The following is a 144,179-nucleotide window of genomic DNA, read 5'->3' as shown; positions in this document are numbered from 1 at the left end:
GAGCTGCAGCCGGAGGGGAGCCTGGGGTGCCTGAGGAGGTAGACGCTGCTCCGGTCAGAGCAGAGAAGACCTGGAGGAGGCCCAGGCCTGGTCGTTGGCCCGGAGTGGCGGGTGTGGCCGCACCTTCTGAGCAGGGGGCTCCTGTGAGCCGGCTGCAGATGAGAACTGCCAAGGCCGAGCCCTCCACCCACGCGGCTCACCCCTGCGACATGTGTGGCCCAGTCTTGAAAGACAGTTTGGCCCCTGGCTGAGCCGCCGGGAACTCCCAGCAGGTGAATCACGGGGAGAGATTTCGGGTGTAGTGTAAACCTCGACCAGATGCAGAAGTGGTAGAATGGAGTCTTCAGAAGAGAAAACGCAGGCTTCATTTGTAAAGTACTACGGATCCTATACATCAGAGACAGCCTTCACTTGCAGGGAGGGTGGAGAGAACTTCCCGGCCAGCACCCAGCCCCTCGCCATGGGGAGAAGCCAAGCGGGCGTGTCAGGAGCTTATTCTCTGCTGTCATCGCCATGGGGTCCTTTTGGGTATTGGTTCCCGTTGGGCCGGAAAGCACAACTGAGGCCATAAAGCTTTCTGCCTCTCAGTGGCCCTTGTTGGAGGGAACGTTGCTCCAGGGTCAGTTGACTCTGGGACTCTGGGTTAGAGCAAACTAGAAATCAGAAATGCAAGAAGGGCTGTGGAGCCCAGGGACAGTTTCCCACAAGGAGAGTCTTCAGGAGGAGGATGAGCTGTGAACACAGCGGTGTGAGAACAGGTGACAGTCTGTGCTCCAGCAATTACCGGAACAATTACTCCTGTAGATGCTTTTCACAAACAGAACTCACATGCACCAGGGAAAGCTTCCATGATCTATGCAGGCAAGAATCTCTGCAAGTGGAAGAAATGTGGGATGGCTTTAACAAACATCGATGTGCCTTTCTCCTGAGGGTGGGCCCGAGTCAGCATGTGAGGATTTGTGCTCAGCAGAACCACAGGAGTGGTCAGGCTCATGCAGTAACAGCACATTGACACTGAGAAGCCTTATGAATGCAGAGAATGTGGGAAAGTGTCTTGTGTCTGCTCTGCTTTTGTTCCAAGTAACATTTCCCACTCCAAAGACAGTCATACTTTGAGTGCAAAGTATGTGGGTACACCTTTTGTGACAACTTTTTTCACTCATCGTGTGAGGGTTCTCACAAGAGAGGATCCCAGAGTACAGTGAATGTGGAAAGGCCTTCATTCACCCTTATTTGTCTGGCCTAATAGGATCCATGCTGGAGAAAAACCATTTGAGTATAAGAATATCAGAGAGCCTTTCGTTATAGCTCCTCCCTGATTCCATATGGGAAGGCTCACATGAGGGAGAAACGCTGTGAATCCAGTGAATGTGGACAGTCCCTCTGCCTTCATTTATTCCTTACCAAGCCTCAGAGTGTTCACACTGGGGAGAAACCCTGTGAGCGTAAGAAATGGGCCAAAGCCTTTTACATGTGAACTTGTCTCAGGCACTATCAGAGAACTCATACTGCGAATAGACCTTTTGAATGTAACTCCTGGGGAAAATCTTCTGAACAGAGGAAGCGTCATACTCTGAGGAATTATACCAAAGAGAAATAACTGTTCGTATGCTGTGAGAAAATCTTCTGAAATCAGTCATCACTTATTGTCATTGGAAGAGTCATATAGGAAATGGATCCATCCTCGGACATTGCATCTGAGAATTTATAAAGGAGAGAGAACCAGTGGCTACTGTGCAGTTTCAAAAATCTTCAACCATAACTCTGCCCTTACTATGCACTGAAAAAGCAACCACAGGAATATTTAAAAAACAAAAACAAAGGAGAAAGAAAAATATAAGTAGATATAACAGGCCAAGAAATATATTTATGACTTTTCTGGTTTTCCTGAGAAACCAATGACAGTTTATTGTCTGTTTTCTGTTGTTGTTGTTTTTGAGTGGCAAAACAAACTCTCAATTTGTTTGAGAGATTAAACACCTGAATTAATATGCGCTGTGTGCCATGCCACACAGGAAAGCTGGAAGCTTGAGAACATCTCTGCAAATGTTACTTGTTACGAAACATCATCTTAGGTGATGCCTTGATTTATGAAGCCTTTAAAACTTAAATTAGGATACAAAAATGTTGTCTAAAATTATAATCTAAAGACATAAGGACACACTTATGAATGGATCCATTTTACTTAACTACTTAAAACTGTTTAAGGCTTCATTTTTATTTATTTATCCATTAATTATTGAGATATAATTGACCTATAACTATGTATGTTTAAGATGTACAACATATTTATCAGATAAATTTACACTGTAGTATGAAAAAAAAAAAAAAAAAAAGAAACTAAATACAACAGAGTGAGTCACACAGCGTCTTTCAATGAGCTTATTTTAACTGAACAAAGGGCCCAATAAGACTCTATTTAAATATATTTCCTTCTCTATCACATGGAACAGATTTCGCCTGTTGTGTTTTCTTTCCAGTCAACATAAAAAGCTTAAGATACTCCCACTTTCTGTCTTTTTGTTTTTGTTGAATTACTGAGTCTATCACTAAACAACTGACTCTAATTTTTTGTTACATGCAAAGCATGTAATAACATTTATTTTGTAAGAAATAATCTAAGATTCCTATACGCCTTCTATTATTCACTTTAATTTCAAATGATATTGAAGGAGGAACCAGAACAGGCTCTATCTTGAAAGCGGGGCTCCATCTTGGGCCAGACTGTGGACTTTGAGCTATATGCCCAGTATCTATGGAAACTACATACCAACTGGAAAACCAGGCCCCCAGGAGGAAGAGCCCCAAGGCTCTGCGTTGCCTAAAAGAATACCCTAATTATCTGTGTAACCGAATAGAATTGTACATTCAATTATGCTTATTGGGGTATGACCACAGGCCTATTGATAATTGTCCACTGTTAACTACCTAGGCTTAAGGCAGGTGATCATGGGTTAACTTTGATTGTATCTTTCTTTTTCCTTTGTTCAGACTAGTTTCAGGGAAACTTATTCACTTAATGTATATAAGGTTTTCACAAAAACTGGCTGAAGTCCTAGGCTAAGAGGAGACTCTGCCTTGGGCCCGCCGGTGTAATAAACTGCACTCCACCATCTGCATTGTCCTTCTGAGTGAGTTTGTTTCCCAGAATGCGTGACTACAACATTTGGTGCATTGGTTGGGAAACTCCTCACTTTGAGGAGACAAGTCCCATTTGGGACTACTCCGAGGTCTTGTGGCTTGAATCTTCTAGAGGGGGGAAGGTGCCTTGCCCTTCTGGAAGGATTCTGCTTCTTAATGTCTGGACCTTTCATGTTAGCAGGTAGTGGATGGCAGCAGGGAAAATGAGCGCTCAGGTGAGGAGTAACCCACCCGGCAGGGTGGAAGAGGGGGCCTGATCACCCCCCTGGGAGGGACTAGAAGGAGTGGGGACCCACAGGCGCCTGGAATAGGCAGGTGGCAGTGATCGCTTGGTACACAGATCGATGAGCGTGTTAGGTCTTAGGAAGGAAATTTGTGAAGGTCACTTAGGAGGTGAGTCCATGCCGTCTTGGGGGAAATTATTACCAAGCAATCACCAGGGGATTTTTAGGAGAAGAAACTTGGTACTTGTCTGCTCGTATTCTGCCGTCTCCTAGGAGGTGTCCCGTCTGCTGTGAAATTCTTGACCCCCTCAGAATTGTCAGGTTAGAAGGAGGGGGATACATCAGTGAGTATGAATTGGCTTTTCTGGAGATGGCCTGGGACGTGGGATATTTAACCCATCTGTGTTTTCATCCAGACCTGATCAAGCCCACCAAGGTAGAATAGACTTTAATGGAGAAACAGTCTTGGACCACGTGGTGTTCTGGTTCGGTAGTGCAGACCTGCAGGTGAAAACATGCCGATCCCCCTTCTCCCTCTGGGATCTGGCAGAATTTGGACAAGGATGACCTGCCCCTCCCCCATGCTGGATTATGACGTGCCCACCGCCCAGTGCTCCACCAGGACTGGAGGCCACCTTAATGCCCGAGCCAGGGCCAGGTGAAGTTCCTACAGCAGCTGCTGCTCCTCCACCAGCTCTTCCGGAGGTCGTAGTGCCGCTACCTGGGCAGGATCCGATCCTGGTGGCAGAAGCCTCTGGCCAACACTTCCAGGATCCGGCTCCAGCTGAACCGCCTAAGCTATACCCGCCTTTCCCAGTGATTACTGACAGGAAGGGGAAAGGAGACACCAGAATCAAACAGAGGCTGTGCTCCGCTAAGGAGCTAGCGTAAAAGGCCCTGCTACAAATGCCCCTCAGAGAGTTACAGCATCCTCAGGTTCAGGGGACAGATGGCCACTACCGTCAGCCCCCCGTAGACTATTATTACAAGATTAGGCTAATGGAGACTATTTTTCAAACCCACTGCCCTACATGGGATGACATAATCAAGCTACTAGTCTCCCTTTTCAGCACCAAGGAAAGACATAGGATCCTAACTGAGAACTGAAAAGGGTTAAGAGAAATGGCACCTGAGGTAACTGCAAGCCCGCAGCGGTGGGCAGAACTAGCCACCCCGATGAGGGAAGGGAGGGGCCACCTGGAGAGATATCTGGCGGCTATTTTACACGGCCCGAAGGTGGGGCCCAAAAACCTCTGAGTATGCAAAACCCTCAGAAGTGATTCTAAGTGAAAGCAAATCACCCTCTGAGTTCTAGGAAAGACTGTATGAGACCTATAGACTTTATACGCCAATAGATCCAGAGGCTGCTGGGTCTCAGAGGGTGATTAAATGCAACCTTTGTGTCTCAAGCCTACCCCGAAAATATCAGATTGGGGGGGGGGGGGCACCAAGTGACTCATGAATTTTTATACACCCCTGAATGCCCCGTACCTTTGTTGGGAAGAGACTTGCTGTCTAAACTGGGGGCACAAGTGACCTTTCCCCCCACGAAAGACCCACTCTTAAAGTGGCCTCAACCACTTATTTACTTTCTCTCCATAACTCCTCAAGATGAATGGAGGCTGCATGATCTCCCAGAAGGGAAACCGGACGGGCTAAACAGTGGAGCAAGAGAGTTAACTCAACATATTCCCTGAGGTCTGGGTGGAAGACAACCCTCCACCCACCCCCAACCCCCGCCTCCAGGCTTGCAAAACAAGTCCCAGTGATAACAACTCAAACCCAGTACGATTATGTCAGCACCCACCTTGGGCCTGCCAGACCTTGCTAAGCCATTTACTCTTTATGTGACTGAAAAGGACAAGGTGGCTATGGGAGTGTTGTCCCAGACTATGGGGACGTGGGACAGACCCGTGGCTTATTTCCCGAAACCGCTGGACAATGTTGCCACTGGTGGCCGGAATGCTTATGGGCAGTTGCTGTGGTTGCCTTACTGGTCCAGGAGACAACCAAGCTGAATTTGGGCCAAGATTTGATCATAAAAGTCCCGCATGAGGTCAACACTCTCCTGCGAGGGGACCCCCATAAATGGCTGTCAACATCCCAGATTATTCAATATCAAGGGCTTCTATGTGAGAACCCTAACCTCCGTATTGAGACTTGCCAGACTTTAAACCCAGCCACACTCCTTCCGGTGGGAGAGGGTGGACCTTCTTATGACTGCAGACAAATCTTGGAAGAGGTCTATACTAGCAGACCCGACCTCCGAGACCCACTGTTTCCGGACCCTTATTGGGTCCGGATGGCACTAGCCTGATAAAACAAGGACAATGGCTGTCAGGTTATGCCACAGTCACAGAAAAGACTATCATCAAAGCTGGCTCCTTGCCATAACACTGGTCTGCTCAACAAGCTGAGTTATGGGCCTTGCTTCGAGCACTCCAGTTATCAAAAGGCAAGAGAGTAAACATCTACACCAACTACAGGTATGCTTTTGCCACACTATATGTGCATGGGGCTCTGTATAAGGAAAGAGGCCTTTTGACAGCTAGTGGAAAAGATACTAAAAATAAACAAGAAATTCTGACCCTATTAGATGCTGCCTGGGAACCAGAAAGGGTTGCAGTCATACACTGCCGAGGACATCAAAAAGAGGATACCCCCTGGGCTCAGGGAAACAGACTGGCAGATGAGACCACTAAACAAGCAGCCAAGGGCTTGGGGGTGACAAGTGAAGCCCCTATTAAAGCTGTCGTATTGGCAGAGCAGCTGGAGTCTCCAAAATATACTGAAGCCCAAAACCAACTAGCCAAAGTGGAAAGGGCCATCAAGACTGAAAAGGGATGGTGGGAATTGCCAAGTGGCAAATTATTGGTACCGGAGGAGCTGGCACCCACTCTGGTAAGCCCAACACACCAGGCAGCCCACCTAGGCCGTGATAAACTGGAAGGGCTAATTAAAAAATATTTCTTGGTTCTCTGCCTCTCTTCCCTATGCAGGACAGAATCTCACAACCACACTTGCTGCTCACAGGTCAATGCTGCCTCTCAGTGAAGAAGGAATTCATAGGGCCTGGACTCCATCTCAGGCCTGTCCATGCTGGCCGTACTCGGCTGCCTCTCCAGCGGACTCTGAACTCTCTGCTTAGTGCCTGTGGGGACGACAATAAAAAGATAAGACCCCCTCCAGACAGGGGAATCTTGAAGATCACATCCAGGCTACTCATTGCCTAAGAGGAAGCATACCGTAATCACCCCTGTCTCTGGACAGGTCATAAACTTTTTTTCATATTTATCAGGATGTAGTCACAGGCTTATCGATTATTAACTGGTTAGAATGTAACTGCGGGCTTATTGACTGTTGACTGTTTGGACACGTACACATGGGATAGGTGGTGGGTTTAGACACGTACACATGGGGTAGGTGGTGGGTTTAGACACGTACACATGGGGTAGGTGGTGGGTTAGGACACGTACGCATGGGGTATAAAAGATTTTCACAAATGCTGGACGGGGTCCTTGGCTAAGAGGAGACTCTGCCTTGGGCCCGCCGGTGTAATAAACTGCACTCCACTCTCTGCATTGTCCTTCTGAGTGAGTCTGTTTCCCGGAAAGCGTGGCTATAACATTTGGTGCATTGGCCGGGAAACTCCTCACTTTGAGGAGACAGGTCTCATTTGAGGCCACCCCGAGGCTTTGTAGCTTGAATCTCCTAGAGGGGGGAAGGCGCCTCGCCCCTCTGGAAGAATTCAGCCTTTCAAAGCCCGGTTTCTTCGCTTTGGCAGGTAGTGAACAGCAGCAGGAGAACTGAGCGCTCAGGTGAGGAGGAACCCACCCGGCAGGGTGGAAGAGGGGGCCTGATCACCCCCCTGGGAGGGACCAGAAGGAGCGGGGACCCACAGGAGCCTGGAATAGGCAGGTGGCGATTGCTTGGTACACAGGTCGACGAGCGTGCTAGGGTTTGAGAAGGAAATTTGTGAAGGACCTTTAGGAGGTGTGTCCACGCCGTGTAGGGGAAAATTATTACCAAGCGATCGCCAGGGGATTTTTGGGATAGAAAACTGGTCCTTGTATGCTTGTATTCTGCCCTCTCCCAGGAGGTGTCCTGTCTGCTGTGAAATTCTTGACCCACCCCGGAATTGTTAGGCTAGAAGGAGGGGGAAACAGAAGTGAGTATGAATTGGCTTTTCCGGAGATGGCCTGGGACATGAGATATTTAACCCATCTGTGTTTTCATCCGCACCTGATCAAGCCCACCAAGGCAGAATAGACTTTAAGGGAGAAACAGTCTCGGACCATGTGATGTTCTGGTTCAGCTGTGCTGACCAGCAGGTGAAGACACGCTGATCCCCCTTCTCCCTCTGGGGTCTGGCAGGTAAGGCTCTTCTCACCCCAATTAGGAAGGAGGCAGAATGGCAATTTAAGTGTCACTGAGTAAAAATATCAGAAGTACATAGGGTACTGAGAACTTCGTAGACAGAACGAAAAAAAAAGTAGAAGAAGGTCTGAGAAGGTAAGCAAGATAGGGGAAAGTGAATCTAAGGCAACTGTATCGGAGTGCATGATTAAAAATTTAAAGAAGAGATTAGGAAGAGACTATGGGGTGAAGATGAAGCCTAACTGCCTCCACATACTCTGTGAGGTCGAATGGCCCCCTATGGGAGCAGGATGGCCACCAGAGAACACCGTGAACTTAAAAATAGTGGAAGCAATCTACACAGTAGTCACAGGAGAGCCAGGACACCTGGATCAATATCCATCTACTGACTCATGGCTAGGGTTAGCTTGAGACCCTCCTACTTGGACAAGGTTCTGTATCCAGAAGGGAAAGGGAAAAATATGAAGGGCACAAAAATTGACTGATGATAAAAAAAGAAATTCTACAGGATTTGGATGGGGATGACCTGACCCCTCCCCCATGCTGGATAATGACACGCCTGCCTCCCAGTGCTTCACCAGGACTGGAGGCCGCCTTAATGCCCGATCCAGGGCCAGGTGAAGTTTCTGCAACAGCCGCTACTCCTCCGCCAGCTTTCCCGGAGTTCGTAGAGCCGCCGTTTGGGCAGGCTCCGATCCCGGTGACAGAAGCCTCTGGCCAACATTTCCAGGATCCCGCTCCAACCGAACCGCCCAAGCTATACCCGCCTCTCCCGGTGAGTACTGACAAGAGGGGGAGGGAGATGTTGGAATTAAGCAGAGACCGCGCTCTGCCAGAGAGCTGGAGAAAATAAAAGAGAACAGACAAGAGACTTACAGTGCAACTCGGGCCCTCCAGAAAACCTCATCTGCCCCAGGGACAGGACAGCCCTTCAGCCAGTCCCAAGGGAGGCCCTGGGCCGTTACAGCCAAACCAGTGTGCCCGGTGCCGCGGAGCTTTTGGCCACTGGAAGAATGAATGCCCTAAGGCAAAGAAAGAAGAGGAAGCTCCCGCAGTTGTGGGGCTTGCTGACTTAGAAATTAACTAGGGCTGCTAGGGCTCAGAGATGTCAGGTCCCTGAGAGCCCACGGTGACCTTAAAAGTGGGGGACCAAAACATTGACTTCATGGTAGATACAGGAGCAGAACTGTCGGTAGTAACAAAACCTGTGGCACCTCTGTCCAAAAAGACTACCGCTGTTACTGGGGTATCGGGAGAAGGGATGATTAAATCGTTTTGCCAGCCCAGAAAATGTCAGATGGGGGGGAGGGCACCAAGTGACATTCCTGAGTGCCCAGTACCCCTGTTGGGAGGAGACTTGCTCTCCAAACTAGGAGCATAGGTGACTTTCTCCCCTGAGGAGAGGCCCACCTTCTGGATGGACTCTATGACTTATTTGCCCTCTCTCTCAATACCACCCCAAGATGAGTGGAGGTTGCATGAGCCTCTGAAGGCAGAACCGGGTGGGCCGGAAGAGCATGAGAGAGCTAACTCAATTATTCCCTGAGGTCTGGGTGGAAGACAACACCCCCTCCCCCCAGGCTGGCTGAACATCACGCCCCAGTGATAATGGAACTCAAACCAGGTACCATCCTGGTTAGAGGTCGCCAGTACCCGCTATGGATGGAGGCCTGAGCCGGCATATTGCCCTACATCAATAGATTGAAACAAACAGGCATTCTAGTAGAGTGCCAGTCAGCTTGGAATACGCCAATCCTGCCAGTCAAAAGGGAAGGAGGACAGGACTATAGGCCTGTACAAGATCTCAGGCTAGTCAACCAGGCTACTGTGACTTTACACCCCACTGTTCCAAACCCCTATACCTTGCTTAGCCTCCTCCCGCCGAGGACTAAAGTTTACACTTGCCTAGATCTCAAGGATGCCTTCTTCTGCATACACCTCGCCCCAGCATCACAGCCCATCATTGCCTTTGAATGGGAAGATCCAGTCGGGAGCACCAGATAACAAAGGCTAACTCCACAGCCATCTTTGGGGAAGCCTTGGCTTCTGATCTGGACTCATTCCATCCAGAAGAGTATGGATGTCAGCTCCTACAATACGGGGATGACCTGCTGCTGGCTGCCTGAGACCAAGGAAAAATGCTAGAAAGGGACAAATGCACTGTTCCAGCTGTTGATGAAAGCAGGTTACCGGGTGTTAAAAAAGAAGGCACAATCTACAAAGAGGAGGTAAGGTATCTGGGGTTTGTTTTAAAGAAGGGCTCAAGGTTCCAGACCCTAATTGGGTCCTATATACTGATGGCACTAGCCTGATAAAACAAGGACAACAGCTGTTGGGTTAGCCAGAGCAGAAGGGGCCATCAAGACTGAAAAGAGATGGTGGGAATTGTCAAGTGACAAATTATTGGTACCAGAGGAGCTGGCACACACTCTGGTAAGCCAAACACACCAAGCGACCCACCTAGGCCATGCTGCCTGCTCTCAGGTTAATGTTGCCTCTCGGGTATTCAGACAAAATCCTCTGGGTATTCAGCTGAAAGGCACACTGCCCCTTGAACACCTGGGAGTAGACTTCACTGAAATGAAACCTCACCAACACTACCATTACCTGCTGGTCATGATATGTGCATTCTTGAGATAGGTAAGAGCTTTTCCTACCTGGACTGAAAGAGCATCAGAAGTAGCCCGGTGCCTGCTTAGGGAAATAGTTCCCAGATTTAGATTTCCTACCAGCACTGGATCAGGCAATGGCCCGGCTTTTGCAGCTGATTTAGTACAACAAGTAAGCAAAACTTTAAACATCAAATGGAAACTGCACACTGCATATAGGCCCAGAGTTCTGAGATGGTGGAATGAAACAACTGGACACTTAAAGAGACTCTCCAAGTGGATCAGAGAGACTGACTGCTCCTGAGTGGACTTGCTTCCGATGGCTCTGCTCAGACTCAGGATGACCCCACAGTCCCAAGGCTATTCTCCATACGAAATTGTGTATGGGAAGCCTCCTCCGATAATAAAACAGGTGTCAACAAATTTGCCTCAGGTAAGGGGGGATAGGATTTCACAGCAGATGGAACTGGGTAAGGTAATAAATCGGGTAACTAAGTTTGTACAAGAAAGGGTGCCGTTCCCCCTTGGGGAACAGATTCATGAGTTTACACTTGGTGACCAAGTATGGGTCAAAGATTGGGAACATGATTTGCTAGCCCTTTGGTGAAAGGGCTCTTAGGTTATTCTAACTACCCCTACTGCAGTTAAAGTTACAGGCAATGCCCCTTGGATCCATCACACCAGAGCAAAGAAGGCATACAACACTGACCCGGAAGACGCTGAGTGGACCACCCAGAAGGACCCCACCGACCCACGGGGAACCAAGATCATTCTGAAGAAGAAGAAGAGAACGAGATCCTGGACGAGCCCTCTACAGGATGGAGCCAGGTAAACGACTCCTGCTGCTCGGCCTCATCAACGCAATTCTGAACCTGACCAGTGTTCCTGCACAGGACAACGTCTTCATCTCGTGGGCACATTCTTACGCGAACTTCCACAACTCCTCCAACTGTTGGGTATGTGGGGCCATGCCCCTGTCAGTAATGGACGGATTCCCCTGGTGGGTATCGCCACTCCGTTATGGAGACTTTATACCGCTGTGTTCCTTCTTAGAGCAACAGAAAGGAACTTTTCTCTCTCACCAACCATAACCTTTCTTTGCTCTCCTGGTGTAAAAAGAAGCCATCAATGGGCCAGGGACATAGGGTTACATTTAACATGAACACCAGCCTTATGGAGATAACAAAGGTTTATACCTCATATATAAAAATTAAAGAAGAAAAGGGCTTCCTTAACAAAAGGGGGACAGGCCTCCCGGTACCTTGAGCAATACTACCAGGTCTGGGATGAATATTTCTGGATGACTCCTGAGAAAAGACAGTTGATTACCCCTGCTACTGTTTGCTGGGAACAAAAAGAACAGAAAGTTAGATTTAGAGACCACCCCCTAGACCCAAAAAATTTAAAATATATGGGTTATTTGTCCCTTGAACAATGTAAACAAATCTTGGAAGTTACCTATCACCCCAATCAGTCTGTTCAGTGGCCCGGTTCCGACTGGAAATATAATCCTGGAATCCGCTGGGTAGCCCCCAATGGGACCCAGTGGCTCTGTGGGCTTAACTTATGGCCATGGTTACCAGTTGGCTGGGTGGGGCGTTGCACATTAAGATTTGCTTTCGCCCATGGCAGAATTAGGCCTAGCCTATACCAGCCTCCAGTAAACCTGCCTTATCTGCATGCAAGATGGACACGATCTGTGTTCCAGTGGTATGACTATCTTGCTGCCTTGTTTGTACCCTCTGTAGGGACAATGGATATCAAGGTTAAGGTAGAGGCCTTAACTAATTTCACTAAACAGGCCCTCTTAGACAGTACAAAAGCCATTCAAGCTTTGAACGAAAAACAAATTCAGATGAGGAAGGCAGTAATTCAAAATAAGATGGCATTAGACATACTCACAGCAGCCCAGGGGGGGACTTGCACCATAATTAAAGTCGAATGTTGTGTGTACATCCCTGACCTGTCTGGAAATGTATCTACTGCCTTGAAGGATATGCAAAATCAAGTGAAAGCCATGTCTAATGAAAATATTCCCTTTTGGACTTCAGTTCTCTCCGGGGTAAAGGGAGACTGGTGGAAAACCATTGTAACTGTTGTTATAGTAATCTTAATCATACTGCTCTGTGGGCCCTGCTTCCTACAATGTCTTGTGAATTTTGTAACCCAGAGGTTGATAGCATTCTCTCATGTGGGTGACAAGAGGGCTAAGGTACAATATATCTCAATGAGTGATGCTCGTTATGAAAACTAAGAGCATCAAAAGGGGGGAATGAAGAAGGAATTCATAGGGCCTGGACTCCATCTCAGGCCTGTCCATGCTGGCCGTACTCGGCTGCCTCTCCAGCGGACTCTGAACTCTCTGCTTAGTGCCTGTGGGGACGACAATAAAAAGATAAGACCCCCTCCAGACAGGGGAATCTTGAAGATCACATCCAGGCTACTCATTGCCTAAGAGGAAGCATACCGTAATCACCCCTGTCTCTGGACAGGTCATAAACTTTTTTCGTATTTATCAGGATGTAGTCACAGGCTTATCGATTATTAACTGGTTAGAATGTAACTGCGGGCTTATTGACTATTGACTGTTTGGACACGTACACATGGGATAGGTGGTGGGTTTAGACACGTACACATGGGGTAGGTGGTGGGTTTAGACACGTACACATGGGGTAGGTGGTGGGTTAGGACACGTACGCATGGGGTATAAAAGATTTTCACAAATGCTGGACGGGGTCCTTGGCTAAGAGGAGACTCTGCCTTGGGCCCGCCGGTGTAATAAACTGCACTCCACTATCTGCATTGTCCTTCTGAGTGAGTCTGTTTCCCGGAAAGCGTGGCTATAACATCAGCACAGACAAAAACCTCTGGGGATTCAGCTGAAAAGCACGCTGCCCCTTGAACACCTGGAGGTGGACTTCACTGAAATGAAACCTCACTGACACTACCGTTACCTGCTGGTTATGGTAGGTATGTTCTCAGGATGGGTAGAAGCTTTTCCTACCAGGACTGAAAGAATATCAGAAGTAGCCTGGTGCCTGCTTAGGGAGATAGTTCCCAGATTTGGATTTCCTACCAGCATTGGACCAGACAATGGCCTGGCTTTCATAGCTGATAAGTAAGCAAAACTTTAAACATTGAATGAAAACTGCACACTGCATGTAGGCCCCAGAGTTCTGGGATGGTGGAACAAACCAATCAGACACTTAAAGAGACACTCTCCAAATGGATCATAGAGACTGACTGCTCCTGGATGGACTTGCTTCCGACGGCTCTGCTCAGACTCAGGACGACCCCTCGGTCCCATGGCTATTCTCAGTATGAAATTGTGTATGGGAGGCCCTCTCCCACAATAAACAGGTGTCAACAAATTTGCCTCAGGTAAGGGAAGATGAGATTTCACAGCAAACGGAACAGCTGGGTAAGGTAATAAATCAGGTAACTAAGTTTGTATAAGAAAGGGTGCTGTTCCCCCTTGGGGAACAGATTCATGAGTTTATGCTTGGTGACCAAGTATAGGTCAGAGATTGGAAACATGATTTACTAGCCCCTCGGTGGAGGGACCCTTATACTGTTATTCTAACTACCCCTACTGCAGTTAAAGTTGCAGGTACTGCCTCTTGGATCCATCACACAAGGGTGAAGAGAGCATACCACGCAGACCCAGAAAACACTGAATGAACTGCGCAGAGGGACCCCTCTGACCCTGGAGAGACTAAGATCATCCTTAAGAAGAAGAAGGAAAATAAGATCCTGGACGAGCCCCTTCAGGATGAAGCCGCATGATCAACTCCTGCTGCTTGGCCTCATCAAAATGCACATTCCTATGTGGACTTCCACAACACCTCCAACTGTTGGGTATGTGGGGCTATGCCTCTGTCTATGATGGATGGACTTCCCTGGTGGGTATCACTGCTCAGTCAAGGAAATTTTAAACCACTCTGGTCTTTTCTGGGATGACAAAAAGAGACTTTCCTTTCTTTTGTCAATCATAATCTCTCCCTGCTCTCTTGGTGTAAGTCAGACCTACAGTCAATAGACTTGAGTCATGGGGTTACATATTATGTAAACACCAGTTTCATAAAAGTAACAAAAGCGGTAATTCAAAATAGAATGGTTTTGGACATGCTTACAGCTGCTCAAGGAGGGACATTAAGGTTCAATGTTGTGTATATTCCTGATTTATCTGGCAGTGTATCAGCTGCTTTAGATGTCATGAAAAACCATGTAAAATCAATGTGAAATGAAAACATTCCTCTCTGGACTTTGGTACTATCTTGGGTGAAGGGTGATTGGTGGAAAACTATATTTATCATTGTTACAGTTGTCTTGATAGTTCTTCTTTGTGGACTCTGCATTTTACAATGTAGTATGAACTTTGTAACCCAAAGGTTGGTATCGTTCTCCCAAATTGGCAGTTGGAGAGCCAGGATGAAATATATCCCTATGAATGATGCTCATACTATGAGTTAAGAGCATCAAGAGAGGGGAATGAAGGAGGAAACAGAACAGGCTCTATCTTGAAAGCGGGGCTCCATCTTGGGCCAGACTGTGGACTTTGAGCTATATGCCCAGTATCTATGGAAACTACATACCAACTGGAAAACCAGGCCCCCAGGAGGAAGAGCCCCAAGGCTCTGCATTGCCTAAAAGAATACCCTAATTATCTGTGTAACTGAATAGAATTGTACATTCAATTATGCTTATTGGGGTATGACCACAGGCCTATTGATAATTGTCCACTGTTAACTACCTAGGCTTAAGGCATGTGATCACGGGTTAACTTTGATTGTATCTTTCTTTTTCCTTTGTTCAGACTAGTTTCAGGGAACCTTATACATTTAGTGTACAGAAGGTTTTCACAAAAACTGGTCGGGGTCCTTGGCAAGAGGAGACTCTGCCTTGGGCCCGCTGGTGTAATAAACTGCACTCCACTATCTGCATTGTCCTTTTGAGTGAGTTTGTTTCCAGGAACGCGTGGCTACAATAATATCACCAATGGATTATCTCTATTTCCCCCTTTTGAAAAATTTAACCCATGTACGTATTGTAAAAACTTCTGAAAAGAGAGGGGTGGCTGTCTTAGTAGGTGGTTTTAGAATAAAAGTGACAATGCTGACTCTGATTTAAAATATCTGCAGCCCTGTTTTCTTTGCCAGATCATGTTATAGTAGTGTACAACTTATTTTCTTCCCACTTGATAGTTTGTGAAAAAAGTTAATGTGGTTGTTAAAAGTGTGGACTTAAAAAAAAAAAAAAGTGTGGACTTCAGAGCCAAACTGGATTCAAATCCTAGCTTTGCCACTCAAGCTGTGTGACCTTGAACAACTTGTTTTAATTTCTCTGGCCTCAGCTTTGTCATCTCTGAAGTGACACTTTTAATGATTCTCATCTTCCTGGGCTGTCAGGGGGCTAAACCAAATTTGTATTTGTAAAGTGGCTATAGCAGTGACTGAAATAAAGTGTGATCTAAATATTTAAATAAAGCATTAAAAGTTTAAATAAGGTATAAATGTGAAATAATAGAAAATAGATATATTGATCTCTGTCCCTGATTCCTGGCACAGAGCTCCTAAGTCTCCTGAAATCATGTGACCGATAGGAGTGTCTATTGTTTTAATGAGGGCTCCAGGTTAGAAAGACAGAACCATGGCTAATAGTTTGGAAGTTTCAGCCCTACCTTGTATCGTCTAAAGAGACAAGAGTAGCTGGAAATTGATTTCATGATCTATCATGCCTACATGATGAAAGCTCCAAAAACGTCCCCAAAATTTGGGGTGCAGAAAGCTGCCAGACTGCTGAGCACATGGAGGTACTAAGAGGGTGACACGCTCATGAGGGTATGAAAGCCCTGAGCCTCTTAGCCCATACTTCGCCCACTGTATTCCTTCCACATGGGTGTTCACCTGGACCCTTATTATGTGTGTGTGTGTGTGTTAGTTGCTTAGTCATGTCCAACTCTTTGCAACCCTATAGACCGGAGCCCACCAGGCCCCTCTGTCCATGGGATTCCAGGCAAGAACACTGGAGTGGGTTGCCATTTCCTTCTCCAAAAGGAACTATAGAAAGAAAGAAAGTGAAGTCACTCAGTCGTACCTGACTCTTTGTGACCCTATGGACTGTAGCCTACCGGGCTCCTCCATGCATGGAATTTTCCAGGTAAGAGTACTGGAGCAAGTTGCCACTTCCTTCTCTAGGATCCCTATTATAGCCTTTTATGATAAGCTGATAAAGCTAAGTGTTTCCCTGAGTCATGTGAGCCATTCTAGCAAATTATCAACCCTCAGAAGGAGGTCACAGAAACCCCAGTTTATAGCTAGTCAATTAGAAGTACAGGTGACAACCTGAGACTTGTGATGGACATCTAAAGTAGAGGGGACAGTCATGTAGGATTCAGTCCTTAGCCTAGGGGACAGGATTTCAGGTAGATGGTATCAAATTGAGTTAAATTGTGGGATACTCGGCTGGCGTCCTAGAGAATTACTTGGTATCTGATGTTAGAAGTATGGTGAATAAGTGAAGAAAGGAGAAACACAGAGAGTGGTTTTCCCAACACAAATATTATGCATTTTTAAATAAATGTACTTTACACAAGTTTTTCATAACATTATTCGAAACAATACCTTATTCCATAGCTATAATTACTAATTTAATTCCCTAAGATTAAGGATTTCCAATGTTTTGATATTGTAAGCAACAGTAGAATAATAATCAGGTCTTAAAACTTGCTCCCAAACCTCAAAGAATCCCTAGAAACATTACAAGGAACATTGTGCAACTGCAGAAAAGCCAGTTTTCAGACAAGAGTGTAAATGAAATACAATTATATGATCCTACTTGTAATGTTGTGTTCAGTTCTGGGATGTACACTGTAAAGGAAATATTGAAATCTCAAAGAAGACACATAGGTGAAGAATGATACAAAGGGAAGAAGAAATGGGAATGTTTATAGGCTAAAAAGAAAAACTGGGGGGATATGATACTTGTTCTCAACAATTATCATAAAGTGATATCATTGGGAAAAGGATTACAGTACATTTGCATAAAGAGTTACAACCAATGTGTAAGTCATTCTGGGCATATTGCTAGTTCCTATAAAAATGAAATTCTCCATGGTTATTTTGCATAAAATAAAAATATTCTATTGAATAGAGGTGTGTAGGGGAATAATAATAGCATGCATGTATGCTTCTCTGTCCATGAGATTCTCCAGAAAAAATATTGGAGTGGGCTGCCATTCTTTTCTCCAGGGGGTCTTCCCAACACAGGGACTGGACCTGCATCTCTTACATCTCCTGAATTACCTAGGTTCTAGGTAAATAACCTAGTAGGTTCTTTACCACTACTAGTGCCACCTGGGAAGTCCATACATCTACCTCATAAAAATAATGCAATTAAAACTCAGTAAATAGCAGATATATTATTTTATCCTTCTTATTCTCATAATTAACATTATTATCATTAGAGTGATGGATTTACTGCTTTGGAAAACATTAGATTTGAGAGCTTTTTAAAAAGTGACGATTGAAGAGAGAATGAGAATATCAGGTGGGAGTTTAGGCTCCATCAACGTACTTCCTTCCAGATCTTAGATTCAATTATAATTACATTTCTATTTCTATTCAATTTGATATCTTAGAAAAGTCTCATAAATTCAGCCTTTCCTGGGTCTACCTGAGGGAAATTCCTGATATGGCCTTCTCACTCTATTTTGCCACTCTTCAGAGGAGATGCTAACCCAAAGAGAAATGAAAACAAAAAGAGGAAAGAGATGAAAGAAGAAACAAAGAGATAGGATAATCCATAATCCATAAAATTGTCTGAAACAATTCACTGACAAATCCAGAAAATTCTGAGAAATCCAGAAATAATTCTGCTTTAGGATAGGATAAAACAAAGATCATAAATTATTTTGATATTTTGATATGGTTGTGAAGATATACTACTGCAAAAGTGTAATAATATGTTTCTAATAGTCTTTCTTCAACTTTATGAAATCATCTTTCATATTTTCAACTTCCACATGGGTGGGAAGTCACCCTAACAGCTGAGACTTGACTCTAATCAACACCTCTTGGCCCTCAATGCAATAATAAAGTCTTGAACCTCTTTCTCATCTCCCATGATAAATTCCCTGCATTTGATGGGGTACTAAAGTGCAATCACCATTCTGATAAACTCTTGTGATGACAATCAAGTTTAATACATTTCAACTCAAGGATCATAGAGTTTATTTTAATAAGTCCTTTAAGTTCAGTGGTAGAATTCTTGCCTTCCACCTGGGAGGCTGGGGTTCTTTGCCCAGCCAATGTAGCACACTGTGTGTTTGGACTTCTCTGGTAGTTCAGCTGGTAAAGAATCTTCCTGCAACGCAGGAGACCCCAGTTCAATTCCTGGGTTGGAAGATCCGCTGGAGAACGGATAGGCTACCAGCTCCTATATTCTTGGGCTTCCCTGGTGGCTCAGATGTTAAAGAATCTGCCTGCAATGTGGGAGACCTGGGTTCGATCCCTAAGTTGGGAAGATCCCCTGAAGGAGGACATGGCAATCCATTCCATTATTCTTGCCTGGAGAATCCCTATGGGCTACAGTTCATGGGGTCACAAAGAGTCGGACGTGACTGAACAACTAACACTTTCACTTTTTTCAATTATATATTAAAATAATTCACAATAATGTAAATTCTGAACAAGAATGAGGACTGGTAGATAAGATTGAAGGTGTGTCTTAATTATAAACATAAAATTATTTATTAGAGGAAAGAAAATTGACTTGGGAGGTATGGCAAGTTATGTTAAGAATGAAACTAGGCTGATTCATGTCAATGTATGGCAAAAATCACTACAATATTGTAAAGTAATTAGCCTCCAACTAATAAAAATAAATGAAAAAAAATTTTTTTAATCCAAAAAAAAAAAAAAAAGAATGAAACTAAATACGGTTTTGTTGGTGGACTTATAATATTGGGAAGCCTCAAGATAGGTATATTTAGCATGGTATTGGCATAGGTCAGGTCTGCAGACAGAGTTTGTTTTTGCTTCTCAGAGGGTGCTGGTTGGTTTTTTTTTTTTTTTTTTTCAACTGTTCTAGCTCTTGTGTGGATCTTTAGCAATTCACATATTGGTGCTTTTCACTTTAGGCCAAAGTTGTATCAATGAGAGAATATCATGAAGGGTCAATTCTCAACCTCATCAGTTTGACAGAGACTTTATATGACATCTGAATAATGGGAACATGTCTGGAAAAGCATTGACCCCTGAACTTTGCAGAAATCAAGACCTCAGGGCTTGGATCTTCCCAAGTGTGCCCTCTCTGGAAGTCATCTTATGCAAAGTCAAAAACTGAGATCCTGTCAATATTTCTTGATAAAGATAGCAGATGTCTATGCTTAATTTAATGTTTTGGGGGTCAGAGAAGGATAAAGCTGTTATACATAATTGCTCACCATTTTCTGACTTAATTAATTTTGCTCTAATACTAAATTCAGTACTGAGTCCCTCTCCATCAGTGATATAAATATCTCTTTTAAAACTAGTTTTCTAATGCTTTAATACAGAAGTAACAATGTAGAAATGTACAACCAATTACATAAAGTCATTCCAAAATATAATTTCACCCAAGAACAATGAAATGAGAAAAGCCTGACTAATGAATAAATATACCAGAACAAAAGATCACCATACTGAGAATTAAGTTTCATAAATTATTCCAAAAGAAAAGCCCAGGAGAATTACTAGAATAAAGCTAATTTCTTCTTAGATTGTAAAAATGAGTTACCCTAATTTTTATGCAATCAGTTGCTAAGTGTGGAAAAAAGAGGAAAAAAAAATCAAAGGTTATTGTGTTTATAACAGAGCCCATATTCAACAGACTGATGAGCATAAGAATTTTAAGCAATTAAAGAATGTGATGGGGGAGGGTCTTTCTCTGAAAATATCAAAGCTATCTTTTTAACAGGTAATTATAATTTCTTCACAGCTGGGTAAGTTGACAGGTGGGTTGGAAGAGTTACCATAAATTTCTTATACTGAGTAAAGCAACTGCAGTCAGGTGGGGCTGAAGCACCCACTGCCACCATCCACTCTCAGCTACATATACCATAACTTAATCAGGACTCAAATTTTACTGAGTTTTGTGAAACAAGGATGAACTACTGAATAATTGTTATAAGATTATCTCCAAGGTAAGTAGGAAAAAAAAAAAAACCTTTAGTATGTGCCCTAGGATTTGTTGCCTTTTAGCCATCCCCATCCTATGATCTGGTCTATGGTCAGATTCCTTTTCATTTTCTTTCTTCCTTCCTCTCCCTTTCTTTTTCCTTCCTTTTTAATAAGTATTTAAAGCCATGTCTCTGAAGCAGTACAGCAGTATGTGATTTGGCTAATTGCCCTAATTTCCTTGAGAATGTCATGCCCACCCCCGCCCACCATTTCAATCAGATAGTGAAGCAAAGCAGACATTTAGACTCTTGCTTGCATACTCTGACTGTCCTCACTCAAAGTTCTTGTCAGAAAAATAAGCTGCTGCACTCTATGGCCCACCTCTGATGAGGAAACTCCATGACTGCCTGAAGAATGTGAAATGCTCTTGTATCTCTGAGTTAGTGTTCGATGTTGCTATGACAAAGTAGAATGGTGGTAAGAATCACTTGATGTTTTTAATAAATTACTGAAACTTGCAAATTAATTTTTTTACGAAGTTGAAAGAATTCATCAGTTGGAGAGAAACACCCATCAATATTATTCAGTTGTTCTTTCACCTTTAAGAACTACTTTTTTGCTATCTGTTTGACTTGAGAGATTAAGGGTAAGACATCTATTAAAGACATACTGTTATATTTACTGAAAATGTTGCCAAATATATCACACATATCCTTTTTATTTGTCCAATTTTTTCAAGGCATCAATATCAAGAAAACATGTACTTTTCCCGATTTTAAGGTGTGTTCTATTAAGATTATGATAATTATGCTGACTGCTTTGCATGGAAAATTTGAATTAAGGTTGTGGCCTCTTAATTAAGAAAAATTTCAAAGATATGCAAGATAAACCTAATAGGGCATCACATTTCCACATATGTATCATCAAACTTCAATAATCATCCTCTTTAGTTTTTGTTTCACCCACCCCCCCATAGTTATTATTATAATCACAGTTATTTTATGTAAAATTTAAATACTTTAAACTGCACAAAGTATACAATTTTTTTTTCAGCTTTATTGAGGTAAAATTGAAAAACCTGTATATACTTAAGGTGAACAATGTGATTGTTTCCTATAAATATACATTGTGAAATAATGACCACAATCAAACTAATTAGTATTCATTACCTCAACTTTTTGTCTCAAATCCCACCCCAGCCTTCTCCCCTCCCACAGCCACCTGTTTGTTCTCTGTCTCTATGAGTCTATTTCTGTTTTGTTATGTTTATTCATTTGTTTTGGTTTTTAGATTACACATATAAGTGAAAATATAACATTTGTCTCTCTCTGACTTACTTCACTTAGCAAAATACCCTCTACATCCATCGATGTTGTCACAAATGGCAATATGTCATTCATTTTTTATGACTGAGTAATAATCTAAAGTGGTGTTCTTGTGTGTGTGGTACACGATCTGCTCAGTCACTCAGTTGTGTCCAACTCTTTGTGGCCCCATGGACTGTAGCCTGCCAGGCTCCTCTGCCCATGGAATTTTCCAGGCAAGAATACTGGAGTGGATTGCTATTTCCTGTTCCAGGGGATCTTTCTGACCCAGGGATCAAACCTGTGTTGCTTCCATCACCTACATTGTAGGGAGATTCTTTACTGCTGAGCTACTGGGAAAGCCCATATATATGTGTAACTACTTGTTTTTTTTTGAGAAAAGTATATAAATAAATTAAAGAAAGGGGTATTTTCATTGGGTTATTTCCAAATGGATTTAAGTTGATGTATCTTTAAAGAAAAAAAATTTCTAAAACTACTATTAAAATTCTAAAACATAAATGAATATGTAGGAGGAATGTGGGCACATATTTTTCCAGGAAAGCTGTTAAGAATTTATCAAATTATGATGTAAAAGCATATCATTACCTTCAAAATAAATTTAAACTTAATTGAATAAGCAGTTAAACCTAATTTAATGTCATTTAGAAGAAAACACATATCTAAAATTATGTCCTTTAAGTAACCAGCATATGTTGGAATCATTTACTCTCATCTTTAGTGGTTTGCCCTTTGATCTCAAAATCTATACTTGGCATAATAGGCTCCATACTTTCATGACAAGGCTTGCTGCTTATGATTAGTTAACTTTGACTCATTACTTTAAGATGATATGTTCATAATATAACTTTAAACAAATATAGATCTGAATAAAATTTACTTCTTAAAATTTGTTTTTTTTGTAATATTTGCTTAACTGATTAACAAAAATCAGAGTAACCTATATGGTCATTTCTATGTATCAGGCTCTATTCTAAATGCTTCAAATGTATAACTTATTAAACACTTATAATAACTTGGTCAGACATATACAATTATTAACCCCCCGTACAGCCTGGAAGTAAAGCATTTAATCTCTGGAAATTGATGGCATGGTGCTGAGCCCCAGTGCCAATACTTATATACCCATCCATATGATTTTAGTCAGGTGACTTTGCTGTCCATGTTGGCTATGTAACTGTCAAACCTAAGTAACTTACACAAACTCTCTCACTTTCCGTCCCCTCTTCTCTCTCTATGGTTTCTCCAGGGATTTTCCATGCAGCTTGGGCTTCGTAAAAGAAGGTGATCTCAGGCTTTTCACGTTTTTGTCCTTTGACAGAGATTTACATAAGTCACACAATACAACCTGTTTTTCCTGGTCATCAATATTTGGCATGATTACTATGCATCTATCATTGTCTGATCACCTTAATTTTTGTATTTTTTAATCCATTATTTTAAGAAATCATTATTTTCTGATGGATAAACTTTCTGTTTTATTCTTTGAATGAAGATGACCTGATATTTTAATGTTCAAATGCCCAAAGTTAATATCTTTTTAGATTTCTCTGATGTGTACATTTTTTGTTTTTCAGTCACTCAGTAGTGTCTGACTCTGTGACCCCATGGACTGTAGCATATTCTCTGTTATATTACTGTGTATATGTGAAAAACATGCCCAGTCACTTCAGTAGTGTCTGACTGTTTGCAACTCTACAGACCATAGTCCTCCAGGCTCCTCTGTCCATGGGATTCTCCAGGCAAAAATACTGGGTGGGTTGCCATGCTCTTCTCCAGGGGATCTTCCCAACCCAGGGATCGGACCAGGGTCTCCTGAATTGCAGGCAGATTCTTTACTGCTGAGCTACCTGAGAAGCCCCACAGAAATGTGTTAACTTAGAAAGAAATAAACCAGTATGTGTAAACAGCTGAAAACATGACAGCAAAATGTAAAACAAATGGAAGATAAAACAACTACAGTAAAATAATAGGAAAACAATTTTATTGCTTTTTCTAAAACAGTAAGGAACTGATCTCAGGGCGGGAAAAAAAAAAAAATCAGGTTAGGTGTAGTCACCTCCATCTGGACCACAAGAAAATTAAATCAGGGGCTACAGAGCAGTTTTCTGGGAGTCAAATGTTTCCTGGACATTAAAGAGAAGGAGAACAAAATATGAAGGAGAAAAACTTTGCAAAAGCTGTGAAGAAAATGTGGGGTTATTATGATGCCACAACAGGCCACAAGGAGACTCAATGGATGAGTGGGGCCACCAGCTCCTGAAGGAACACTGTGTTATCACCAGGAAAAGAAGGGATTGTCCAACTTGTGGCTGTGAACTGCACCCCCCCCCCAACCAGGTGCATGCTTATTTTTTGTTTTATAAATGTTTTTATTCCATATCTACAAAGTCTTTTGGACTTTAGGATGAGTGGTGTGGGAACCATTAATTATTTTTTTAGAATTTGCATTCTTTTCTCTCTCTCTCTTTTTTTTAATTGGAGGACAATTCCTTTACAACATTGTGTTGGTTTCTGCCATACATCAACATGAATCAGCCACAGGTGTACATATGTCCCCTCCCTCCTGAACCCCTCTCCCATCTCCCATCCCATCCAACCCCTCTAGGTTGTCACAGAGCCCTGGGTTGAGCTCCCTGTGTCACACAATAATTCCCCACTTGCTATCTGCTTTTGCACAGCAAAAGAAACAATAAACAAGATTGAAAGACAACCCTCAGAATGGGAGAAAATAATTGCAAATGAAACAACTGACAAAGGATTAATCTCCCAAATATATAAGCAGCTCACGTATCTCAATACCAGGAAAATAAACAACCCAATCAAAAAATGGGTGAAAGACAGGAACTATTAAGTTTGTAAAAACAATTTAAATGGTATATGACAACCCTCAGCTTCTGCCTCTGGTTTACTCAAGGAAGACCTAAAGGGGCATTTGCCATCCTTTTTTATCTCCTTTATTCATACTGTGAAAGGCATGGCCAACTAAACTCCTCTTCTCATTTCTTTTTGTTTCTGAGACATATTAAAGAGTTGAAGAGTTTATTTAACCAAAAATCTATTTGAATTGGGCAGCACCAAACCAGAAGTGGTTAAGAGTGCTCCACAGACAGGAGCTAAGGTAAAGACTCAGATAGGAAAAGTGCAGAAGCTCAGAAAGAAAATTATGTGACTGGTTATGATCTAACCAATAACCAATGGCTGCTTGTGATTGGATGTCCTTGAGTTTTGATTTCATAACCTTGAGGCATGTGTAAGGCTTAGGTTCCGTTTGCTTAGGTCAGCCACTACAGCACTAGAACCACCTCAGTGTAGTGGCCTCCTTGCCTAACTAATTTAACACTGCTCTATTTCTTAGATAGAAACATAGAACTTTGAAGTTCCCAAAGAAATCAGTGCAATCTCACCAGAAATTTCTCATGTCATTTGTTTGCTGGGACTATGGAAGAAAAAGTGTGAATTTCAAGAAGATCTTTTCAGATTTGTTAGTGCAAAAGAGTTTATTTTTTAAAAGGTTAACAAAAAAGTTTCTGCTTTGGGAGTGCATAGTGAAGATGAGATACACAAAATGTAACTGCAGTGTTGTCTAATCTACAGATACAAATTAGGTCACAAAATGTCTAATGGCCAAACTATAGGGCTTGGAGCTCCTATGTGCATGGTGACAAACCTCAATATATTCTTCACCAGTATACCACAAGGGGGTGCCTTCAAGGCTATCACATAAGAGTTTAAGCTGGTACTCATCACAGGCTTCTGCCACTCTGTAATCTGAACAGCATTCTTCTAAATCTCTACTTCACTCAGCTGACTTTTGCATGCCATCTAGTCCTGTGTCACTGAGTTGTATATTTCCACAGTTCCACTGTGTTGCTAAAGACCCACGGCATTCTGGTGGATTCTCAGATTGTGGCAAAGAGAAGATGTGTCAGTCTTTTATGCGCTCACACTCAGAGTGGGCCTGCTAGAACTAGATCTTTCTTACTTCAGAGAGAGAGCCATATTATCTATCCTCTGCGTCTTGTATGTAGCTAATTTTATGAGGAATTGGAGGAATTCTTGAATTAGCTGTCCTTCAGATCTCAGAACCACCTGAACTCTCTCTTTTCTTTTGCTTGGCTTTTCTTCTTCCTTTGCAACAAATTTTAACTTACAGACCCTATAGTTCCTTGCAAAACTTCAGATTTCACTTGATGATTGAGTCTTCCCATTTCAAGTTCCCAGACAAATTTAATGTATCTAATCTTGGATTGAAGACATCCATACTAATTTTCTCCCTTTGGAAACCATATAAAACAGTGGATGTGAACAGACACTTGGTTTTGAAAGGAGAGGTGGTATCTAACTTCACATGCCTGTCTCAGACCCAGCTGGCCTCATTTCCATAACCACTGGAATTGTCTTTAGACATTCAGCCTTACAGATAAAGAATATGATACCTGAAATGGACAAATGTTTAATCTTATACATATCAGTTTAATCTCATACATATCAGTTAATGACAGAATATAATGTCATCTTCACTTTCCTTGATCTCACTGAATTGGTAAATTCACATGAAAAATAGAGTAAAGAAGGGACAAGATAGAAATGAGAAGAGAAGGAGTATGTGAAATAGTTTTTATAAATGGCCAGCAATTGATTATGAGGTTAACTTCATCTCTGCTTTAGAACTTTTAAAAAGATGCCCATTAATATACACACATCAAGGATACAAAATAGAAATCCTTAAGTCTTCTTTAAACATTTTATCAGTAAATATTTGTAGGTATAAGAAAAGAGGGGCATCCCAGGTGGCTCAGTGATGAAGAATCTGCTTGCCAAACAGGAGAGGCAGGAGAAGTGGGTTTGATCCCTGGATTGGAAAGATCCCCTGGAGAAGGAAATGGCAACCCACTTCAGTACTCTTGCCTGGGAAATCCTACAGTCCATGAGATCACAAAGACTCAGACATGACTTAGTGACTAAACCACCACCACAAGAAAAGAATCACTGCTACTCCAAAACATATTTTAAATCAAATGATATGTAATCAAAATACTAGGAGGGTTACGGTCTAAGTCCCATGGTACCTATGTCAAAATTTCAAGATGGAATTGAGGGGAGAGGGATATTCCTCTGAAAATGGAAAAGGCATTCCTGATAATGCTTGATTTTGCAACACTGTTATCGTGTATACCTTTTACTTTTCTCTGAGTCTGTGTCAGTTTACTAACTAAATAAGCAAATATGCTTTCACTGGTATTTCAAACTATTTCTATAGACCCATACAAAGGAACTGACCAACAGCATAAGATCATGGTCTCCATGCTCACCTTCATGGGAAGGTAGAAACATTACTCAAAAAATAATTTCACAGTAAAAATGAGGAAAAGCAAGGCCCTGACCCCATGTAACTTAATCCACATTCCTGCCAATAGCAGTTGTTGAGCTCAACAGGAAAGGGATTAAATGAGCACTTGCTTCAAAGTGCTTTTATATAAAATTAGTGCCATCTGAGTGAAAATAGCTTTGTAACTGCCATAAAATATGAATTTGTATGGTCACTTGAAACTGAATCACTTCAAACTGTTATTGGTAGGCAATATGTTCATGTGTTATGGAGTAAAAACTAACAACAGTTTGTATATGAAGGTGAAGTTCTAATTTTTTTTACTTCTTAATTAAAGTAATTACCTATGACAATTTTATGGAGTTATTATTCTTCCATCCTTCCTTTTATAATCCATAAGTAACTCATAATTCATGAAATATCTGATTTTAAAATCAACCAAAATCATTTAAGAAGGGAAAATAAATGTATAAGTCCTTATTGAGACATTATTTGCATACACATCCATAAACATGACTGTTTATGTACAGTATGCTAAATGTCTATGTACAAATATAAATGCAAGAATGGATACAATTATATGGCTATCAACCAGTATAACATTCAGTGCACATTATATTTTGTGGAATATATTTTGCCTGGATGAGTTGAGACAGATTGTATAATAAAAAGAACATGGCAAAAGTGGGTTTTAAGTCAGGAAACAGAACAGTAAGGCAATTTCCTGAGTTATTTAAATGCTTTCAAAGAGAAATGTCATTACATACTTGAGTTACAGTGGCGTATAATTACATGAGCATCACAAATAGCAATGTCTTGCTAAGAAAAGCAGAAGTTATTATAGAAAAATTATTTCCCATCGTAACTCTTCATTTTAAGCCCAGGTAATTACACAAAAGGGGATTTGCATGTTTTGAAAATCTATTCTAGTCATTAAATCATCAATTATTGTAATTTTTAAAAGTTTGTTTCTAATTACATTTAAAAATATTTATCAGTTTCAGTAATATTATTAAATTATTCAACATAAAATCATACTGATTGTTTAGTGTTAAGTGTTAGTTACTCAGTCGTGTCCTACTTTGAACCATCAAGGAAGGCCCAACTGATTGTTTACTTGCAGTTAAATTAAATTCATATTTTTATTTTAATTTATGATAATTATAAAGAAGGTACTAAAACTATAGATTACATTTTTTAAATTATCTATTGTTCAGTTCAGTTCAGTTGCTCAGTCGTGTCCGACTCTTTGCAACCCCATGGACTGCAGCACACCAGGCTTCCCTGTCCATCGCAAACTCCCAGAGCTTGCTCAAACTTATGTCCATCGCATTGGTGATGGCATCCAACCATCTCATCCTCTGTTGTCCCCTTCTTCTCCCGCCTTCAGTCTTTCTCAACATCAGGGTCTTTTCTAATGAGTCAGTTCTTCACATGAGGTGGCCAAAGCATTGGAGTTTCAGTTTCAGCATCAGTCCTTCCAATGAATATTCAGTACTTCTTTCCTTTAGGATGGACTGTTTGGATCTCCTTGCAGTCCAAAGGACTCTCAAGTGTCTTCTCTAACACCGCAGTTCAAAACACATCAATTCTTCAGTGCTCTGCTTTCTTTCTAGTCCAACTCTCACATCCATACATGACCACTGGAAAAACCATAGTTTTGACTAGACAGACATTTATTGGCAAAGTAATGTCTCTGCTTTTTAATATGCTGTCTAGGTTCGTCAAGCTTTTCTTACAAGGAGCAAGCATCTTTTAATTTCATGGCTGCAGTCACCATCTGCAGTGATTTTGGAACCCCGCAAAATAAAGTCTCTCACTTTTTCCATTGTTTCCCCATCTATTTGCCATGAAGTGATGGGACTGGATGCCATGATCTTAGTTTTCTGAATGTTGAGTTTTAAGCCAACTTGTCCACTCCTCTTTCACTTTCATCAAGAGGCGCTTTAGTTCTTCTTCATTTTTGCCATAAGGGTGGTGTCATCTGCATATCAGAGGTTATTGATATTTCTCCCAGCAATCTTGATTCCAGCTTGTGCTTCATCCAGCCCAACATTTCACATGATGTACTCTGCATATAAGTTAAATAAGCAGGGTGACAATATACAGCCTCGACGTGCTTCTTTCCTGATTTGGAACCAGTCTGTTGTTCCATGGCTGGTTCTAACTGTTGCTTCTTGACCTGTATATAGATTTCTCAGGAGGCAGGTCAGGTGGTCTGGTATTCGTATCTCTTGAAGAATTTTCCACAGTTTGTTGTGATCCACACAGTCAAAGGCTTTGGCATAGTCAACAAAGCAAAAGTAGATGTTTTTCTGGAATTCTCTTGCTTTTTCGATGATCCAGTGGATGTTGACAAGTTGACCTCTGGTTCCTCTGCCTTTTCTAAATCCAGCTTGAACATCTGGAATTTCACAGTTCACATACTGTTGAAGTTTGGCTTGGGCTTCAAATTAAATATTTTCTGGAATTCAAAAAAGCCTGTCCTATAGATACAAATGAATTAGATGTAAAAAATCACAAGTTAACATCTCTGCCCTCTCTAATTATGATTAAGACAAGATACTCTAAAAAATCATAACTTTAAATACAAAGGGAGTTGAAGTCACAAGATAATCAGATGAAGTGACTTCTTAAGTGTAACAAGACCATCTTAGTAGAGACAAGTAGAGACAGACATCTTAGTATATGAATTGTTTTACCCCTTAGCAGAGTATGGGAAGTATGACAAGGAGTCATTAAAGTGGATAGCATGAAAATAACTGAAATTCTACTGAATTCTTGAAGACCACCAAAGGCCAAAGTAGCAGTTTGGAATCATTAGGAGTTCCATATTCAAAAGGAGTCAGTTACATTGAGAATAGACTGCTGGTTGCCAAGGCAGTGGGGGTTAAAGAAGGATGGAGTGGGAGGTTGAGGTTAGCGGATGGAAACTTTTATGTGTAGAATGGATAAACAACTAGATCCTACTGTATAGCACTGGGAACTATATTAAATATCTTATGATAAACCATAATGGAAAAGAATATTAGGAAAGAATGTGTGCTATATATATATATATATATATATATATATATATATATATACACACACACACACACACATATATACGTATAACTGGATCACTTTGCTGTACAGCATAAATTAATATAACATTTTAAATCAACTGTGTTGTTGTTTGGTTGCCCAGTCTTGTCTGCCTCTTTGCGACCCCATGGACTACAACATGCCAGGCCTCTCTATCCCTCACCATCTCTCAAAGTTTGCCCAAGTTTATGTACATTGCATGGAACATGAACTATACTTCAGTAAAAAGATAAAGGAAAAAAAAAAGAGTCAGTTAACAGCTAATGATCAAATATTAACCATTGGTCTCCACTGGTGATTACATGAAAGACTGTGGGACAGGCAAATACACAAGAACACTCAGCTGAGGGGTGCACAGAAGTTTCTTTCATGGAACGAAAAAGCCATTTGACACTAGAGAAGTGAAAAGATGCCTCTTTTTCCAACTTCCAAGAAAAGACTCACTGCTGTTGGAAAAGTATTAGAAATAAAAGCCATCTGCTGCTGGGGGACTGAAAGCACCTTGATCCTAGGCACAAGTTGGCTGCTGCTAAGAAAGAGGTAGAAGAAAAAGCTGTCCACCACTGGAGAAGACTCTAGGAGATCAAACCAGTCAACACTAAAGGAAATCAACCCTGAATATTCATTGGAAGGACCGATGCTGAAGCTCTAATACTCTGGCCACGTGATGCAAAGAGCTTGTTCATTGGAAAAGACCTTGATGGTGGGCAAGATTGAGGTTAGGAGGAGAAGGGGGTGACAGAGGATGAGATGGTTGGATGGCATCATCTAATCAATGGACATGAATTTTAGCAAAGCCAGGAGTTAGTGAAGTACAAGGGAAGCCTGGCATGTTGCTGTCTATGGGGTCGCAAAGAGTCAGACATGACTTAGGGACTGCACAATAACAACAACTGGAGAAAAGGCAGAAAATCCACATAAGACCTGGAGGAGGAGGAGAGACAAGGTGCAGACTTATACCAGATTTCAGGCAGGAGCTTCCCTAGTGGCTCAGCAGTAAAGAATCCACCTGCAATATAGGAAATGCAGGAGACATGAGTTCAATCCCTGGGTCATGAAGCTCCCCTGGAGGAGCAAATGGCAACTCACTCCAGTATTCTTGCCTGGAGAATTCCATGAACAGAGGAGCCTGGTGGGCTGCAGCCCATGGGGTTGCAAAGAGTTGGACACAACTGCATGTCTGAGCACCAGTTGCACTGGGGGCAAGAAAGCAGAGGACAGGAATCCTGAGCAAACAACACCACTGCGACTGAGAAAGAGACCAACTTTTGACTCTCACCCTGACCATTAACCTTAGTACAGAGCTACAGGTAACAGCAGCAGATAACCTTAAGAAGTAGGGAAAGCTGAGAATGACAGAACCTCTCAAAGGAACTTGTGTACAATGCCTGCCAAAAGCTGACAGTGGAGTACAGAGCAGATCAAGAGATAAAGACCTTCTTGTGTAGACCATGAACAAGATAGCACAAACCCACCACTGAAACGCCCTGTCAATAATTGAGAAACACTTAAATACAGTTCAGCTACTGATTAGATTGGTTTTGAGTTTCCCCGCCTCCCACTCCCTGCAAAAAAAAAAAAAAAAAAAGCCTGAAAGAATAAGAGTCATTACCCTTTCTGAACATAAATACTATTTACTTCTGCCTCTAATGTTTTGTCATACCCAACATGAAACATACAAAACAATAGCAATGGAAACAATAATCCACTGTCAAGAGAGGAAGTAGTGAACAGAAAGAGAAACAGATATGGCTCAGAAGTTGGAACCATCAAAAAGACACTCTAAAATGACTATGAAAAATTTGTTAAAGATTCTAATGGGAAAGGTGACCAACATGTGTGAGAAGTGGTGAATTTCAATACAGAGATGAAATGAAATTGTGAGAAAAAAAAAAGGAAGAATGAGAAAAAGAACCACTCATGGTATTGGAGATGAAAAATCCCTGCAAGAAGCTTAAGAGTAGGTGATATATAACACAGAAAACAAATAAAACTGAAAAATAGGTCAATCTGAACTATACAAACAAAGCCAAAAGGGGAAAAAAAAAAAAAACCCCAGAAACAGGCTTTCAATATCTGTGAAATATCAAAGAGTCTAAAATACAAGTAGTTGGTCTCCCAGTCAGAGAATAAATACATGTGCTCAGTCGCATTTGACTCTTTGCAATCCCAAGGACTGTAGCCTGTCAGCTCCTCTGTCCATGGAATTTTCCAGATAAGAATACTGGAGTGAAAAAAAAAAAAAATACTGGAGTGGGTTGCCATTTCCTTCTTTAGGGGATCTTCCGAACCCAGGAATCAAACTTGTGTCTCTTGGGTCTCCTTCATTGGCAGGCAGATTCTTTACCACTATGCCACCTGGGAAGCCCCTAGAAGAAATACAGAACAGGCCAAAAGAAATGTTTGAATAGATAGTGACTGAGAATTTTCCAAAATTAATTTAAAGAGAAAAGAAAAAGCCCAAATGCAAGATTCTCAGAGAAACTTGAGCAGTAAAAATACAAATACAAACACAAATATTCTAAAATCCAATGGAAATAAAAAAACCTTGAAGAGAAAAACTGTTATTTGTAATGAAGTAGTTAACACCAACAGACATCTCATAAAAAACTAGGTGACACCTTGAATGTTGTAGAGAAAGAGAAAAAGTAAAATCTCTAAATAGTTAAAGATAAAACTATCAACCTATAACTGTATACTCAGAAAACAAACTTGTCATAGAAATCAAGGAAAAATTAAAACTTTTTCAGAAAACTAGAAACTTAGATAGTATGTAATAATCAGACAGGAATTACAAGAATATTTTGAGTGTTTTTCTAGCAAAAGGAATATGATACATGGACATATGAATCTAAACAAAGAAATTTAAAAACCTAAGGAACAATTAAAAATGTGGACAAATATAAAACAATATTTTCTTATTTTAGTATCTTTAAAAGATAACCATATAAAGAAAAATATAACAACATACTATGAATAACTGAGATAAGCTAAAGATGGGTGTCAAAATAAAAAGTAGTTTTTAATGGTGTAACAGAAAGGTTAGTAGTGATACTGAAAAGGAAACTGAATTTACTAAGTTGACCTCCAGTTTCAGCTCTGATACTCAGGAGCCTGGAAGTCATCACCTCCATCTTTATAACAAAATATGATGCTGGACCAACTGAAATTTAGTAACTTTATTTGTCCTCCCCAGAGACCTGAGATGTCAGGGCAAACTGCCAGCCCACAATCTGGAGATAAAGGGTAATCCATAGAGTCACAATCAAGCTTTGCTTGTCCGAACAGAGTGCACTAAGACACATACAGTGTAATTTTGATGAAGTGCTAATGGCTGAGTGTGCACCGAAGGGAGAATGAGAAACTCCTAGGGCTACAACCTTGGGGTGTCCACAGTTTTGTGGGTTTTATTTTCAGGATCCTCACAGGTTCTTATTGCGAAGAGCTGAGAAATATTCCCTGGGTGCTCTGACAGATGGAAGGGGAGAGCAATACTTGTGAAATAAGTCAAAGGATCAAGGAGAAAAATACTATCAATATCTAGTATTGGGAAAGATAGAACTACACCAAGATGGAAAAGGAAAGAAGGGAATGTTATGAACAGTTTGCATTAATAACTTTGATTTAAGTTAAATGCACAAATGTCTGGAAATTAAAAACCTATCAAAGCTCGATGAAAAAAAGAAATAGACAACCTGAGAAAATCAGTATCAATTAAAGCACTTGAATAAACCAATTGAATTTTTAACATAAAAACTTTCCCACAAAGAAAACCCTAGTCCTAGGGCTTCCCTGATAGCTCAGTTAGTAAAGACTCTGCCTGCAGTTCAGGAGACCTGGGTTCAATTCCTAGGTCAGGAAGAGCCCCTGGAGAAGGGATAAACTACCCACTCCAGTATTCTTGGGCTTCCCTTGTAGGTCAACTGGTAAAGAATCCACCTGCAATGTGGGAGACCTGGGTTCGATTTCTGGGTTGGGTAAATCCCCTGGAGAAGGGAAAGGCTACCCACTCCAGTATTCTGGCCTAGAGAATTCCATGGTCTGTATAGTCCATGGGGTTGCAAAGAGATGAACATGACTGACCCACTTTCACTTTCACTTTTCACAGTGAATTCTACAAAATACTTAAGAAAAAAAAAATCTACAAAGACTATTCCAGAAAATAGAAGGATAGATAACACCTCCCAACACATTTTTTTGTTGTTGTTGTTGTTTTAGTGGAGTGCAGTTTATTACACCGGCGGGCCCAAGGCAGAGTCTCCTCTTAGCCAAGGACCCCGACCAGCATTTGTGAAAATCTTTTATACCCCATGTGCACGCGTCCAAACCCACTACCCCAATTCCCTTGAGACTTACATAAACAAAGGAAGGGTAAATACAACTACAATAACCCCATCATTCACGTGTTATGTGTTCAAACAGTCAATAATCACCAGAAAGATAAAGAACATTACAGCATACTAACACATATATATGGAATTTAGAAAGATGGTAATGATAACCCTATATGCAAAACAGAAAAAGAGACACAGAAATACAGAACAGACTTTTGAACTCTGTGGGAGAATGTGAGGGTGGGATGTTTCAAAAGAACAGCATGTATACTATCTATGGTGAAACAGATCACCAGCCCAGGTGGGATGCATGAGACAAGTGCTCGGGCCTGGTGCACTGGGAAGACCCAGAGGAGTCGGGTGAAGAGGGAGGTGGGAGGGGGGATCGGGATGGGGAATAAGTGTAAATCTATGGCTGATTCATATCAATGTATGACAAAACCCACTGAAATGTTGTGAAGTAATTAGCCTCCAACTAATAAAAAAATTAAAAAAAATTAAAAAAAAAAATAATCAATAAGCCCGCAGTTACATTCCAAATAGTTAATAACCAATAAGCCTGTGCTTACATTCTGATAGATAGTGTCCAGAGGCAGGGGTGATTAGTGTCTGTTTTCTCTTCTTCAACATTCCTCTGCCCAGAGGGGGGTCTTATCCTTCCATTGTCATTCCCACAGGCGCTAAGCACAGAGTTCAGAGTCCACTGGAGAGGTGGCCGCGCACGATCAGCACAGACAGGCCTGAGATGGAGTCCAGGCCCTATGACTTCCTTCTTCATTCCCCCCTCTTGATGCTCTTAGTTTCCATAACGAGCATCATTTATTGAGATATATTGTACCTTCGCCCTCCTGCCACCCACATGAGAGAATGCTATCAACCTCTGGGTTACAAAATTCACGAGGCATTGTAGGAAGCAGGGCCCACAAAGCAGTATGATAAACAAGGCAGCAACATAGTCATACCATTGGAACACAGATCGTGTCCATCTTGCATGCAGATAAGGCAGGTTTACTGGAGGCTGGTGTAGGCTAGGCTTAATTCTGCCATGGACAAAAGCAAATCCTAATGTGCAACGCCGCACCCAGCCAACTGGTAACCATGGCCATAAGTTAAGCCCACAGAGCCACTGGGTCCCATTGGGGGCTACCCAGCGGATTCCAGGATTATATTTCCAGTCAGAACCGGGCCACTGAGCAGACTGATTGGGGTGATAGGTAACTTCCAAGATTTGTTTACATTGTTCAGGGCACAAATAACAATTCTTTTGGATCTAGGGGATGGTCTCCAAACCCAACTTTCTGTTCTTTTTGTTCCCAGCAAATAGTAGCAGGGGCAATCAACTGTCCTTTCTCAGGAGTCATCCAGAAATATTCATCCCAGACCTGGTAGTATTGCTCAAGGCACCGGGAGGCCTGCCCCCTTTTTGTAAGGGAGCCCTTTTCCTCTTTAAGTTTCATATGAGGTATAAGCCTTTGTTATCTCCATAAGGCTGGTGTTCATGTTAAATGTAACCCTATGTCCCTGGCCCATTGATGGCTTCTTCTAACACCAGAGGGCAAAGAAAGGTTATGGTTGGTGAGAGAGAGGAAAGTTCCTTTCTGTTGTTAAAGTCCCCATAACGGAGTGACGATACCCACCAGGGGAGTCTGTCTATTACTGACAGGGGCATAGCCCCACATACCCAAGTTCAGAATTGCATTGGTGAGGCCGAGCAGCAGGAGTCGTTTACCCAGCTCCATCCTGTAGAGGGCTCGTCTGGGACCTAGTTTTCTTCTTCCTCCTCAGAATGATCTTGGTTTCCCATGGGTCAGTGGGGTCCTTCTGGGTGGTCCACTCGGCGTCCTCCCGGTCAGCGTGGTATGCCTTCTTTGCTCTGGTGTGATGGATCAAGGGACAATACCTGCAACTTTAACTGAGCGCTCAGGTCCCCTGCTGCCGTCCACTACCTGCTGACGTGAAAGGTCCGGGTGTTGAGAAGCAGAATCCTTCCAGAGGGGCGAGGCGCCTTTCCCCCTCTAGGAGGTTCAAGCTACAAAGCCTCGGGGTGGCCTCAAATGAGACCTGTCTCCTCAAAGTGAGGAGTTTCCCTGCCAATGCACCAAATGTTATAGCCACGCTTTCCGGGAAGCAAACTCACTCAGAAGGACAATGCAGATAGTGGAGTGCAGTTTATTACACTGGCGGGCCCAAGGCAGAGTCTCCCTCCCAACACATTTTATGAAGCTAGTTATACCTTGAAATCAAACCCCAGGTATTATAAGAAAACATCTCTTATGAACATTGAAACAAAATTCCTTAACAAAATATTAACAAATTAATCTAGCAAGTGGAACTTATGCTAAGAATGACTGATTCAAAATTCATAAATTAATCAATGTAAGTCACTATAACAGATAGCTATGAAAAATGTTAATATGAATAGATTAAAAAGCATTTGACAAAGTTAAGCAGTCACAATTAAAATCTATCAGTACACTAGAAATAAGTCAAAAATTTCCTGAACTTAGTACAAAACCTATAACTAACTTCACACTTGGGCTTCCCTGGTGACTCAGTAGTAAAGAGTCAATCTGCCAATCCTGCCAATGCATGAGATGGGGGTTCGATTCCTGGGTTGGAAAGATTCTCTGGAGAAGGAAATGGTGACCCAGTCCAGTATTCTTGCCTGGGAAATCCCATGCATAGAGCCTGCCATGCTACAGTCCATGAGGTTGCAAAAGAGTCAGACACAACTTAGTGATTAAACAAGTCTCATACTTGATAGGAAATGGCTAAATTATTTCCCCCTAAGATCAGAAACAGGCTAAGAATATCTGATCTTACCATACCTAGTCAACATTGTACTGTAAGTCTCAGAAAGTTCTATAAAGCAAGAAAAGGGGGAGCAATTTAAAAGATTAAAATAGTAGTAAAACTATCATTATTTGAAGACAACATGGTCATAACAGTAAATGATCTCAGGTAGTCTACATATAAACTACTAGAACTAATAAGTGAGTTTAGTAAGATTTTAGCATACAGTATCAATTTTAAAACTCAATTATATTTGTATATACTAGCAATAAGCAAATTTAAGTTCTACTTTTTGTGTGTTTTATTTATATTTATTTTTAATTAATTGATTTAATTGGAAGATAGTTACTTAAAAATCCGATTTATGACAACATCAACAATTAAGAAGTGATTTGGTATAACATTAACCAAACAGGAGCAAAATCAATACATGAAAATTTAAAAGGTTGATGAGAGAAATTAATAAGGATTTAATTAAATGGGGAGATATATCATGTTCCTGGGTTAAAAGATTCAATAGTGCTGACTCCAATATCCTCTGAGTTGACCTATAGATTGGATGTAATTTAAATCACATTTGATGACCGCATTTATATAAATAGACAAATCAAGCTATATTTTTAAAAGTTTGGGTTATAAGTCAGAGTAGTGGCTATTCTGGTTATAGTAACTAAAATAGCACACAAGGCAGACACCAAATTTCTGGTAATTTTCTTTTTTTTTTCAGTCTGTTGCTGTTTTCATGACTATATTTGCTTCGTGAAAATGCATCAAGTTTGATACTTGAGATTTGCATATATTTTTCTAAGTATATTATACTTTTAAAAATTCTTTCTTTAAAAGTGAATGAAAAAGTAAAAGGATGTAGAAAGAGCCTGGTGGAAATTATTTCCTAAGATACTTGATTATTAATGGCAGATTGTGAAACAGAAACATTAGAGCTGAAAGACTTTAGGCAAACATGTTCCATCCACCTAATTCAATCTATAAGGTATCAGAAATCTGCAGTGTTTAGGTAAAATCAATTAGTGGAGATCGAAACTAAAATCTTACCTTCCAAATCCAACATGTTCTTGCCATGACTATTTTAAAAATAATATGTGATGTATCAGAGATTAGCATAAGCACATATTTGAAAGTACTATGATCCTAACTCTGAATATGAGAGACGCATGAGCAACCTAGACAATCCTTTAAATCACTCTTTTCTTCAAGATGATGCCCCTGGGGCTGACATTTCAGAAGCAGTTGGGGGGGTCGGATCTTTTGAGACTTGGTCATGTTTACAATTCTTTAGTAATCTATACATCCAGTTAATGGCAGACAGAACTTTAGTCTTTCTGTTCACACATTTGGGCAAGGATTAATGTCATATGAAGACAGCCTTAATGCTGAAATCTATAATATTTAAAAATTCTGTCCCCTTTTTGTAACCTGTCACCGTTATCAGCGTGAGGTTTTGTTAGTTTTTTAAAATGAGCAAAAAAAAAAAAAAATGAGCAGCTATTTTCATTTATACTTATTAAAATTAGAGATAAGAATCCAAAAAGGGACACAAGTCCTCCAGAATTCAGAGTTCAAAACTGTTGGTGATGAAAGAATCCATATGATCTTCACCCTTTGAGCAAGTCCAGCATTATACCATAACAGATGTGCTAAGTCACTTCAGCTGTGTCCAGCTCTTTGTGACCCTATGGACTGTTGCCCACCAAGCTCCTCTGTTCATGACGATTCTCTAGACAAAATACTGGAGTGGGTTGCCATGCCCTCCTCCAGGGGTATCTTCCTGATCCCCCTGTATCTCTTATGGCTCCTGCATTGGCAGGTGGGTTCTTTACCACCAGCACCACCTGTGAAGCCCATACCATAACAGAATTGATACCTCTATTAGGAATTCTGCAGAGTAGTTTCAGAATGGAAAATAATTTCCAAAGATATCTTCACCTGGAGACACCATGCAATCCATCCTTGTGCCCTATCTACAGTACATAATGAAACTAAGATAAAGCACTGATCTTGTAGAGCTCCTCTCACACAAGATGCACTAGAGGCTGGACTTTCCTTACACAAACACATGTAGTTGTGTTTTAACTTCCATAAAAGAATTATTTTAATTAACACACAGTGGCTATACAGTAAATATTTAGTGAATGTATAAATGAGTGAATGAAGAATGAATGATTTTTTTAAAGATACATTGGTAATGAGTCAAATTCACTTTCCCTTTAAGTTATCTGAAGTGTAATAAATTTTTAGTTGTTTCAACATGGTTTTAAGACTTTTCCTGTATTTCGGTGATTTATAACATATAAGAACAACAAATTAATTATCACTGGAATATCTATAATTAAAGTTCCACTTGAATGTTCTTAAGCTAGAAGAATACTATTTTTCAGTGTTATTTCCTTGGTGATCAAACTTATCTATCATATTGGTTGCTGCTTCTTTAGTAGAAACAAAGTAAATTCAAATTAAATGTGCATGTATTCTTGCCCACAATGATTTTTTGTTTCTTTAGGATCATTTCCTGCAAGCATGTTATAAACAGGATAATAAAAATTTTAACTATGTTTGAAGACAGTACTTGTTAGGACTTTGAGTTTCTAATAAACACTATGGATTTTCAGGACAGAGATTTATGTTGAATATAGCTCATCCAATGAAAAATCATCTTGGAAGACAGACTCCATCTCAAATACGGGTTGAGGCATAGCAGAAAACAAGTCAAAGTCTGCCTCTGACCTCATGGAACCTAAAGTCAAATTCTGAGACTCTTTTTGTGCCCTCTTATTCAGAACTCTGCATCCTAACTGACTTGGACCTCTGAATTTTTGACCACAGGTCACATATTTCTTCTATACTTTTTTTTTTTCTTCTATACTTTTAAAGGTTTTGGGGGGCCATAGTGATTGAAACAAATTCTAGGTAAGAAAGTCTAAAAAGTCTCCCAAAATCTATTAAAATAAATCTGTCCATATTTTGGAAACCCAAACTAGAAATAAGGAAATTCTTGATTTCTTTTTTCTGCATTCCAGTGAAGGCCACCAATCTATTACACTTAAATTCATGATACATATTTTAAAATTTAAAAACTCTGAATGAATACTCTGACTACATTTTTTTTTACAAATGCATATCTGAATGGCTTTCAGACATGTATATTTACCTATGTTTACTGTATTTGTTTTCAAAGTGGAAGTGTTAATATATTTTCAAATGTATATTTGAGCCCATGTACTGTTATTCTCTTTGTTTCCAAATATATACTTAACTGTTTTTCATATATATTATGTCACTTGTAGATTATATTATATGCTTGTTAATATGATGGCCTCTCTTACTTGAGGATCCCAAAACAACTTCTGGAAGGTTATATGTGTGTATGTGTATAGGAATGGGTAGTTGATACCATATGTGGAAAAGAAAATGTAAAACTGATATGTGAGGAATTGTTATAGGTAGCTTCACTTTTTGCATAAAGAAAGAGAAAAAGTCATGTTTGAAAAAGATTGCATTTTTATAATACTCATATTAGTCTTGGATCTCCAGAAACAAACAGAATTTTATATATATACATATATATATATATATATATATATATATATATATATATACACACACACATGTAAATTGGCCCATGTGATTATGGAGACTGAGAAGTCTTATGATCTGTCACCTGCAAGCTGGAGACTGAGGAAAGTCAGTGGTATAGTTCTAGTCCAAATGCAAAGATCTGAGAACTGGGAAAATCAATGGTATAAGTCCCAGTCAGTTGGAAGGCAAGTGAAGACTGGCACCTCAGCTCAAGCAGACAGGCAGAGAGAACAAATTCTCCCTCTTCTGCCTTTTGGTCCTATTCTGGCCCTCAAGTTGCCTAAACACGTTAGAGAGGGCAATCTCCTTAACTCAGTGTACTGATTAAAGTGCGAATCTCATCAGGAAACAGTCACAGGCACACCTAGATTATATAATGATTAGTCAAACACATGGACACTTTTTGACCCAGTAAAATTACAAACAAAATTAACCATTACAGCACTCCTCTCCAAATCATTATCTTTCTTTTTTCTTGTTGCAGAGAAGTTCTCATGGAGAAAGATATGGCCACCACAAAATCCAGGTATATATGTAGCTATGTGGAAAAGACTTTTACTTGAGTTCCTTAGTCTCCCATCCAAATATTTAAAAAAGAAACTAATTCATCCACTTTAAGTAAAGTGCTCGAAACTTATACGATCTACTGTCACCTAGAGTCAATCACCATTAAAAGGATGTGAATATTTTCATAGTAACTTTGTGTGGTTCTGGTTTATTTGTACATATATTTTTAAAAAATTATTTTATATTGGAGTATAATTGATTAACAATGTTGTGTTAGTTTCAGGTATATGGCAAAGTGATTCAGTTATACATAGTAACTTTTGAAAATAGAGATCTCAAATAACAAAGATAGTTAACATAAAATGGGATATAGTGTATTAGACCTAAAATGGGTGAGGGATACCTCACATTTCTCTGGCTACATTTTCTATCTTAACTTTAGCCATAAAGTATTATTGTTTCCTTCCTTGGTTATATGTAAAATTAAGTCTTGCCTTCCTTTTTATTGCTCCAACCCAAACCAATCCCTTCTAAATTCCCAAGTATAGCTGGAGTCACCTGAAGAACACTTGAAGAATAGAGCCATCACCCATTTCTTCTTTATTCTAGCTCTTCATGGTATTGCCTTCTAGTGTTCCCACTGCTAAGATCTATTTTGTTGGTTCCATTTGAGGGGAAAAAATATACTTATAACCTGCATAAACAGACCCACTGTTTGTGATAAGGCATCTAATATCAGAGTCTATCTTTTCATACAAACTCTCCTTAGGCCCATAGGTTCTGGTTCCCACATGGTTTTGCCACTTCATTCCTTCACCTCCTAGAACCCACCCCTGGCTCCTCCTATCCCATTCTGATTTATGGGTAGACATAATTCAAGATTCATTTTACTTAACCTTGGATCAGATTAATAAATTATTATTGTTTACTATCTGAACTTTTAAATAAAACATCTCCTAATTTCAATTCATTTATTAAAAGGCAAATTTTAGGTCTTATTTTAATTATTTTATCTGAATCTATTTTCTGATTCATTAAGCATTATGTAATAATTTTTAATATTATCCATATACAACATAATAGCATACAAAGGGTCCTCCAATAAAATAAGGTCAGAAAAATAAGTTTACAAAATGAGAACACATAAATACCTATAGTTGATTCATGTTGATTTATGGCAGAAACCAACAGAATTTTGTAAAGCAATTATCATTCAATTAAAAATACATTTTTTTAAAAAAGAAAAAATAAGAAAACATAAATAAAAGCAAGCCGAAAAAAATATATATCAGTAAACCAGCAATGGAACCAAGAAGTTGAAAATGTCAAAAATTTAAAATTAATTATGCACCCATATAGCATGTTACAGAGACAGATAAAATAAAGCCATGTTATTTTAGATTTTTTAAGAAGCAGTTGTTTTTAAATTGTAAATTAGAATCACCTAAAGAGGATTTTTAAAAGCCAAATAACCAACCATTTTATAGTCATATAACCTTATAAGTTAAATCCCCACCCCCACCCCCCCATAGTGGGGATTCTGATTCAGTAGGAATGTAGCAAGGCCTGAGCAAATTGGCCATCAGAGTTTGAGCAACACTGCTGTGAGAGCGTTACTGCTCTCAGTTTATCCTCTTTTCTCTACCATCTTTGTTATAATAGGGTTAAATAAACCCTATTATTTTTATGTTACCATGCGTGCATGTGTGCTAAGTCACTTCAGCCGTGTTCGACTCTGTGCAATCCCATGGACTGTAGCCTGCCAGGCTCCTCTGTCCATGGGATTCTCCAGGCAAGAATACTGGGGTGGGTTGCCATGTCCTCCTCATATGTTACCATACTTGGGCCTATTCTCCACCCCTAAATTTTATGGCTATAAAAAAAGTATTTTTTAGGTGACTAAATCCCAACATCAGAATAAAGATCATCAAGTACACATTTTTCTTTAACTTCTTTACTGGAGGTAGTCACTTTCCTCCTGAAATCTTGCAAATGAATTCTCCTTTGAATTGTATCATGACACTTCCTGGAGAAGACACTTAGAAGATATTTATTATTAACAAATAAAAGGTAGGCCCATTCTTCTCAAACAGTGTATTGTCACCTGGGTATCTTATTAAAATGCAGATTCTGGTTCACTAGGTCTGGGTGGAACCAGAGATTCCACATGTTCAACAAACTCTCAGGAGGTGCTGATGCTTCCTGTCCTTGATTACACTTTGAGTAACAAGGATAGAGACTATAATTCACATATATATGCTTCAAAGCTTGCTTATGATGTGCGATTATTCCACTCACTGATACTAGGGTAAACCTTGCATGCTCAGTTACTTAGCTGTGTCTGACTCTTTGTGAACCTATGGACTGTAGCCCACCAGGCTTCTCTGGGCATGAGATTATCCCAACAAGAATACTGGAGTGTATTGCCATTTTCTTCTGCAGGGAATCTTCCTGGTCCAGAAATCAAACCTGTGTCTCCTGCATTGGCAGGTAGATTCTTTACCACTGAGACACCTGGGAATCCCAGACATGACTGTACTCTATTAAATATTTTTCACAACATTTCAAAAAATTTAATCAAATTTATATAAAGATAGATTAAAGGCATTTTCTGATTTCTTTCCCATCCAATATATTTCAACATATTAAACTGAGTTTTTAAATATAATCTTTGGCTGGGTTTTTAACGCATTTAAGGTCTCTGAAGTTACACAGCTTTCTTTCAACTCTTAGCTACATAATATCCATGATCACCAATGTTTTCTGAGGTTTTATAATAGAAGTCAGTAATAACTTACCTAGCATTTTGCTGTTTATATACTTTCAAACATATTATATAATTGTATACTTATAATAGTAAGATGGAATTCATACAATAATTTAAGGATAAGAAAACCAGACTCATAGATGAAGTGACTTTTCCAATATCATTCCAGAATAGTAAATGATGATACAACCCAGTAACTTAACTCTGATTTCTACTTCCAAGTCCAGTACTCCAAGTTCAGCAGGACCTACCAACCCATAAAAATATATTATAAGGATTGTATCATCAGATTTAACAGCTAGAATCATTAATGCAATGGTTAAAGATGCCCCAGAGTAGAGGGAAATTTAAAGTAAGAGAATATGGCTCAAAAGGTAGAGGGTATATGTGTATGTCTGGCTAATACTGTACAGTAGAAACTAATACAGTATTATAAAGCAACTATACCCCAATAAATATTATTTTAAAAAAATAGAATAAGGGTTAATAAAAGAGAGAATATGGCCCAGGAAGAAGAATAAAGCAAAATACATGATGATAACCTAGACAAGTGCTATGAAAAGGTAATGTTACCCCTGACACATGGATGGATAGTTTAAAAACTTGGCAAGCCACATAATTAGGAGTAGCTATAAAAGGTCAAATAAAAGGGTGATTATTATACACACTGGGAAAAATACTGTTGTGATATATTATGTTGCAAAAGAGTTTCTTGAAAAATATAGTTTTGATTTACTCTGAATAAGGTAAGGAAGTGGTATAGCATAAATGCAATAAAAGAACAGTTTTTTAAAAAGATAGAAGGAGTAAAAAATAAATGTTGGTATTTATCCTAACTGTATAAATATATAAATGATATATACTGGTATTTTATAATTTTAGCCATATACCCATATTTTTTTCATTTACTACAAATAATAATGTTATATATTCATAGTTATTTATAAGCCCCAGATAGCACCATCAAAAAATATAAAAATGAAAATATATGAATTACTTATTGTACAAATGGTTTTCTAAAGTACAAAGCCCACAGTTAAACCTAATAAACTAGATCTATACAATTTTATGCTTGTTATTAAAATTTTTACCCTTTTTCTCATTGCTGATGGTTTAGCTTGGGTTTTTATTTTATGGATTTCATTTTAGCATTACTATTTAATATATAAAACAGATTTAAACCAACAAGTGCATAATTTTCCAGCTAAGAACAGGACATAGCAAAATACAGTACTACTTACTGTAAAGAATATAATATTACAGTGGTAATTTCTAAGAATAAAATTAAACTTCAGTAACCTAACCAGAAGGTATCTTAAAGTCTGCATTTCTAAATAAGGTTATTTAAACTTAAACCATATTCAAGCATTGATTTCTTCTGCTAACATAGAGATAATTTTAGTCAAAGATGAACAATAATGGAAATATATTTAAAGTTGGTTTTTCCCTGGTGTCTCAGATAGTAAAGAATCTACCTGCCAATGCAGAAGACCTGGGTTGGATCCCTGGGTCAGGAGGATCCTCTGGAGAAGAGAAAGGCTACCCATTCCACTATTCCTGTCTGGAGAATTTCAAGGACAGAGGAGCCTGGTAGGGTACAGTCTATGGGGTCACAAAGAGTTGGATAGGACTGAGTGACTTTCACTTTCACTTTCGTATTTAAAGTAGTAAATAAAGTAGCAAGTAGTAAAGTAGTAAGGTTTGTACTCATTTATTATAAAAAAATATTAAATAAAACTGATGGATATGGCAATCAGATAAAGATAAATGGAAGAACCAGAATTAGTATCTGTACAAAAGACAAACATCTTCTTCCCCATTATATTCTCTGGGCTACTCTCTCTCCCATCATTCAGATTCCTGCTCAAATGCCACCTCATCACAGAGGGCTTCCTCTGCCACTCCATTAGAAACCATACTCACCTACCAGCTCCAGCCCTCTGACTGTTGAATTATTCATGGGACTCCCTAACACTTTAAATATCTATTTGGTTCTCTCTTCCCACCAAAAGAAAAGCTCAACAACATAATAACTTCATTTCTGCTTCTCCCTGTTGTTTTTACACTTAATAGTTACTCAGTAATACTTGCAGAAGAATTCAATGAGAAGACCACTGCTTGCAAATTGATTAAAATAAGGAAAAGCTGATCAAATGCAACAGAGTAAAACAGTTCTGAGTGACTCTTCATTGATATATAATCTTTTTCTTACAAATGGTCATTACAAACCATATTTTATATGTTTTGTTTATCCTTCAGACAATCAAATTCAGTTTGAGTTGTTATTATAAAGATTTATTATTATAAAGAATAAAGGCAAAGATGATACATAAATGTAAGTTTTAGTCTGTCCTTTTGTGTTGCTAAATATCACATTAATGGCATTTAATTTGTTTTGATAGATTTTAAACAAATTAATTGAACATATATTAAAATTAATAATCAACAATTTATTGCTTATTTATTATAAATTTATTTATTGCTGCAGTTTTAAATAACAAATATGTTTTAATGATTAAAAACTTTATATTAAAATTTTTACAGAAAAAGATAACTTCATATTTAGAATTCTGAAACTTTCAGCTTCATACCAAGTTTTTCCAATTAAATAATGATTTTTATGGTATCAGTTCAGTTCAGTTCAGTCACTCAGTCATGTCTGACTTTTTGCAACCCCATGAACCGCAGCACACCAGGCCTCCCTGTCCATCATCAACTCCGGGAGTCCACCCAAACCCATGTCCATTGAGTTGGTGATGCCATCCAACCATCTCATCCTCTGTCGTCCCCTTCTCTTCCTGCCCTCAATCTTTCCCAGCATCAGGGTCTTTTCAAATGAGTCAGCTCTTCACATCAGGTGGCCAAAGTATTGGAGTTTCAGCTTTAGCATCAATCCTTCCAATGAACACCCAGGATGATCTCCTTTAGGATGGACTGATTGGATCTCTTTGCAGTCCAAGGGACTCTCAAGAGTTTTCTCCAACACCACAGTTCAAAAGCATCAATTCTTTGGCACTCAGCTTTCTTTATAGTCCAGCTCTCACATCCATACATGACCATTGGAGAAACCATAGCCTTGACTAGAAGGACATTTTTTTGGCAAAATAATGTCTCTGCTTTTTAATATGCTGTCTAGCATTTTCTTAAAGTGAAATATCACTTTGGGGTAAAATGTAGTTTTAGATAAAATATGGTATTATTACAAAAATATAATCAGGTCACTGAATAAACTGCACTTTCTAGTGCAAAATTACAAAATAATAAATACTTTTTTCTATACCTTTGGTTCCAAAAAGTCATTCTTCCCCAACCCTGGATAAAACCTTGGGTAAATAGCATAGTTTTTCAGTCACTGATGATCATTGAATATTTGTCATGCTGTGGAGAACCTCAAATTCTCATATATTGTTGATGAATATACAAAGTGATACAAGTTTTAGGTAAAAAGTTCCAACACTTTCATAGAAAATTAAATACGTATTTATTCCTGTCCAATAATCCCTGTTTATTTACCCAAAAGAAGTAAAAGCTAATGTCAACAAAAAGGCTTATATAAGGATGTGTACAGAATTTTTATTCATAATATGAAATAGTCCTGACACTAGAAATAGCCCTCGTTTCTATTAACAGAATGAAGAAACAATATAGTACATTAAAACAATGAAACACAACTCATCAATAAAAAAGAACAAACTACTGATACATACAACATGGTTGAATCTCAAAACCATTATTCTGAGTGAAAGAAGCCTTACACAAAAGAGAATATGATTTCACTTATATGAAGCTGGAAAAAAAAAAAAGTTGTGGTTAAAAGTGTTAGGTAGTTAGAATAGGAAAAAGGAGTCCAAAATAGCTGTGGCTAAAAGACAAAGAAAGGAAAAAGCCTGTGAAAATAGAACAAGGGAAGATCTGAGGACCAGAGTGAGAACCTCAGGTGAAACAAACAGCCCTCCTGGCTAGCCCAATTTACATAGGGCAGGCTCAGGGGAGGAGAAAAAACATATAAAAAGAAGAGCCCAAATTGAGCCGCTGGCCTCTCTTCTCTTCTTGTCTTTTGGGTTGGTCCACCCTACGTTTCTAGGATGTATTTTCCTTTGCTTTCTAAATAAAACTGAGTTGTAACACTGCTCTGTCTGTCGCTTCGAATTTTTGCTGTGGCAAGACAGAACTGGAGAAGTTACACACTCCCCCGACATAAACTGAGTTGTAACACTGGTCCGTCCATCACTTCAAATTTTTGCTGTGGCGAGACAGAACTGAGGAAATTACAAACTCCCCCAACATATATGGTGCCGTTTCTAGGATTTAACCTAGCTGAAACAACCTCAGCTTGGCCCCCATGAGACAGAGGCCAAGCACAGCAGAAGCCCAACTTGGGGAAAACTCCTGCAGTGGAAGCTGAACATGAAGAAAATCCAGCAAAGTGAAAGTGACAAGAAGCCCAGCACACTGGAAATCAGGACAGCAAAAACAAACTTGGCAGAAAGCTCACAGGGCTCAGTCTCAGATTTCAGAAGACCTCCAGTTAAGGTAGGAGGTCCTCGCTCCTACGGCTGGAAGGACATATGGGTAACAAAATCTTAATTCCTTCACAATCTATCATTTCTTGTTTACTTGAACCCCCCACAAACAGGTGAGGGGCAGTGGGTGCAATTGAGGGACTCTGGAAGGGGCTACTTAGTAGCTGTTGCCCAAATGAGTTGGGATTCTTCTGTCTTTAATCTTTGTGCCAAAAATAAGGTCAATGAAAACTGTGAGCATAGGTCAAATATTTAGCAGATTTTCTGGCAGGTTATGAAGAGGATTCCTCAGCATGTTTTTCCCACTGCTTTTTCCTCCCATCCTTCAGCTTCTCTCCCCCAGGATTTGAGCCTGGTCAAAACCCATGGTGTCTGGCTTCAGGACCTAATGAAGCTCAGACTGTTGATGTCTCATTGCAAAAATTCAGTGAGAGACACAGCAATAAGTAAGAGGTGGATTTGTGCAGATTCAGAGAGAAGCACAGACCACAGAATATGGGCCATCACAGAGGGGAGTGCAGTGGCCATGGAATGTGGTGGGTTAGTTTTTGCAAGCTGGGTGATTTCATATGCTAATGAGTGGGAGGATCATTCCAAAAATTGGGAAACCACCCACTCCTCAGTCTTTTAACAGTGCCTTGGAACTGTCCTGGCACCTCTGGGTGTGTCATTTAGTTTGCAGATTGAGGATCAAGGCTAATTGAATTTGACTAGTCATATTGGACACATTTGATTTTAATTGGTTTGTTATTCCCTTGGGCTATGTCATTCTTTCAAAAGTTGTGCCCTCCCCTCTTCCCCTCCTGTTTCATGCTCTTTTCCTGAGCCCTGTCTGGGCCCACAATGTTGCCTCTACAATCTTCTGGAGAGACAACCAGAAAATAGCTGACCCTTGGGAGGGAAATACTGTATAATATCCAATCCCTCTAGATATTCAGGCCTTCATCTTCCATGTTTCCCACAACATGTGCAACAAGAGCATCTCTCAGTGAACTCGCTAAGGTGGGTAACAGGCACACAATGCCTGCTAGAAATCCATCTGTTAGTGGCATCCCTTCAAGGGCAATTGGGCTTCAAGGGATAATGTTTGCCACTTTGGGAGCTAAACTGTTTGGGCCTAAACCCTTATCACCCTTCTCCTAAAGTTACAAATATACCCCTGGATCAAATCTCCACTCCACTGTTATGGAACATCTGGTTTGTTGCCTCATCAATTTGTTCTTAAACCATGTACTAACTCCTACAACCAGGACCCTGTCCCCTTGTATGCAATTTAGCTCCACCCGACTTATTATTGAAATATTCTAATGCCTCTAACAGAACCAGATGACCCACTCCTTTTTCATTACTTCTGTTATTACCCAAAATGGGTCTATGACAATTTAATGTTTACCAATGGAAACACCCTAAACTGCTCTTATGGAGGACTAGGGGAGGAAATCAGTGACTTACATTCCCTCAGAGCTATAAGAGGATAAGGCTGATGGCTGTTTCACAGTGTTTCCAGTCTCAGGGCGCAGGCTTGGATTGCTTTATATCATGATATCCAGTCCCATCCACAGTGGACAAACCAGCAATGAGTTAGGATTACAACACCTTAATCCTACCCAGTACTGGTCATGCTAGAGACCTTGGGGATGCCCAACTCCAGGCTGGAGGTCCTAGGACATCAACCTGCCTCAACCTGCCTAGGGATCTGGTCCTCAAAATGTTGTCATGCCTCAACCTGCTCAGGGATCCACCAGTCCAGGGGTCCCAGGAGGTAAACATGCCTCAACCTGCCCAGGAACCCAATTCTTGGGAGGCCGACCTGCCTCGACCTGCCCAGGGATTCGATCTCCAGGAGGCTGTCACATCTCAGCCTGCCTGGGGATATGCAATCTGATCCAGGGATACCTGACTCTCAGGTTGCAACAGTACTGGGTAGAATAAGCTTCAAAAAGATTCATCCCTAAGGAAGTCCACCAATGGAAATAGAAGGAGGCCTATTAAATTTTTTTTCTTATTTCTTTTCCTCACTGTCATTGCTGTCTTTCAGATGAGAAATAACCAATCCACTCCCCAACAGATGCCCTTGAGATGCAAGGGCATATGTCCTTGATAACTGGAAGTTGTTTGACCCTCTAACCTAAGGAGAAGTCACTTAAAATTATTTTGTGCCACTGCATGACCATGGTACCCTCTGGGGGACAAGGAAAACTGGCCTGAGGATGGGAATTTAAATTACAATACCATCCTGCAGCTATATTTATTCTGCAAAAGACAAGGAAAATGGACAGAGGTCCCCTATGTCCAAATTTTCTTCCAACTAAGAGACATGAGGGAACTCTCTTAATTATGGGATTGTTGTATGCGCTGAAAGTGAGCCTACTAGGCAAATAGTGTTAGGCACAGACAACCAAGAGAAGGAAGCCCACCGTGAAGGCTCACCTCCCCTGGTTCCTCAGTTGCCCTGGTGTTCCTTCCTTGTATCCAAATGTATGCCTATGTCCGGGAACACTCCCTCCACAAAAGCCAACTGGAGTATGTCCCTTAGTTGAAACTGGAGGATAATTCAGACCAACCCGGGTCCATAAGCCCTTCTCCCTCTTAAAACTAAGACAGATCAAACAAGACCTGGGAAGCTATACAGATGACCCATGCAAATATATAGATACATTCCAGCACATTACCTTGGCCTTTGACTTAACGTGGAGGGACATCATGGTTATATTTAGTCAAACTTTATCTGACCCTGAGCATGCTAGGGTCTTAAAAGAAACCCAAAGATATGCTACAGGGCTTCACATGTCAAGTGATAAAAACCCAGTAGAGGAAACTTCAGTCCCCTCCTCATATCCTAATTGAAATTATAATGACCCTGAGCACATCCGGAAAAGGAATCATTTTTGATCTGTGCAAAGGCTGTACTAAAATCAAGCCAGCAAAAAGCAATCAGTTATGTCCAGGTCTCAGCAATAACTCAGGAGCCCAATGAGAAACCCATTGCCTTGCTGGAAAGGCTAAAAGAGGCCCTCTGAAAGTTTACCACCCAATCTGGACTTAGACTCTTATGAGGGACAGGTGATTTTAAAGGACAAATTCCTGTCCCAGTGCACATCAGACATCAGGATAAAGTTACAACAGTTACAGCAGCAGGACCCTACTGCTTCTTTAGATGAGATGGTCCAGAGAATACCAATACCTTTAAAAACAGAGAACAGGTGAAGCCAAGGCCCAGGAGAGGGAGAAAAGAAAAGAGACAAGGCACGCCCAGATGCTGGCCACACTCTAGCGAAGCTCTATTGCAAACCCTGAGTCCCTGAAGGACAAGGCATGAAGCAAACGCTTTATCTGTAGACAGGCAGGACACTGGACCAAAGAGTGTCCAAACATGACAAGTCTCCTAAAAAGGCTTGCTACAAATGACATCAATTGGGACATTGGCCAGCACTCTGCCCTTGAGACACAAGAGTTGCAAGATCAAGTGCCAAACCTTCCCTCACGATGGTTCAACAGGACTGAAGTGGCCCACTCCAGCCTGCCCACCTGTCACAGATAACCATCATGGGGCTGGAGCCCAGGGTGCAACTGTATGTGCCAGGTAAGTTTGAGAATTTCTTGGTTCTCACAGGGGCTACCTACTCTGTCCTGACCAGAGCCTTCACCTCCCAAACCTGTGCCATTTTCAGTGCTACAGGAAAAACAATTACAAAAAATTCACCTGAGCACTTTGTTGCTGGGATGGAAAAATATTTTCCCAGCAATTTCTGATGGTCCCTGAGTGTCCTACTCTCTTATTAAGAAGAGATCTTTCCCTGCCTTCGAAATCTTGCAGCTATTGCAGTCCTGATAGAAGGTGCTTTAAAGCTCTCTCTTGGGGTCAAGCTAACTATTTTTACCAGCCATCAAGTGAAACAACTCCTGAATGGGAGAGGCCATTTATGGATGTCTGATCAAAGGATCCTCAGATATCAAGTAGTGCTGATGGAAAATCCAGGCCTGACTATACCCCTTTGTGAGGTTCTTAACCCAGCTACCTCCTGCCTACCCCTGAGGGCTCTCTCCCCCTTCACTCTTGCCTAGAAACCTTGGACCACTGGAAAAAATCCCAAGAGGGATTGACAGAAGATCCTCTGACCAATCCTGACGAATCTGGTACACTGATGGAAACAACTTTGTCTTGGATGGAAAAAGAAGAGCCAGAAGTGCAATAGACCAATAGACCAATTTTGAGACCACAGAGGCAAAACTTTTGCCACTAGATACTTCAGCCCAATTGGTTGAGCTCATAGCCCTGACTCAAGCTTTAGAGCTGGGAAAAGGAAAAAGAGTAGCCATTTACACTGACTCCAAGTATGCCTTTCTGGTACTACATGCACGTGCTTGCTATTTGGAAAGAAATAGGCCACTTGACCACCCGAGGGTCCCCACCTTACTCTTGGAGGCAGTCCATCTGCCCACTGAGGTTTCAGTCTCCCATTGTAAAGGACACCAAAAAGGGGGCACAGAAGTGGCACGAGGGAACCAAGCAGCTGATCAGGCAGCTAAGAGAGCAGCATTACAGAACCATGACCTAATAGGGATTGCTGCCCTAGTTCCACAGACTAATTTGCCAGAAACTCCTTCATGCACTGAAGATGAGACTTTTAAACCTAAGAGTGAGGGCTTTGAAGAAGATCATATGGCGTGGTTCCACAAGGAGGGACTCCCTTTCCTGCCTGGGAACCTCCAGTGGAAGTCAGTTAACTCCTTACATGCCACCACTCATTTAGGGGAAAAGGCCCTTCAAAGATTACTAGAAAGGTCCTTCAGAGGAACAGGCCTCCAAATGACTATAAGGCAATTGGTCTCCTCTTGTCCCACTTGCCAATTAAACAGTGCCCAAGGAGCTCGAAGACCCCAACTGGCCCAGCCTGTTCTACGATATGAGACCTACCAAGGAGAGGACTGGCTGATGGACTTCACCCGGATGCCAGTCTCTCAAGTGTATAAATACCTATTAGTCATGATAGATACATTGACAGGATGAATTGAAGTCTTTCCCACCCTGATTGAGAAGGCATGGGAGGTTGTAAAAAACTGCTCCATGAAATTATTCTGAGATTTGGTCTGCCTGGGTTATTACAAGGTAAAAATGGGACATCATTTACTTCTAAGGTTACCCAAGGGGTCTCTAGAGCATTAGGCATTACTTATTATCTCCATTGTGCCTGGAGGCCTCAGTCTTCAGGAAAAATAGAAAGAGCCATGCAATTCTTATAATCAGCAATAAAAAAAAAAAACAACAAACAAACAAACCAGGAGTCTTCCCTGGGATGGAAGGAGGCTTTACCAGTAGCTCTCCTCCACACTCATATTGCCCCTAAGAAACAGGTCAGTCTTAGTCCTTATGAGATGCAGTAATGAAGACCTTTTGTTTATGTCAATGACCTCTTCCTAGATCCAGAGGCTCAGACTCTCCAGTCTTATACCATGGCCATTGGGCAATTCCAACAAGATACACACTTGTGGGGTGTCAACCAGGACCAAAAAAATTCTAAAGAACCACACTATATGCTCCAGGGATGCAAGTCCTAATTAAATTCTGGAAAGATGGGTCCCAAAGGCTCAACTCCAGCCCACATGGAAGGGCCCCTTCCCTGTAGTACTTTCTACCCCCACAGCAGTCAAGGTACCAGGACATGACTCCTGGACTCACTATTGATGAGTCAAGCCATGGAAGAAAACAGAAGAGGACACTCAATACACCTGTGAGCCTCTGGGGATTCTCAGATATCTATTTAGAACTACAAATGAGTGTCATTCTAATAAACACCCCCAAAATTAAGTTTGTGGGGTAAGAGTTCTCAGGACAGCTCTAAAGAGCCAACATAGCTTGTCAGGGTCAACACAAAATAGACAGGAGATAGATCTCCTGATTCCTGAACAAGGAAAGCCTTGAGCCATCTTGAATGAGATGTGTTGTTTCTGGGTCAATACCTCAGGCCAAGTTTAAAATGTCTTACTGTTCTCAAGAAAAGCATTCAGATCCTACAGAATCTCAAAGAATAAACTGGAAAGTTCTCAGGGTGGCTACAGGCTCTCTTTGGGGAACCCATCTCCTGGCAAGAGGGAATTTGGAGTTGGCAAATGTCCCTACTAATCCTTGTTATCACCATATTGATGCTGTTTATGACTACTCCATGTATTACCAATTGTCTAACCCATTTTTTTCTCTACCCAGGTCTACAAGCTAAAACATGCATTGCCAGTTCAACAAAGATATGCGGAAATTATCAATCACCCTTAGATGGACACTGATATAAGGACTCTGTGGCTTGAGACTAGCAACAGGGGGAGGCCAAGGCCCCTTTCTGTCCCAGTTCAGCAAGAAGTAGCCAGAGAGATGTTGATGCCCCTATTCCCAAAGACTTGGGCTGCCCATCTCTTGAGGGGAGAAGGTTAGGTAGTTAGAATAGGAAAAAGGAGTCCAAAATAGTGGTGGCTAAAAGACAATGAAAGGAAAAAGCCCACAAAAGTGGAACAAAAGAAGGTCTGAAGACCAGAGTGAGAACCTCAGATGAAAAATATAGCCCTCCTGGCTAGCCCAATTTATATAGGGAAGGCTTGGGGGAGGAGAAAAAAGTATATAAAAAAAGAAGCCAAAATTGAACCACTGGCCTCTCTTCTCTTTGTGTCTTTTGGATCAGCTGACTCTCATGCTTTGAGGATGTATTTCCCTTTGCTTGCCAAATAAAACTGAGCTGCAACTCTGGTCTGTCTGTCGCTTCAAATTTTTGCTGCAGCGAGACAGAACTGGGGAAATTACACACTCCCTTGACCTAAACTGAGCTGTAACACTGGTCCATCCGTCCCTTCAAATTTTTGCTGCCGTGAGACAGAACTGAGGAAATTACAAACTTCCTCAACAAAAGAAATAAAATAGAATGGCAGTTGTAGCTAAAAGGAGAAAGTTGGGATTGATTGAGAAGAGACCTGAGAGAAAATTGTGAGCTGGTATCTTCATAACTTTAAATTACACAGATGTATGTATTCACCAATATAGTGAATAGTAACAATAAGGTCCTATACTACCCAGGAAATTATATTCAATATCCTATGATAAACCATAACGGAAAAAACATGACAAGTAATATATATATTTATATATGTAAAACTGAGTCATTTTGCTGTACAGCAGAAATTAAACACATTATAAATCAACTATACTTTAATAAAATTTTGTAAAATTATTGAATACTATACTTAAGATTTTTGCTTTTTCCTCTGTATTAATTTTATGTAAAAGAAGAGAAAACAACCACAAATATTTAACTTGGAAGCATGCTGAAGAATTTAGAGATAAAGTATAGTGATAGTCATTATTTACCTTGAAATAGTTAAAAATAAATGGGCTCATGGGGGTAGGTAGATGAATAGATATGTGGTACAAAACAAATTATTGATTGTGAAACCTAAGCAAGAGGTGATATGAGTGTTCAATGATATTTCTTACAATTTTTCTGTATGTTTTTGGTAAATTTTATAATAAAATATGAAGATAAAGTAGGAAGAAGAGAAACATAAGGACATGTTACATGAAAGCTGAATGCCATTGGAGCATATCACTTGCAGAAAGACTAAACAGAAACATGCCTAAGATGTAATAATAATTTTACTTTAAAGGAAGTGTGAGGTCTTACTTTGAACATTTTACTATATTCTGTCAGCTATGGAAAAATACTAATGAAATATGTTCATTTCAGTTCCCTCAGTCATGTTCAACTCTTTGTGACCCCATGGACTGTAGCACACCAGGTCTCCCTGTCCATCACCAACGTTCAGGTTAGGTCAATTCATTTATTTAATCATTTAAAAACTCTATTTTCCATATGCCTTGCTATGCACTGTACATCCCACCTGCTAAATTCTAACTACATAACTGGAAAAGAGAAATATATAGTGTATGCATTTTAATAAATAGAAAACTAAAAGATAATGTAGGATGGTGGATGAAGGACAAAGAACTTTGGAAACATCTAGAGTGGATGTCCTGCATAGATAGCTTTAGAGAAAGAGTTCTGCAATTAGTGTAAAAGATAGACTGAAAGTCACTGCAGTAGTCCAGGTGACGAGAAAGTTCATAAAGGCTATTGATAGAAAATTAAAGAATTAGGTACATCCTAAATTTCAAGTCCACTTACCTTTAAATAATTATTTACCTGCTGTTTTGAAGGACTTGATAGGGTTGAGAGGTGTCAGGGACAAAATGAGCCCAGGCAAGACAAAAACAGTGTTACAGTTACAAAAGCACTTAGTAAAATGGAAGAGAAGATTGCTTGTGAGTACTATTTATTGCCTGATGTTGAGGCCGTATTGTTGAAAATTCCATGAAACTTAATCCAAGGCTTAAAAATCACCATGGCTATCCTCAGTCTCATTCATGATAGCTGCCCAAGGTAATCTTTTTTGCTATCGTCTTTCTGAATGAATAAAATAATTCAGACCACCCCAGTGAAGTCTAATTAGGATGAGCTTTTAAATTTATCTAGGGAAAAATGTGTTCAGAGTTAATGAGGCATTTCAGGGAAAATAGACCTAGCCCTAAGCAGTCTCCATAAGAAGAGAACATTCTAGCAGCTTAATTCAAAGACTGCATTGTGTGTGCATGTGTATTCAAGAGAGGGTTTTTGTTTTTTTTTTTCCTCTTCAACTTCTCACCCTTAAACCAAATTTCACTTGAAAGAAGTAAAAACATTAAGATGACACTTTAAATTTTAATTTTAAGAAAAGGACAGGGAACATTCTTCTACAAAAAGCCAATAGCATCCTTTTCTTCAAAAATAAAAGTCCACAAAATGTTTAATATACAATTACATCTTACAGTGACTGAAAATAAAATCATGTTGAAAATTGAAGAAAACTTTCTTTGTATATGTATTTTGCATACTTTGTATAGAAGAAAAGCAGGGTTGGTTTTTTTTTTTTTTTTCTTTTTTTCTTAGATGTTATCTGAAAGAATGATATGTTTTGAATTGTATTAACTGTTCAGACTATTTCAGGTAATATTTAAGGCTGCAAAATGCTGATTTATTTGGTAATGACTTAATTACAGAGAGTGACTCTCTATCAGTGAATGATGGAGACTCATTTACAAAGGACCAAACTGACACACTTTGCAGATGAGGTTGATCTCCGTCAGGTGGGTCCTAAGGTCTCCCTGCTGAAATAATGCCAGGAGTCCACAAAGGTGACTTGCTCTCTAATGAGATTTTATTACCAGCTTTCACTTCCTTGAATCACTTTCTCACTTTCCTACCAACATTTCCTGGCCTCACCTCCTAAATATCCTGCCATCATGTGAGCGCAGTTGCTTCTGCCGTGTCCCACCCCATGGACTATAACCCACCAAGTTCCTCTGTGCATGGGATTCCCCAGGCTAGAATACTGGAGTGGATTGCCATGCCCTCCTCCAGTCTCCAAACCTGGAGATCAAACCTGCATCTGCTTCTGTCTCCCACATTGCAGGTGGATTCTTTACCCACTGAGCATCTGGGAAGCCCCTTAAAGGTCCTATTTTTAAGTGAACCTTTGTCTTAGTGCCTTCTTCAGAGGCAACTCAAGGAAGACAATCATGGAATGCTAATTTTTAAGGCACAGCTGGATTCCCTTAGCTAATATGTTATCTAGAACTTTTCTTGTTTTAATAAATAAAATGCATCTTTACTTTTCTTGTTATATTTATCTGGTTTTAAAAATCAAATTATATTAAGCTTATAAAATTTAAATTGTTATCATGTAGTTATTGATAACATGGTTTGCTTTTAAATATTTGGTGTCAGGGTTTTGTTCATCTACACCTATTCTATTTTTTTTCTTATTTAGTTTTGTCACAGATATGCTTATCTTTACAAAGAACCAGTTTTTAATTAATTTTTTCTGATCTTTGTCCATTTTATTGATTTCTATTTTATCTTTACTCTTTTCTCTGTTTCCTTGTTCTTCTACTTTCTAATTTCTTTTGCTAGATGCTTTAATATATTTTTAAGCATTTTTACATATTTTAAAATACATTTTAAACATATTTAAAGGTATTGTTTTCACATAAAGACCACTTTAGCTGTGTCTCACAGAATTTGACATAACTTTTTTAATATCAAAAAAGTCTACATATTTCTAATTTTTAAAGTCTTTGCATGGAATCTTTTCCAAGCTAAATATTATTTAGTAAGATATTTTGTTTCTATAAATAACCTGTTTAATGCTATCATTTAAATATCAATTTCTAATTTTATTGTAACTTAGAGGATATTAACTTCAGGAATCTGATGAAGCACTGCCTTTTCATGACCAAGTACATATTCTATTTTTATAATTTCTTAATATTTCTTTGTCTTTCCATTTTGCTGTTCTATAAGCTCTTTCAATCAGAGAATTTTTATATTTAACTGTGAAGATTATTCTCCATTATCTAATTTCTCCATTATCTGACTAATTATCTTATAGTTCTGGAGATCAGAAGTTTGTGATGTGTTTCACTGGGCCAAAACCACAGAGGTAGGCAGGGCCATGCTCCTTATGAGGGCTGTAGAGGAAAATCTGCTTCCTTTCTTATTCCAGCCTCTGGAGCTTCATTCCTTGCATCCTTGGCTCTTGGTCCTTTCCTCCATTTTCAAGGTCAGCAGTATGGCCTCTTCAAATCTCTTTCTGCTTCCCTCCTCATATTTTGACTCACCCTGATAATCCAGGATAAACTGCCCATCAGCAGATGAATGGATAAAGAAGCTGTGGTACATATACACCATGGAATATTACTCAGCCGTTAAAAAGAATTCATTTGAACCAGTTCTAATGAGATGGATGAAACTGGAGCCCATTATACAGAGTGAAGTAAGCCAGAAAGATAAAGAACATTACAGCATACTAACACATATATATGGAATTTAGAAAGATGGTAACGACAACCCTATATGCAAAACAGAAAAAGAGACACAGAAGTACAGAACAGACTTTTGAACTCTGTGGGAGAAGGTGAGGGTGGGATGTTGCGAAAGAACAGCATGTATATTATCTATGGTGAAACAGGTCACCAGCCCAGGTGGGATGCGTGAGACAAGTGCTCGAACCTGGTGCACTGGGAAGACCCAGAGGAATCGGGTGGAGAGGGAGGGGGGAGGGGGGATCGGGATGGGGAATACGTGTAAATCTATTGCTGATTCATGTCAATGTATGACAAAACCCACTGAAAAAATAAATAAATAAATTAAAAAAAAAAAAAAAACCTCAATGGCATCCTCAAAACCTCTTTTGCCTGCTATAGTTGCTTAGCTTTTTTTTTTTTCCCCTGTGTCTCTGTCCTGTCTTCTGGGAAAGTTCCTCAGCCTTCAAGTTTACTAAATTTATTTTTTTACTATCTCCATTCTACTCATTGGAGCTTCCCAGGTGGCACTAGTGGTAAAGAACTTGTCTGCCAATGCAAGGAAACATGAGACACAGGTTCGATCCCTGGTCAGGAAGATCCCCTAGGGGAGACCACAGCAACCCACCCCAGTATTCTTGCCTGAAGAATCCCAAGGATAGAGGAGCCTGGCGGCATTCTATAGGGTCACAAAGACTCGGTCATGACTGAGGCATGCAGTGACTTACATGCATGCATGTTTCTTTTCACTACTCAATCAATTATTTTAATGTTTATATTTATTTCTAAATTCCCATGTCATCCTTTATATGACTTCTGATTCTTTCCCCATTTGGCTTTGTCCTTGAGTACATTTATTATACTTATTTTAAGTTGTTGTTTTGTGTGCTCTAATAACTCAGCTTTATGTCACATGTATTGCTCAGTTTGTTGTTTTCCAATCAGAGATATCTAGTTATTTTAATCTATGAACTCATGATCTCCTGGGAGTCATAGATTCTTTTTTGGGTAAAACATGCTTGGTAATTTCTAAAGGCCAAATCTTACCTTGTGTCCTTCCTAGTAACTTTTAAAAGATTGAATAGATTTAAATCCAGACTGGAAGGTTCTAGAGAATGGTACTAACTCCTATGTGATTTTGTAGTATTAACTTGTAGAAACATGCAACATTGGAAGAGTCAGTTTCCTTAGGCTACAATCAGAGTACCTTTGATTTTGAGGAAAGGGGAAGAAGGTAGTCCTATACCTGTTTTCCCCACTCAGCCAGACTTTTGCTTCTCTGGGCATTACTCATCCAAAACCTGCTGTTGCTACTGGTTCCTCTCACTAAGGAGGACCATGATAATCCAAGGAAGTGCTTGGAAGAGGGAAAAGTGGAAATGGAAATTTTTGTTCCTTATCCTCTTGCATGTGTGCTAAGTAGCTCAGTCATGTCTGACTCTTGGTAACCCTGTGGACTGTAGTCTACCAGAGTCCTCTGTTCATGGGATTCTCCAGGCAAGAACACTGGAGTTCACGAGGGATCTTCCTGACCCAAGGACTGAACCTGTGTTTCTTATGTTTCCTGCATTGGCAGGTGGGTTATTTACCACTAGCCCCATCTGGGAAGCTTACACCTTGGTTACCATCTTTGACTGCAGCTATCTCTCCAGAAAGAACTAAATAGGCTCATACCAGTTTAAGATAACTTTCAATTTTCCCAAATATTTCTCAATTTTTTGTTAGTTCCTAACTTCCATGTTTTATTTTTGTAGTCTTTATATATTTCTGTTGTTGAGAAAGGTCCAAAAGGTTCTCCACAGTAATTTTTGATCCTAACAGAAAGAAGCCTATTTCCAGAACAGAATTTGTTTTGTTAGCCCCAGAGTTTGGCTAATTATTGGTTTGATTCTAATATGACATTCTGTTCTTTACCTCCCAGTCTCTCTTGTGGTTAGATCTGGCCATGTAACCCAGTCTAACCAATGAAGTTAAGGGGAAATCTGCTGTGGAATTTTACAAATTTTTATACTTTCTTAACTAAGGATGTCCCACCATTTTTTCCTTCTCATCGAGAATATAGATGCTCAGAAAAGTTACAGCCATTCTGTAATCAGGAGAAGAAAGCAAAAAACCTACACAGTCTTACCCTGATATTATTGAGCTTCTGAACCTATGCCAGCTCCTTTGTTTTGTTTGTTTTGTTCAGACACTTAGTTGCGTCTGACTCTTTGAGACCCCATGGACTACAGCATGCCAGCTTTCCCTGTCCTTCACTATCTCCTGGAGTTTGCTCAAATTCACATCCATTGAGTCGGTGGTACCATCCAACAATCTCATCCTCTGTTGCCCCCTTCTCTTCCTGCCCTCAATCTTTCCCAGCACCAGGGTCTTGTCCAGTGAGTTGGCTCTTCACATCAGATGGCCAAATCTCCTAGCAATCTGATTTTTTGTGACATAAGAAAATCTGTTATGCTGCTGTTAATTGTGGTCACTATTACTTGAAACAAGAAAATGACCAGCTTCTTATTTTATATAATAGTTTTCTAAGAGAAAAGAATGAATGTTTAGGAAATACCATATGAATAGCATGACAGTTTTCCCAGGGATTCTAAATAAATCATTTCAGTGAAATCTAATGGAAAGTCCATATGGGGTTATATAATTTCCTTTTTTTTTTTTTTAATTAAAAACCTGAGGCTCAAGGAAGTGAAAAAAAAATCTTGCTGAGGGCAAACTTTTAAGTGTAGTTCTGTTTTTCTCAAGTTATATTACCTACCCAATCTATCTATATATAATACCTAAATGAAGCTATATGTAAGGATATATATATCCATGTATGTGGGGGTGTGTTAGTCACTCAGTAGTGTTCAACTCTTTGCGACTCCATGGACTGTGGCTCACTAGTCTACTCTGGCCATGGACTTCTCTAGGCAAGAATGCTGGAGTGGGTTGCCATTTTCTTCTCCACATATATTCATAGTGACTTTTAATTTACCTCCCTACCCTGAAGGGACTTATTTTTTGGAAATGGCCCTCATTTCTGGTAAAATTATACCCTTTAATTCCTTTGGTTTTCAAGGCTTCTTATTCTTTTTTCTTTTTTCTTTTTTTTTAGCACAGAGAACACACTACCATAAGGCTAACTCTCTGAGTGGGCGCCATCTTAAATACTTGCCAGGTAACAGATAATACAGTATCCAAATCCAGCCCTGAGAGAGTGGTGCACAAGCTAGGCAGTTGGTGATGGTTCTGAAAATGAAGGTTAAAATGTCCCCAAGATAGCCTTTGTCTCTTGTGCTATTCTGTCTGAGGCAGGCTCTGGGGATATTATTAGTCTCTTTAACATCTGTGAGGGAATTAAAGTTGGAACACAGGCCAGTGGCCTCACACTAGGGAAGTGAGATATAATGTGAGACCAAAGGAATCTAAGCAACAGAAAAGATGCTGTCATGCTTTTCTTTTAAATCCACTCTCTGTGTTTAAAAAAAAAAAAAAAGCAGGCTTTGTCACTGGTACTGACAAGGAACAGAGGCATATCCAAAGACTGTGTCAGACTCCAGCAAAGGCACTAACCAAAGCACACACTGTGTTATGTAGCTTTGAGCTATAGGGAATAATGAGTCTCAGTCTTGATTTGTTTTTGAACAAGGGAAACACTTAAGGAGATGGTAAATAGGCTTTGTTTTGAATTTTTCAGCTTTGAGCCTAGATGAAATGATGCAATCATTAGAACAAGGGAAACACTTAAGGAGATGGTAAATAGGCTTTGTTTTGAATTTTTCAGCTTTAAGCCTAGATCAAATGATGCAATCATTATTCTCCTTAGAATATTTGCATCTATTTCTAGTAAGTTACAGAATATTCTAATTTTAGAGCAGAGGTCATTCTTGTTTATTACTGCCAGAAAAAATGAAGGATGCAAACTTGACCACAGAAGACCTCAATAATTAACTCACAGAGAATCATAAAACTTTACCTCTCATAAGGACCTTAGAGATCACAGAGTTCAACTCCAATGCTTTACAGATGAATAAACTGAGATCCAGGGAGGTTAAATGACTTTGTCCAAGGTCACAGTGCTCATCTACAACTGTCCTGGGAGTAGAACCAAGAACTCCTGAAACTGCTTGATTGCAATTCTCTCATGAAGCTCTCATGACAAACCACAAAGAGACACATTCACAGTACCTAAACTGGAAGAAAACTCCATGTTCATTCAGGTCATAAAATTTCCAAATCTTCCTCAATTTTAAAAGATTCGTAGAGTGATCAGCACTGCAGTAGCACATGTCTGCATGTGCACATATAAGCACACACACAGGCACATGTACATGAACCTGTGTTATGTCTCAAAGACATACCAAGGTATTTTTGATGGAGTTATATATATATATGCCAGTACAGATCATAAGGAAAGGGTATTTGAATAGATTGGTTTAGGCCAGGATTTTATTCTTCTCAAATACATGGGTTCTCTTTGGAGATTACAAACTATAAGGCTTTGTATACATTATAAATAACATATGCATATTTTAATACTTCCATTAAGGGACAATAGTAAATCATAACTGCTTTGCTACTGGACTTTAATATCTATGCCAAAGAAATGCCCTTATTATCCTGCTGTTTTTTAGATTGCCCTTTATCATTTTCTTTGCTGACATAATCACCTAAAATATAACCTTGGAAAAGCACTTTGCTTTTCTTAGTTCTAACCATTGAAAAACATCTTTGGGTAAGTACATTTATAAAACATTATCCTCATTTCTTTATTCTTACTATCCTATTCTCAGTCTACAAAGACGTGCTTCTAATTCAGTCTCTCTTTTTTGGTCAAAATTCTTATTTTCTAGAGTAGAAGCGATAAAGTAGGTAACTAACTGAACTCCTCTTTCTGTTGGTATTTCTGACAAAAGACACACTGTGCTGAGCCTTTGAGATGTGATCAAAGCTCAGCCAGTTCACCCCTGCTCCTGGAAAGAACTGATTGACAAAGGAGCAAGTCTACTTCTGTTAATAACAACAATAAGAATTGGCATTTAGAAGTGTGCCAGAGATTACAAAGAATTTTCTGTTTTTTCTCATCTGCTATTCACAACAATACTATAAGGAAGATATTATTTTGGGGTTCAGATTAAGAAAATATGGTCATATTTTTATTTCTTACTATTTATACAAATAAATATTTCATATTAATTATTTATGATTTAGTTACTCTGAAAAACTTCTCAGAGGCAATAATTGCAGCTAAGATTTATTGAGTTCCTCTTATATGTCTTCATGAAAAAATATTTAAGACATATTAATGAAACCATGCATGGGACCTTACATTCTCAAGGCCTGAAAGGTAGAAAAAAAATGATTCACTGAGACCCCCCCAAGCTCATCTTGCAGAGTATTATGGAAGCAACTTGCTGACAGCCCCTTTGGCTGGGCATTGCACAGAAGCATTGAAGAATTAGAATGACTGACTGAATTTTAGATGTTACAGACCAAAAATCCACCATATGTGATACACTCTGGATGCATGCTAAGTCACTTCAGTCCTGTGTGGCTCTTTGAAACCTTATGAACTATAGCCTGCAAGACTCCTATGTCCACGGGATTCTCTAGGAAAGAATACTGGAGTTGGTTGCCCTGCCCTCCTCCAGGGAATCCTCCTGATCCAGGGATCCAACTGCATCTCTTATGTCTCCTGCATTGGCAAGGCATGTTCTTTACCACTAGCACCACCTGGGAAGCCCATGTGACATACTAAACGCCCCTAAATTTGCACATGACCCACAAAGAGGTATGAAGAACAGGAGCACCTCCACCGAGAACTCTTCAAACTTTCCATTACTTTCCACCAATCACTTTGGAGTCTCCTCTCCTTCCTGTCCCCACTTTCCAATAAGTATCCCACTCAAGGAGCTTCCCTAGTGGCACATACAGTAAAAAAGCTGCTAGCAATGCAGGAGACCCGAGTCTGATCCCTGGGTCAGGAAGATCCCCTGGAGAAGAAAATGGCAACCCACTCCAGTATTCTTGCCTGGGAAATCTCATGGACAGAGGGGCCTGGTGGGCTACAGTCCATGGTGTCGTAAAGGGTCAGACACAACTTAGTGACTTAACAGCAGCATCCCACTCAAGAGCCTATGAGGGAGACAGAAGTCATTGCCTCCTGTCAGCTTACTTGCACATCCTGCCTCTCTACAACAAAACATTGCCTCATTACTTGGTTTTCTCATTGCCCAGTGGGCAAGGAGCCCACTTGCTCAGTTAAATCAAGACAGCTTTATTTTTCATATAAGCAGACTAAGACTTCATGGTAAGTTCAATTCAGTTCAGTTGCTCAGTCATGTCTGACTCTTTGCGACCCCATGGACTGCAGCACACCAGGCTTCCCTGTCCATCACCAACTCCAAGAGCTTACTCAAACTCATGTCCATTAAGTCGGTGATGCCATCCAACCATCTCATGCTCTGTCATCCCCTTCTCCTCCTGCCTTCAGTCTTTCCCAGCATCAGGGTCTTTTCCAGTGAATCAGTTCTTCACATCGGATAGCAAAAATATTAGAGTTTCAGCTTCAGCAAAAGTCCTTCCAATGAATATTCAGGACTGATTTCCTTTAGGATTGACTGGTTGGATCTCTTTGCAGGCTCCAAAATCACTGTGAACTGTGACTGCAGCATGAAATTAAAAGACTTTTGCTCCTTGGAAGAAAAGTTATGGCAAACCTAGACAGCATATTAAAAAGCAGAGACATCTCTTTGCTTACCAAAGTCCGTTAGTCAAAGCTATGGTTTTTCCAGTAGTCATATAGGAATGTGAGAGTTGGACCATAAAGGCTGAGCACCGAATTGATGCTTTCGAAATGCGCTGCTGGAGAAGACTCTTGAGAGTCCCTTGGACTGCAAGCAGATCAAGCCTGTCAATCCTAAAGCCAATCAAACCTAAATACTCATTGAAAGGACTGATGCTAAAGCTCAAGCACCAATACTTTGGCCACCTTATGCGAAGAGCTGACTCATTGGAAAAGATCTTCATGCTGGGAGAGATTGAGGGCAGGAGGAGAAGGGGACAACATAAGATAAGATGGTTGGATGGCATCACCTACTCAGTGGACATGAGTTTGAGCAAACTCTGAGAGATAGTAAAACAGGGAAGCCTGGCGTGCTGCAGTCCATAGGGTCGCAAAGAGTCAGACATAGCTGAGCAACTGAACAACAAGACTAAGACTCAGAAAGCACGTCATTTGTCTAGGATCACATAGCTCAGAGGCACTGGTGCTGTGAGTGATTTCAGTCAGTATGAATATAGAGCCACTGGTTACAAGTGCAGTTAAGCTGTGGAAAATTTAAAAAGTCACAAGCATGAAGAGGAAAAGGAAACAAATAAGTTGATTAGAGTTATTGCTGATATAGTTACTATTATTGTATTATGATTACCCAGGGTTTCCTGATGGCAACCCAGTTGAAATGGAAATCATGGTAGATCTGGTAATTTCCTTTTTCTGACTTTGTCAAGATGGAGAAGAATTCTAAACTATAGATATACTTGTGACTAGAATTGAATGATGAAGAATTTTTTCTTTGGTGATTTAATGTTCACAGATATATGTATGGCTACTGGGTTTACGCCATTGTCTTCCCTGGTCCCTTGTCTGTGCTTCTCCTCCATCTTACTGAGCAGCTGACTTTTAACAACTTGCTTTGATGTCTTTCTTTACCCTCTGCCTTCTGTAAGGCTTGTCCAATGGAGAACTGGCAGGAGATGTGAGAGCTAGCTGTAGAAGTGTGAGGTCACAGTATTTATTTCCCCTGTACCCCTCCCTGCTGAGTCACTGTGGGTCACCTCTGTCACTCTATTATAGGGCACTTGTCAGGCAGCCCTCAGAATTCTTCCAATCGCTCCTTTCCCATACCTTCAGGCATTACCACACGAAAGTTATATCACACTACACATATTACTGACTGATAAGAAAGGACTATCCACTTGCCTATTACATGTGTCAAATGAAATCAGTCTGTAGCAGGAGCATCACCTCACATTCTGCTTTCCTAATGCCTTGTAATTAAGTACTTGCTGCATCAATCACTGTGTTGGACACTTGGTGTTACTGCATTTAATTTTCAAATGTTGCATTTCTATAGCTGTCTAAAAAAATCAGACACACTCTTCCTAGAGTTACCCACTTACCCCATGCATATTTATGTTCTACCTGTGGCTAAAAGCACTTAATAGTCACCAGCAGCAATAAGGTGCATTGTTTACTTTTTATGAGGCTTCTCTGGTGGTTTGGATGGTAAAGAATCCACCTGCAATGCAGGAGATGTGGGTTCGATCCCTGGGTCAAGGAGATTCTCTGGAGGAGGAAATGGCAACCCACTCCAGTATTGTTGCCTGGGAAATTCCATGGAGAGAGGAGTCTGGCAGCTACAGCCCATGGGATCACAAAGTTGTACATGATTGAGTGACTAAGCAGGATAGTTTTTATCTTTCTGTATTTATAGTTCCTCATCCTCAGTTTTGCTACTCCTAAGCACTTGATACATAGGCACTTTTATTAGAAGTAGAAACTAAATGCAGTCTATTAGGTAATAAGTTTTGACTATTTAAAAATATTGTGTGGTTGTGGAATTCATGAAATTTTTTCCTGGGACATTGTTTTATGCTACTTAAAAAATGGATCCTGGTATCATTTTTTTAATGTTCTTGCCATTTTTAAGAAGAGACTTTTTTTTTTATCTGCCATTGTAAAAATGTCACTAAAAAGTTATGTGCATGTGTGCTCAGTTCAGTTCAGTCGCTCAGTCATGTCCAACTCTTTGTGACCACATGAACCGCAGCACGCCAGGCCTCCCTGTCCATCACCACCTCCCGGAGTCCACCCAAACCCATGTCTACTGAGTCGGTGATGCCATCCAACCATCTCATCCTCTGTCGTCCCCTTCTCCTCCTGCCCTCAATCTTTCCCAGCATCAGGGTCTTTTCCAATGAGTCAGCTCTTCACATCAGGTGGCTAAATTATTGGAGTTTCAGCTTCAACATCAGTCCTTCCAATGACCACCCAGGACTGATCTCCTTTAGGATGGACTGGTTGGATCTCCTTACAGTCCAAGGGACTCTCAAGAGTCTTCTCCAATACCACAGTTCAAAAGCATCAATTCTTCTGCACTCAGCTTTCTTTATAGTTCAACTCTCACCTCCATACATGACCACTGGAAAAACCATAGCCTTGACTAGACGGACTTTGTTGCCAAAGTAATGTCTCTGCTTTTGAATATGCTATCTAGGTCGGTCATAACTTTCCTTCCAAGGAGTAAGCATCTTTTAATTTCATGGCTGCAATCACCATCCGCAGTGATTTTGGAGCCCAAAAAAATAAAGTCAGCCACTGTTTACCCATCTACTTGCCATGAAGTATGGGACCAAATGCCATGATCTTAGTTTTCTGAATGTTGAGTTTTAAGCCAACTTTTTGACTCTCTTCTTTCACTTTCATCAAGAGGCTCTTTAGTTCCTCTTCATTTTCTGCCATAAGGGTGGTGTCATCTGCATATCTTAGGTTATTAATATTTCTCCCAGCAATCTTGATTGCAGCTTGTGCTTCCTCCAGCCCAGCGTTTCTCATGATGTACTCTGCGTATAAGTTAAATAAGCAGGGTGACAATATACAGCCTTGACGTACTCCTTTTCCTATCTAGAACCAGTCTGTTGTTACATGTCCAGTTCTAACCATTGCTTCCTGACCTTTATACAGGTTTCTCAAGAGGCAGGTCAGGTGGTCTGGTGTTCCCATCTCTTTCAGAATTTTCCACAGTTTATTGTGATTCACACAATCAAAGGCCTTGGCATAATCAATAAAGCAAAAACAGATGTTTTTCTGGAACTCTTTTGTTTTTGTGATGATCCAGCGGATGTTGGCAACTTGATCTCTGGTTCCTCTGCTTTTTCTAAAACCATCTGGAAGTTCACAGTTCATGTATTGCTGAAGCCTGGCTTGGAGAATTTTGAGCATTACTTTACTAGCATGTGAGATGAGTGCAATTGTGTGGTAGTTTGAACATTCTTTGGGATTGCCTTTCTTTGGGATTGGAATGAAAACTTATCTTTTCCAGTCCTGTGGCCACTGCTCAGTTTTTCAAATTTGCTGGCATATTGAGTGCAGCACTTTCACAGGATCATCTTTTAGGATTTGAAGTAGCTCAACTGGAATTCCATCATCTCCACTAGTTTTGTTCGTAGTGATGCTTCCTAAGGCCTACTTGACTTTGCATTCCAGGATGTCTGGCTCTAGGTGAGTGAATGATCATACCATCATGATTATCTGGGTCATGAAGATCTTTTTTGTACAGTTCTTCTGTGTATTTTTGCCACCCCTTCTTAATATCTTCTGCTTCTGTTAGGTCCATAACATTTCTGTCCTTCATTGAGCCCATCTTTGCATGAAATGTTCCATTGGTATCTATAATTTTCTTGAAGAGATCTCTAGTCTTTCCCATTCTATTGTTTTCCTCTATTTCTTTGCATTGATTGCCGAGGAAGGCTTTCTTATCTCTCCTTGGTATTCTCTGAACTCTGCTTTCAAATGGGTATATCTTTCCTTTTCTCCTTTGCTTTTTGCTTCTCTTCTTCTCACAGCTATTTGCAAGGCATGCTCAGACAGCTATTTTGCTTTTTCATCTCTTTTTCATCTCTTTTTCTTGGGGATTGTCTTGTGATGGCACAGGAGTGGTGGCTGCAATGGCGCAGGAGCAGCCGAGAGAAGCCACCCCTACTCAAAGGTCAGTGGCGGCAGCTGAGAGGAGCCACCCAAAGTCCAAGGTAAGGAGCAGGGCTGCGCTTTGCTGGAGCAGCCGTGAAGAGATACCCCACGTGCAAGGTAAGAGAAACCCAAGTAAGACAGTAGACTCTGAGACAGAGCATCAGAGGACAAACAGACTGAAACCACAATCACAGAAAACTAGCCAATCTGATCACACGGACCACAGCCCTGTCTAACTCAATGAAACTAAGCCATGCTGTGTGGGGCCACCCAAGACGGATGGGTCATGCTGGAGAGGTCTGACAGAATGTGGTCCACTGGAGAAGGGAATGGCAAACCATTTCAGTATTAGAGCCCCATGAACAGTATGAAAAGGCAAAATGATAGGATACTGAAAGAGGAACTCCCCAGGTCGGTAGGTGCCCAATATGCTACTGGAGATCAGTGGCGAAATAACTCCAGAAAGAATGAAGGGATGGAGCCAAAGCCAAAACAACCCAGTGGTGGGTAAGACTGGTGATAGAAGCAAGGTTTGATGCTGTAAAGAGCAATATTGCATAGGAACCTGGAATGTTAGGTCCGTGAATCAAGGCAAATTGAATGTGGTCAAACAGGAGATGGCAAGGGTAAACATCAACATTCTAGGAATCAGCAAACTAAAATGGACTGGAATGGGTGAATTTAACTCAGATGACCATTATATCTACTACTATGGGCAGGAATCCCTTAGAAGAAATGGAGTAGCCATCGTGGTCAACAAGAGTCCAAAATGCAGTACTTGGATGCAATCTCAAAAACGACAGAATGATCTCTGTTCGTTTCCAAGCCAAACCATTCAATATCACAATAATCCAAATCTATGCCCAGACCAGTAATGCTGAAGAAGCTGAAGTTGAATGGTTCTATGAAGACCTACAAGACCTTCTAGTACTAACACCAAAAAAAAAAAAAAAAGTCCCTTTCATTATAGGCGACTGGAATGCAAAAGTAGGAAGTCAGGAAACACCTGAAGTAACAGGCAAATTTGGCCTTGGAGTAAGGAATGAAGCAGGGCAAAGGCTAATAAAGTTCTGCCAAAGGAACACACTGGTCATAGCAAACACCCTCTTCCAACAACACAAGAGAAGACTCTACACATGGACATCACCAGATGGTCAACACTGAGATCAGATTGTACATATTCTTTGCAGCCAAAGATGGAGAAGCTCTTTACAGTCAGCAAAAACAAGACTGGGAGCTGACCATGGCTCAGATCATGAGCTCCTTATTGGCAAATTCAGACTTAAATTGAAGAAAGTGGGGGAAAACACTAGATCTTTCAGGTATGACCTAAATCAAATCCTTTATGACTATACAGTGGAAGTGAGAAACAGATTTAAGGGTATAGATCTGATAGGCAGAGTGCATGTGTGCTCAGTCTGTCCAACTCTTTGAGACCCTATGCACTGTAGCCCGCCAGGCTCCTCTGTCCATGAAATTTCCCAGGCAAGAATACTGGAATGGGTTGCCATTTCCTCCTCCAAGAGATCTTCCTGACCCAGGTATTGAACTCACATCTCCCAGTCTTCTGCATTGGTAAGCAGGTTCCTTATCACTGAGCCACCTAGAAAGTTAAGGTCTTTGAAATAAAAATTTATGTCCTTTTAATACAAAGAATCATATATGAGACTTCCTAATAACATTGAAAGAATCAAAGATGAAATAGGGTTGGCATTACCACACATTTTATTAGGCTTTAGTTCCCTTTTGGCAGCACAGACATAGAGGTACAGAATCTATATCCTCAGAGGATAACCAGTAAAATAGATGTCATTGGCAATAGACTAGATTCTACAGCAGCTGTCTCAAACAGTACTTTAAAATCAAGCTCAGTAGTAAATAAAGAAGCCCAATGGAAGACTCATACTAAAGCACTACTAGACACATCGCTGCTTTCCAAAAGTGGGTCATTAAGGAAAGCCAGATCTATTTAATTCACCATAAATCAGATTAAAATATATCATACTTAGGATGAATCAATCTTTGATCTCTAAAAAGATTCCAATTGCAAAAATGATTAATGTTACAGTTACATCTTCCCTTACTTATAACTGATATAAGTATTTTATAGAACAATGAATTGAATTAGGTTACTAGGTATCCAAAGGCACTTAAAGTCAATCAGAATTGGAAGAATTTCTGACATATTCACTACCAAGGAAATACTACAACAGCCAGTCCTGTGCAAGCCAACACAGAGCTTTCTTTTTGCCCTGCAATTACACAATGTTTACCTGATTTGCCTTTCTTTTGAGCTCCTGCTGCACTATTTCAGATCTTACTCAAGGTTTTTCTTAGGTTGAAGGAACAATTGATGCAAAGTTGCTGAGGAAACCTCAAGGGTGTATGTGTATGTGTTTCTGTGTGTGAAACTGTGTGTGCCTCTTATTAACTTTGTGAAAGCCAAATTTTCATCTTCAAAGTTCAAAGTAAGATAGAGCACTTCAATGAAAAACACAGAAAATTTTTTATTGGTTCTCAATGACAACACAACAACTTAAAGCTTTTCTTACTCAGTTACTGTTCAAACACCCCTAGTTCCAGGTTATAATGGTCATAACCATTATGTTCCTCTTAAAGTATAATAATGCAGTTGTTTCCAAGGAAGATATTGAAATCAAAGAGCCAGACTTGAATCTCAGATTTTCCACCTTCAAATTATGTATATGTCTTGAGAAAATTACTGGCTCATTATTCTAAGTCTTTAAAGCATCAGTAAAGTGTAAAAATCAGTTAAATTCTACCTCCACAAAAAATTAGTGATTTAAATGAATATAAAGGAGACATGGCTATAGGATACTCATTATCTTAGTTTCTGATACATGGTGGGAGCTTAATAATTGCTATTTTAAAAATACCAATTTATTGTCAATAAGCCTATTTTCTTATATAGTTGCCATCTCTGAAATTACTGAAATTTTTTTTCAAATCCTTTCTAAATGTTAAGAGGTCACTTTATAGCAATTAATATAGTGTTCCTTCAGTATGAGTTAAAAAAATTATTTAGAGAAAATTATGAAGTGAGCAATGTTAACTTTCATCTTCCCTTACTTCCCATTTAGGTACTATTTTCAGCAATCTTATAGTCCATTATCAGCTACCCTCTCTCCAAAATATACATTACTATCATGATACTGCTTATGCAAAACAAACAAAAAGAAATCAAACACACCATCCTAGGGGTCTCCATTATGATCCCTTTTAGAATGCTCTCTCTCTCCATTGAGTATAGTTGCTGTAACATATAACTATATTAATTTGGATGACTACTCGTATTTCAGTGATCTTTTGTTGCCTAACAAAATGTTCAAAAATTTAATAGCTGGAAACAACAAAAATATGACTGTGTTTCACTGTTTTCTGGGTCAGAAATTTAGATTTTATTGGGTGGCACTGTTTTTCCATGTGCCATATACTGGGGTCACATGGTAGTACTGAATCAGGGTCTCAGCTAGTTTAGAGGGGACAAGATAGTCACTCACAGGACCAGTATCTTGGAAGCAAGGAATGGAAGGACTCAGCTGAACCTATTTCTACTCCTTGTAGACTGACGGCTTCTCAACAAGGTTTATTCTGCAGAGGTAGGGGACTTCTTTAACTGCTCCTCAGGTCACCAAGAAAACAAGGTAGAAGCAATCTAATGTACTATCTTAGGTATTTTAAGAAATAAATAAGTACTTGTGTACCAAATAAATGCATCTCCGAGAAATATTTTCATTATTTTAGAACTAGTAAGAAACTCCATAACTCAAAATATGATTAATTAATTTCTAGCACGAAAGACACTACATTAAATCACACTCAGTGAGTATGTGCTTATGGATAAGATACTGTGGTTTTACTTAACTTGACTATAGCAGACCTTCCTTTTGAGCCCTGAGAGTAAAAGAGTTGGACTGCAAGGAGACCAAGCCAGTCAATCCCAAAGGAAATCAACCCTGAATATTTTTTGGAAGGACTGATGCTGAGAAATATCAATAACCTCAGATATGCAGATGACACCACCCTTATGGCAGAAAGGGAAGAAGAACTAAAGAGCCTCTTGATGAAAGTGAAAGAGGAGAGTGAAAAAGTTGGCTTAAAGCTCAACATTCAGAAAACTAAGATCATGGCATCTGGTCCCATCACTTCATGGCAAATAGATGGGTAAACAGTGGAAATAGTGGCTGGCTTTATTTTTCTGGGCTCCAAAATCACAGCAGATGGTGATTGCAGCCATGAAATTAAAAGATGCTTACTCCTTGGAAGGAAAGTTATGACCGACCTAGACAGCATATTCAAAAGCAGATACATTACTTTGGCAACAAAGTCCGTCTAGTCAAGGCTATGGTTTTTCCAGTGGTCATGTATGGAGGTGAGAGTCGGACTATAAAGAAAGCTGAGCACCAAAGAATTGATGCTTTTGAACTGTGGTATTGAAGAAGACTCTTGAGAGTCCCTTGGACTGTAAGGAGATCCAACCAGTCCATCCTAAAGGAGATCAGTCCTGGGTGGTCATTGGAAGGACTGATGTTGAAACTGAAACTCCAATAATTTAGCCACCTGATGTGAAGAGCTGACTCATTGGAAAAGACCCTGATGCTGGGAAAGATTGAGGGCAGGAGGAGAAAGAGGATGACAGAGAATGAGATGGTTGGATGGCATCACCAACTCAATGGACATGGGTTTGGGTGGACTCCGAGAGCTGCTGATGGACAGGTAGGCCTGGCATGCTGTGGTTCATGGGGTTGCAAAGAGACAGTGACTGAACTGAACTGAACTGATGCTGAAGCTCCAATATTTTGGCCACCTGGTGCAAACAGCTGACTCACTGGAAAAGACCCTGATGCTGGGAAAGATTAAAGGCAAAAGGAGAAGGGGGCAGCAGAGGCTGAGATGGTTAGAGGGCATCACCCAGTCAATGGACACAAATTTGAGCAAACTCTGAGAGAGATAGCAAAGGACAGAGGAGCCTGGAGTCTTGCAGTCCACTGGGTCATAAAGAGTTGGACATAACTTAGCAACTGAACAACAAGTAAAAGTGTTTGGGTACCAATTATATACATTGCTTGGATTTGCAGACAATATAAGAATGAAAAGGGATTCAGTGATTCCTATATCATAAGCTCTATGGGGACAAGGACCTGCTACACTGCAGTGTATGCAGTTTGTGTGGGATAAATAAATAAAATTTCCAATGAGTAGAGATTTTTCTTATGGTTAAAGAGTCCATGGCATTATGTGTAGATTTGTAGATTTGTTGTCATTCTTCTTTTAAAATAAAAATATATTTTATTGTTATGGAAAAATATAGATGTTATAGCATTTAAACTATGCATTTATTCACTAGGTGATGGTGATAAATTTAGATGGTAATTCATCTGATCAATGAGAACAGATTAAACATGAAATTAGTTCAAAACCAGTATACTCAATTCTCCAGTCTCATTATAAGATTATTTAATTTTACTTGATTCTTATCAAAAGAAAAATAAAGTATAACAACAAGATTTGCAACTCTGAATTATATTCATAAAGAGTAAAAAGGAAAATGTACTTCACTAATGATTCAAAAATGAAAGTAAAAGCAAAAGCAGAACTAAGCAAAACAATAGTTTATGCTGGGGAAAATTAGGGGGAAAAACAGCAAATCACATTCTGAGCATTCACAGAGTTAGTATTTACATAACAGTGTTGTAGTTATTGTTTAGTTGCTATGTCAGGCTCCTTTGTTACCCCATAGACTGTAGCCTGCAAGCCTCCTCTGGCATGGGATTTTCCAGGTAAGAATACTGGAATGGGTTGCCATTTCCTTCTCCAAGGGGTCTTCCAGACCCAGGTATGAAACCCACATCTTCTGCATGGCAGGTAGATTCTTTATCCCTGCACCACCTGGGAAGCCCAAAAGAAATGATAAAAATGAACTTATTTACAGAACAGAAATAAACTCACAGACATAGAAAATAAACATGTGGTTACCAAAGGAGAAAAGGACACAAATTAGAAGTTTGTGATTAACAGATACACAGTACTATAAATAAAATAGATCAACAATAAGGACCTACTGTATGGCACAGGGAACTATATTGAATATCTTGTAAATCCTATAATGGAAAAGAATCTGAAAAAGTATATATATATATATATATATATATATATATTTACATATATGTATATGTACACACACATATACACACACTTGTGTGTGTGTGCATGCTAAGTTACTTCATTCATGTTCAACTCTTTGCGATCCTATGAACTGTAGCCTGCCAGGCTCCTGTTTCCACTGGATTCTCCAGACAAGAATAGTGGAGTGAGTTACCCTGCCCTCCTTCAGCGGATCTTCCTGACCCAGGGATCAAACCCGCATATCTTACGTCTGTTGCATTGGCAGGTGGGTTCTTTCCTACTAGCACCACCTGGGAAGTCCATATATATGTTCTCTCTGCTCAGTCACTTCAGTCACGGCCAACTCTTTTGCAACCCAATGGACTGTAGCCCACCAGGCTTCTTAGTCCATGGGCTTCTCCAGGTAAGAATACCAGAGTAGATTGCCATGCCCTTTTCCAGGGGATCTTTTTGACCAGGGATCAAACCTGTGCCTCCTGCATCTCTTGCAAGGCAGGTGGATTCTTTACCCATTGAACCACCAGGAAAGCCCATATATATGTATATAAATAAATATATATATTTATATATGTGTGTGTATATGTTCAGCTATACATGTATATAGGTGTGAGTATATGAAAAAATACATATATAGGCCTCACAGTTGGCACAGTGGTAAAGAATCCACCTTCCAATGCATGAGATGCTGGAGACATGGGTTGATTCCTGGGTTGGGAAGATTCCCTGGAGGAGAAAATAGCAACCTACTTCCAGCCTGGAAAATTTCATGGACAGAGGAGCCTGACAGCTGCAGTCCATTGGGTTGCAGGAGTCAGATATGACTGACACACACACACACACACGTATACACACATTCATATATGTATATATGTATATATACATGTAACTGAATCACTTTGCAGTACGTCAGAAATTAACACAAGATTTAAATCAACTATACTTCAATAAAACAAAGAAACAAACAGGTAATGATTGGGTGGTTAAGAAGTATAAGGCATAGTTCAGATGCTGGTGATAAAAACAGAAGCCAACCAAAACCCCTTTTCCTCTGCACCTATCTAGTTTTGGGAGAAATATAATAAGAATGATATGTATAGAAATCATATTTTAATTGGTGCTATGAAGAAAAAGAGTAGATGAGGGTGATATAGAATACTATATTAGCCTTCCCTGGTGGCTCAGACAGTAAAGCGTCTGCCTACAATGAGGGAGACCCGAGTTCGATCCCTGAGTCGGGAAGATCCCCTGGAGAAGAAAATGGCAACCCACTCCAGTACTCTTGCCTGGAGAATCCCATGGATGGAGGAGCCTGGTGGGCTGCATGAGCCCATGGGGTCTCAAAGAGTGGGACACAACTGAGGTTGATAATAACCTAAGGAGAAGGAAATGGCAAACCACTCCAGTATCCTTGCCTGGGAAATCCCAGTGACTGAGGAGCCTGGTGGGCTGCAGTCCATGGGGTCACAAAGAGTCAGGCACGACTGAGCAACTAACAGACAGAAGGTCAATGAATATTTCTTGCTGAAATATTTAAGATATTTTTTTCCACTTGTATTTCTTTCAAGAAGATATGAAGTTCCTAATTATAATGAAAATGAATTCACTGTAAAGAGCTTTGTATTCATTTATCCCTCCAGGTACTGGACCCAGGTTTTAATTCATAAGGAGAGTATACTTTCTGATATATACAGTATTAGTCAGGCTCACAATCTCCTTTGAGGCCTAGGATGTTACCACAAATATAATAAGATATTGAGTGCTAAAAATACAGGAAGTGAGAAAATATTTTTAAATTTTCACTATCATAAAGAGTGAATGTAATCAAATTAAATTTATTTAACTCATAAATTAGAAGTTTTACATTCAAGATTTTGATTTATTAGTCAATATAGTCTACCTTTTTTCCTTTTTATACTGTTCATGGGGTTCTTGTGGCAAGAATACTGCAATGGTTGTATTCCCTCCTCCAGTTGACCATATTTTGTCAGAACTTTCCACCATGACCCCTCCGTCTTGGGTAGCCCTGCATGGGATGGTTCAAATCTTCATTGAGCTATGCAAGCCCCTTTGCCATGACAAGGCTGTGATCCATGAAGGGAATGAGATGGTTAGGTAGCATCACCGACTCAATGGACATGAACTCGAGAAAGCTCCAGGAGATACTGAAGGACAGGGAAGCCTGGTGTGCTGCAGCCCATGGAGTCACAGAGAGTCAAACATGACTTAGTGACTAAACAACAACATATTCTACCTTATTGAATATATTGATCAATATAGTAATATGTGATATTATATACTGACCAACATACTATATTAACCAATATACCATTGGTATGGTATATTTTGTGGGGAAGAGGCATCATAAGAAACTGTTTGCTCTAAGTCAGCTTAAATATAAGAGTGGATCTATGGAAGTGGATAGTTTAGCTCAGCAAAACCAAAAAATGATCTGACCTCAGGTATCTTCCTGGATCAATCTGTGATCCTCCATGGGTGACATGAATATGACTCAATCTGAACAAACCCCAAATTTTGATGCCTCTTATAAGATTTTCAAATTTTCAAGATATACCATAAATAGCCAAACGTGTACCTGGTTTCTTGACCTCTGGCCCAGTTAACAATGGCCTGGAGGACTGGTTGGTGCTGCACAAACCCCTGGCTGGTATCTGCTTCAGTGGATACCACAGTGTCTTTTTTCATGAAATATAATTCTGCAGTGCCCAGCAGAGCTCCTGGTACATGATAGGTAATTAATAAACATTAGTTAAAAGATCATTTTTCACATATCAATGTAACAACATACCATTATAGCTTGTCATGAATAATGGCACATAAAAGAGTATAATATTCTCTTTTTAAAAAGTTTCACCGAAATGGGCAGTCCTAGAAAAATTGACTAAAAGCAAGCCAGAATCCTCTTTTCATTGCTACACAGTTCATCTGTCAAAGTGTTTCAATACTCAACATTGTATAGAAACCCTTAAGATTCTAGAGGCTTTTGTCTATTTATTAGATATTGTCAATAAATTTATTTGTTGATGTGCTAAATACAATAATGAATACCCATTATTCAGTTTTGCTATGTAGAAACCAATAGTGAAGCAGGGTTTCTGAGAGTACAGAGGCAAAGCATGCCTAAACAGAGGAACACGTAAGGGGTTCAGTGCTTTGTCTACGTCGTGGAGATCAGCCTTAGGATTTCATTCTCCACGTGCATTGTGCACTGAAAGCATCAATCTGCTACACTGCTTACTGTGATAACCCAGACTTGCAAGAACTGCCATCATCTATCAATATAAAGATCACTAAAGGATTAAAATGGTAATTATGTAAAGGATTACAATAAACATTTAAATATTTTCTTTATAACTATTTTGATATTTGCTTTATAAATCTGAATAAAACCTAGGGATTGGAATTCTTACCTCCATTTACAAATGAAGAAACTGAGGACCAGACAAGGTAACTAAATCTCCAAAGTAAATATAAATACTCATCTGTAGAGCAAGTCTAAAACCTCATCTGTCTGCTTCTGAAGCCCATATTCCTTTACATTAATCGTGTCACAAACACATTTTAAAATATCTGATCTTGAGATGTTAATACATATCTTTGTAAGAATACCAGGAGAGGTATCATAAAATCAACTTGCCAACAGTTGGAAAAGAGGAGGCTACTGAATAACCAGAAACAGATCATTTGCTTGAGGAACAAATCCTAAGAGATGAACAATAACATCTATTCTGTATTATATTAATAAACACTCCTGGTAAACCAAAAGAAATTATTTTCACCAATGGAAAAATCAAAGTTGCCCTAATGCTTACAAAAGACATCATCTTGTTAAACTGTAACTTTAAATAAAATGTTCTTCTGACACCTGCAGACTAAATTTGAATTTTTGTGACAAATTATTTAGGTGATAAGCAATCTAATAATAACATCAACCACTGTGACTTCATCTAGCAAACTCACACTTTAGAAATTCTGCATGAGACATTTCCTAATTGTTGTAAACTTATGTTTTCTCCTTTATATAGAAATGTGACTAAACTGTTGTGTGGTTGATAATCTGATTTAGAACACAGACTGCTTTATGTTGTATAAAACAAAGGCAACATCTGACACTGAACCTGGCATATAGCAAATACTTATTAAGTATTTGGAACACTTTTCCAGCTCTTTTCCATTACATAGGGTGGATTTGGGCTGATGGACTCACACTATTTTACCCTGCCACTGATGAAGCTGAAGAACTCACTGCGTAAGATGCTGTGCATGCAGTGTTGATGGAGCTACCGGAACTTAATAGGTTACTCTCCCTTGTGATGCACAGGCTTCTGATTGCAGTGATTTCCCTTGTTGCAGAGCACAGGTTCTAGGCACGTGGGCTCCAATAGTTGCAGCATGTGGGCTCAGTAGTTGCAGTAAAATATTATTCTGAACACCAGGTCACCATTTTTATATTATTTCAGACATTGAGGGTAGAATCTTAGATGGATGTGTATTTCTACCATAACACTTAGATCTTATGGGTATTGGCTTATGTGTCTCTTCTCTCTAGTACAGGTAGTGTGGATTAATATTTTCAGGGTTTCTATCAATGTTTCTATTAACTTGCATCAATCTTTCAGCAAGTATTACCATGTGCCATAATGAAGTGAAAGTCATGCAAGGGGATGGCGATATAATGGTGAGCTAGCCGCCCAACCCCTTGTCCTCACAGAACAAATAAACCATCGAACCACTGCAAAGTCATTCTTTACTACTCAGTGCCTCTCCATGAGATAAAGTGTTTGGAAAATGAGGAAACTGCAATTAGAGTTAAAGAGAAGTTGCATAAAGCCTAATACCTCAAGACTCAGGGAATCTCTCCTTCCCAGAGCTATTATCTCAACTTTCGTACCTGCTCATTTTGATGAGATAAAAATAGGCAGAACATCCAGGTTGACCGAATTCTTACTCAGATAGCCTACGTTATAAAAACAATATTTCTGACAGCACCTGAATTTTGTAATTACCATTAAATATCCAATATTAAATGGTCTAATATCATACAGTGGAACACATTTGGACCCACAAAGGAGAAAGAAAAAGGATGAACTGTGAAAGTTCATGTTAAAATAATTAGTCTTTCATTTATTCATAGCCAAAGATGTGTGATTACATGTATATGCCCCAAAGCCTTGGTTTCAAAGAATGATGAAAATTCCTTCAGCTCACCTTGATGTAGAAACAAACAAATCTGCTAGAAATGTCGTTCTCCCTGGAATTTGAAGGGCACTGATGACATTAATGACACTCTATTCTCTGTCATACTGATATAAAAGCTGCAAACATCTGACAAAAGACTCCCATCCCTAAATGGCAGAAATTATTGAAACCACAGGGCATATAGCACTCTCTCTGGGAACCTTTATCAGGGAACAGTTGGAGGTGGGCTTTTTGGAGCAGCCTGTCGTTACCCCTCAGTTCATGCTGGTCAGGTCTTTCACCAAGAGAGTTCTGCTTTCAGTGTTTATACAGTGCAGCAGGCAACTGTTTACCTCCGGGCATGGGAGTCAGTCCGGCGCTTTAGCATCAGTGTGCTACAGGGAGCCTGTTGCCTGTGGGAGCAAAGGCATCTTTGTGGGGAGGGAACTCTGCGAGGGGTGAGACAGAAAATAACCCCATCCATTTTGGCCAGTGCCCTACTTGAAGGTATTTTTGATGCATGAGTCATGATCACAAAAAATTCTACAGTATTACAATATTTTATGATCATTTGGGAACTTGTTTCTGAGATCTCTAGATCATGCACAATAATCATTTTTTTTAATTTTTAAATAAACAAATTGATCTTAAGTAATCATTTAACTGGGAATGACTTACACACTTCTTCTACCTCAGCAAAGAGAGGGAAATGTGATCCTATTTCTTGTCTAACATACAGTCAGAGGTTCTGAGATTGTGTCCTCAAGAAGAAAGCTTTGGATGTAGATTAAGGCTGGGCCACGATGCATGTTTTAAAATGTCATGAAAATGGCTTGGACTAGAGTTTCACAAATGTCTTTTATCTTTCTTCCAACATTCAAAGTATAAATTAAATCTCATGCTAGATTTCATTATTAATAAACATTTCTCGGGATTAGCAGCCTGACCTTTCCAGTTGCCTTATAATTAGTTCAATTTGTGCTTAGACTGCACAGTGGAAGATGAATTACAAAAGAGTTAGAGAGTGAGAATCCATTGAGGACATTATGGCAGTAATCTAGTGAGTAATGTGGAAGCCAAAAAGGACAGGAATGGAAAAGAGGAAGTGAATGAAGGAGAGGGAGAAATATGCATGTATTGAGCACTTCATTTCTTGCAAGTTAAGGGGCAGAAACCATATAAAACTGAGCTCATGAACCTATCCTAATACAACTGAAAGACATATATCATTGTCCCCATTTTATACACTGAGGGGTGGCAGAGAGAACTGTGCAGATGGACATAGTAGGTGTCTGAATAAATATACAAGGGAAAGAAGGAAACTTTTCAAAACTGTTTCTGAATATTCCAGCTGAGTCAAATTATACTTATCTTTTTATATTACTGTGCCTGCAATACTGAGGGGATGGATAATGCTTAGGGAAATACAACTATGCTTAGGGAAGGGTCCTATTTTTTTTTTGAATGAATTATGTCATCCACCAAAATTGGAATATGACCGCCTACAATGTGGAATATATTCTGGGCATAATGTCAAACCAAGCGGAGACTGGTTTGTGAGAATTTTGACTCGCTGTTGTTTCTTGAACATGTTTATAATCTGATTTCAGTTTACCTGAGATTCAGTTTTGATATTCTCAAGAGAATAGAGGAAATCCATCTAGATTCTACACCAAAGGAATATCTATGAGAACAAATATGATTTTAAAAGCCCTCTTGATTTTCTTGAGATATATAAAGTATATGAAAAACCTACTTATTTTCTGGTTTTGAGCTAGGCAGACTCTCTTGGTACAAATTAAAGCTCTTCCACTCACTAGCTGTGTGACTTTAAACATGTTTGTTAATATTTCTTCTACTCACTTTCCTCACTTCCAACCTGGGAGCTCTATTATCTCCCCCACAGAGCTGTAGTGAACACGCTATATTAGGCAAGACCGTTTTAATCACCAACCTAGTTATATGTTGTTAGAAAAATTTTCAAAAGTCTCCAAAGCACTGAAGGTGAGAGAATCAATTCCTAGGTAAGTTGATAAGAAGTCCAAGGTTCCCCAGGAGGACAAACGGGTCTGGAGCCCTTGAGAAGAAAGGACTCTGGGGCTCTCAAGGAGAAAAAGACATTTTCTACATTGTTTTAGTCAATATAACAACATATTTTGCTGGAGGACATGTTTCTCCTTAACAAGAAGGTTTTCTAACTAATCTTATTATCTTAAGAAGCAGAGTGGGTCTGGTAAGACCTTTCTATTGTTAATTTTAATCTTGTTAATTTAAGATGTATGTTGTGGGAGTGGGTCTGATAAAAGTATATAAGGCCTTGATAAGACTAGTGAGTGGGGGCATTCTCCATCCCCCTTCTGATGTCTCTGTCTCTTTCTCTGGCCCTTTTCATACTTTAATAAAATTCTGCTACACAAAAGCCCTTGAGTGATCAAGCCTGGTCCCTGGTCTCGAAACTAACTCTTCTTTGGAGATCATGAATTCAACACCGTTCACTGTAAGCTATCAAAGGATATGAATAATAACTGAATAACATACACAATAAATGTCAATTCAGTTCACAATGCATTTATTGGTGCCTATTGTGTGAAGTATGTGATACACAGAAACACAAAGACAAACCAGACATTATCTCTGGCCTTGAGGAGTTTATCATCTAGTGGGGACAAAGATTCCTAAATTATTTTCATAAGGAGTAGAACAGCTATTAAGGAGATCTAAACCTAAGATGTTACAAGATGGCAAGATAGAGATAGTTATGATAAGCCACACACTTCCTGAAGATTTTAAAACTAACCTAAAACTTAAAGGATGAACACAATTGAGAAAAGCAAAAATTTTGATAAATGCATTGTAGATCGAGAAGCTGAAATACCAACTTTAAGGATATACCAATCAGCAAAATACAGTGAAATATAAACAACATAGCTTATGCAAATCTTTAATATCAAGCCAAAGAGATGGGACTTCATCCTGAAGGTGGTAAGGAGCCACTCAAGAGCTTTAAAAAGGTAAGTGATATGGACAAATTTCTTTTTGGAAATCTCACTCTGGCTATAAGATGAAGTACTGGCTGTTGAGGTGGAAAGGAAGGGGCATATTGAAAGTTAAGAGTTATGTTAGTTGGCTATTTTATTATACCACTCTTTGGGGGGAGAATGAGAATGAGATCCTGCTTGAACTTGATACTAGATGGGTGTAGTGCAAAGTAGGAAATAAATTTCAGAACAATTTAGAGAAGAGCTCAAATAAACTTGGGAATTGAACTGATGTTGTGAATAAGGAACAGGGTTCAATGATAACTCCAACATAGGAAGACCGGTGAGATGGTGATGCTTTTTACAAAACTTTGCAATATGGGAGTCAGGGAAGAGAATATGGAAGACAAAAATCATAAATTCTTTCAGGAAGAACCTGTTAAATAGTATTTCTACAATGTATGGGTGGAAATGTGCAGGAAGAAGTTAAATTGCCTTGTGGAAAATTGGAACTCTAGAAATACATTTGTCTCTCACATGCATAAAAGGTGAGGGTTTCATCTAAAGGAGAAGAGCATGGTGTCCAAGGAGACTAAGATTCAAAGTGCACAGAGTAATAGACTGTGAGAACAGAATACAAGAAATTAGCAGAGTTTAAGTGGTATGCAGAAGAGATGCTCATGGAAGAAACTCAGAAGTAGAGGTCAGAGCCAGTGAGAGGATAACTCATCTCACAGAGGGAAACTAGGAGTTTCAAGAAAGTCAAAGAGCTTATACATCCATCCAATAAAAGTTATTGCTGTAGGCCTTTATTCCAGGAACATAAAAGCTGAAACATGTCCATTGATTGTTGACCCTTGCCAGAGTAATTTCAGTTTGTTTGGCACAAAAGCTAACTGCTATGAGTTGCATTGTAAATGGGGAATGAGGAAGTAGGGACAAAGAGGATAGACTGTGTTTTCATGAAGGAGAAGAGGGCACTGAGGCTGAAATCAGAAGGAAGTACAAGGTCAAGATTGGCAAATTTAGGATAGAAGAGATCTGAGAACTTATAGAAGAAGGAAAAAACAACACTAGAATGGGGATATTTTGAAAGGAAGTGATAGTGGTGAATGACAGAACAAGGTCAACTTGGAGAAGAGGAATTGTTTGAGAGCAGCAGAGGCAAAGGAGGAGGAGGAGAGAGAACTCATTGACGAGAATACAAAGGGCAAAGACAGCATGTCAATTTCTACTATCTGTCACCTAGAATTTTGACATTAGACATTAGGCAATTTACTAAATCAAGTTTCTGATCATTTTCCCACATAAGATTGTATTTTCCCACATATTTTAAATAAAGTGAAAGTGTTAGTGGTTCAGTCATGTCCAACTCTTTGCAACCCCATGGACTGTAGCCCCCCAGGCTCCTCTATTGATGGAATTCTCCAGGCAAGAATACTGGGGTGGTTAGCCACTCCCTTCTCTAAGGGATCTTCCTGATCCAGGAATCAAACCTGGGTCTCTTGCATTGCAGGCAGATTCTTAATCATCTGAGCCACCAGAGAAGCCCTAAATAAAGTAAATCAAGTATCAATAAAGCAAATAACTTTCAACTAATATTAATATTGGATTATAAGTGAAAATAGATATGGTAATGCTGTGTGTGTGTGCGTGCACATGTGTGTATATGCGTGTGTGTGTGCGTGATGGAGAGAAGAGAGCTAAGGTAAACCAAACCAATTTCCTTACATTTCATAATATTGTGAGTGAGATCTTCTTTTGTTATGCTCCTCCTTTTGTCCATATCCCTTAGAATAGAATGGGGCTGGGAGGTAGACAAAACATGTGTCAAAGTTCAACTCAAAATTTGTTGATCATCTGCTCCATTCAAAACCCTCTACCAAGGGAGCATGTTTAAAAGTAAATTAAGGCAGAAATCTAACACTTTCAAGCTCATAATCTAGTAAGGGAGAGAGGTAAAAACACCCAAAGGGTATATATTGTGACCTAAAGTTGTATCCTTTTCCTTTTGAAAAGCAAAATAGAATCCAGCTATTTTAGAACATGATTCTGCTTTTAGGCCTGAGATATTTGGAACTCTTGAAATGTCATTTGATGAATAGATACATTTGACATACATTAAAGAAGAAGTCACCTAAGAGGTTTGTCAGACCAGAGAAAGTGACTTTCTGGCCTTAGAGGGGGTGACGGAAGCCATTGGGATGATTTATTGATAAATGATGATGTGCAGCTGTAGTTCAAAGAAGGGCAAAGTCGACTCTTAATAATAAAAATTCCATTCCAAGGGTATCCTGCATTTTTTTAAATTTATTTCAGAGATAAAAATATGATGTAGGCAGGGAGAATTGCTTTCCTTGAAACAAGAACTTTTACAAAGTGAAAAACTTGAAATTAGATCATACATCAGCATGAATAGGATAGCCTAGCATGTTCCTAACTTGCAACTTTGGTGCTTTGGTAATATGCCTGTCCTTGACAGAGCTGTTTGCGGAAAACTGTGTTGTTGGAGAAGACTCTTGACAGTTCCTTGGACTACAAGGAGATCCAACTGGTCTATCCTAAAAGAAATCAGTCCTGAATATTCATTGGAAGGACTGATGTTGAAGCTGAAACTCCAAAACTTTGGCCACCTGATGTGAAGAACCGACTTATTGGAAAAGACCCTATGCTGGGAAAGATTGAAGGCGGGAGGAGAAGGGGACGACAGAGGATGAGATGGTTGGATGGCATCACCTACGAGATGGACATGAGTTTGAGTAAACTCCAGGAGTTGGTGATGGACAGGGAGGCCTGGCGTGCTGTAGTCCATGGGGTCACAAAGAGTCGGACACAACTGAGCAACTGAACTGAACTGAACTGAACTGGAAGATCATCTCCTCACATGGCCATCTCTCCTGCTTAAATCTGTGTGGGTCGGGGGGAGGTGGGACGTTTCATTTCCAACTCCAAGATTATTTTATGCTTAGGAAATAGTGAGTCTACACACTAAGCTCTACAGCCCAGTTGTGGAAAATGTAGGAACAATATTTATGGGTATGAGAGAATTTTCTTTTAATATGCCTTGATAATATGATTTATTTCTTCTAAGAAGTGATTTCTAAATGTATAACATTTAACTTGAATGCTTACATTTACCGAACCTATTCCCACAAAAATGCCACCAAACACCTACTAAACAGTTCAAGCTTCAAAATTCTTTCACAGATAAGGTAGTATCTGTGATTTTCAGTGGATCATGCAATAAAATAATCAAAACAGTAGAAGGCAGAAAATACTAAAATAAAGTCAAAGAGATTAAAAGATATAACAGCAAAATTACAGCTGTGTAAAATATTCATATAAAATTACCTATGTACATCTAATTTATAATTTGCTGCTAAAGGTTTGAATTTGGCTTTTTAGTCAATCCATGAGAATAATATTTTCTGAATAGAAATGCATTTTGTGGGGAGCATCCTCCCCTCCAAATAGATCTCTCTGGTGTCTACTAAATCTAGTTGACCTACAAATCGAAGAGAGAATAAGAGCAATAGCAACTCTCTGTCTTCTACAGAACGAGCTAGTCAGACTGAACTTACTGAAGAAATACCTCACCAACTGCTTTGCAGTGATATCCAAAATGCCAAGGTTGATGGTTTGTCACAGATAGAAGACAACATAATAAAATACCTGGGAAAGGGAAGAGTGGCAACCCAAGGTCATGTAAAATACTGAGTCAGATGTGTACCTGGAAATTTTAAGTTTCCTTGCGTCCTCAAATGTCTTTGTGGTACCCCAGAAGTAACTTGATTTTTTTTTCACAGTTTCTCTTCCTGCAGTGCACTGAGTATTTGTGTTACCCAAAAGTCATATTTTGAAAGTCTGCCTCCTGATTGTATCAGGAGGTCGGGCCTTTGGTAGACAATTAGGATTATATGAGGTCATTAGGGGAAATCCTCATGAATGAAATTAGTGCTCTAATGAGCTTCATGGAGAGCTTTCTTCCGGTCTCTACTCTCCTCCATGCAAGAATACAAGAAGTCTACAGTCTCCATCCTACAAGAGGGTTTTCCCAGAACTAAACCATGTTGGCAACCTAATTTCAGGCTTCCAACCCCCAGAACTATGAGAAATAAGTTTCAGCTGTTTATAAGCTATCCAGTCTATGGTTTTCTAGATAGCACCCTGAATTGACTAAGACCCACTTCTACTTTTCTTTCTTTAGAATTCTTGCATTATCTAGACTTTTGGTGACTGTATTTATACACACACACACACACATATATATATAGAACTCCAAATCCTCTTGCAATAAAAATTGTTGTTTTTATTTTTTTAGCGCTATCTGAAGTTAATTTAATTGGTGTAAATCCATTTGTATCGTGTATAAGATTTGTGGATAAAGTGTCTCTGACAAAAGGATATAGTGTATCTTTTTCTGAAATTAGTTCAGATACAAATACCAGACAAAGCTTCATTCTCTGTCTTCATCCCACTGCTCTGTACCTCAACAGACTTAAATTCTGATAGAATCTATATTTAAATATCAAAGGAAATATTAGGAAGCCTATGTTTCTTATTTTCTGACATAAGAGGCAGAATCATTTCTGTGTTTGTGCCAAGCAAAGTTTCTAATGTTTAAGGTAAAGATGGGCTTTCCAGAATATGCAAGTATAAGTTCAAATGAGAAAAGAAAAAAAAAAAAAAACCTACATCATTTTGTAATTACCATTGATATTTTTAATCCCTAAGAAAATTGCGGTAACAAATGAATGTGAGTGTGTATGTGTTTGTGTGTGTGTGTTGAAAGGCAGGTAGGATTTAGTTGATTCATCAGGAAGCATGGTAAGAAAGAAGAGTATCAATAGTTTTTCAAATGATTCCATCTGTAGGTTCTTCTTAACTAGTGGAATAGATTTTAATTCATAAATCATAATGACTACTTACCACAGGTCATTCCTTAAAAGTAGATCTACTTAATTGCTTCTGTTTAGCATTTCTGGTTCCTTTCCTGGAGAAACATCAATGCCCAGGACTCTCATGCCACAGCCACTTCCTGCTAGACAATGCTAAACACAGAAATGATTCTGCCTCTTATGTCAGAAAATAAGAAACATAGGCTTACATGCTGCAGGAAAACAAGCCTCCTTCACAGTTAAAACCTAAATCACTCTGAAAATCAACGAAATCCTGGTATATTTTTCTAACATTCCCTACGACACTAAATACATGAGTCAGAAGAGTAGGGGGGGCTTGTGAACTTGCAGAGGACCTAGAGCCATAATTTCTAAGAGGCAGTCAGTAGTATAGTGAGGAATTTTTGTATTATGGCTAGTGTTGAATTCCACACAGGAGGAGGTAGAATATGATAGAGGAAAAGGCCCAGGAAACAAAGGCTAAGATAGGAAAAGCCTTGACAAGGGATGGTGGAGAATGACATACCAGACAACACTGGTTTTCACACACACACACACACACACACACACACACACACACTGATTTCCAAAACAGAGATTCAAGAATGACTATTTCAAGATACATGTGTATATTCCCACTCCATCCCCCTACACTGTCCTTTCCTATCTGGATATCAGTCTCCTCCTTTCCTAATTCTTCTTTAGATTATAGTCCTTTCCTCACTATGCACATATTTATGTTACCACCACTGACACAGATTACATTAGCATATCCATCTAGAATTCTAAGAGTGTAGCACTTATGGCCCCATAAGCTTCACAATAGAAAGGCAAGTGAGATTCCATTAACTTATCAGGGATCTCTGTGATATGGGAAAAGAGGGCTCTGGAGTTAGGAGCTAGAAGGCTGGATTGGGTTAGGATCTCACATGGCAGATCTTATCTTAGCTTGCTTCCCTTCAGAATCAACTTCTCTTCCCACTTTGACATCAAGTAGCTGAAAGGCTTAAGCCAGTTTTTCTGTTCTGGTTGCTGAGCCCAAAGGACAGGAAATCATTACAGGAGAAACATTTCTAGCAAAGGTCACTTTAATAGAAGATTGCATCAATCTCCTTGAAGAAAAAAATACATTTCAATTGATGTCATCTGTTCATGGGATAACATTCATTTTAGTTTCTGACTTAGGTTTTTAGAAGTTAGTCCAACTTTTGGAGAAAGCACATTAAAAATTAACCATGCCTTCAACAGTGATTTCAATCTTTTTAACAGGAAGCAATGGTTATTAGCTATTTCATGTCAGAAGTTAAATGGTTACCTACTTAGAAGGGGAAAAGACTTTTTTTTTTCTGGATGTACTCCTAATAGAATTATAAGAGGAACATTCCAGATCTTTCAGAGTTAGAAGATCAAGTGATTCATTTTTTAGCATACTTTCTTACATGATTGAAATTTGTCAGATATACATCTTAAAGATAGTGATAATTTTTCTATGTATTTTAGGTAAATGCCATTTACTACCTAAAAATGTCCTATAGTCCTGCTTCAATATCCATGGGGTATCCATTTCAGGACCCAAAGCAGCTACCAAATCTACAGATGTAAAAGTCCCTTACTATCTCCTCTGTGATCATACATTTGAGCACTCAGGTAGTGCTAGTGATAAAATACCTGCCTGCCAATGCAGGAGATGTAAGAGACATGGGTTTGATCCCTGGGTAGGGAAGATCCCCTGGGGAAGGGCACAGCAACCCACTCCAATATTCTTACCTGGAGAATCCCATGGACAGAGGAGCCTGGTGGGCTACAGTCCTTAGGGTCCCAAAGAGTCGGACATGACTGAAGCAATTTGGCACGCACACACTTACAGTGATCTGGAAGCACAGTAATCACTTTAATTTCGCAGGATGTAAGATGAACTGGGTGGGCTCTTGGAGCGTAATACCTGACAATGCTTCTTCAGAGCCTTACCTGGGTCCACTATACAGTTGACCCTTGAACAACAGGGGCTTGAATTGTGCTAGCCCATTTATAGGCATATATATATATATATATATATATACATATATATATATATATATATTTTTTTTTTTTTTCCAATGGTAAATACTACTGGACTACCCAATCTGTGACTAGTTGAATCCAAGGATGAGAAACCATCAAGATAGAGTAACCAGGTATGAAGGGCCAACTATAAGTTATACTTGTGCTTCCCAGGTGACGCTAGTGGTAAAGAATCTGCCTGCCAATGCAGAAGATGCAAGAGACATTAGCTCAATCCCTGGGTCAGAGAGATCCCCTGGAGAAAGAAACAGCAGTTTGCTCCAGTATTTTTGCCTGGATAATCCCATGGATAGAGAAGCCTGCTGGGCTACAGTCCAAAGTGTTGCAAAGAGTCAGACACAACTCAGCGACTAGCATGCAAACACATAAGTGATACTTAGATTTTTGACTGCCAGGAGGGTCAGTGTTCCTAACCCCATGTTGTTCAAAGGTCAACTGCTGCATTCAGCAAAGAAGCAAATGAAGCAACTTGCAAAGCATTATCCCAAGGATGATCTGGCTCTCTATATGCTTACCACAGTGTTTTTCTCCTAGTGTCTGTGGGCAGGGGAATCAAGCCAGAATGAAAGAGTTCATATTTCTATTATCATGGGGGCATGAAGGCAATTCAGAAGAACAATAATCTCTTGGAATTTAATAGGAATCTTCCTCAAGTGGGGAAACTTTCTGAAAATTTCTCTTTTCTCTGCCAACTTGCATATTCTTATTACAAATATCACTCCCACTCCACCCCCAGTCATAGAGACCCTTTCATCTAAAAACCTATTATTTGATCACTTATTAGAGATTCTACCCAAAATATCTTCTCATAGGTTAGATTTATTTCTCTTATCCATATTTTTATGCTTTGACTAGATTTTGTAAATATTTTCTGTTGTGGTATTATGTTAGGTCAAAAGACTAACAGCAAAATGTCTTAGCAGAATTATGGGATACTCACCAAAAGGTAAACTTTGGTTTCAGTGTTTTTTCCACATCAGAAAGGAATGAAAAATGCGTCTAAAAAATCTCAGTGTCAAAGAGGTGCTGTAATACATGCTATGGTGGGATTGTTTTGATTTTGCTGGGAATTTAGAATAAGTTTCAGCTTCTCATATAAGCAATATCATATTCAAAACTAACTAACTAGCTAACCAACTAGTGGAATAAAACATTTACATTCCAAACAAAAAGGAATTTCCATTTTGAGAGCCAAAGGAGATGCAGATCCTTCAGTTCCTCTTCTCTTGGATCTGATTTATACCACTTTTAATTCTACCACTGGGGAGAAGGGGAGGAGGGAATGATGAGTAATAGACTATGCCTTTGTTAGGGAGGAAAAAGCAATTTATCTACCCTTCTAAGTTCTTAGCTGAGACCCCTATAATAAAAGATAAACAAGAGAAAAATAAACAGAAGTTATTAACACATATACCTCATGTATGCATGGGAGATACAAAGGGAAGAATGCTTAGCTCAGCAAGTAGGTTAGAATTCAGAGTAAAATACTATCTGCTACTGAGAGTAGAGGAGGGATACAAGCTTCTTAGAAGAAACTAAAGGATTTTTAGGAAAGATGAACGGGCCTTTAGAAGAAGAGACAGGAGGAATGACGGTGTGTGACAAAGCCTGCTGTGTGTGTGGTGTTGACTTCTGGTCTCCTCTCCTGTGATGAGTAAATCTTTCCTGGTTGATGAAACTCCTAGAGAAAACATTTACGACAATTCATTTCTTTTTAGAGGACTTGTCTTTAGGCAGACAAAGGGAGTTCAGTGAGAGCCTCTCCTTAAATTTGCTGTATTTCAAGTACCTACAGCTCAACATAATCAATATACCAAAGTGGCATATTTTGTAACGGTATATTCTGACCTCATATATTGTGGTGATATATTCTGTTATCCTTCACTTTTCTATCTTGACTTCTCTTCAACTGGCAGAAATCTCAACATGTTGCCAAGATAGTTCTTCCTAGTTCTCTGAACTTGATGTGGAAAGATTCATGCTCTTTGGTCCTATGACAGGATCATTTATCCTTAGAGTGAGGTGACATTTTCCAAATTCCTTCCAAAGCTCCTAAAATCCAAATATATGAAGATATTAAGTAGTGTTTGTTAATGTTGGACAAATCTCTCTACAGGCAACTGAAGACCTTAAATCACAGGCTGACTAGGAAGAATGGGGCACCATTGTCTATCTCTGCCTATTGACTTTTGTATAGTCAGCTAGAATCATGGTCTGGTTCCACGTGAGCACTGTTTCAAACCTTGGGCAAGGTGTCATAAATATTGGATAATGTCTTTAAAATTTTTAAAGAGCTCTCTATTCTAGAAAAGAAGCTTACCAAAAGCTTTCTAGCGTACCATCATGTCAAAACATCTGCCAGAAAAACTGGTTGTTCCACTTTTATCAGGAGAGAATGTTACACTCTTATCTACCCAAAATGGTTGGTGAGGTCCCATTGGTCAGTGAGATTCTGCTGGGATCCCAGCAACAAGAGATATTTTCCTATGGAAATACCTATAATCCTGTTCAGATGCTGCCATCTTTTCTTCCTTCCACATTCAACCACTAATGCCTCTGGGGAAACAAGATATCTTAGAGAATAGCTGTCAGCTGAACATTAGTCTACTTACCTTGACATTAGATAAGGACTGGGTTACATAGATTAAGAGACTTGATTCCAAAAGGAAATTCAATGTCCCTGCCACTGTTGGACAGTAAGCATTAGAATTTAGAATACCAGGCGGGTTCTGCCTATGCAGGAAAGGTATAGAGAAGTAGATTAGATCCCTGGGTCAGGAAGGTCCCCAGGAGGAGGGCATGGAAACCCACTCCACTATTCTTGCCTGGAGAATCCCAATGGACAGAGGAGCCAGGCAGGCTACAGTCCATGGGGTCACAAAGAGTTGGACATGACTGAAGTGACTGGGCATGCATACACACATGCACGTTCTCACAAAGGACCCTTCACTTGCCTTGAAATTATACTGTGAAAAATCTACATAGGCAATAAGTGAACATCTTAAATATGTTTGGCTTGCAAAGAGACAAACCTTTGCTTTCCCTCTTTTCTGAATATCTCAGTCTTCTATGTTAGCCACTGAGAACCACATTTTCAAAAAGGAAATTCATGAGAACTGGCTTTCTAAATGTTGTAGCATCTGCCCCTTAGAACCAAGATGAAAGTAAAAATTGTTATGGTTACTCAGCAGTCTTAGTGTGGTTGGACAATATTTTGAGATATTATTCATTTTATGTGCTTTAACATTTCCTTTTGTTCCCATCCATTTTGGCAGTTGGCTGGTTCTGTTCCACATTGCCTTAGGCTATACATGTGATAAGTATCAAAAGCAACATAAAGAAAATGACTTAGCGGTTATGAGTAGATACCAGAGTCAATAAGCCCTCATTCTAAGTCTCACTGGCTATCTAATAGCTGTGTGGCCTTGGGTAAAATAATTAACTCTGTTCTTCAGTTTTTCGTCTGTTATATATAGTGATAGTATCTATCTCATAAAGTTTTAGTGTGTGTGTTTGTGTGTGTGTGCGTTAAATCACTTCAGTCATGTCCGACTCTTTGTGACCCTACGGGCACCAGGTTCTTCTGTCCAAGGGATTCTCTAGGCAAGAATATTGGAGTGGGTTGCTATTTCCTCCTCTAGGGGATCTGTCTGACACAGGGATTGAACCCATGTCTCCTATGTCTCCTCCATTAGCAGGTGGGTTCTTTACCCCTAGAGCCACCTGGAGATATACTCAAAGTGATTCAACCATGCTTTATAATGGTAATGAGGAGTGACACTTATAGAACACTTACTTTGGGTCAGATATTGTTCTGAGATTCATAGTGACTCATTTAATATATGCAGAGACCCTGTGCATTATACTAACACTACCACCATCATATCATCCTTAAGCAGAAGAGGAAACAATGGCTTACCACAATCAATTGGTCATGATTCTGATGTACTTGACTGGGACAGATGACCCTACTCCAGGCTATAGGGTGGGTCCAGGACTGCTCCAGTGGTTTATTCTTGGGACAGTTGTTGTTAGAAACTTGTACTTCTCATAGTGAATCATAAGAAAACAAGAGAAAAAGCCAGGTTCAATAACACATTTAAAATCTCTGCCTGTGTCACATAACTATTAAGACCAATAGTAAAGGTTTGAGGAAGTAAACTCTGATACAATGAAGTCACATTTCAGCTGAAAGTTAGAATAGAAAAGTCAGTGAGTCAGAGGAAACTTGTATATAATCTTAAAAATTTCCAGAAAACAAACTTTGTTGAAGAGACAGAGTTGTTTATTAAATGCTGTTATGCCAGGTTTCTCTTCAGTGTTGAAACAAACCATCGTTTTATTGGTCAATCACCAAATTAAATATAAGCCTGTGTACAGAGGTCATGTTAAATGTGCCCAGCATGGTGGTGAGATTTTACTTTCTGAGATGTAGATAATTTAGAATAGCTAAGGGAAATAATCTAGGAACTCATAGGACATTTGCTTTGAAAGAAATGGGATATGACTGGTTACTGCAAAATCATCTTCAATTTAAAATCAGTATTTCCCTCTCTCTGTGTATGTCTGTATCTCTCTGCATCTCTGTCTCTCTTTATCTCCAATATCATCCCTGTACATTTAGTTGAATTTGTATTATTAAGTGAATGTTTAGTGCGGCAACTTAAGATGTATACTAGAGAAATAACTTTCAACTAGAATATAAATCCTTCCTGGAGGACAGAAAGCCTATGGATGCTTAGTGGATGCCTGCAAAGGTAAGGCACTATGCTGGTGTACAGTGTATGAATGACAATTAACTTAAAAAATGGCAGGGATTTAAATAGAAACATGAAAGAAGGGTATTCCAGGTGGAGAGAACAGCTTGAACAAATGAACAGAGGCAGGAAAATTAAACAACTGAGACTAATCCCAATTCATACTATGTTAAAGAATAAGACTCAAGAATCAATTACCAGGGGGTTATTTTTACTGAAATATGTAATGTCATTCAGAGCTGATATTTACAATCGTAGAATGTTATTAGCACAGGAATTTGCTTAAACAATCATTAGGCCAAATTCTTTTTAATTCTCAAAATAACAGTTTTAACAATGGCTTAACTAATTATTTTCAAAGTAACACCCAACTTAAAAAGATATACTTTGAGTCACTATAAAATCTGATTATGTGTCATCTATTTAAATTACAAATATGTTTATTGAACACTAAATAACATTCCAACAGTAGATTGACACTGTAGGAAAAATCTAGCTTAAAATAATCAGCAAGCAATCCAGGCATTATGATTATAAACTTTGAATTAATTTAAAAAAAACAGTTGCTATTTTATAGTCAGGCATATATAAAGGGCTTCTTGTGCATCATCATATTGAGGCCTCTAAATAAAAGCCAGTTTATCTACATGATTTGTAGTTTACCTATCAAATAGATAAAACTCTGCATTTTCCAGATTTTTAGGAAGCAATTTTGAAATAATAATTCTAAAAGTTTTAAAATTTGAGTTTCTTCAAGCATGAGGGTGCATACCAGGGGAGTCCATCCTAAAAGAAATCAGTCCTGGGTGTTAATTGGAAGGACTGATGTTGAAGCTGAAACTCCAATATTTTGGCCACCTGATGCAAACTGGACATGGAACAACAGACTGGTTCCAAATAGGAAAAGGAGTACGTCAAGGCTGTATATTGTCACCCTGCTTATTTAACTTATATGCAGAGTACCTCATGAGAAACGCTGGGCTGGAGGAAGCACAAGCTGGAAATCAAGATTGCCGGGAGAAATATCAATAACCTCAGACATGCAGATGACATCACCCTTATGGCAGAAAGGGAAGAAGAACTAAAGAGCCTCATGATGAAAGTGAAAGAGGAGAGTGAAAAAGTTGGCTTAAAGCTCAACATTCAGAAAACTAAGATCATGGCATCCGGTCCTATCACTTCATGACAAATAGATGGGGAAATAGTGGAAACAGTGGCTGACTTTATTTTTCTGGGCTCCAAAATCACTGCAGATGGTGATTGCAGCCATGAAATTAAAAGATGCTTACTCTTTGGAAGGAAAGTTATGACCAACCTAGACAGCATGTTCAAAAGCAGAGACATTACTTTGCCAACAAAGTTCTGTCTAGTCAAGGCTATGGTTTTTCCAGTGGTCATGCATGGATGTGAGAGTTGAACTATAAAGAAAGCTGAGCGCAGAAGAATTGATGCTTTGGAACTGTGGTGTTGGAGAAGACTCTTGAGAGCCACTTGGACTGTAAGGAGATCCAACCAGTCCATCCTAAAGTCCTGGGTTTTCACTGCAAGGACTGATGTTGAAGCTGAAACTCCAATACTTTTGCCACCTGATGCAAAGAGCTGACTCATTGGAAAAGACCCTGATGCTGGGAAAGATTGAGGGCAGGAAGAGAAGGGGACGACAGAGGATGAGATGGTTGGATGGCATCACCGACTCATTGGACATGGGTTTGGGTGGACTCCGGGAGTTGTTGATGAACAGGGAGGCCTGGCATGCTGTGGTTCATGGGACTGCAAAGAGTCGGACAGGACTGAGCGACTGAACTGAACTGATGCAAAGAGTTGGCTCTTTGAAACGACCCTGATGTTGGGAAAGATTGAAGGCCAGAGGAGAAGGGGACGACAGAGGATGAGATGGTTAGATGGCATCACCGACTCAATGGACATGAGCTTGGGTAAATTCCGGGACAGGGAGGCCTGGCGTGCTGCAGCTCATGGGTTCGCAAAGAGTCGGACATGACTGAGCGACTGAAGTGAACTGAACTGAACTGATATATATATATATATGTATATGATGAATAAAGTATCATGTAAATCTGATAACTGATAAACTGATAATTCAACAAACAGCTTTACTATGTGTCTTCTTATATGATTTGCAGGACCATTTAATCAATTTAATTTCCTTAAATCTCAAAATCCTGAATGCAAAACTTTACTAGCTACTATCTTTACCTCTATAATTATATTATTCCAACAACAGACAACGGACTTCTACTAATCAGACTTCTATTAATTAATCTAATTAATTTACCAAACTCTCAGAATCTACTTGGCAATGTTAATATATTATAGGTGTTTAGGAAGCAAGGATTTCTTTAATTCATGGCAGTTTTTTTTTTTTGTTATTTTCAAGATGATTTTCTCACAATCTCAATCTGTTTGTCATATTGAATTTTTATTGAAAATCAACTCATTATAATATGTAATTAATGTTACTTTATTATATGACTTTAATTCTTTAGCATCTGCAGTATCCCTAATAGCATGGGAGTACAAACCTCAGAAATTAAAATTCTAAATCTTTTACTAAGAAACTGGTATGTGGCCAGGCAATGTACTAGGAGCTGGAATACAATGATGAATAATAGGAGATCTAGACTACCCCGTAAAAGACCTGGAAAAAGAAAAACAGTGAGTCACAACAGATAATAAATAATGATAAGCCAATGGGAGAACACTAATTAACAGAGATGGTTCAAAAATGCTAACAGCAGACAAATCCTGGGGGGTCATGGAAGATGTCATTAAAGAAGATGATAAATTAGCTTAAATTTTGAAAAAGAGCACACGTTTTCCAGGTTGACAAGTGATGGGGAAATGAATTTCTTAGCTGATCTATTTGCACAAAATTCCCTCTTTTCTTCAACCCTAAATCACCATATCTTTTTTTTTTTTTTTCTTTTTCTTCACAATATCTCAGCAGGGGATGATAACTTATAATACTGTAAAAATCCAACCATGAGGTAAGCAGAAAAGCTCACACTAAACTCAACTCCCTTATTAAGGTTTGGGGAATTAATACATGGAGCATTTTCTCCCTAGCAATTGAATCACTGTTTTTTGTGAATTTATAGTTAAATTAAACATGATGAAATCAGTCAAGACAAGCAAATTTAGTATTATTTGCATGTGCTTCCCTCTTGTTTTGGAATCTCCTTTGTAGTTGCAGATTGGGGTTAATTACTGATGATTTTTCCCTTTGTATCCATAATTTTTCTCTGGCAGTTTCACACTGTTATTATTGGGACTTTCTTCTGTCCCGCTTAATTAAATCCTGAAAAGCTTCCAGTTGATTTTGCAGTCTGCTGAGGTAGCTAGATAATTTGCAATCTAAATAAAGTATTCAGCATTGACTCAACTCTCAAGACCCAGTCTTGCAGGCAATGTGTGTGTGATGATGCTGTTGGTGTTATTCATCTGTGATTAAAAACAAACAAACATTGGTTTAGAATCAGCTTCACTATCCTGTAAACAGCACCTTTCTTCTTGAGTTTTGGCTTTCTGTGCTTTCTTTATAATTCATCCAGTATTGAGAACTAATTGCCATTGTCACATTGAGGCACCCATGCTAAAGAAATAAGAAGCAGCCTCCTTGGGTGACAGCAATAGGAACAAAGCAGCAGGCAGCTGCATGTGTGAAGCAGTTTGAGAATGGAGAATGGCTCTGTGTCACCAAGGAAAATGCCTCTTTGCAACATGACAGAAAGCTCACTCCTATGCATGTAAGAGTCAGCGCTCTAAGAAGGCAGTTTAACACATAGGAATACATTTCTGTAAGGTCAGCTTGAGAGAAGGTGTTTCTCGAAAAAAAAAAAAAAAAAGCAGTAAAAATGAGAATGCTGGATAGCATTTGATGGGCGTTTATATAATAAATTACAGTATATGCTTATGCACACTTACTTACTGTCATAAAAAACCAAAGCCCTGGGATGAAATAATCTGAAATCTGAAAGCCATTTGCCACACACACAGACCTATGACATATACTCATGGAGACACAATGGCTTTCTGACCATTTGGGACCTTTAATGCCCTGCTGAACACTAATTAAATTAATAAAATGAAGTCCACAATTCCCATTTCTGTTCAGAAGAGGCACTGTGGAAATAGTCAGACCTGTATTTTTCCACAAACATTTCCTATAGGTTAGACACACTGCTGGTTTCTTTCCACAAATGTTTTTTAGTTCATGGGCACGCTCTCTGAGTGCTACTTTATAATGGTGAGAGGGGATCTGTACCGTAGCAATTGCTGCTGCTTACAGAGCATATCATCTGCTTGAAATCTATGCTGGGACCAAAGATGGAATTGACTGGGTTTGGGTAACATGGGAATCAGCAGACCTTTCAATGGGAAGATTACCATCTCCAAATCCATTTGATCTTCAGTATGGTTATATTAGAGTCTTTGAGAAATCTTATAATGCTCCCTTCAGTCTTTATGAAAAGTTAAACCTAAATCATGGAATATCACCCTTTAAATATTCATTGAATCATGTTCTACAATCCCAGGCATACCAGGCATTATGAGAGATAAGGAAATACAAAACTTGATTGCTGATTCAAACAGGTTATAACTGAGTTAGAGAGCAGAACTACAACCAAAATAATGACAGAGGTTAAAAAAAAAAAAGATATATATCAAATATGATTGAAATGGAGTATTTCATAATAAAACAATAGACATGTGTCAATTAAGTAATTAAGAGTCTCTGAAGCTTAAAAATAATCAAGAAAGGAAAAAATCTTACAACTTAGTGTGAGCCACAGACCAGCATATTAGTATCCCCTGAGAGCTTGTTAGACTGCATAATTTTAGGTTATGTACCAGATCTATTACAGCAATAAATAAACAAGATTTTAACAAGATTAAACTAGACCAGGTGCCTTATATTCACAATAAGTGTTCAAGAAACACTGAATCAAACCACAAGGCCCAAGTGGGCAGAAATCCTAGCTATATATATTTCATGGCTGATCTCCAGTGACTAGTCTCCCAACATTGATATGTGATCAATAAATGTTCATTAAAGAAAACAATGCAGTCCATTGCCAAGCACATAGAGCACAGGGGAAATTCCTGAGTACATAATCTAAAGGGGAGGCACATGTTTTTAAAACATCCGAAGAACATCCCATTCTGGGCATGCAAAAAATAATACTTAGATTAACTAGAAGAGTCATCATTTTGTTAGAGAATATTATTTGAATTCTTGGGGAATTATATTTGAAATATAATTTTTTAAAAAAAGATATTGCTATTCATTAATCTCTATTAAATATTAAAATTATTTATAATGTTTTAAGTAAAATTATCTTTTCATATGTATGTACAAAACTAGAACAACTATAAATGTATGACTTCAGAACACAAATTAAAATAGACTTTAGAAATATTTTAGTTTCATATAATTATGCTTTATTGATAAGATTCTATTAAAACATTTTTTATAGTAAACTCTCAAAAGAATATTAAGAAAAAACATGACATCTCTTACTATGCTCATTATTGATTAAATGAAAAGTTAGAAGTTTATAACATTAGGAATGTAATCAAAAGGGTTTTAAAAATCATGTCTGTCTAGTATTCATTATCAGGTGTTTATAACTGGGCATAACTTTATGATTTTTTTTAAATGTTGAAAAATTCCCATACAAAATGTCAATAGAAAGCACAAAAAACATTATGTAAACATCGCTTAGGTCTTTGAGTTATATTTGAACTAAAAAGAGACTGCTGTATATCAGTGGCTCTTAACAATGACAACTCATTTTAACAGTCTGGATAGCTTACCAAAAATATCAGTTGGCAGGTCCCAGGCAGTCCTAAAAAGTCAGAATTTCTGGGTGTAAAACTCCTGTATCAGGTGAAGGAGATCTAACTACATTGTGTCAGTCCTTCCTTTATAGACTTTTTTTTTTAAATAATTACGTTTCTCACTTAAACACATAATATGTTTTTGTGTGCTTGTGAGCTCATTCTCTTCAGTCATGTCTGACTCTTTGTGACCCCGTGGATTGTAGTCTGCCAGGCTCCTCTACCCATGGGATTCTCCAGGCAAGAATACTGGAGTGGGTTGCCATGCCCTCCTCAAGGCGATCTTCCCAACCTAGGAATCGAACCTGTGTCTCCTGCATCTCCTGCATTGCAGGCAGATTCTTTACCTGAGCCAGATTGTTATCAGTATCCATATTTTGCAGTAACTTTATTGGCATAAGCCATACAAGTACTTTGGCTAGTGTTATCCTCAGTGATAAGATGGGCTGGATAGTCAGGGAAAGCCTCACTGACAATATAATATTTGAACTAAGATTTAATGACAAGAAAGAGCCATTCATAGGAAGGTTAGAAAAATGTATTCAACACAGAAAGAATAGCTTCTTGCATAAGTTGTAAGATAGGATGAAGTTAGGCACTGCCAAAGAGCAGAACAAAAGTTTGTGTGGCCAGAGAAGATTGAGTCAGTGTTTGACCAATGATAAATTAAGTGAAAGAGGTAAGTACAAGTCATATGATGTGACACTTTAGTTACCATATGGAAATTGGAATGTATGATCTTGCATATTCATTGAGGTGAGAAGACATGGAGTTTAAGCATTTGTGGGGCGATAGAGTAGGAAGAGCAGTGGGAGGATTATGTGGCAGATAACATCCCTTAGATAATGAGCATCTGGGAACCTCAATTGATTTTTGCATTGATTTTATGGATGTAGATTCTTTACCAGCTGAGCCACCATGGAAGCCCTAGAATACTGGAGTGGATAGCCTATCCCTTCTCCAGCAGATCTTCCTGACCCAGAAATCAAAACAGAGTCTCCTGCATTGTAGGTAGATTCTTTACTAGCTGAGTTATCAGGCAAGCCCCCGATTTTATGGAAACAATACCCTTCATAAGTATATTTGCTTTAAGTTGCCTTTTCTTGGAGATGGGGGCAACTTCCTTAGAACTGACACTCGAGATAAGTCTAAAAGGACAAGACAAGATCCAACAGCAGAAAAACGTTGGGAATAGAACTGCCAGATGACCCAGCAATCCTACTGCTGGGTATACACCTTGAGGAAACCAGAAGTGAAAGAGACACTTGTACCCTAATGTTCACTGCAGCACTATTTACAATAGCTAGGCCATAGAAGCAACCTAGATGTCCACTGGAAGATGAATGGATAAGGAAGCTGTGGTACATATACACAATGGAATATTACTCAGCTATAAAAAGGAATGCATTTGAGTCAGTTCTAATGAGGTGAATGAACCTGGAATCTATTATACAGAGTGAAGCTAAGTTATAAGAGTGACAAATACTGTATATTAATGCATATATATGGAATTTAGGAAGATGGTACTGTCAATCCTACATGCAGGGCAGCAAAGGAGACAAGGAGACACAGACATAAAGAACAGACTTTTGGACTCAGTGGGAGAAGGTGAGGGTGGGATGATTTGAGAGAATAGCATTGAAACATGTGCATTACTATATGTAAAATAGATGACCAGTGCAAGTTCAATGAATAAAGCAGGGCACCCAAAGTCATTGCTCTGGGACAACCCAGACGGACAGGGTGAGGAGGCAGGTGGGAGGAGGGTTCAGGATGGGGGCAACACATGTATACCTGAGACCAATTCATGTTGATGTTTGGCAAAAACCACCATAATATTGTAATTATCCTCCAATTAAAATAGATAAATTATTATTTTTTTTAAATAGATAAATTATATTTTTAAAAAAGAAAAAGATTCGGGATGTAGTGGGTGGAATCAGAAACACATTTTAGGCAAAGGAAATAATATTTATAAAAGCCAAAAATATTACTGATTCCAGTAATATTTATTTTATAATATCTTTTACAGCAGAGATTCTCAACTCTTCTTTCTATCAGAACCTCTCACTTATCTTTGGCACAGCTTAAAAAATGAATGCTTGCTTCTAGTTCCTGCTGTTTGAATTATTACTCCACCACAATAAAATATCCAATCAAAGTATACCTCTGGAAAACAATTTAATATAATGTATTCAAATACCTGGACTTCCCTGTTGGCTCAGATGGTAAACATTCTGCTTGCAATGTGGGAAACCTGGGTTCTATCCCTGGGTTAGGAAGATCCCCTGGAGAAGGGAATGGCTACCCACTCCAGTTTTCTCACCTGGAGAATTCTATGGACAGAGGAATCTGGTGGGCTACAATCCATGAGGTCTAAAAGAGTCATACACGACTAAGTGACTAACACACATACACATTCAAATACCTAGACATCTGAAACATGAAAAGAATGTGGAACATATTGCAAGTGTATCAAATATTTAAATACAAGAAGGGAAACTGTACAATTATAAATGTGAAAAAATGAGGAAATATTTTTTATAATCTTGAAGTAAGAATAGCTTAAATGTGACACCAATGCCAGAAACTATAAAGAAGTTTAACCAATTAGACACATAAATTTGGCAAACGGCAATAAGAGCAAAGATAAAAATGGCACTGTAGATTTGCCCTTTGACCACCAGTTTCCATCATTTTTCAATCTGCTTTCCATCTCTGTGACTGAAGAGTGGACCTCTAGAATCTCCAGAAATCACAGAAATTGACTAAATTAGTGGCTCCTGGGGGCTCTCTGCTTTCCTTGGGCTCAGCCATGGCGATTCCCAGCAGGCTCTGTGGTCACAGGAAAGGCTGTGCCTCCGAGTCAATGTTCACTGTTTTCAGTTTCCAGAAACGTCTCCTGCCCTCTCCCTTTCACTTTAGACATAGTCATCTCTGGTTTGCTGCATAATGCCGTGTGGCTCCATCCTCCCGTATCTTTTAAAACAAGTTCTTGTGAGTTTTGTCACTGATTTTTTTTTTTAATTGTTCTAATTTCATCCTTGATGTTGTTGTTGTTAGTTGCTAAGTTGTATCAGACTCTTTGCAACCCAATGTGCTGTAGCCCTCCAGGTTTCTCTGTCCATGGGATTTTCCAGACAAGAATGCTAGAGTGGGTCGCCATTTCCTTCTATAAAGGATCTTCCTGATCCAGGGATTGAAACCGGGTCTCCTGCGGTGGATTCTTTACCACTGAGCCACCAGGGAAGTCAATTTAATTGCACCATGTGTATTTTGTTGGGACCTTGACAGATACACTGAGAAGTTTAAATGTATGTATTAATAATAAACAAAGATTTATTTACAATATGCATCATAAAGGAATAATAATTGCAACATTAATAGTGTAGTGGTAGTGGTAGTTGCTCTGTCATGTCTGACTCTTTGAGATCCTATGGACTAAAACTCATCAGGCTCTTCTGTCCATGGAATCCTCCAGGCAAGAATACTGGAGTGGGTTACCATTTCCTTCTCCAGGGGATCTTCCTGACCCAGGGATTGAACCCTCATCACCCACATCTCCTACATTGACAGGCATATTCTTTACCACTGAGCCACCAGGAAATCCCAGGTGGTATTATACTCTAACTTAAATATGTTAAATCACTAAATACATTAAATGAAATGTATTTTATTCGGAAAAAAATAAATAAATAAAAATCCACTCTTTATAAATTCCCCTGTCTAACCACGATTAACTTTGTACTTTAACTATCTGATTCTAATCTGTGGTAATAAATGGTATTTACTGGCCATGCCTATTTTGTACAGTTTAGACAAGATCCGCCATCTGAACTATTTTCCATCAGTATGTGAATCCTGATTCCAGAACTTTCCAGGAATTCTCTAGTTCTTAATCAATTTTCAAATCCCTCTTATCCAATTCTATGCCTGCACCCCTTACAAACATTTTATCCAATATTCAACTCTCTTTTTCATAAGGCTGATTTGCCACTTAATCAATAAAATTAAAAGCATCAACATAAACTACTTCAAACCAGCATCTATCTTTTATCCATCTTGTTACTTTTGAGGTCAACGTCCAGCTCTGGTTTTAATCCTATTCCTCTTGGCCACATTTGGGACTTTGCTCCATCTCTCCTAAATTCTCAAGGTCTTTCTATTATTTCCTCTTCAAATCTCTCTCAGGACACAATGCCATTTTTCCATCCAGAGTATCTCCCCTAGTGATACTCCATTTTTTCTTTCTCAACCAAATGTCTTGAAAAAAATATCACACTTAATTTTCCTCCATAATTTCTCCCATTTGCTCCTGCAGCATCTGCTTTCTACCTTCCTTCAGCTGTCTCCACTTCTCTGAATTTACCATGACCAGTGTCATGAGACACCAGACCATTGATTTTGCTAAGTCCAATGGACACTCCTTGCAGTTCCTGGCTTACTGGATTTCTGCTAGTTTTGATAGAGGTTTGCATTTATTTCTTTAAAAAAAATTTCTATTTTGGTGGTTCCCATGCCATTTATTGCCTAATGATATTTCACCTAATTAAATATTATGGTAGTGTTTTTCATATCTTTGCCTTTGTGTTTTAGTCTTTTTATCATCCTCTCCAGGTTCCACCTTTAGCCTTCACTTCAGTTTCATTTATCAGACTCTCTGTTATAAGGGCTTAGCAATGCAGCAAGGAGTAACAAAAAGTTCCCATTCTCAGGTAGTTTGCATTCTAGTTTGTGTCTGTGTGTAGTAAGTGAGGCCAGAGACAGAAAGACAATGTGTAACAAAATAAACAATGGAAACCAGCAGATTGTGATATGTGCTATGCAAAGGATTAAATTAACCTGATGTGACAGAAAGTGATTGGGAGTCTAATGAGGTTTCATTGAGGAGGTGGCATCTGAGTTGAAATTGAATGACAAGATGAAGGCAGCCATGTGAAGTTGCCTGGAAGAGCAGTTCAAGCAGAAAGAACGACTAGTTCCAAGTTGTAAATGACCTGAGCACATGTGAGGACAGAGATTCTATTGGATTGCAAGTCTAGTGGATAATGAGGCCCATTGTAGTCAGAGAGTGTGCTTGATCACTAGAGGCTTGAAAGCCAGAGTGAGGAGAGTTTAGTGAAAACCTGTGGAGTGATATGATGGAATTTACATCTTTACAGATTCAAGTTGTTTGAGGACAACAAATTGCAACCAGGGAGGAGTGGCAACAAGAACACCAGTTAGGTGGCTTTTGTAGTGGACTGTTTAAGATATGACAATAATTTCCTAGACCTGAATGGTACCAACAGAGGTGGCATCAGTGGGCATTTGGGGGTACATCCAGAGGTAGTGGCAGAAATTGCTGGTAAATTAAGAATAAGGAGTGATTGAAAGGGATGAATCAAGGCATTGGGTTGATCAATATGTGACAGATGGTACAATTCATTAAGACGAGGGATGGGTGCATAGTTACAATGGCAGAGAAACAAGTATCTGACTTGACAATGTGCGAGATTATTATTGATATGCCAATGGAGGTGCCAAGAATTTGGAAAAGTCTAGTCTGGCATTTGAGGGAAAACACAATGCAGGTGATGTAAATTTAGAAGTTGCTGCAGAGGACTTTTATTTAGAGCTGGGACAAGGCAGGTCTACTAGGGAGATTGTGTTGATATAGAAGGAGAGGGGGATGCAGCAGAAGTTCACTCCAAGGTTTAGTCATTACAAGAGAATGAACTAGGAGCAGAGATTAAGAAGGAAATAGAACAGGAGAGTATTAGAAAAGTTAAGAGGAAATGTGTTTTAAAGAGAGAATGAACTGGTTTGCTGTTGCTTTGGGTCAGATAAGTGAAGAAAACATTCAGTTTTGGCACAGTGGAAGTTATTTGTGACCTATCCAGGGATGGTCTCAGTTAGCTGGTGAGGGCAGGGACCCTGCTAGAGGGACTGAGTGGACAGGTGAGGGTACGGGAGTCAGTGGCTCGGCATCGCTCTTTCAAGAAGTTTTGCAGTCAGTGGCCGCAGTCAAATGAAGTGACAACTAGAAGAAGAAAAGAGATCCGGAGAGTATTTATGTCTTTTGTTTGTTGTATTTGTTTGATTTTCTTTTTAAGACAGATGAAACTGTCTCCTGTTTGTTCCAGATTTCTGTTAAGGTACCACTATCAACTCCATCCCTCATGACTAGGATGTGGAAACCTTTCTACCCTCCTTTGTCTCTCTCATATTCCATCAAATTTTATAAATAGACGTCTCTCCTGTTTCTTGAATCTAGCGCCTCCTCTCCACCTCTATTATTGCCTATTATTTTAGTGTGGATACTTACCAAGATAAACCTCCTTTCTCAAATTTTACCATTCTTTGCATCCTTTCTTTAACTTGCACCCAGAGTCCACTGGATGAAATTGAACTATTTCAATACTTTGCATAAAGTGGCTGTTTCTAATTGTCTGCAGAATTAAGTTCAAGCATTGTAGTTGGGGAAGAAAAACTAAATCAAGTTTCCTTAGTTTCACCTAATCTCACTTCTTGCATAATATTTATAAAAATGCTGTGGAATATTAAGCTGCTGGACTAATTTTTTGTTGCACACATATTGCTTTGTATTGAGATATTTCAGTTGCTCACTTACCCATTCCTTACTAGATAATTCTTATTCTTTAAGGTTTAAATTAATATCCTAAAAAAGAAAAATAAACACAAATAAATAAATTAATTAATTAATATCCTATTTCTTTTAAAAAAAAAAAGTGTTCTCAGAAGCTTTGTATTAATTCAGCATACAATGTTGTGGACACCCATAGACATTTGAATATGAGTACCTGTGTGTGACTGTACCCATTTCCGTGTGTGTGTGTCTGTGTGTGTCTATGTGTGTGTGTGTAACCAAAATTATTTGCTTAAGCATTTGTCTCCATCACTAGTGTGTGCTCTTTAGGACAAAGACCATTTATTATTGATTTTTTTGGTCCCAAGCCATGCCTGCCTGCTTAAAAGTTCAGAGTAAGTGATTGTTAAGTCCACTATGCAGATCTAATGCTCACTGATACTTATGCAACACAAATATCCTTTCCCAAATGGGATTTTCATGCCTAGAAGATAAAGGGCAAGTTACTATATCAAACAATTGTAGACTTTGGATACAGAAAAAATTGCCCTCAATTTCCAGGTCTGCTTTTCATTTCCTATACTGTAAGTCATCTAGATTCTCTGAGCTAGGGTTCTGTCAATTGTAAAAAGGAAGTACTATACTTATTTTCCTGGTGTTACTAATACTTAACAATATTTTGAGAAATAAAATGTACAATATTTATAAAACTACATAATAGGATAATGCCAGGCAAATAATAATGATCCATAAAGGATAATTTTCTTTCTTCCCAGTTATAAACTACAGATTCATTCCCCAAATACTTGTTAGGCCCCAATTATGATGAGTTAACTCATTGGAAAAGACCCTGATGCTGGGAGGGATTGGGGGCAGGAGGGGATGACAGAGGATGAGATGGCTGGATGACATCACCGACTTGATGGGCATGAATTTGAGTAAACTCCAGGACTTGGTGATGGACAGGGAGGCCGGGCATGCTGCGATTCATAAGGTTGCAAAGAGTCGGACACGACTGAGTGACTGAACTGAGCTGAACTTATGATACAAAAACCATTTTAGGAATTACAATCTAAAAGTAAACAAGACAAATACTCATCCAATAGTCTAATTTATATAACTTAATGGGAAAAATCAAAGCTCAATAAACAATTATACATTTAGTTATTTAATTACTTTTAATTTAAATTATCATAAAAATCATTCAAATATTTAATTCAAATCTAATTATTTATTTAATTTAAATGTATTATTGGAGTTGATCTATGAGTGATCAAATATATATCAAGTATAAAATAAATCAAAGAACCAGGTTATTCACTATAAGGGATGCTAGGATGCTAGTCTTTGTATAGAAGAACTGAATGGAAATTATTACTAAATATGAGTAAATAAGGGAATGGCAAACCACATCAGTATTCTTGCCTTGAGAACCCCATGAACAGTATGAGAAGGCAAAATGACAGGATACTGAAAGAGAAACTCCCCAGCTCGGTAGGTGCCCAATATGCTACTGGAGATCAGTGGAGAAATAACTCCAGAAAGAATAAAGGAATGGAGCCAAAGCAAAAACAATACCCAGTTGTGGATGGGACTGGTGATAGAAGCAAGGTCCGATGCTGTAAAGAGCAATATTGCATAGGAACCTGGAATGTTAGGTCCATGAATCAAGGCAAATTGGAAGTGGTCAAACAGGAGATGGCAAGAGTGAATGTTGACATTCTAGGAATCAGCAAACTAAAATGGACTGGAATGGGTGAATTTAACTCAGATGACCATTATATCTACTACTGTGGGCAGGAATCCCTTAGAAGAAATGGAGTAGCCATCGTGGTCAACAAAAGAGCCCAAAATGCAGTGCTTGGATGTAATCTCAAAAATGACAGAATGATTTCTGTTCATTTCCAAGGCAAACCATTCAATATTACGACAATCCAAGCCTATGCCCCAATCGGTAATACTGAAGAAGCCGAAGTTGAATGGTTCTATGAAGACCTAAAAGACCTTTTAGAACTAACACCCAAAAAAGATGTCCTTTTCATTATAGGGGACTGGAATGCAAAAGTAGGAAGTCAAGAAACGCCTGGCTAAGTCGCTTTAGTCGTGTCTGACTCTCTGTGACCCATAGACTGTAGCCCACCAGGCTCCTCTGTCCCTGGGGTTCTCCAGGCAAGAATACTGGAGTGGTTTGCCATTTCCTTCTCCAAAGAAACACCTGGAGTAACAGGCAAATTTGGCCTTGGAGTACGGAATGAAGCAGGGCAAAGGCTAATAGAGTTTTGCCAAGAGAACACACTGATCATAGGGAACACCCTCTTCCAAGAACACAAGAGAAGACCCTACACATGGACATCACCAGATGGTGAACACTGAAATCAAATTGATTATATTCTTTGCATCCAAAGATGGAGGAGCTCTATACAGTCAGCAAAAACAAGACCAGTAGCTGACTGTGGCTCAGATCATGAACTCCTTATTGCCAAATTCAGACTTAAACTGAAGAAGGCAGAGATAACCACTAGACCATTCAGGTATGACCTAAAACAAGTCCCTTATGACTACACAGTGGAAGTTAGAAATAGATTTAAGGGACTAGATCTGATAGACAGAGAGACTGATGAACTATGGACGGAGGTTCGTGACATTGTACAGGAGACAGGGATCAAGATCATCCCCATGGAAAAGAAATGCAAAAAGGCAAAATGGTTGTCTGAGGAGGGCTTACAAACAGCTGTGAAATGAAGAGAAGCTAAAAGCAAAGGAGAGAAGGAAAGATATTCCCATTTGAATGCAGAGTTTCAAAGAATAGCCAGGAGACATAAGAAAGCCGTCCTCGGTGATCAGTGCAAAGAAATAGAGGAAAACAACAGAATGGGAAAGACTAGAGATCTCTTCAGGAAAATCAGAGATATCAGAGAATATTTCATGCAAAAATGGGCTCAATAAAGGACAGAAATGGTATGGACCTAACAGAAGCAGAAGATATTAAGAATAGGTGGCAAGAATAACAGAAGAAATGTACAAAAAAGATCTTCACAAATCAGATAATCACAATGGTGTGATCACTCACCTAGAGCCAGACATCCTGGAATGTGAAGTCAAGTGGGCCTTAGAAAGCATCACTACAAACAAAGCTAGTGGAGGTGATGGAATTCCAGTTTAGCTATTTCAAATCCTGAAAGATGATGCTGTGAAAGTGCTGTACTCAATATGCCAGCAAATTTGGAAAACTCAGCAGTGGCCACAAGACTGGAATAGGTCCATTTTCATTCCAATCCCTAAGAAAGGCAATCCAAAAGAATGCTCAAACTACCACACAATTGCACTCATCTCACACGCTAATAAAGTAATGCTCAAAATTCTCCAAGCCAGGCTTCAGCAATATGTGAACCAAGAACTTCCAGATGTTCAAGCTGGTTTTAGAAAAGACAGAGGAACCAGAGATCAAATTGTCAATATCCACTGGATCATCAAAACAGCAAGAGAGTTCCAGAAAAATTTCTATTTCTGCTTTATTGACTATGCCAAAGCCTTCGACTGTGTGGATCACAATAAACTGTGGAAACTTCTGAAGGAGATGGGAATACCAGATCACCTGACCTGCCTCTTGAGAAACCTGTATGCAGGTCAGGAAACAACAGTTAGAACTGAACATGGGACAACAGACTGGTTCTAAATAGGAAAAGGAGTACCTCAAGGCTGTATATTGTCACCCTGCTTATTTAACTTACAAGCAGAGTACATCATGAGAAACGCTGGCCTGGAAGAAGGATAAGCTGGAATCAAGATTGCCGGGAGAAACATCAGTAACCTCAGATATGCAGATGACACCATCCTTATGGCAGAAAGTGAAGAGGAACTAAAAAGCCTCTTGAAGAAAGTGAAAGAGGAGAGTAAAAAAGTTGGCTTAAAGCTTAACATTCAGAAAACTAAGATCATTGCATCTGGTCCCATCACCTCATGGGAAATAGATGGGGAGACAGTGGAAACAGTGTCAGACTTTATTTTTGGAGGCTCCAAAATCACTGTAGATGGTGACTGCAGCCATGAAATTAAAAGATACTTACTCCTTGGAAGGAAAGTTATGGCCACCCTAGATAGCATATTAAAAAGCAGAGACATTACATTGCCAACAAAGGTCCATCTGGTCAAGGCTATGGTTTTTCCAGTGGTCATGTAAGGATGTGAGATTTGGACTGTGAAGAAAGCTGAGCACTGAAAAATTGATGCTTTTGAACTGTGGTGTTGGAGAAGACTCTTGAGAGTCCTTTGCATTGCAAGGAGATCCAACCAGTCCATCTTGAAGGAGATAAGTCCTGGGTGTTCATTGGAAGGACTGATGCTGAAGCTGAAACTCCAATACTTTGGCCACCTGATGTGAAGAGTTGACTCATTGGAAAAGACCCTGATGCTGGGAGGGATTGGGGGCAGGAGGAGAGGGGGACGACAGAGGATGAGATGGCTGGATAGCATCACCGACTCAATGGGCATGAGTTTGAGTAAACTCCGGGAGCTGGTGATAGACAGGGAGGCCTAGTGTGCTGTGATTCATGGGGTCGCAAAGAGTCAGACACGACTGAGCGACTGAACTGAATTGAATTGATGGGAATTTAAAAAGCAAAGTTTCCCAGATGGGAAATAAATCTGAAGATGGCATTTGTACTTTTCAGAATTGCTATAAGTTTGAAAGTGGACCTTCATTCAAATACCTAACAACTGTTACCAATATATTACACATTTTAATCCCTCAAAACCTTCCCTCTATGCAACAGTCACTATATTAATTCAGGCCCTTATTACTTGTCACCTAGATTATGAAGAGGTCTTCTAAATGGCTTCTACTCAACTTCTTTCCTCTTTGTTTCTAGGGTGATCTTGGCAAAAAGACAGATCTGGTTCTATCACAGGCCTGCATTCAACCTGTCCGTAGCTTTTTCGGTTTGCAAATAGAGCCCACATTCTCAACATGGCATTGAGCTCTGGCATGATCCAAGTGGCCTTCTCTAATGTAGTGAGCTCCCTGCATGCTGAGCTCTAGCTACTGAAAGCAGTGAATTCCCAGCTAGCTCATACTCCTCAGATCTCTATACTCTCCTCCATTCTGCTTCGTTTCATTTCCCTAACTTCTTCTATGTTTCTAAATTCAGATCACACACCATTTTTCAGGAGCATTGCCTGACTCTTTTCTAACTTCTGATAGAAGTGTTCATGTTCTCCCATGAAACTCACTGCCTACTTCTGTCTTAGCAGCTACCGTCTATACTCACTCACCTACCTGCCACTCTCCCCTATTAGACTGTGACCTTGTATGGCAAGGACTATGTTTCTTGTTTTTATTTCTCTAATACCTAACAGGCTTCTTGGAATAAAAGAAAACTTCATATTTTTTATATGAATAAGTACATGAATTCTTGAAGTAGTAGAAGTACTTCATGTCATACTGTTACATTGATCAAAATGGCTAAAAACAAACAAGGTGCAGCCTGTCAGAAGATAGAAAGGGGTCTAATTTGGCAAGAACGGAATTTTTCTGGATGAGAATGGAAAATAACAAGCCTGGAAGGAATGTGGAGCAGGACTGTCAGATAGAACTTTCTGTGATGAGTACCTTCTATCTGGCATTAATACAGTAATCACAGGCTACCTAGACTATTGAGCTATTGAGGCGTGCCTAGGGCCCTGGAGAAATAAAATGCTTAATTTTACTCAATTTTAATTATTTTAGCTTTAAAGTTAATAGTCTTCTGTGTGGTCTACTCTATTGTATAGCACAAAAAGGACAAGTTTTTTTTTCCCTTTTGCAGAAGGCTCTGGATATAAGGGTAATGAAACAATACTTTCTGGAGGTAATAAAAAAAAAAAAAATTGAAGGACTCTAAGCATAAAGTTGAAATTATCCAAAGAGTATGTTAATGAGCTATGAAAGCTAAATACTAATAAGCAACAATATAAAACTATGAAAATCATATATTGTTATAATTAGTATTCTGGCTTATTTCTTCTAGAAATTTATTTTGTCTCTCACTTTAACTGCGTAATGAGGTGAAGATAATGGACAATAATTTTTTATCTAACTTACTAATGCAAAATGATAATGTAATTTTGGGGAAATATTGCTAATAGAATTGGAGTCAAAGCTTGACTGTCAATTATTTCCTTATAATCTAATTAGTTGTATAGTAAAACATGATTTATAAAATTACACTTTGTAAAATAAACAAAATGGTGGAGTAGAAGGACGTGTGCTCATCTCCTGCGAGAACTCCAAAATTGCAACTCACTGATGAACAACCATAGTCAGGAGAATGTAGGATCTCATCCAAAAAAAGATGCTTCACATCCAAGAGCAAAGGAGATACCCCAGAAAGATGGTAGGAGGGCAAAATCGCATTTAGAATCAAAACCCATACCCACCAGAGATACTCAGAGGGCTCAAAAGAGCCTTGTGTGCACCAGGACCCAGAGACCCCACAGAGCCTGAGTCAGACGTGCTGTTGAGTGTTTGAGTGTCTCCTGTGGTGGCACGGGTGGCCTGCCATGGGGAAAGGGGCCCGGACCACAGCAGACATCCCCTAAACAGCATATGGCATAAGCCTTCTTGGAGGAGGTTGCCTTTAGCCCCACCGTAGAACTGCTGAGCAGACAACCCACAAACCACAGCACAATTATACCAAAGAACTTCTCACACTGTTAAGAAAGTTCCTGGACCCACAATAGATTTCCCAACCTGGGGATCTGGCAAAGGGACTGAGAACCCCCAGAGAACCTGACTTTGGAGGCCAGTGGGATTAGACTACAGAATTTCCACAGGTCTGCAGAAACAGACTCTTGGGAGGAACAAACAAAACTTTGTGTGCACCAGGAGCCAGGAGAAAGGGACAGTATCCCCAAAAGAGACTGAACCAGACTTGCCTCTGAGTGTCCGTGAGTCTCCAGCAGAGGCGTGGGTCAACAGCAGCCTGCTTCAGGGTCAGCAGCACTGAGTATAACAGTGACTGCACAAGTCCTTTTAAAGTTCTGTGTCTTCAGTACCTCTAATCTTCTTGAAGAGATCTCTAGATTTCCCATTCTATTGTTTTCCTCTATTTCTTTGCACTGATCACTGAGGAATGCTTTCTTATCTCTCCTTGCTATTCTTTGGAACTCTGCATTCAAATGGGTATATCTTTTCCTTTCTCCTTTGCTTTTGGCTTCTCTCCTTTTCACAGCTATTTGTAAGGCTTCCTCAGACGGCCATTTTGCTTTTCTACATTTCTTTTTCTTGGGTAAGGTCTTGTTCCCTATCTGCTGTACAATGTCATGGACCTCCATCCATAGTTCATCAGACACCCTGTCTACCAGATCTAGTCCCTTAAATCTATTTCTCACTTCCACTGAATAATCATTAGGGATTTGATTTAGGTCATATCTGAATGATCTGGTGGTTTTCCCTACTTTCTTCAACTTAAGTCTGAATTTGGCAATGAGGAGTTTATGATCTGAGCCATAGTAAGCTCCTGGTCTTGTTTTTGCTGACTGTATAGAACTTCTCCATCTTTGGCTGCAAAGAATTTAATGTATATGATTTTGGTGTTGACCATCTGAACAGAAGCAGAAGATATTAAGAAAAGGTGGCAAGAATAACAGAAGAGATGTACAAAAAAGATCTTCACGAACCAGATAATCACAATGGTGTAATCACTCACCTAGAGCCAGACATCCTGGAATATGATGTCAAGTGGGCCTTAGGAAGCATCACTATGAACAAAGCTAGTGGAGGTGATGGAATTCCAGTTGAGCTCTTTCAAATCCTGAAAGATGATGCGGTGAAAGTGCTGCACTCAATATGCCAGCAAATTTGGAAAGCTCAGCAGTGCCATAGGACTGGAAAAGGTCAGTTTTCATTCCAGTCCAAAAGGAAGGCAGTGCCAAAAAATGCTCAAAATCACCACAGATAGTGACTGCAGCCATGAAATTAAAAGACACTTGCTCCCTGGAAGAAAAGTTATGACCAACCTAGACAGCATATACAAAAGCAGAGACATTCCTTGCCAACAAAGGTCCATCTAGTCAAGGCTACAGTTTTTCCAGTAGTCAAGTATGGATGTGAGAGTTGGACTATAAAGAAAGCTGAGCATAGAAGAATTGATACTTTTGAACTGTGGTGTTGGAGAAGACTCTCGAGAATCCCTTGGACAGCAAGAAAATCCAACCAGTCAATCCTAAAGGAAATCAGTCCAGAATATTCATTGGAAGGACTGATGCTGAAGCTGAAGCTCCAATACTTTGACCACCTGATGCGAAGAACCAACTCATTGGAAAAGACCCTGATGCTGGGAAAGGTTGAAGGTGGTGGATAGAAGGGGACAACAGAGGATGAGATGATTGGATGGCATCACCAACTCCATGGACATGAGTTTGAGCAAGCTCTGGGAGTTGGTGATGGACAGGGAAGCCTGGCATGCTGCAGTCCATGGCGTCTCAAAGAGTCGGTCATGACTGAGTGACAGAAATGAACTGAATAACCTCAATGGGTCCAGAAAAACAAAGCAGTAATTCCTATATATCAAGCCTGTGAACCAACATATTGATTAGATTCAGTATGGAAACTAATCTACAAAACCCTGCCTTAACTCAATTGACATAATTGACATTTACGCAGAGTAAATGAAATGATGAGTTGACAAAATAATTATTTTTTTTCCTCCTGCAGACCACCTGATACTCAGCCAGTTGTTCTTTATATTGAATCACACAATACTTTCCCCTAAACTTGGGAAGATGTTTAGACTTTTGCTTAATGTAGGGTGGTGATCGTCATTCGTCTGAAAGGAAATATGTTCCAAATTTAACACAAATGTTTTATCTAATACCCTTATCCATCCAGTTAAGGCCAAGACAACAGGACTTGTGAGAAAGTGTTGCTGGGTATTTTTGTCAAGAATCAGCCAAAACACTGGGAGTTGCAAGGAATTTCCCTGGTGCCTCAGATAATAAAGCGTCTGCCTGCAATGTGGGAGACCTGGGTTTGATCCCTGGTTGGGGAAAGTCCCCTAGAGAAGGAAATGGCAACACACTCCAGTATTCTTGCCTGGAGAATCCTAAGGACAGAGGACCCTGGAAGGCCTCTGGGGCCCATGGGGTCACAAAGAGTCAGACACAACTGAGCGACCAGTCACTTTTATCCAGTTAACTTCACTTTTATCCAGTTAGGGCCAAAACAACAGGACTTGTGAGAAAATGTTGCTGGGTATTTTTGTTAAGAATCAGCCAAAATATTGGGGAATTTCCCAGGAGAGCAGAACCATGATTTTGCCAAAATTAAGACAATCCAAACCTAGACAGGAAGAACCTTTAAGGAAAAGAAATACTATTACACTAGGGACTAAATTACAATCTCAAAAATCTGCAAACATCTCAAAATCAACAAAGAAAAACTGTTCTTTTAAAACATAAGGTGTGTTACTCACTCTCAGTCATGTCTGACTCTTTGTGACCTATGGACTGTAGCCTATCAGACTCCTCTGTCTATGGAATTCTCCACTGGAATGGATAGACAGTCCCTTCTCTAGGAGATCTTCCAGACCAAGGGACTGAACCTGGATTCCCACATTGCAGGCAGATTCTTCACCATCTGAGCCACCAGGAAAGCCCCCATAAGGTAAGGAGTGGTAAGCAAAAATAAAAAGAATCTTAGCAAAGGAATTCGGACAAGCAACAAGAAATGATAACAGTTTATGACAGGAAAAGTGCCTTGCTGATTCCCAGGAGACCTAATAAGGAACAGGTTTCCACTTTTAGTGCTTTCTCAGGCTTGTGGGCCAAGATGAGTTTGGAGACCCATAGGAAGGAGAGATGTCTAACTGAAGTTTGGTCAAGAGAGAGCAAAGGTAAATACACAGCTGTGAAAACTTAGTCAATAATACTGCAATATGTAGGATCAATAACTAAGATATCTACTTGGGTGGGAAGCTCTGTGCCAAATTCAAGGGGAAGATAAGATCAAGGAAAACGTGCAGAAATTGGGACTTGTTTCAGAGCTAGAAATACAGGGTGATGAAGGACAGATGTTGGCAGCAATTAGCACTAGAGCTTAAAAGCCTTACTCAGTCCCTCATGTATAATGTGCAGATGTCCTTCATAGCTGGTAAGTGTCATCCAGCCAAGGAAGGAAGGGCTAGAAGTAGCAGCAGAAGCCTCTTACTGCAGAATGAAAAAATAGAACAAACTTCTCATATAATTAAAATAACATATACATTATGTGCCTCCATTATTTAATATGAAATTTTCTCAGCTAACTTATTGTAGTGAGTGAATGGTTTCAAAAAACTGGGATATCTGGAATATCATCTGACAAAAGTTAAAAGCAAAATTAGGATTGCCATGAATGATTCAAGAAACATGGCTACCATTCTATGCTCACCAAGATGAATATATACTCACAACATAATATTGATGATATCTAATATTTATTGAATATTTACTATGTGCCTACCACAGTGCTGAGGTCTCTCATTCATTATAACATGCAATCTTCTATAGTAACCTGATGGATACATATTATTATTATTACTATTTTGCAGATAATAGCCTTTATTACAATTCCATTAGGTAAGTAAATGAAGCTCTGAACCCATAATTATTGAAAGTCACATAACTCCTAAGGGAAGTACTAGAAATTAAACTCATCTGATGTTCTCATCTGATGTTCTGCCATATTCAGACCACTAAAATCCCATCAAATACGCATATATTGGACTGGGCATGTACTTTTAATATACTCAAGTCATTCTCCATGGAATCTCTGGAGGCTGACCTTCTTTGGTTTAAATCACCTTATTTCATAATTCCTCAGCTCTGATATAAGTTTTGTACTTTGTCCTATGTACTCCCACTTGCTTATAGGTTTGTAGGTTCCTAAGGTTTCCGGTCTATGAGTCTTGTCTTTTCAACTGGATATCAGGCATCTTGAGAGTAATCACAGTAGCATCCTTGACATTTCCCAAAGATTCACAGACGTTAGTTGATAATATTTATATTATGAAATTACACAAAATATTTTATAAATGTCAACAACATGTCTAATGCACAGAACAATCAACCATACTTACAAATACAATGCCTATTATGCTTCAATCCTATTAAATTATTTAACAATTTGGGGATTGGGGAGAGAAAGAGGAAGAAGAACTAACTATAGTCTGAGAGCCAACAATGTGCCAGCCATTTCATATACTTTATTTTTTTTAATTTTATCAAGTTCCATTTAATGTAAGCATTACTGCACCTCTTAAAAATGAGGAAACTAAGGCTCAGAAGTAAAACAACTGAGTAAATATTGCCCAGTGAATTCATAAAACTGAAATTTGAAGGTAGATTTATATGACTGTGAAACCTATAGCTTTCTCACTTCATACCTGCTCCTTTCAGTTATCCAGTGATCACAGCAGCTTTTTGTTTGACAATTTGGCATCACTAGACAACAGAACAAACTCAACAACTAATCAGTATGCATTTCTAAATTAATTTATTTAAACTGAAAGGTTTCATTCTTTATTTCTCTATGAATATTCAACTGTCTACTGAGAAGCAGACATTAAAGGGGTATGCAAATAATATTAAAAATGCCACCTTCTCATTTTGTTTTGGAAAATGTAATTATTGTTCATAAAAATATACTATTTCCATTAATATGTAATGGACTTATTTCATTTTTTTTAAATGAGTTAATATTTCAATTCTCAGTTTTAATTTCTAACAGAGAAAATGTCTATAAATCTAACATATATAGCAAAAGCACTTTTGATATTCTCAAGAATTTTTAAGAATGTAAAGGAATCTTGAGTCTGAAAATTCAAAAGATATTCTTTTAAACCAGTATCAATGTCTTTTTAATTTCCAAAATGCAAGGGGCAGAATGTTTAACCTCCCACCTATCCTACACAGAATAATCAACCAAAGCCTACAAGATCAGAGTTTCAAAAAGATCCTTTGTTTTATATTTATTTGTATTCACCATAACTTCTAAGACCAGCTTTGAACTCCATAAGTAGACAATACTTGCTTAATAAGTAAATTGCATCAGTTAACACCCTGCCTCCCAGATTCAGCTATTCCATTAGGAAGCAGTGTGTCCAGCAGACATCAAAATGTGTTCCTGAAAAGGCAAGAGAGTAAAGACCAATCTGAAGTCATATCCCATAGGATTGCTTTAGAGAAAGAATATGATATTCATTTCTTCAACAAACATTTATATTATACTTACTCAGTGCGAGGCCTTATTGTTAAACACTAGGGAGTCAGAAATGAATATGATTGATTCTGTTCCTGCAGCCTTGGAAATTATGTTTTGGGGAGAGAGAGCCATTATACAACTAATTGCACAATTAGTGGTTGAATTATATTTGTAGTAAGTGTTAAAAAAAGAGACCTATAAGATGCTACAATGTCTTTAAAAAAAACAGAAAAAAAGGGTTTAGGCTATTTTTTTCCTGTTTAGAATGAAGAATAAAGTAGTCCTGGAGGGGTGTGGCTTATTCCCTGAAACACTTGACAAATTTGTATTCAAATAATTGTTAGTTCAGTGATTTGGCCAATATCTATTTTCTCCTCTAGTCTGTATGCTCCATGAAACAAATGGCTATTTATGATTTTTTTCACAGCAGAACTCCATGAATCTAGCAAAGCAAGTGATAGTACATTTGTTAAGTAGACGGATGAATGCCACATCTATCCAGAAGGTTTGGTAAAGTTTCCTAATAGATCCCTACAACATATTGAGCTTTTTTTAATGCATAAAACTTATACGAGAAAGGAAAAGAGGCTAATGATTTTTAAACTGCAATTCAATTTGTTAAGTAAGAGTCTGTCTCAATACATTAATGTGTCAAGATATTTTCCTTAAATAAAAAAAAAAAAAGAAACAAGTAAATACCAAATGCAGAATTTCCTTTTGGAACAAATAACCAGAGCAGAAATAACTAAAGAAGAAAAGAAAATTGAGGAAGTAAAGAGAAATAACTGAGGACATAATTCAATACAGTGATGACATAAATGGGACAAATGCAAACAGAAGAATCCAATGAATGAAATAAAAGTTTGAACAAAAAATAAACTGGAGAAACAAAATTTATTAAAATGGTAACACCCAGAGGAATCGGGTAGAGAGGGAGGTGGGAGGGGGGATCGGGATGGGGAATCGGGATGGGGAATACGTGTAACTCTATGGCTGACTCATATCAATGTATGACAAAACACACTGAAATGTTGTGAAGTAATTAGCCTCCAACTAATAAAAAAAAAAAAAACAGATAAGAAAACAAACCTTGAAAAAAAAAATAAAATGGTAACACAATTCATGAGATAAAATCAAAGATTGATCATATTGTGAGATATAGGTGATGAGCAGAGAAAAGAAGGGGGGGAACATTAGAGAAGGAAAGAGAGTAAAGTAGACCCAGAGACCATCTAAATCACCTGTATTCATATATTTTAACTCACTCCTTGGGAAAGAAAGAATTAATAACCTGAACAAATTCTGCTCGTAAAGGCTTTCACACAACTAATTTTTCATGCTGCATACAAATGATTGGTACATTTATTTTATAAGTCTACACAGAGTGATAATAATACATAACCACATAAATACTCCAATAAAAAACTAACAGCAGGTAGAGGGTTAGTTCAAAATACCTAAGTTTGTCTACTTGCTATCAAAATTTGATCATTAAAGTGGTGCCTGGGAAGACTCTTGCTCTTCTAAGGCTGCATTACTTACTGGTACTTGTTCTGTTGGTTGTTCTTTGTGCTTTAGTATCTTCACTAGAGCTACTGATTTGTGTGTATGTGTGTGTGCCACTGTGATTTACAGTAAAAAATATATATCTGGCTTTTGTCTCCATGTCTGGCATGGAGCTCCTGAAGCCATTGGAATTTCTAAAATGATGAAAGAGATGAAAGTGTCTTTTGCTCTTCATACTAAGCCACTTTCAACCATACCTGAATTTATGTTAATAAGGTGACTTTTGGAAAGCCCTTAGGCTAGTTAAGGATGGGGAGTGGTTGCTAGAGGAACCAATCAAAAATAGAGTATTGTGATTTTCAGCTTTATCCCCTGATTTCCAAGGGAGGAGAGAGAAGCTAGAGATTGAATTAAATCACCTATGGTCAATAATTTAATCAAATTACCTGTGTAATGAGCAGTTCATAAAAACTAAATGGACAGGGTTCAGAGAGATTCTGGGTTGGTGAACAGATGAAGTTTTGGGGAGAGTGGTTCCCAGAGACCGTGGAAACCCTAGCCCTGTGCCCTTTCCTCCATACCTTGCTCCATGCATCTCTTCCATCTGGATGTTCCTGAGTTATATCCTTTTACAATAAATGAGTAATCTAGGAAATAATTTTCCTGAGCACTGTGAGCTGCTCTAGCAAATTAATGGAAGCTGTGGAAGGAGTCATGGAAATCTGTGACTCATCTGCCAGAAGCACAAGTGACAACCTGGACTTGGAATTAGCATCTGAAGAGAAGGGGTAGTCTTGGGGAACTGAGCCCCTCACCTGTTGGATCTGATATTATCTCTAGGCAGATAGCCTTGGAATTCAGTTAAATTTTAGGACACTCAGCTGGTGTCCTAAGAATCTGAGAATTGTTTGTGTAGGAAAAAACATCACACATTTGGTGATAAGAATTGGAGCACAGCATTGAGAGGAGACTAGACACACACAGGAATATTTTTTTCCATAGTTCAGTTCACATCAGTTCAGTCACTCAGTTGTGTCCGACTTTTTGTGACCCCATGAACTGCAGCACACCAGGCCTCCCTGTCCACCACAAACTCCCGGAGTTTACCCAAACTCATATGCATTGAGTCAGTGATGCTATCCAGCCATCTCATCCTCTGTCATCCCCTTCTCCTGCCCTCAATCTTTCCCAGCATCAGGGTCTTTTCCAATGAGTCAGCTCTTTGCATCAGGTGGCCAAAGTATTGGAGTTTCAGCTTCAGCATCAGTCCTTCCAGTGACCACCCAGGACTGATCTCCTTTAGGATGGACTGGTTGGATCTCCTTGCAGTCCAAGGGACTCTCAAGAGTCCTCCAACACCACAGTTCAAAAGCATCAATTCTTCGGCACTCAGCTTTCTTTATAATTCAACTCTCACATCCAATATGTGACTACTGAAAAACCATAGCCGTGACCAGACAGACCTATGTTGACAAAGTAATGTCTCTGCTTTTTAATATGCTATCTAGGTTGGTCATAATTTTCCTTCCAAGGAGTAAGTGTCTTTTAATTTCATGGCTGCAATCACCATCTGCAGTGATTTTGGAGACCCCCAAAATAAAGTCAGCCACTGTTTCCATTGTTTTCCCATCTATTTGTCATGAAGTGATGGGACTGAATGCCATGATATTAGTTTTCTGAATGTTGAGCTTTAAAACAACTTTTTCACTCTCCTCTTTCACTTTCATCAAGAGCCTTTTTGGTTCTTCTTCACTTTCTGCCATAAGGATGGTGTCATCTGCATATCTGAGGTTATTGATATTTCTCCCAGCAATCTTGATTCCAGTTTGTGCTTCTTCCAGCCCAGCGTTTCTCATGATGTACTCTGCGTATAAGTTAAATAAGCAGGGTGACAATATACAGCCTTGACGTACCCCTTTTCCTATTTGGAACCAGTCTGTTGTTCCATGTCCAGTTCTAACTGTTGCTTCCTGACCTGCATACAGGTTTCTCAAGAGGCAGGTCAGGTGGTCTGGTATTCCCATCTCTTTCAAAATTTTCCACAGTTTATTGTGATCCACACAGTCAAAGTCTTTGGCATAGTCAATAAAGCAAAAATAGGTGTTTTTCTGGATCTCTCTTCCTTTTTCAATGATCCAGTGGATGTTGGCAATTTGATCTCTTGTTCCTCTTCCTTTTCTAAAACCAGCTTGAACATCTGGAAGTTCATGATTCACGTATTGTTGAAGCCTGTCTTGGAGAATTTTGAGCATTACTTTGCTAACATGTGAGATGAGTGTAGCTGTGTGGTAGTTTGAGTATTCTTTGGCATTGCCTTTCTTTGGGAATGGAATGAAAACTGACCTTTTCCAGACATCCTGGAATGTGAAGTCAAGGGGGCCTTAGGAAGCATCACTGTGAACAAAGCTAGTGGAGGTGATAGAATTCCAGTTGAACTATTTCAAATCCTAAAAGATGATGTTGTGAAAGTGCTGCACTCAATATGTCAGCAAATTTTTTTTCCGTAGAGAGATGCTTCATCATTTATAATGGCATTGGTTTATGAAAGTATGTTTATATGAAAAATCATGTCAATTTTTAACATAAACATAAGGTCTCAAAGAAACTCATGCTTAAGCAGACATTAATCACTAGACCAAACATGCCCCTTCCAAGTCGTACTTTAGAAAAAGAGGCGTAAATTTCTACACCGTAACTGCTTCCTGAATTGGAAATGGGAGTACTGCAATACAACAGAATTTGTACAAAACAATTAATATTCCCTTCATTTAATTTTTATAATGTGAACAGACAATAGATAACTAAAATTTGAAGATAAAAATCAAAATTCCATTTTAGTGCTATCTTTATCCTTATCTAGTTGTTGATTGGTACTGATAATTGGTAGCAAGATCAACTGGCTTTAGTTTCACCTTCTTTTATCCACATTTTCATCCCCAGGAGGATCCCCCTACAGAGATCAAAATATCTGTACTACCTGACCCAAGAACAAGAAAACTGCTGTGGTCTAAATATTTATAATTCCTTCAAATTCATATACTAAAAACCTAAAGCCCAGTTAGCAGATGAGGTCTTTGGAAGGGGGTTAGATCATCAGTGGAATTGGTGCCCTTATAAGAGCAACCCAAGAGAGCTCTAGCACTTCCTTGTGAAGTTCTAGTAGGAGATAGCCTTCTATGAGAAAGTGCGTCCTCATAAGACTGGTGGTGAGTCTGGTGGTGTCTTGATATAAAATCCTCAGTCTCCAGAAGTATGATAAATCAATTTATGTTGTTTACAAGCCACCCAATTTATGATACTTTGGGTAAGGCAGCCTGAACAGTCTAAGACAAAAAATACCAAGAGTGGAAAGAATAGTCATTGCTCTTAAAAAAAAAAAAGATGGAAGTCTTCCGTGTGTGTCATTATTGCTTTTTGGCCATTTTTGATGTTTTCAGCATGAAACATACAGCTCGGACATTTCTTGTCACATCTAGGTTTCACCTGTCTCAGTTAGAAAGAAAAGTTACTCTGAAGACTAGTTCACTCTTAATGCTAACGGCTTTTGAGATTCTCATTTGATTGGGATATAAATGAATTTTGTGAAGATTGGTGGTTTAACCAATGATAGATAATACTTAGGAAAGAAATTAGGAGTATAAATTATTAACTAAAAATAACTACCTCATAGGGACCTAATCCCACTGTGAGGAGGAATGAGTAAAGCAGAGGTCCTTCTGGGAATAAAGAACTTTTTGAGATGAATTACAAGTAATAAAAGAAGAAAGCCACATTCTTAACTGACGAATGGCAATCCCTGAGGAGAAAAGCTCTCATTTGCACTTTTCTCCTTTTGTGTGAGGCTGATTTCTGAAACGTTAATTTTATTGTGTGAGCCACTACTTTTCTGTTCTCAGATTTGTCTGGACAGAGAAGACTGTCATATAACTACTCTAATTATTTTAACTCAGCCTTACTTAGTGCTACAGTATTTAATCAGTTCTTTACATCCTTTAATTGACATATCATTCATGTTAGAAGCTATTACAAAGATGCATAAAATATACACTCACCAAAATAACAAAGAGAACTTTTCCTCCTCAGCCCACTCTCATTCACATGGCAACACCTGCTCCCCACACATCAGCTTGACAAATCCTGTCTCCCTCATTATATTTTTCTCCCTAACATTTATCACCAAATGATGTGCCATGTAGTCGGTAGTGTGAAAGTGAAAGTTAGTCATGTCTGATTCTTTGTGACCCCATGGACTATATAGTCCATGGAATTCTCCAGGCCAGAATACTGGAATGGGTAGCCTTTCCCTTCTCCAGGGGATCTTCCCAACCCAGGGATTGAACCCAGGTCTCCCGCATTGTAGGCAGATTCTTTACCAGCTGAGCCACAAGACAAGCCCTTGTAGTGGGTAAGCATAGTTCTAAGACGACCCCCAGTGAATCACATCCAAGTATACACTCATGCCTTTTGTAAAAATTGATATTTGTTTATTTTCTAGTTTTACTGAGACATAATCAATGTAACATCACTGTATATGTTTAAGGTGTATAGCATGATGGTTTGATTTACATGTATTGTAAAATTATTACCACAATGGTTAGCTAATACCCATCACCTCATTTAGATACAATAAAAAGAAAAAAAAATTCTCCTTGTGATGAGAACTCTTGGGATCTACTCTCTTAACAACTTTTTGATACATTATATAGCATACTAATTAGCATATATATATACTAATTCTAGATATCATGTAGTACATTATATCCTCCTCCAGGGTATCCTCCTGACCTAGGGATCAAACCCACATCTCTTATGTCTGCTGCATTGGCAGGCAGGTTCTTTATCACTAGTGCTACCTGGGATTCCCAGAATAAATCCCTACTCTTTTTTTTTTAAGCTTCTTTTTTTCTTTTTGAATTTTGTTATTTGCTTATTTTTGGCTGCACTTGATCTCCGTTGCTCCTTGCCAGCTTTCTCTAACTGTGACAGTGTGGTCTACTTTCTAGTTTGGTGCTTGGGCTTCTCACTGTGGTGGCTTCTGTTGCGGCAGGGCACAAGCTCCAGATACGCGGGCTCAGTGTTTGTGAGGACCCTGGTTACCCTGCGGCATGTGGGATCTTGCAGGAACAGGGGTTGAAGCTGTGTCCCCTGCCTTGGCAGGCAGATTCTCAACCACTGGACCACCAGGGCAGTCCCTAAACCCCTCGGATCCAGGCAGGACCTGTAACTTGCTTCTAGAGGATGGAAAATACACAGGTGAAGGAATGTTACTTCCTTGATGAGTAGGTTACATTATTTAGGACTTCTCAGCAGACAGGAACAAGGAATTCTCCTGGCCTTGAAGAAGGAAGCTACCAGTTTGTAAGAGGCTGTGAAAGGACCACATGTTAAGGAATGGTAGGAGCCTCTAGGGACATAGAGTGATCTCTTGTTTACAGGTAAGAAGGACATAAGGGACCTCAGTCCTACAGCTTCAAGCAACAGTCTTCCGCCAACAACCACGTGGACCTGGAAGAGAATCCCAAGCTCTAAACAGGAATGCAACCCAGCCAACACCTTGAGTGCAACCCTACAAAGGACCCAGCTAAGCGGGGCCCAGATTCCTGCCCATGGACACTGCAAGATAATAAGTACGTGTTGTTGCTAACTAGGTTTATGGTAATTTGTTACATAGCAATAGAAAACTAACACCCTGTGTGATTTATTCATCTATATATCTTTACAGGTATTGTCTGCCCTCTCTTCCTCCCAACACTTTTATCAGCCTATAAGCATTATAAGAACAGGATTTTTTTTAAACTACTGTATCTTCATTGCCAAAAAGATTACTCAACACCTGGTAGGCTTTCCTTAAATATGTGTTAAGTGAACAAATATTTTCATAAAGTTCTAAGTTTTCATCAGTGAATATATCTTATATCAAAGCTGCCATAAAATTAAATATAACATGTTTTAAAATGTATGGCCTATTAATCTGTAGAGAATTGGGTAGCTTCTGTCCCATGGTTCTATTTTAAATTTTGATTAGAAAGTTCTTTTGTTTTTGAACAGAAGTAGGACATTCAAAAATTATTTACTCATGCATTGAACTAACATATCAAACTTCCAGCGAGTGGATTACTGCACCAGGTATTGGGGAATACAGAGAGGAAGGAGACTCACTTCTCTCTTCTCTTCAATCCAAATGTGGGAGACACACAAGTTCTGCGATATTGCATAAAAGTATAAAGAATTCCATCATAGAGAGACTAGCAAAGTGAACAAAGAACCACAAGAGTAGCAACAAGCTAGTGTTACTGAAATTTCCTGGGTACCACAACCTCTTGCAAAGCACTTTGCATGCATTTTGTCACTTTGCTCTCCACTGTTCCAAGCTCTGTTTTAGAGCTGAACAAATTTGGTTTACAGAGTTTAGATAACAAATGCCTGGTCTTGCAGTAAGTGACCAAACTGAGAGTGGGACTTGCATATGCTTAACTCTAGAGCCAAATATACAATCACTACTAATAGTTCTCAAACATTAATGTGAATAAGCATCAGCTGGAGAGTTTGTTTAAAATGAGGATTCCAGAGATTTTTCTCTAGGGATCTAGGAGAAGCTCAGAAATACACTTCTAAAGAAAGCAATTATCTGATTGAGTCTAATTTGGGGCATTTAGAACTCTAAGTAACATCGCATATTACTATAAATTCAATTTTAGGGAGATCTAAAAATGAAGACTTCTTCAAAGAAGTAACCCTTTGTAAGATATAAGTCAGATAGAAAAGGGAAAGGGAAGAAGAGAGCCTAGGGCAATATCATACTTTACATGAAAACATGTACCTTAGGCATACGCTGCATGCCCCAGGAATTTCAGTGAATGCAGAGGGGGTTTGGGGTGGGTATGGACATGTGTGGAGCTTCCCAGGTGGCGCAGGTGGTAAAGAACGCGACTGCCAATGTAGGAGACATAAAAGACACCAGTTCAATCCCTGGGTTGGGAAAATACCCTAGATGAGGACATGACAACCCACTCCAGTATTCCTGCCTGGAGAATCCCATGCACAGAGCATGGTGGGCTACAGTCCATGGGGTCACAAAGAGTCCGACACAAAGTCACTTAGCACACACTCATGGAGATATGCAGGCATTTAATAGGAGAGGCAGACAGAAGCCTGATCCTGAGAGACCTATTTGCTGCCCTTGACAGGATTGTCACATAGTGTGTAGAAACGGGATCTGGAGACAAACTACCTGTAGTCAATTCCAAGCACTTCTTTTAAGAGATTTGAGATTATGGATAATTTACCTAATTGCTTTGTGACTCATTTTCCTTATCTATAATTGGAGATAGTAATCCTACCTTATAGACTCATTATTTGCCTGGAACATAAGCACATACTAAACATTAGCCATTAATTTTATGCTGAAGTCAATGTGTTGCCCCTGAGTAATTTTTAAGCTAAGTCCATCTGGTATCCTTTTAGTGGTTAGAGTCAATGGGGAAAATGTTGAAAACAAAATGACCAGTTAAAAGACCATTTCACGTGTGCTAAGAGTACACATTTGGAGGAGGAATGGAGGAGGGTCAGATTTGAAAAATATTGAAAGCATAAAGTTACAGAGTATAGTAATGATTGGATGTTGGGAGTGAGAGAAGGATGATTCCTGGATTTCTCACTTAGGCCACTAGGGGTTTCACTAGTGAATTCCCCTCACTATGTCCCGGATGTCTGCTTGGCTAGGTGATGATAGCAGATGCTGGATTTCCCCCTTTTCATTAGCTGACTGTCTAAGGAGGTTGGCAATTTTCTCTGTGCTGAAAGTAACATCATTGCTTCCTCTGCCCCAGGGACACTAACATAGCCGATTTCACAGTTTTCTCAGTCTGCTCTGGCTTTGCTTCTGGCTATATCTTGATTTATATTAACATACTTAAAGCCTCGTTAATGTCACCCAGGGTAGACTGTCAACTGAAATAAATTTTCTAGCAAGTTTTCTTCCATCTCCTCTCACTTTCAGGTTCATCAAACAAGGTATATGTTTCTGTCATTGTCAAATTACTGACACACACCCCCAAAAATGTATTCCCGTTAATTACAGGGCTGTGTTAGAAACACCTTGACACTGAAGCTGGCAAAGGTACCCATTATACATGCACTAATGGTACACCTTGTACCTATCCCCCAAAGCCCAGCTACAAATGCCAAGCATTTGTCATCATGAAGTGAAATCATTAGAGAATATGGGTGACTTTTGACAAGTGCCTACACTTGAAGAACTTCTAGCGAATAGCAAATCAGGGTAGCATATTTTTGGAGAGAATGAACCTTACAAATAAATATCCATTTTCACATACATTAGTAAGTAAAGAGAAGTCCCTCTCTTTATATGAGGGTTTAGTCTTTATTACATGTTAACAACTTCTGTCAGTATATCCTGTTATTTATCTGTAGAGAATCAGAGGCAATGGACTACAGGTTTATATGTAAAGATGTGGAATGTCAGTAGGGCAAAAAGTCAACGATACAGGAACCAATGTATATTTTATAACATCAATATGTAGAATGATGAAGGATGGATTTGAAGAACAAAGATTGGAGACATGGTGATCAGTTGTGATTACAGCTGATAAGAAAGGATGAGGGCCTGAACTGGACCAGCAGTGGTGGAGATTAATTTGGATGTCACAAGAGGGAATACAAACACAGTTTATTGCTCAGCCAGAATCCACAGGTATCGTTCAGCAACTTAAAATAATTCTTAATGGTTCTGCTCTCTAAAGAATGAAGTTCTGCCTTATTTTTGCTGTTCTAAACCGCCCGTTCTCAGAGTGATCTTCTCACACTTATTCTGTTTTTTGACACACAGGATTAATCTTATCATGCCACTGTCACTAACTCATTTAAAAATCCTAGTCAGCAGCTATTGGTTGAGTGCCTGCTATGTGCCAGGTCCGTTCCTCCTATTTCCTCTATTCTAGTGATACACCCACTCAATGGGAATTTGAAATCTGAAAATCACTTAGTTATGTAACTGAAAAATATACTGAGCACCTACCCTGTTTCTGGCAATATTTTAAGTGCTGGGAATGTGGTAATGAACAAAACAGATTAAAGTACCTTTGCAGGGGACTTTCAGTCTAGGTAGGGGGACCAAAGTCACGAAGAAATATAAGCAAAATATTTGTTGTGCCAGATGACTTTAAGCCCTGTGGAGAACAATGAAGTGGGGGAGTGAAGAGTGTCAGGAAATGAAATTTTAAATGCGATTGTCACGTAAGACCTTACCGCCAAGCTGTATTTAAGTAAGACCATGAAGAAGGTGAAGAAGCATACCATGCAGATATCCTAGAGAGGAGTATCCCAGACTCAGAGAGTGTGAGTGCAAAGCTCAGCAGTGGGAACATGTTTAGGACCTGGGTATCCAGGGAATAGCAAGGAAATACAGTGAGACCAGAGCAGAGTGAGCAAGATGGTGGTGGGGAGAAGTAGAAGGCGAGGTGACAGGAAATGAAGGGCCAGACTGCATGGACCGTTAAAGCAAGAATTCTGAGTAAAAGGATAATACAATATGACCCAGACTTCCACAAATTGCAAAGATTGAAGGCTAGTCAGGAGGTTATCGCAATAACCTGACAAAAGGCATTATTATTGTGGACTAAGAGACAGACATGCAGGTGGAAGAATCGGTTAGATTCTGGATGAAGTTTTGATTGGTTCACTGATAAGATGTGGGGTATTAGAGTATGAAAGAACCCAAGGAGAACTCAAAATCAAGTTGTCATTTATTGATATTGAAAAGATGTTAGGAGAAGCAGGATTCAGGGGAAAGTCCAAAAGTTGGATTTTATTTTATTTAGTTTGTTTTTTTTTTATTGGAGTATAATTGCTTTACAACGCTGTGTCAGTTTCCGCTGTTCAACAACATGAATCAGCTGTAAGTATACATATATCCACTCCCTCTTGGACCTCCCTCCCACTTTCCTCCTATCTCACCCCCTAGGTCCTCACAAAACCCAGAGCTCTCTCTGTGCTATACAGCGGCTTATATAGGATCTATTTTATAATTGGTAGTGTATATAAGTCAGTCTTATTCTCCCAATTCGTTTCACCTTCCCCTCCCCACCCCAAGTCCACATGTCCGTTCTCTGTGCAGAAGTTGGATTTTAAACTGCTAATCCAATGTCCATTAGAAATCTAAGTGGGGATACTGAGTAGATAGTTGGAGATTGCCTTGTGTTGAAAGGAAATACCTAAGCTAGAGAGAGAAATTTAGGAATTGTCATTTTTGCTGCCCAATATGGTAGTCACTAGGTGCATATGGCTATTTATTAAAAAATTTAAATGAATTATAAAAAAAAAAACAAGAAATTCAATGAGTCCAACTAACCACATGTCAAGTGCTTGGTGGGCTGGTGGCACATGTGCCTAGTGGCTGTTATATTAGACATCTGGGTAGAAAATTTGCATCAGCTCAGAACGTTCTATTGGACAGCACCAGATTGGTAGAATTTAAAGACAAGAGTTACGAGACTGAATGAAATCAACCCAGAAGAGGAAAGATGTTTGTGGGGAGGGGCTCTTTTTCTCACAATCCCACAAGCAGTTGGTTGGAAAAAACTCCTGATTTTACTCTTAAACATTTATCTAGTTAAACTGCCCCTTCTCCCCTCTTCTTCCTCCACCTAGTATTTGCAGCCTTCCTTACCTCTTACTGGGCTTCCCTGGTAGCTCAGCTGGTAAAGAATCTGCCTGCAATGCAGGAGACCCTGGTTCAATTCCTGAGTCAGGAAGATCCACTGGAGAAGGGATAGGCTACCTACTCCAGTATTCTTGGGCTTCCCTGGTGGTTCAGTTGGTAAAGAATCCATCTGCAATGTGGGAGACCTGTTCTATCCCTGGGTTTGCAAGATTACCTGGAGAAAGGAACAGCTACCCACTCCAGTATTCTGGCCTGGAAAATTCCATGGACTGTATAATCCATGCGGTAGCAAAGAGTCAGACACAACTGAGTGATTTTCACTTTCACTTTACCTCTTGTTGATTACAGTAGCCATCTAACTGAAGTTTCCACCTCAGGTCTGAGCCCCTCATAGTCACCTTCAACACCCCTAAGATAAAGAGCCTACTAAGTCATTCTCCAGTTTAAAGTCTCCCAATAGCTTCATTACAACCTACAGTGTAAAGTCCATATGTGATTTTATTGCATGTGAGGCTTCTCTTTCTCTTCAGCCTCATGTCTCATATGCTCTATCTTTAAGTTCGTGATCCAACAATAACGAATTCCTGGCAGTCCTATTCCTAATTGCTATTCCTTACTTAGCTCCTTCTAGTTCCATTTTTCTGAGATAAATGTCCCACCTTTGAAAGGCTAATTTTTCCCCATCTTAAAAGGCAGAGCTCAAATGTTGTCTCCTCTAGATTTGGGTAAGATGTTCCATATCTGTGCTCTTATAACATCTCACACTCTTCTCTATGTTAGTAGTCAACGCCTGTTACTGAAATGATCTGTTTAGACATCTCCCCAGTGGACTACAGCTCCAAAAGGTACATTTTTCTGTTTTCAAGGCTGAGTGTATTCTTGGCACATGCAGGGCAAGCCATGGCTGCTCTTTGAACTGAAATGAAAGTAATAGGAGACTCTGTGGCTTCCTGGCTCATGCCTGAGCTATTCTCATGTGCTTGCTCATGCTCCTCTCACACCCTTCTTAGTCCCTGAATTGTCCCACCCCGTCTCATCCTTCCAGACGCACCTTAAATGTCATTTCCTCTGTGGCGCTTATGTGTCCTCACCTGAGACAATCTCATCCTTACTTCAAAAAGAAACCTTTAGCACTATTCACATGTCTCCAAGATAGTACTTTTCTCAGTAATAACCATGTCTTTTTGGCTTTTTAAGTAAGTTTTATGGCCAGACAGGTGTGATCCATTTATTACACCTTGTATCTTCTGTACTGCTCAGCACGTAGTAAACATTCAATAAGTGCTTGTTGAATAAATCTCTTAATTAATGATCATGTTGATTTACTAAGAGCTCCTGAAGTGAACGATTGGATTACAAATAAAAAGCTGTGATTAGAAGCACATAGGAATGTTAATGATCTCTTTAAAAAAATTAAATCTGGAATGAACTTTGAAATTAATCTAATTTTACAGTTGAAGAAACTAATGCCAAGTGAGTTAAAATTATTTTTTGAGTCAAAAGATTTTAAGAATCCTAGCCAGCACACAGAATCCTGCCTTGCCTACTTTCCATTTTCTCACATTGCTTCTCTCTGATTCTTCCATACCTAGCTTTTCTTTTCAGCCTCTCCACAATGCAGTGCTTGCACAGACATTTGATATGATGGACAAAGATAAAAATATCTATTTCCCCAGCTATGTATGATAGTGACAGTTTGATTACCAGGTTAATATTTCTGCCTGAGTAGAAACAAAAGCTAATACAATATTTAATTTAGAAATAATATGAATCACAAGCCCAATTCCTTTCACCTCATAGGAGTCTAAAACCATCCTGTACTTATTCAATAAAAAGAAATGGAATGATCAGGTTTCTTGCAATAAATTGTTTCAGCCAGAACAATGTTTAGTGGGAGCTGGAAATACTTCTGTCTCCTGAATGTGCAGTGAGATTAACAACTGCCACACAGAGAGCTGAGCTTCTTAATACCCTTCTCACAAACAGGTTAATTTCGTGGGAGTTGAGTTTTCAAAGACAAAAACCATCTGTATATATAACCTCCATTATTTAATCACACACACACACACACACACACACACAGTGGGTATTGTTCAGAAATAACTATAGTAATTTCTCCCCAAGAAGCTATGAGATATATATGTGATTATACCAAAGAACATTTAGAGATCTAACAATGAGCATTTACCATGAGTAAAGGTAAGCTAATTACTACTTTCCAATTAAAAACATTTGAACAAATAGCAAAATTACTCATAAATGTGACTGATCCAGAAACTTAACCGTTTGTCCTTTTCTTGAAAAGCAAGGGAGCATATTTTAAGAAATAGTCTCTAAAAACATTAAGGAAATGACACAGCCATAATTCTAAATTAAAATTATTAAGACTATCTTTGGTTTCCAAATAAACTTAATTATAGTATGCCTGAATTGCTGCAGTATGTGTGCTGCAGTCCATGGGGTCTCAAAAAATCAGACACGACTGAACAACTGAACTGAACTGAACTGAAATTTTTGTTTGTTTGTTCTATGATAACTTTGTTCCAAGGTTTTTGTCTTGAATAGCTTTTTAAATATATATCTCTTTTATGGAAAAAGTGTCAAATTAATTTTCTATTTTTTCATGTATGTACAATTATCATAAAAGGGAAACTTTTGTGAGAAACTCCCAGGATCTTTTCTCCTATGGGATTTAGTCATGTACAGTGGAAAAGGATCTGAAATAATAGGTTTTATAATTAGAATAATGTATCAGTATTTAGTCTTTAAATCTTATTCTCCAAATACTGCAGATTTGGTTACTCTTGATTGATTAATCAAAAACTCTGATCCCGGTTCAAAGGACAGACCCAGTTCAAGGTTGCATTTACTATGGTTTACTCCCAGAGCAATTAATAATTTTTACAATAAATCTAAACTAGAAATGAAGCAAAGGGTGGACATAACTTGCCATTGCCTGTTCTATTCCTTTTAAGCATGTCTTCAAGTTAAGAGCTCTCAAAAGCCTCAAGGAGGGACAAACCTTCAGGGTCAAAGGCTCATAGAATGGTGAGGTCCCTGACTTATACTCAGAATCACATCAACACATAACATCAGTCCATATTTTTATATAAGAAACCACATCACAAAGCCTGCTTTGAGAGATCTGCAATTCTCATTGTATTAGCATAGAGATAATGACCTCTTCTCTCTGTGTACAGACTGTGTACAATTCACAGAATTTGCATGTTTTGCTTTTGTTTTTGTTTTACTTAATTCACACAGGGGACTTCCTGAAGAAGACTAATCATAGGCTATGATACTATTCAAGGGAGAAAATTTTAATGCACTTGAATCATCCTTATAGGATGGTTCATCCTTATCCTTATAGGAAAATAAATAAGAGCAGAAGATTATTGGTGGTCACAAGACCCTTCATTACCCCAGCTCTTCTCCTATAAAGAGATAACACTAGGCTAAACTTTTTGAAAAAGGAATACTGTCTCCATGTTCTCAATGTGAATTATATATAGCAGCAGTCCCCAACATTTTTAGCATCAGGGTCAGTTTCCTGGAAGACAATTTTTCCATGCACAGGGGGGATGGGGAGAGGAAGGATGGTTTAGAGATGATTCGAGCACATTATATTTATTGTGCACTTTATTTCTACTTTGTGGCAATATCAGATATTCTGCCTTGACTTAAGGGTTAGGGTTCAAGCTCCTATGAGAATCAAATGCTGCCACTGATCTGTCAGGAGATGGAGATCAGGTAGTAATGGAAGCCATGGGGAGCAACTGTAAATATAGTTTGCCTGCTGCCCGCCTCCTCCTGTGAAGCCTTGTTCCTAACAACCATGTACCAGTAGCAGTCTATGCCCTGGGGGTTCAGGACCTCTGATACAGAAGGACCTTTAGATGAAGTTCTGAAGTGATTTTTTTTTTTTAATTTAAGCCACTCTTTAGAGACTGTCAAAAGTCCCAATTAGTACCAAACAGTACAACATTTTTATTTTAGAGCAAAATCAATTTTATAATAAACCAATGTATGTTAAGTGCTTTATATTATTCAGTTGAAAGAAAACTACAAAAGAAAGGAAGCAGATTAATATTCTGGCAAACAATTTTGAAGTCTACCACCATGAATTATTTAAAAACTTGTAAGAGGCTATTATATATTTCCAAGGGATATTTTAAATTAAAAAATTAAATATTCTTACTCCAGATGCCATATTGTAAATAATAAGACAGTCACTTCAACAGATTTCTTCCTTTGTCAAAAGAAAATAAAGAATTATATATAATTCTCCTTTAATATCCTCTATCTTGTGTAATGATCTTCTGAGTGGCTAGGGACTCAATTTATTTGGAAGGAGTATTATCAATATTAATGAACTGGGGAATCTGCCCCAGATTCTCCAAAACTGACAGATTGACTCTCTAATATACAAAAGGGCTTCCCTGGTGGCTCAGTCAGTAAAGAATCTGCCCGCAATACAGGAGACCTGGGTTCAACTCCTGGGTGGGGAAGATCACCTGGAGAAGGAAATGGCAACCCACACCAGTATTCTTGCCTGGAGAATCCCATAGACAGAGGAGCCTGGCAGGCCACAGTCCATGTTGCCAGTTCAGATGGTTAGAGAGACATTGAGGGGAAGAATAGTACTTAGCCAGGCGAAGATTAATTGACACTTTAGAAAGAAGAATTATGTCAAAAAGAATAGAGAACTGATATTTTACAGGAGAGAAGGTAAGAAACACTGGCTAGGATTAGGTTCTGGAGGGTCTTATCTGATATATCAAGCTGGGACTCTATCTAGAACATTGGAATGAGTCAAAAAATAATTTACCTAGAGCAGAGAAAGTGAATTCAATGGTATTTTAGAAAGAGGACTCTGCAAGCAATGTGGAGAATAGATTCAATCAAATTAAGACTAAAGACTTGGTTTAGAAGTAAACTAAAATGCATTTCTTCCCCAGGGAGACATGGCAACTGACTGCATCAAGGCAATGGCTATGAGAATGGATATAGGATGGATTCCAGAAACGTGAGCGAGATTAGTCATCAGCAAGATGGAGAAGGTAATGGAGAAGGAGAAATTCAGAATGATTCTGTAGTCATTGACTTGAAAAACTATATAGATGATACCACTATTAAATGGCTGCCTACTTCAATATTCTTGGGCAGAGGAAAATTTTTTCATGGACAGAGGATCTTGGTCAGCTATAGTCCACAGAGTTACAAAGAGTCAAACATGACTGTGACATGACACTTTCACTACTTTTTTCACTATTTACAGAGATGTAGACTCAGAGAAACAGAAGGTGGATTTAGGGGGTGAGGTGGAGTGAGGTGGAAATGATGAATTTAATTAAACTGCGGATTGTAAAATAATACTAAAATTCATAATACAGGCTAACAAGCACTATCATAATCTACTTTTATCTTTACCTCATTTTCTCTGTAAGGTTATTATTACTATTATTACTCCATGTTAAATAAGGAAATTCAAAGAAGCTAAGCAATCTTTTCAAGTTTACCCAAACACTTAAATTCCATGCCCTGTAGACTGTTGTGAATACATAGTTAAATTTCAGAAGAGAACATGCTCATGGACACGTTAAGCGTAGAACTTACTAGCTTTGTCATTGATGTCATGAAAGTAGACATGTCCACCCAGATATAATGTATAGAATGAGAAGGGAAGTCTGAAGGCAAACCTCTGGGAAATAGCAATCTCCCAGGAACAGAGTGAAAAGACAAGATGTGTAAGGGCAGGAAGTCTGTGTAGGAAACATTATTAAGGATGAAATTCTTTAAAGTTGAGAATCTGCACGTTGATCAGGTACTATAGTATGGAGTACATTGTCTGGATTGAGCATCTAGTATGTTAGCTATGCTAGTATGTTAGCTATGGTTTTCCCAGTAGTCATGTATAGATGTGAGAGTTGGACTGTAAAGAAAGCTTAGCATCAAAGAATTAATGCTTTTGAACTGTGGTGTTGGAGAAGACTCTTGAGAGTCCCTTGGACTGACTGCAAGGAGATCCAACCAGTCCATCCTAAAGGAAATCAGTCCTGAATATTCATTGGAAGGACCGATGCTGAAGCTGAAACTCCAATACTTTGGCCACCTGATGCAAAGAACCGACTCATTGAAAAAGACCCTGACTGATGCTGGGAAAGATTGAAGGCGGGAGGAGAGGGGATGACAAAGGATAAGATGATTGGATGGCATCACCAACGCAATAGATGTGAATTTGAGTAAGCTCTGAGAGTTGGTGATGGACAGGGAACCCTGGCATGCTGCAGTCCGTGGGGTCGCAAAGAGTCGGACACGACTGAGCGACTGAATCGAACTGAACTTACGTTAGGAGTAGCTTGGTGCAGAAAAAGGGTGTTGGATTTTGCAAGTCCAAAGTCAGATAATGGTGTGTGCGGGCATGATTAGGAGGAGAGAGAAAACTAAAAATGAAGTTTTAAAGTAACTTTGCTGCAGATGCAGAGGAAAGACTAGCAAAATCTGGTGAATGGGTTGTTTTTTTGTGGCATTGTTTTCAGACAGGTGAAATTTGAAGAGAAAATGTCAGGGTATAAAGTTAGGGATAAAATGAGAGGACAACTGCTTGAATGATGTTCTTTAGGAGACAGGATTTTAATAAAAATGACCTGATAAACCTCAAACAAAAGCGAGCATTCCTTTGCTCTAAATAGAAGGAAAGTTCTTTTCTGTCAAGATCTGCATTTACTTAAGCTTTCCAAGCAAGGCAGAGGGCTATATAAGTGAAGTTATTTATTTTTGTCTTAAAATGTTTTCAGTAATTTCAAGAATTTAAAATCCCTTTTCCCAACAATAGTCTCCAGCTAATGGCTGAATTTTCTAAACCAGATTCCTTCCTTTTTGCATATCACTGACTATATCTCTTTTATTTCTAAAACAGTTGTGGAAAACATAATATATTCAACCTTCTAGTGCAACTGTGCTTTGTTTTGTTTTGTTTTGTTTTCAAACTACATTCTTCCGTTGGAAGCTTAATAGCGATTGTAGGCAAAGGATGAATTACCTCAGAAAAGGATGGGGGATGTGTAATAGAAAGTTTTGTTCACTTTACAGTCCCTGCTGCCTCACAATTCTAGATTATATTTATTTTTCACTCTTTGTGACTGACTCTGTGCCTCCAAACCACATTTCTAATCCTTAGTTGCCTAGTCTCCCCAGACTGTCACAACATAATACCATAGGCTGGGTCTTCTTAACAAGAGAAACTCATTTCTTCATAGGCTAGCGGCTGGAAATCCAAGATAAGGGTTTCAGCATGGTTGATTCTGATGAGGACTCTCTTCCTGGATTGCAGATGGCCACCTTCTGTCTCTGTCCTCAAATGGTGGAGAGATCTCTCTTTCTCTCCTTATTAAGGCCACACTCCTGCTGAATGAGAGCCCCACCCTTATGACCTCATTTAACTTTAATTATATTCCAAAGACCTTTTCACCAGATACAGTCAAATTAGGGGTAGGGCTTCAACATACAAATTTTGTGGGGACACAATTCTGTGTTATTGGTATTAATTTTTTTTAATCTACCACCACCATTAGTTTTATTTTATTTATTTTTAATTGGAGGATAAGTACTTTACAATGTTGTGTTGGTTTCTGCCATACATCAACATGAGTCAACCATAGGTATGCATATGTTCCCTTCCCCTAGAACCTCCCCTCCACCTCCCACTGGTATTAATGTCCAAGTTAACATCTGTCATTAAATGACCAACCTGCCATTCTAGCTTCATCAGCTATTGATGACTTGAGGGTACATATGCAGATAGTATATTGATCTCACCTGGAAGAGTGTTCACTGGGGAGAACTTAGTGAGTTCACAATCCTCCCATTGTCCATAACTCTGAGGAAGCACAAAGGGACTTGGCAGGACTTGTTGACAAGGAGAGGGGTCCTAGCCCTTGTACTGTGGGACTTATTATCTTAAGTTAAAGGAAACACTAGTGCTTCCTCTAGAGAGTCAGCACCTGGCCAAGGCTTAACTTAGAGTAGCAAGAGGTAGTGAAATCTTGTTCTATCTACTAGGTAGTCTGCTAGAATACACACACCTGATGTCTTTTTCCATTTATTGACTTTCCCTTTCCAAGCAGTCCTTCTATGATTAAGACTCCTGTTTCCTCTGGGCTGCAGCGGTATGGGACCAATTTCACATCTGGTTAACCTTAACCTCTCATTTTCCTACTGTACTCACAAACCAATCACTCAGAGCTGATTATTATGCAGAAGTAGTTACACTCATCACAATTCCTAGTTTTTGAGTTCCTTCTCTTTGTGTCAGATTTCTTTTTTTTTTTTTCTTCTATTTGGGGAGCATCTTCTGATCACCTAAGACATTCTCTATCCACCACAACAGAGCCAAGAGAAATCTCTCCAACTATGTTCCCACACTGTTTGGAGTATTCTTCTGTGATGGCACTTATCAAAGTATTTATTTATTGAATATGAATTTATGAAAGACAGAAATCATGTCTCATCCTTCTTGTATTCCAAGGTTTTATTACCATGCTTGGTCTTTGGCAAATGCTTGATAAATCTATGTTAAGTAAATCATTAAGTGAAATAATTTCCCCAGTCTTGGAATTCTTAAAACATTTGTAACTGGTACTTCACATTGTATTCATCCATTCATTTATTCTTCCAGCAAAAAGCTTTTTGATACTCTGTATTCTAAGCATCATGCTAGGTCCCCTGTGTGCAATCATGGACAGCAAAGGGGAGTCTGGTGTCAGAATTGAGCTCACTTCTGGGTTTTTCCACAGTGCATGACTGTGAGTGAGATATTTTACCCCTTCATGTTTCAGTTTCACTATATATAAAATGGGAGGAATCAGAGTGATTTCTTATGCAGTGTGCTATCAGTGGTCAATCAATTTTAAAAGCTTAGTAATTTTTTGCCACATAGGGCTTCCCTTTTAGCTCAGTAGGGCTTCCCTAGTGGCTCAGAAGTATAGAATCCACCTGCAAGGCAGGAGCTGCTGTAGACATGGGTTTGATCCCTGAGTTGGAAAGATCCCCTGGAGGAGGACATGTCAACCCACTCCAGTATTCCTGCCTGGAGAATTTCATGGACAGAAAAGCCTGGTAGGCTACAATCCAGGGAGTTGGAAAGAGTCGGACACAACTGAAGGGACTTGGTACTCATGCATGCAAATGCTCAGTAAAGGATATTCTTTTTCTTCTTCTCTTGCTACTTCTTACTTAACACTGCTACTTGAAAAAAATCACTATTCTCATGTATTCCATCCGTGATAAGTGTATAGAAGCCCTTTGTGTTGACATAAAGCTGTTTCACATGTGTAAATATTACTTGTATGATTGGATTGCAAATTCCTTGGAGGCAGGGATTCTGTATAAACAGAAACTCTGTGAAGAGCAATTTCTCCTTCATTATGACACTGTAGCATCTGGTCACAATATTCGCAAGGATAAAAGTTAGTTGTTCGATGTATGCATTGAAAAGGGTGAAGAATCAGGGAAGAATCCCATCCAATGGATGAGCAAGTACAATAATAAAAACATACATTGACAGAATGATTCCTAGAGATCAGATGGTGTTCCACGTGCTCGAGTTCAGTTGTAGATCATATTGTTTTATTCTCATAGGAACAACTTCATATACATGTACTATCTCCTTGTGGAAACTGAGTCAGAAGTATTAAGCAAGCTGTCCACAGTCACTTCTTATTCCACCCATACTTTTCCAGGCTAGTGATTCCCAGATTTTAACATAGCTAACAACATCTTAGCACTTTATATTTTATTTTGTGTTTGTCTTTCTGTCTTTCTGCTTCCATCTTTCTGTCCATTCCTAGACTATAAAGCAATATTTAACTCATCATAGTTTTTCTTTAGATGCACAAAGTATTTTTGATTTGTGGTTTTTCTTTTAAAAAAATGTGGTGCTCTAAAGAAGAAGAGAAGTTCTCTAGGAAATAGAAAAATCTAGGTGGGTAAATATGATAAATCAATTAAAACATGTTTAGCACATTTTTGACAAAGATAATTTTTTTGACAGCAGGGAGAAATAAAGCCCTTTGTATTGACACTAAGTTGTTTCACATGTGTAAAAATTACTCATATGTTTGGATTGCAAATTCCTTAGAGGCAGGGATGCTATGTAAACAGATATAACATTGCACATGTTGGATATGGAGAGTGTCAAATATGGACTGGAGCTATCTGTCCCTGCGGGCACCAGTGCTGTCACTTCAGTCAGGTCTGACTCTTTGAGACCTTATGAACTATAGTCCCCAGGCTCCTCTGTCCATGGGATTCTCCAGGCAAGAATACTGGAGTGGGTCACCATGTGCTCCTCCCAGGGAACTTCTTGACCCAGGGATTGACCCAGAGTCTCTTATTTGTTCTTAAATATGGGCCAGAGGAAACAAATGTAATCAATGGATGTAATGGGCAATCTCATTAGTTTGGTCCTCTTATCTTATCTTAAAGTGCTTTAAAGTCTCTGTTGATGATTATTATTTAGATTTGGAATTTTTTGTTATGTAGCATGGGTGTATTTATAGTGAATGACTAATTGGATACAGTAATCATATGCCTTGATTTAGCAACTGCTCTGTATTTTTCATTTTTTTAAATAAAGTGCTATTGTTAATATTTACAATAAAATGATGCAGCATAGATCTGGAAAACTCCTGCTTTATTCTTCCCACTGCTAGCATGACCACATCTGCTGATTTGTGAAGCTTGTATGTAGTGAACAGAAATTACACTAACACATGGTTAAATCAGAGATGAGCGATGTTTTTTCTCAGCTGTTTTTGTAAGCTTATTTGCCAAGTCATGTCTGCCTCTTTGTGACCCCACGGACTGTCGCCTGCCAGGTTCTCTGTCCAGCTCTGCTTTGGGGGCAATG

This window comes from Cervus elaphus, chromosome 20 (assembly GCF_910594005.1).
Source record: "Cervus elaphus chromosome 20, mCerEla1.1, whole genome shotgun sequence".
NCBI lineage: Eukaryota > Metazoa > Chordata > Mammalia > Artiodactyla > Cervidae > Cervus > Cervus elaphus.
This window is presented reverse-complemented; position numbering follows the sequence as displayed.